This window comes from Papaver somniferum, chromosome 3 (assembly GCF_003573695.1).
Source record: "Papaver somniferum cultivar HN1 chromosome 3, ASM357369v1, whole genome shotgun sequence".
NCBI lineage: Eukaryota > Viridiplantae > Streptophyta > Magnoliopsida > Ranunculales > Papaveraceae > Papaver > Papaver somniferum.
The window spans coordinates 189,956,007-190,100,185 of NC_039360.1; the positions used below are offsets into that span (position 1 = coordinate 189,956,007).

General features: G+C 38.9%; 2 long non-coding RNA genes across 2 annotated transcripts; both read right to left on the minus strand.

The window, feature by feature from the left end:
* Positions 1-3,516: 3,516 nt before the first annotated feature.
* On the minus strand, positions 3,517-4,862 carry LOC113361974. Its single transcript, XR_003365467.1, has 4 exons — positions 4,755-4,862; positions 4,601-4,672; positions 3,956-4,180; positions 3,517-3,865 (listed from the first exon to the last, which is right to left on the minus strand). It is a non-coding gene; the product is annotated as an uncharacterized LOC113361974 (long non-coding RNA).
* A 939-nt stretch (positions 4,863-5,801) lies between these two features.
* Positions 5,802-6,652, minus strand: LOC113361975. The gene is made up of 3 exons (XR_003365468.1): positions 6,489-6,652; positions 6,170-6,333; positions 5,802-6,058 (listed from the first exon to the last, which is right to left on the minus strand). It is a non-coding gene; the product is annotated as an uncharacterized LOC113361975 (long non-coding RNA).
* Between the last annotated feature and the right edge of the window lie 137,527 nt (positions 6,653-144,179).

The window sequence follows — 144,179 nt, forward strand, 5'->3', positions numbered from 1 at the left end:
TATTGGAGAGCTTCTGTATCCGTGTTAAAATGAGTTTTGGGGATAGCACTGAGCTAGCTGCGATTCTATGGTTGGTGACGAATGGTTCTAACGAAGATAGATAAGTATACTAATCCAGTTATCGCTTGGTAACTGCGAAGGATTCCTTGATCATCTCTTTTTTTTATTTGTTATTCTCTTATTTACTTTAATCCAATCCCCCTTTGTCTTGTTTTGCTAATATAAATAACATATCAATTACACAACTCTCTGTGGGAACGATCCTTACTACCGCTATATTACCGGTTAATTAATGGGAAATATCTTGATTAATTTGTTGTAGTTACGACACGCATCAAATTTTGGCACCATCCACTTTATCCAAGTAAAGAAATATCACGAGGGTGATGTCTATATTTCTTGTAGTTTGATTTGGAGTTAGCGCCATTCTCTCTCTCGCCAACGACAGGTCCAAGAGAAAATACAAAAGGATGTGCATTTAGGTTGTTATTTGTTCAATAAGATCACGAGGAAGAAAAATTTATAAGGAAGTTTCAAGCAACAAGGAAATTGAAGAGAAAGAGTTACAAATTGTCAGTGGTCTATGAAGTTCAAGAGTTTATCATCAACAGTTGAAGCCGAAGACGAAGACCAAGAAGATGAAGAAGACGAGCCGGAGGAAGAAGTTTCTATTGGTTTCTGTGAGAGTGGTGCTAACTGCACGTCGAACAGATAACGAGGTAAGTAAGCATATTATCACCTTCGTTAAGTGTTTGATTTCCTTTATTAGAGATCGTCAAAAAAAATAAATAAATAGGGTTTTCAAAATGATAAAAGATGTGGGTTTTCAAAACAATTCGGAGGGTTTTTTCTTTCCTACTATTCACCGTGTCACATGACTCTCTCTTCATTCCTACCTGGACACATGTGTGACCCATAAAAAAGTTGTTTATTATTGAAAGCAACTTCATAAAACCCTTTCTGGTGAGGCAGAGTCGAGACTTTCGATCACTCTCGAACCCGAATTCTTTCGATAAGGGATGGTTATTTCTCTCTCAAATTTTAAGGATGAGATTGTGTTCATATATATGTCTAACTTCTTATGACTAGTGTGCAGAATTATTATGTCTTCTTAGTGCGTTTGATGCTATCATTTGGGAGAACTAGTAAGTTGCAAAAGTAGGTTTTTGTAGCGCCCCCTAAGCTAGCAGCTGACCAATCCGAGAGATTAACTAAATAAATATGCACTACGAATCTAAATCAAATACTTAAACGTTCAAATAAGAAATCTGCTACAAAAACTTAACCCAAAACTAGCCCCACTCAGAAATATATATATATATATATATATACAAGAATGCCTTACGGATGATACACATACAATAGTCATTTGGTTTACAAATACAATACACAACATAATAAACATATCCGAAGTTAACTAACTAATAGACTCAACTCCTCGAAGCTTTTGCTGCGCAACTCTGATCTGTCTTTGAAACTGAAAGTGGGAATGGGTGAGCACATCATCCCTAAAAGGGTGCCCAGCAGGAATAACATTTAACTTTAAAGAAATCATGAGCAAGATTTGGAAAACAATACATGTTTTCCCAAACATCAAAGTGACTAAGTCACTAGAAATGCACAAACAATGTATATGGACAAACTCCTTCTTCAAACAATATATATTAGTGATGCCGGGTTTTTCCACACCTACATAGTTATATTGATGTCGGGTTGTTCCACACCTAATAAGCTTAAAAGCGGAATTCTTGTAGATATAAATGAAGGAGCGTATCATATATACCACACGTGGAAATTCTCATTTCCCATACAAATTCATATTGACAACAAAACATTACAGGTCTTTTCCAATTCATGGAAAGATTCAAAGAATCAACAGAAAAATCATAATACAAACTAAACAATGCATGAAATGCACAAACTGACAATGCATGATTTTGTTAAACATAAATTATTGTAAAAGAAACAACAATGGTTTCAAAAGAGTTAAAAGTATTCCCACCTATTTTGATGACAAGCCACGCCTACCTCGAGATCCACGATCCACTGGTTCATCCTTTGAATCGATCGTTGTTAATAGACTAACTGTTAATCACACAAGCACTCTAAGAATTTATCCAAAAGGCTCATACAAGTTTATCTAATGGTTTTAAGCCCATTTATGACTTTACACCTTTTCATTCTCTATCTTTAGCATAACTAAGGTTTACTAATTGAATTGGGCTTGTTCTATAGTCCATTAGATAAGTCTTGTGAATATCTACAACAGTGTAAAAGAAATCAAAGGCTAATTCAGATCATAAGGGTCTAACTCATCAAACTAGTAAAACTAGTCCTAAGCCCAAATCTACTCAACAAGCTCAATACCCAAAGCCTGGGCCAACTGGGTCAGTTAACGGTCACTGACGGTCAAAGGGTTCAACTAACATTAAACGTCCAGTCAAGGTCAAGTCCTGGTCAATGGTCAAACTCGGTCAACTGGTCAAGGTCCACTGAGTTAAGGTCTGGTCAACTGAGCTAACTCATTCAGATACACTAAGGCTGACTGGGATGACTAGCAGGCCATTGCATAGGCCAAAAACTCAAATACAGCTTCATAATCTTAACCAACCTGAATCTATTCATTCTAACAAGATTCTGAAATTCAATTCAACAATAACACATAAAATTTAAGTTAAACTTCATAATTTAATTACAATTGTAAGCTTAGCCTACCTACAAATGCAGTAGCTGCTCCACATTCTTTCTACATCCTGCTATAACACTAATTCACTTAGTCACAACGACACCAGGTCTATAACCACCAACTCCACTGAATTGCAACTGAAACTCTAGAACTTCTCAATTACAACCTCGACAACAAAACCCATTCTTTCTGAGTTCACACAACTCATCCTCTATAACATCAACACCATCACCTAATCTGCAATTTCCATTTCTAATCACAATTTGCAACCTTCTTCTACACTCACAAGTACAGAAGGGGCTATAAATCATGCATGAAATCTGTTATAAAACTAAGTTTATCACGGTTTTCATCTGTTATTAGAATCGTTATTTATTTGGTGTGACTTTTTAAAAATGACAAATAGGGAACGTTATTAAATACAACGTCTAAAATTCGTGATTTAAAATCACATACATAATTTGTTATTAAATATCACGATTTTTATATGTAACATTAAATAAAGATTGATTTATGTCATATAAGAATCACGGTTATTATATGTGAAATATAATAACGGTTGATGCATGCCATTAAAAAAACACGGTTATTAGGTGTGAAATAAAATATTGGTTCATAACCGTTATAATTGGAGGTATTTTCATTAAAAAAAAATCTACCAATTTTAACGAGACAGTTTCGTCATTTTCTGGCTACGGATTCAGATTTTGGGATCTGAATCAAACCGGTTCAGAATTATATTTAATGTATTAGAAATCCAACCAGATTAAAAAAAGGAAAGAAAATAGACGTTAAAGAATTATTAATTATTTATTAAAAAAGAATATAATATTCAAACATAGATTGGCGGACATATAGCAACTCCAAGTTACAACATGAAAATTAAAAAACTAATCAATCTACTCTCACTACCATTCTAACTTGATGGCTCTCCTACAGTAGTCACATAGGCCTTGGGCCACTTAACAAACTCACTTCTTTTAACATTCCCAAGTATAGCATCATTATCTCTATCGCACAACATCGCAGTTGGATCAATAACTTCCTCAATCATGCAGTCGTAGTGGTCATCAATCAGTAGCTTACTATCAACATATGCAAGTGCAACAACCTTTTTTCTGAAGTTCCTCAAACACAAAGACCAAACGACGAAGGATAGGACGAAGGGATCCCAATACCCTGTGTATGTAACAGGACCAACTTTAAGATACCATAATAGCAACACCGTATGCATCTGACTATTCATTACTAAGAGATATTCGAGGTCACCTGTTGATAAGAGCTATCACCGATCTGACCATGTACTGCAGTGCTGTTTTTCTGCCTTTCAACATCCAACTGTGCTTTCAAAGCTTCGTTTTTCTGCCTCACTTTCCGCAACTCGTTCCTCACTTCCTGCAACTTGGCCTTCATAAACTCAGCAGCAAGAAACTGAGATTTTGAGATACCAGCACCCATTCTACGTATGTATCCCTTTTGATCAGCGCCATATATCTAGCCATATACATGAACCAAATTCAAATTTATTGAAATTCGGCCAAAAAATTAATGTAAGGTAAGGAAATTTTCTAGACTACTACTATGCAGATGGTCACAAGGAGGCAGTTACTGTATACCCATAAAGGGAAACTTCGGCCAATACAGTCTAGCACTTATGTCTTCAAGCATATGTTACATCTTATCACGAGTTCAAGGATACTACTTGAAAAACTAGAGAAACCTACATAGCGGTGCTGACTACTTGAATATAGATGCAACAATATTACAGTGTAGTAATATGATTATAAGAGAGAAAACAAATTTCAAACCAAATCAGCAAGTAGTACTATAAGAAAGCAACGTAATTACTACCACCATCCAATATGAAAATTCAAGAAATAAAAAGATTCATGTAACAACGAATTCACCACTAACCTGGGTAACAGCGTCAATGCCCAAACACTTTTGTGCTCAAGGATATTTATCATATGTCTCCTTCACTAGTGCCTACACATCAACATAAGCCAACCAGATTCAGAGACTAACTGACATCATCAATATCAATAAACAATATAAAAATAGAACTTACAAGTTTTGCAGCTGCCTGTGATTTAGAAGACGGGGGATCATCATCTAGGGTGGCTCTATGTGTTTCCAGAAACACATATGGCCTATAAATCTGACCAGTGGGGCTTTTATTTTCCTGTGACAAAACAATGCATTAAAAACTTGCAAAATTTTGCATCACAAGACAACATCTGTGAGCCATAATAAAGAAGAGGTTTACTGACAGGATAAGTGCATCAAAATTTAATTAGCTGCTAAGGTAAGTAGACATTTGAGTTGAACATCACATTACTAGTTAACGGTGAATTAAAAACTACAATCTTAAAAAAACTTTTCTTTCCTAAATATCTCTTATTCATTCTAGCTCATTATTGAGTCATCACCCTCTAATCAAGCCATTTTACATACTTGCTGGCTGGTTCTATATAAACTCATTCAAGTAAGAAGATCAATTGCATCAGACTCGACAATCGGCTTAGTATCCAGGGAAACACTTACAAACAAGTAACACTAGCTAAATAAACAGTCAATTACTTGTTTAAATAAGACCCACCTGCTTAGATACGTGCAAAAATATTTATAAATAAACAGTGTGTAAGAAAAGACCTACTCTGTAAACTAGAAACAAAAGACAAAAGCAAGATACTTCAGTAAGGAAGTTACCATTCAAAAGTAAAGTATATGACTGGAATTTGTCTGCATCTAGTTCAAACCTTGAGACAAATTGCTAATAACTACAAAAAGTAATTAAGAGGTTAAGGGGTGACAAGGGTTCAAGGAATCAGATGTTAGACATCCATTTATTATGAATCAAGTACAACAATGTACTGGAAGTAGCTGAAAAAATCAATACATCTAGATACTGATCCATTAGTAAGAAAACAATTCACAAATTATCAATTATGAAGGAGACAACTAGTATAAACAAGGACTTTAGGCATACCAATAACATCATATGCTATCCAATTAGGGAAATAAATGAAATAACATAAGAATAATAGCTTAAAATGCAATACAGTGTTAAGAATTTACCAATTCATTCCACCTTGTAGGGACACCTTTCCTACCACCTGTATATTGAGCCTTCACATTTGACCGTGCTTCCGCAGCTTGTTCAGATTTTTTCAGCCACTTTGGGTCACTGATGTTATTGATAAATTTCTCCCAGTCTTCTTTCTTATTGTATGATGGCAACTTCCTTTTCTTTTCTTCCACAGATGTAACATCATTGAGCGATCGTTTTTTATTTGACTTTTCAGTTCTCCAAGCACTGTTTGCCTTTGCTCAAACATACTTCTTATGGATAGCTGTTACCTGGTACATATTCTGTAATAATGCAGTGTAAGAATTTAATTTCAGCAGTTGGTAAAGGTTATAGAAATCCAAGAAAATATATATGAACATAAGCATAAGCGGAAAAAAGCCAATTGGACTCACTTGAACAGAGTTCCAAATATATTCTTTGTCTTCTGGAGGAACCTCTTTCCATTTTGCATACCCCAACCCTATTTTCGACCTTGTAATCTCTCTGATCAAGGTTGCAAAATTTGCTGGCCCGTTCCATTGCCCATGCTCATTAAAGAATATTGGAAAACGGTCATCTAGGTTTAAAAAAACCAAAACTGGAATAAGTAATGAACCATCTATGATTTAGAAAAGAATGTATTTGAAGGAAAAAAACTTACTATAAGCAAATAAATTGTAGTTCATATAACTTAAAAACTAGGCAAATCAATGAAAAGATATTTAACATTACCAGTGTTCTCAATTTCATTGTCTTGAGAAGTCAGAGCATAGTCAGATTCATGGGTTAGCACAATCTCATCAGACTGGCCCGCTGAACTATGTGCACCATGACTTGATCCAGATACTATGGGGTTATGTCTCAGAGGCGAGGAAAGCCAGTTGAATGTGGGGCTTCCTTCCCTTGAAAAAGAAGTGGACATATGAAACATAGACAAAAATGATGATTATGTAAACAGACTTATATATCAAGCAAAGTAATCACAATAATATGGTTCAATACAATTATATTATTGATAATGCTGCTTGATTCCAGGCTTGCTATCTATACTTAGGCGGCTAATAGCAAATCAAGAACACTAACTATGACAATCACGTTCATATAACCAACAAAATTTATTTTTCTGGTTAAATAATATATTTTTTCACGTTCATATAACCAACATAATTTACTTAGGAGATATGCAAGAGATGTTCGCAGCCTGAGATACTAATAATTAAACAAAATTCGGAAGGAGACACTGTGTCGCACATTGCAACAATGCTCAGATTAGCAGGTATAGTAGCAGCTCTTATACGTCGTATAGACACCAATGGAAGAAAAAAACTTTTTTCATATTGATGTAGACACCAATGAACTACCGAGGAAACACAGTAAAAAACCTTTCATATTCATTAATAAACAACTACTCTACCAACAGTCTAATAGTTCTAGTGAACTGATTTGTTCTATGGACCCAAAGGTTTTAAACACACAAACACCCAGTATACACGATAATCAAATCCAAATACAACTTGATATTACAAAACTATATCAATCCTATGTAACCAGGTTCAGATTCAATCAAAGATGGTCTGAATCTTTTCAATCAAAAATAAAAAATTATTGAGCTAGAGACAATCAAAGATAACAATCCTAGATTATTAAACTATAACAATCTGATGTAACCTAAGTTCAGATTCAATCAAAGATAATCTACTATGTAACCCATGACTCTTTTCAATCAAAGATAATCTGATAAAATTGTATTATTACTAACTAGATCAATCCTATGTATCCCCAATTTCAGACTCAATCAAATAGTCTAATATGAACTCATGCATCTTCCAAATCAAAAATCAAAAATTATTTAGCTATAGATAAGCATAAAAAAGATATACCTTGTTATTTTTTATCTCTGATAATTCCCCAAAAATATATACCTCTGAACATCTCTGAATTGATTTTAGGGTTGAGATTTATATCCATTCCAAAAGAACACCAAGCGGGAATAATCCCCGCCCAAAAGAATTTTGTTTTGATTTTCATCCCGCCCAAAAATTGTTAGGGTTCAAATCGAAAGATTTTTGACCAAGTTTATTACCGCTTGATATTCTTCTTCAATTCCTTCTCAATATAATCAACACCGTCATCCTACGGCGATGCAGAATTGTTTCCAAAATCGTAGAACAAAACTGAAATGAATAACCCCTAATTTTCAGCCAAAATATTAGATGAGGAGAAATATTCTATACAGTTAGAGATGGGGATGAAATATAGCTAGATCTGTTTTCTTTTCTGGAGGAGAAAACTATGTTTAGAATGTTCACATCAGAACACGCGTCTATTTCTTATCTTTCTTTTTTTCGTTTTTTTTAGTTTGGGATACTTTTAGTTGGGCATCCACGAGTCATGGACCACGACACCAATAAGGATGTCTAGTATTATCTACTACGGGATAAAATTTATGATTCTTTTGTTATTGCACTTAAAAGAAAAGTCATCACGACCTGAAGTGACATGAACAACATATCACGGACCAATCCGTTGACCAACATTGTTTGTCTCATAAAATGAAATTCTATATGATTAGTGATCCTTGACCGGTGTTGACTTTTACCAATTAGAAAAAGAAAAAGAAAATTGTTAAATTTATTTATGAAGCATATCAAAATTAAAGTACCACACAAAATTGATTAAAATTATAAATTAAAGTTACATAAAAAAATTTAGTCGTTGGGATACTTTCCGGTCTTGGTGATAATCATGTTGACTTTTAATTACATGATATTTTTTAATCGCTGAATATTTGTCGAGTTTCGCACATATTATCATTGAATATTTCTCTCGTATTACATGATTATAATTAAAACTCGATACTTCAATTTGAGTTCAGAATTTGACCGAGTTGAACGAGTTCGAGCAAAACAGAAGAAACTGAAACTTCATTATTTTGAATTGAGACGATTTGGTCAAAATATAGTTACATAATCAAGACTGGACAATTCAGTCGAAAATTTGACCGAATTGGAACGAGTTCGAACTAAACTGGAGAAACCGGAACTCCATCCTTTCGATTTTAGACGATTTACGTCAAAACTAGTTTCATATTCAAGACTCGTCACTTCAGTAAAAAATTTGACCGAGTTGGAACGAGTTCAAACTAAACTTGAGAAACTGGAACTCCATCCTTTCGAATTTAGACGTTTATGTCAAAATTTAGTTACATAATCAAGACTCGACACTTCACTCGAAAATTTGACCGAGTTGGAACGGTTTCGAGCAAAACTGGAGAAACCGGAACTTCATCGTTTCGAATTTAGACGATTTACGTCAAAAATTAGTTACATATTCAAGATTCGACACTTCAGTCGAAAATTTGACCGAGTTGGAACAATTTCGAGCAAAACTGAAGAAACCGGAACTTCATCGTTTCGAATTTAGACGATTTACGTCCAAATTAGTTTCATATTCAAGACTCGTCACTTCATTCAAAAATTTGACCGAGTTGGAACGAGTACGAGTAAAATTGAAGAAACATAAACTCAATCCTTTCGAATTTAGACGATTTACGTCCAAATTAGTTTCATATTCAAGACTCGTCACTTCATTCGAAAATTTGACCGAGTTGGAACGAGTACGAGTAAAATTGAAGAAACATCAACTCAATCCTTTCGAATTTAGACGTTTATGTCAAAATTTAGTTACATAATCAAGACTCGACACTTCAGTCGAAAATTTGACCGAGTTGGAACGAGTACGAGTAAAATTGAAGAAACCAGAACTCCATCCTTTCGAATTTAGACGTTTATGTCAAAATTGAGTTACATAATCAAGACTCGACACTTCAGTCGAAAATTTGACCGAGTTGGAACGATTTCGAGCAAAACTGGAGAAACCAGAACTCCATCGTTTCGAATTTAGACGATTTACGTCAAAATTAGTTACATAATCAAGACTCGACACTTCACTCGAAAATTTGACCGAGTTGGAACGATTTCGAGCAAAACTGGAGAAAACGGAACTTCATCGTTTCGAATTTAGACGACTTACGTCAAAAATTAGTTACATATTCAAGACTCGACACTTCAGTCGAAAATTTGACCGAGTTCGAACAATTTCGAGCAAAACTGAAGAAACCGGAACTTCATCTTTTCGAATTTAGACGATTTACGTCAAAACTAGTTTCATATTCAAGACTCGTCACTTCAGTCGAAAATTTGACCGAGTTGGAACGAGTACGAGGAAAATTGAAGAAACCGGAACTCCATCCTTTCGAATTTAGACGTTTATGTAAAAATTGAGTTACATAATCAAGACTCGACACTTCACTCGAAAATTTGACCGAGTTGGAACGATTTAGAGCAAAACTGGAGAAATCAAAACTCCATCGTTTCAAATTTAGACGATTTACGTCAAAATTAGTTACATATTCAAGACTCGACACTTCAGTCGAAAATTTGACCGAGTTGGAACGATTTCGAGCAAAACTGGAGAAACCAGAACTCCATCGTTTCGAATTTAGACGATTTACGTCAAAATTAGTTACATAATCAAGACTCGACACTTCACTCGAAATTTTGACCGAGTTGGAACGGTTTCGAGCAAAACTGGAGAAACCGGAACTTCATCGTTTCGAATTTAGACGATTTACGTCAAAAATTAGTTACATATTCAAGACTCGACACTTCACTCGAAAATTTTACCGAGTTGGAACGATTTCGAGCAAAACTGGAGAAAACGGAACTTCATCGTTTCGAATTTAGACGATTTACGTCAAAAATTAGTTACATATTCAAGACTCGACACTTCAGTCGAAAATTTGACCGAGTTGGAACAATTTCGAGCAAAACTGAAGAAACCGGAACTTCATCTTTTCGAATTTAGACGATTTACGTCAAAACTAGTTTCATATTCAAGACTCGTCACTTCAGTCGAAAATTTGACCGAGTTGGAATGAGTACGAGTAAAATTGAAGAAACAGAAACTCCATCCTTTCGAATTTAGACGTTAATGTCAAAATTGAGTTACATAATCAAGACTCGACACTTCACTCGAAAATTTGACCGAGTTGGAACGATTTCGAGCAAAACTGGAGAAATCGAAACTCCATCGTTTCGAATTTAGACGATTTACGTCAAAATTAGTTACATAATCAAGACTCGACACTTCACTCGAAAATTTGTCCGAGTTGGAACGGTTTAGAGCAAAATGTGAGAAACCGGAACTTCATCGTTTCGAATTTAGACGATTTACGTCAAAAATTAGTTACATATTCAAGACTCGACACTTCACTCGAAAATTTGACCGAGTTGGAACGGTTTCGAGCAAAACTGGAGAAACCGGAACTTCATCGTTTCGAATTTAGACGATTTACGTCAAAAATTAGTTACATATTCAAGATTCGACACTTCAGTCGAAAATTTGACCGAGTTGGAACAATTTCGAGCAAAACTGAAGAAACCGGAACTTCATCGTTTCGAATTTAGACGATTTACGTCCAAATTAGTTTCATATTCAAGACTCGTCACTTCATTCGAAAATTTGACCGAGTTGGAACGAGTACGAGTAAAATTGAAGAAACATAAACTCAATCCTTTCGAATTTAGACGTTTATGTCAAAATTTAGTTACATAATCAAGACTCGACACTTCAGTCGAAAATTTGACCGAGTTGGAACGAGTACGAGTAAAATTGAAGAAACCAGAACTCCATCCTTTCGAATTTAGACGTTTATGTCAAAATTGAGTTACATAATCAAGACTCGACACTTCAGTCGAAAATTTGACCGAGTTGGAACGATTTCGAGCAAAACTGGAGAAACCAGAACTCCATCGTTTCGAATTTAGACGATTTACGTCAAAATTAGTTACATAATCAAGACTCGACACTTCACTCGAAAATTTGACCGAGTTGGAACGATTTCGAGCAAAACTGGAGAAAACGGAACTTCATCGTTTCGAATTTAGACGATTTACGTCAAAAATTAGTTACATATTCAAGACTCGACACTTCAGTCGAAAATTTGACCGAGTTGGAACAATTTCGAGCAAAACTGAAGAAACCGGAACTTCATCTTTTCGAATTTAGACGATTTACGTCAAAACTAGTTTCATATTCAAGACTCGTCACTTCAGTCGAAAATTTGACCGAGTTGGAATGAGTACGAGTAAAATGAAAGAAACAGAAACTCCATCCTTTCGAATTTAGACGTTTATGTCAAAATTTAGTTACATAATCAAGACTCGACACTTCAGTCGAAAATTTGACCGAGATGGAACGAGTGCGAGGAAAATTGAAGAAACAGAAACTCCATCCTTTCGAATTTAGACGTTTATGTCAAAATTGAGTTACATAATCAAGACTCGACACTTCACTCGAAAATTTGACCGAGTTGGAACGATTTCGAGCAAAACTGGAGAAATCGAAACTCCATCGTTTCGAATTTAGACGATTTACGTCAAAATTAGTTACATAATCAAGACTCGACACTTCACTCGAAAATTTGACCGAGTTGGAACGGTTTAGAGCAAAATGTGAGAAACCGGAACTTCATCGTTTCGAATTTAGACGATTTACGTCAAAAATTAGTTACATATTCAAGACTCGACACTTCACTCGAAAATTTTACCGAGTTGGAACGATTTCGAGCAAAACTGGAAAAATGGAACTTCATCGTTTCGAATTTAGACGATTTACGTCAAAAATTAGTTACATATTCAAGACTCGACACTTCAGTCGAAAATTTGACCGAGTTGGAACAATTTCGAGCAAAACTGAAGAAACCGGAACTTCATCTTTTCGAATTTAGACGATTTACGTCAAAACTAGTTTCATATTCAAGACTCGTCACTTCAGTCGAAAATTTGACCGAGTTGGAATGAGTACGAGTAAAATTGAAGAAACAGAAACTCCATCCTTTCGAATTTAGACGTTTATGTCAAAATTGAGTTACATAATCAAGACTCGACACTTCACTCGAAAATTTGACCGAGTTGGAACGGTTTCGAGCAAAACTGGAGAAACCGGAACTTCATCGTTTCGAATTTAGACGATTTACGTCAAAAATTAGTTACATATTCAAGACTCGACACTTCACTCGAAAATTTGACCGAGTTGGAACGATTTAGAGCAAAACTGGAGAAAACGGAACTTCATCGTTTCGAATTTAGACGATTTACGTCAAAAATTAGTTACATAATAAAGACTGGACAATTCAGTCGAAAATTTGACCGAGTTGGAACGATTTCGAGCTAAACTGGAGAAACCGGAACTCCATCCTTTCGATTTTAGACGATTTACGTCAAAACTAGTTTCATATTCAAGACTCGTCACTTCAGTCAAAAATTTGACCGAGTTGGAACGAGTTCGAACTAAACTTGAGAAACCGGAACTCCATCCTTTCGAATTTAGACGTTTATGTCAAAATTTAGTTACATAATCAAGACTCGACACTTCAGTCAAAAATTTGACCGAGTTGGAACGAGTACGAGTAAAATTGAAGAAACCAGAACTCCATCCTTTCGAATTTAGACGTTTATGTCAAAATTGAGTTACATAATCAAGACTCGACACTTCACTCGAAAATTTGACCGAGTTGGAACGATTTCGAGCAAAACTGAAGAAATCGGAACTCCATCGTTTCAAATTTAGACGATTTACGTCAAAATTAGTTACATATTCAAGACTCGACACTTCAGTCGAAAATTTGACCGAGTTGGAACGATTTCGAGCAAAACTGGAGAAACCAGAACTCCATCGTTTCGAATTTAGACGATTTACGTCAAAATTAGTTACATAATCAAGACTCGACACTTCACTCGAAATTTTGACCGAGTTGGAACGGTTTCGAGCAAAACTGGAGAAACCGGAACTTCATCGTTTCGAATTTAGACGATTTACGTCAAAAATTAGTTACATATTCAAGACTCGACACTTCACTCGAAAATTTTACCGAGTTGGAACGATTTCGAGCAAAACTGGAGAAAACGGAACTTCATCGTTTCGAATTTAGACGATTTACGTCAAAAATTAGTTACATATTCAAGATTCGACACTTCAGTCGAAAATTTGACCGAGTTCGAACAATTTCGAGCAAAACTGAAGAAACCGGAACTTCATCTTTTCGAATTTAGACGATTTACGTCAAAACTAGTTTCATATTCAAGACTCGTCACTTCAGTCGAAAATTTGACCGAGTTGGAACGAGTACGAGGAAAATTGAAGAAACCGGAACTCCATCCTTTCGAATTTAGACGTTTATGTAAAAATTGAGTTACATAATCAAGACTCGACACTTCACTCGAAAATTTGACCGAGTTGGAACGATTTCGAGCAAAACTGGAGAAAACGGAACTTCATCGTTTCGAATTTAGACGACTTACGTCAAAAATTAGTTACATATTCAAGACTCGACACTTCAGTCGAAAATTTGACCGAGTTCGAACAATTTCGAGCAAAACTGAAGAAACCGGAACTTCATCTTTTCGAATTTAGACGATTTACGTCAAAACTAGTTTCATATTCAAGACTCGTCACTTCAGTCGAAAATTTGACCGAGTTGGAACGAGTACGAGGCAAATTGAAGAAACCGGAACTCCATCCTTTCGAATTTAGACGTTTATGTAAAAATTGAGTTACATAATCAAGACTCGACACTTCACTCGAAAATTTGACCGAGTTGGAACGATTTCGAGCAAAACTGGAGAAATCGAAACTCCATCGTTTCGAATTTAGACGATTTACGTCAAAATTAGTTACATAATCAAGACTCGACACTTCACTCGAAAATTTGACCGAGTTGGAACGGTTTCGAGCAAAACTGGAGAAAACGGAACTTCATCGTTTCGAATTTAGACGATTTACGTCAAAAATTAGTTACATAATAAAGACTGGACAATTCAGTCGAAAATTTTCCCGAGTTGGAACGATTTCGAGCTAAAATGGAGAAACCGGAACTCCATCCTTTCGATTTTAGACGATTTACGTCAAAACTAGTTTCATATTCAAGACTCGTCACTTCAGTCGAAAATTTGACCGAGTTGGAATGAGTACGAGTAAAATTAAAGAAACAAAAACTCCATCCTTTCGAATTTAGACGTTTATGTCAAAATTTAGTTACATAATCAAGACTCGACACTTCAGTCGAAAATTTGACCGAGTTGGAACGAGTGCGAGGAAAATTGAAGAAACCGGAACTCCATCCTTTCGAATTTAGACGTTTATGTAAAAATTGAGTTACATAATCAAGACTCGACACTTCACTCGAAAATTTGACCGAGTTGGAACGATTTCGAGCAAAACTGGAGAAATCGAAACTCCATCGTTTCGAATTTAGGCGATTTACGTCAAAATTAGTTACATATTCAAGACTCGACACTTCAGTCGAAAATTTGACCGAGTTGGAACGATTTCGAGCAAAACTGGAGAAACCAGGACTCCATCGTTTCGAATTTAGATGATTTACGTCAAAATTAGTTACATAATCAAGACTCGACACTTCACTCGAAAATTTGACCGAGTTGGAATGGTTTCGAGCAAAACTGGAGAAAACGGAACTTCATCGTTTCGAATTTAGACGATTTACGTCAAAAATTAGTTACATAATAAAGACTGGACAATTCAGTCGAAAATTTGCCCGAGTTGGAACGATTTCGAGCTAAAATGGAGAAACCGGAACTCCATCCTTTCGATTTTAGACGATTTACGTCAAAACTAGTTTCATATTCAAGACTCGTCACTTCAGTCGAAAATTTGACCGAGTTGGAATGAGTACGAGTAAAATTAAAGAAACAGAAACTCCATCCTTTTGAATTTAGACGTTTATGTCAAAATTTAGTTACATAATCAAGACTCGACACTTCAGTCGAAAATTTGACCGAGTTGGAACGAGTACGAGGAAAATTGAAGAAACCGGAACTCCATCCTTTCGAATTTAGACGTTTATGTAAAAATTGAGTTACATAATCAAGACTCGACACTTCACTCGAAAATTTGACCGAGTTGGAACGATTTCGAGCAAAACTGGAGAAAACGGAACTTCATCGTTTCGAATTTAGACGACTTACGTCAAAAATTAGTTACATATTCAAGACTCGACACTTCAGTCGAAAATTTGACCGAGTTCGAACAATTTCGAGCAAAACTGAAGAAACCGGAACTTCATCTTTTCGAATTTAGACGATTTACGTCAAAACTAGTTTCATATTCAAGACTCGTCACTTCAGTCGAAAATTTGACCGAGTTGGAACGAGTACGAGGAAAATTGAAGAAACCGGAACTCCATCCTTTCGAATTTAGACGTTTATGTAAAAATTGAGTTACATAATCAAGACTCGACACTTCACTCGAAAATTTGACCGAGTTGGAACGATTTAGAGCAAAACTGGAGAAATCGAAACTCCATCGTTTCAAATTTATACGATTTACGTCAAAATTAGTTACATATTCAAGACTCGACACTTCAGTCGAAAATTTGACCGAGTTGGAACGATTTCGAGCAAAACTGGAGAAACCAGAACTCCATCGTTTCGAATTTAGACGATTTACGTCAAAATTAATTACATAATCAGGACTCGACACTTCACTCGAAAATTTGACCGAGTTGGAACGGTTTCGAGCAAAACTGGAGAAACCGGAACTTCATCGTTTCGAATTTAGACGATTTACGTCAAAAATTAGTTACATATTCAAGACTCGACACTTCACTCGAAAATTTTACCGAGTTGGAACGATTTCGAGCAAAACTGGAGAAAACGGAACTTCATCGTTTCGAATTTAGACGATTTACGTCAAAAATTAGTTACATATTCAAGATTCGACACTTCAGTCGAAAATTTGACCGAGTTCGAACAATTTCGAGCAAAACTGAAGAAACCGGAACTTCATCTTTTCGAATTTAGACGATTTACGTCAAAACTAGTTTCATATTCAAGACTCGTCACTTCAGTCGAAAATTTGACCGAGTTGGAACGAGTACGAGGAAAATTGAAGAAACCGGAACTCCATCCTTTCGAATTTAGACGTTTATGTAAAAATTGAGTTACATAATCAAGACTCGACACTTCACTCGAAAATTTGACCGAGTTGGAACGATTTCGAGCAAAACTGGAGAAACCAGAACTCCATCGTTTCGAATTTAGACGATTTACGTCAAAATTAGTTACATAATCAAGACTCGACACTTCACTCAAAAATTTGACCGAGTTGGAACGGTTTAGAGCAAAATGTGAGAAACCGGAACTTCATCGTTTCGAATTTAGACGATTTACGTCAAAAATTAGTTACATATTCAAGACTCGACACTTCACTCGAAAATTTTACCGAGTTGGAACGATTTCGAGCAAAACTGGAGAAAACGGAACTTCATCGTTTCGAATTTAGACGATTTACGTCAAAAATTAGTTACATATTCAAGACTCGACACTTAAGTCGAAAATTTGACCGAGTTGGAACAATTTCGAGCAAAACTGAAGAAACCGGAACTTCATCTTTTCGAATTTAGACGATTTACGTCAAAACTAGTTTCATATTCAAGACTCGTCACTTCAGTCGAAAATTTGACCGAGTTGGAATGAGTACGAGTAAAATTGAAGAAACAGAAACTCCATCCTTTCGAATTTAGACGTTTATGTCAAAATTGAGTTACATAATCAAGACTCGACACTTCACTCGAAAATTTGACCGAGTTGGAACGATTTCGAGCAAAACTGGAGAAATGGAAACTCCATCGTTTCGAATTTAGACGATTTACGTCAAAATTAGTTACATATTCAAGACTCGACACTTCAGTCGAAAATTTGACCGAGTTGGAACAATTTCGAGAAAAACTGGAGAAACCAGAACTCCATCGTTTCGAATTTAGACGATTTACGTCAAAATTAGTTACATAATCAAGACTCGACACTTCACTCGAAAATTTGACCGAGTTGGAACGGTTTCGAGCAAAACTGGAGAAAACGGAACTTCATCGTTTCGAATTTAGACGATTTACGTCAAAAATTAGTTACATAATAAAGACTGGACAATTCAGTCGAAAATTTGCCCGAGTTGGAACGATTTCGAGCTAAAATGGAGAAACCGGAACTCCATCCTTTCGATTTTAGACGATTTACGTCAAAACTAGTTTCATATTCAAGACTCGTCACTTCAGTCGAAAATTTGACCGAGTTGGAATGAGTACGAGTAAAATTAAAGAAACAGAAACTCCATCCTTTCGAATTTAGACGTTTATGTCAAAATTTAGTTACATAATCAAGACTCGACACTTCAGTCGAAAATTTGACCGAGTTGGAATGAGTACGAGGAAAATTGAAGAAACCGGAACTCCATCCTTTCGAATTTAGACGTTTATGTAAAAATTGAGTTACATAATCAAGACTCGACACTTCACTCGAAAATTTGACCGAGTTGGAACGATTTCGAGCAAAACTGGAGAAATCGAAACTCCATCGTTTCGAAATTAGGCGATTTACGTCAAAATTAGTTACATATTCAAGACTCGACACTTCAGTCGAAAATTTGACCGAGTTGGAACGATTTCGAGCAAAACTGGAGAAACCAGAACTCCATCGTTTCGAATTTAGACGATTTACGTCAAAATTAGTTACATAATCAAGACTCGACACTTCACTCGAAAATTTGACCGAGTTGGAACGGTTTCGAGCAAAACTGGAGAAAACGGAACTTCATCGTTTCGAATTTAGACGATTTACGTCAAAAATTAGTTACATAATAAAGACTGGACAATTCAGTCGAAAATTTGCCCGAGTTGGAACGATTTCGAGCTAAAATGGAGAAACCGGAACTCCATCCTTTCGATTTTAGACGATTTACGTCAAAACTAGTTTCATATTCAAGACTCGTCACTTGAGTCGAAAATTTGACCGAGTTGGAATGAATACGAGTAAAATTAAAGAAACAGAAACTCCAACCTTTCGAATTTAGACGTTTATGTCAAAATTTAGTTACATAATCAAGACTCGACACTTCAGTCGAAAATTTGACCGAGTTGGAACGAGTACGAGGAAAATTGAAGAAACCGGAACTCCATCCTTTCGAATTTAGACGTTTATGTAAAAATTGAGTTACATAATCAAGACTCGACACTTCACTCGAAAATTTGACCGAGTTGGAACGATTTCGAGCAAAACTGGAGAAATCGAAACTCCATCGTTTCAAATTTAGACGATTTACGTCAAAATTAGTTACATATTCAAGACTCGACACTTCAGTCGAAAATTTGACCGAGTTGGAACGATTTCGAGCAAAACTGGAGAAACCAGAACTCCATCGTTTCGAATTTAGACGATTTACGTCAAAATTAGTTACATAATTAAGACTCGACACTTCACTCGAAAATTTGACCGAGTTGGAACGATTTCGAGCAAAACTGGAGAAAACGGAACTTCATCGTTTCGAATTTAGACGATTTACGTCAAAAATTAGTTACATATTCAAGACTCGACACTTCAGTCGAAAATTTGACCGAGTTCGAACAATTTCGAGCAAAACTGAAGAAACCGGAACTTCATCTTTTCGAATTTAGACGATTTACGTCAAAACTAGTTTCATATTCAAGACTCGTCACTTCAGTCGAAAATTTGACCGAGTTGGAACGAGTACGAGGAAAATTGAAGAAACCGGAACTCCATCCTTTCGAATTTAGACGTTTATGTAAAAATTGAGTTACATAATCAAGACTCGACACTTCACTCGAAAATTTGACCGAGTTGGAACGATTTAGAGCAAAACTGGAGAAATCAAAACTCCATCGTTTCAAATTTAGACGATTTACGTCAAAATTAGTTACATATTCAAGACTCGACACTTCAGTCGAAAATTTGACCGAGTTGGAACGATTTCGAGCAAAACTGGAGAAACCAGAACTCCATCGTTTCGAATTTAGACGATTTACGTCAAAATTAGTTACATAATCAAGACTCGACACTTCACTCGAAAATTTGACCGAGTTGGAACGGTTTCGAGCAAAACTGGAGAAACCGGAACTTCATCGTTTCGAATTTAGACGATTTACGTCAAAAATTAGTTACATATTCAAGACTCGACACTTCAGTCGAAAATTTGACCGAGTTGGAATGAGTACGAGTAAAATTGAAGAAACAGAAACTCCATCCTTTCGAATTTAGACGTTTATGTCAAAATTGAGTTACATAATCAAGACTCGACACTTCACTCGAAAATTTGACCGAGTTGGAACGATTTCGAGCAAAACTGGAGAAATCGAAACTCCATCGTTTCGAATTTAGACGATTTACGTCAAAATTAGTTACATAATCAAGACTCGACACTTCACTCGAAAATTTGACCGAGTTGGAACGGTTTCGAGCAAAACTGGAGAAAACGGAACTTCATCGTTTCGAATTTAGACGATTTACGTCAAAAATTAGTTACATAATAAAGACTGGACAATTCAGTCGAAAATTTTCCCGAGTTGGAACGATTTCGAGCTAAAATGGAGAAACCGGAACTCCATCCTTTCGATTTTAGACGATTTACGTCAAAACTAGTTTCATATTCAAGACTCGTCACTTCAGTCGAAAATTTGACCGAGTTGGAATGAGTACGAGTAAAATTAAAGAAACAAAAACTCCATCCTTTCGAATTTAGACGTTTATGTCAAAATTTAGTTACATAATCAAGACTCGACACTTCAGTCGAAAATTTGACCGAGTTGGAACGAGTGCGAGGAAAATTGAAGAAACCGGAACTCCATCCTTTCGAATTTAGACGTTTATGTAAAAATTGAGTTACATAATCAAGACTCGACACTTCACTCGAAAATTTGACCGAGTTGGAACGATTTCGAGCAAAACTGGAGAAATCGAAACTCCATCGTTTCGAATTTAGGCGATTTACGTCAAAATTAGTTACATATTCAAGACTCGACACTTCAGTCGAAAATTTGACCGAGTTGGAACGATTTCGAGCAAAACTGGAGAAACCAGGACTCCATCGTTTCGAATTTAGATGATTTACGTCAAAATTAGTTACATAATCAAGACTCGACACTTCACTCGAAAATTTGACCGAGTTGGAATGGTTTCGAGCAAAACTGGAGAAAACGGAACTTCATCGTTTCGAATTTAGACGATTTACGTCAAAAATTAGTTACATAATAAAGACTGGACAATTCAGTCGAAAATTTGCCCGAGTTGGAACGATTTCGAGCTAAAATGGAGAAACCGGAACTCCATCCTTTCGATTTTAGACGATTTACGTCAAAACTAGTTTCATATTCAAGACTCGTCACTTCAGTCGAAAATTTGACCGAGTTGGAATGAGTACGAGTAAAATTAAAGAAACAGAAACTCCATCCTTTTGAATTTAGACGTTTATGTCAAAATTTAGTTACATAATCAAGACTCGACACTTCAGTCGAAAATTTGACCGAGTTGGAACGAGTACGAGGAAAATTGAAGAAACCGGAACTCCATCCTTTCGAATTTAGACGTTTATGTAAAAATTGAGTTACATAATCAAGACTCGACACTTCACTCGAAAATTTGACCGAGTTGGAACGATTTCGAGCAAAACTGGAGAAAACGGAACTTCATCGTTTCGAATTTAGACGACTTACGTCAAAAATTAGTTACATATTCAAGACTCGACACTTCAGTCGAAAATTTGACCGAGTTCGAACAATTTCGAGCAAAACTGAAGAAACCGGAACTTCATCTTTTCGAATTTAGACGATTTACGTCAAAACTAGTTTCATATTCAAGACTCGTCACTTCAGTCGAAAATTTGACCGAGTTGGAACGAGTACGAGGAAAATTGAAGAAACCGGAACTCCATCCTTTCGAATTTAGACGTTTATGTAAAAATTGAGTTACATAATCAAGACTCGACACTTCACTCGAAAATTTGACCGAGTTGGAACGATTTAGAGCAAAACTGGAGAAATCGAAACTCCATCGTTTCAAATTTATACGATTTACGTCAAAATTAGTTACATATTCAAGACTCGACACTTCAGTCGAAAATTTGACCGAGTTGGAACGATTTCGAGCAAAACTGGAGAAACCAGAACTCCATCGTTTCGAATTTAGACGATTTACGTCAAAATTAATTACATAATCAGGACTCGACACTTCACTCGAAAATTTGACCGAGTTGGAACGGTTTCGAGCAAAACTGGAGAAACCGGAACTTCATCGTTTCGAATTTAGACGATTTACGTCAAAAATTAGTTACATATTCAAGACTCGACACTTCACTCGAAAATTTTACCAAGTTGGAACGATTTCGAGCAAAACTGGAGAAAACGGAACTTCATCGTTTCGAATTTAGACGATTTACGTCAAAAATTAGTTACATATTCAAGACTCGACACTTCAGTCGAAAATTTGACCGAGTTGGAACAATTTCGAGCAAAACTGAAGAAACCGGAACTTCATCTTTTCGAATTTAGACGATTTACGTCAAAACTAGTTTCATATTCAAGACTCGTCACTTCAGTCGAAAATTTGACCGAGTTGGAATGAGTACGAGTAAAATGAAAGAAACAGAAACTCCATCCTTTCGAATTTAGACGTTTATGTCAAAATTTAGTTACATAATCAAGACTCGACACTTCAGTCGAAAATTTGACCGAGATGGAACGAGTGCGAGGAAAATTGAAGAAACAGAAACTCCATCCTTTCGAATTTAGACGTTTATGTCAAAATTGAGTTACATAATCAAGACTCGACACTTCACTCGAAAATTTGACCGAGTTGGAACGATTTCGAGCAAAACTGGAGAAATCGAAACTCCATCGTTTCGAATTTAGACGATTTACGTCAAAACTAGTTTCATATTCAAGACTCGTCACTTCAGTCGAAAATTTGACCGAGTTGGAATGAGTACGAGTAAAATTGTAGAAACAGAAACTCCATCCTTTCGAATTTAGACGTTTATGTCAAAATTGAGTTACATAATCAAGACTCGACACTTCACTCGAAAATTTGACCGAGTTGGAACGATTTCGAGCAAAACTGGAGAAATCGAAACTCCATCGTTTCGAATTTAGACGATTTACGTCAAAATTAGTTACATAATCAAGACTCGACACTTCACTCGAAAATTTGACCGAGTTGGAACGGTTTAGAGCAAAATGTGAGAAACCGGAACTTCATCGTTTCGAATTTAGACGATTTACGTCAAAAATTAGTTACATATTCAAGACTCGACACTTCACTCGAAAATTTTACCGAGTTGGAACGATTTCGAGCAAAACTGGAAAAATGGAACTTCATCGTTTCGAATTTAGACGATTTACGTCAAAAATTAGTTACATATTCAAGACTCGACACTTCAGTCGAAAATTTGACCGAGTTGGAACAATTTCGAGCAAAACTGAAGAAACCGGAACTTCATCTTTTCGAATTTAGACGATTTACGTCAAAACTAGTTTCATATTCAAGACTCGTCACTTCAGTCGAAAATTTGACCGAGTTGGAATGAGTACGAGTAAAATTGAAGAAACAGAAACTCCATCCTTTCGAATTTAGACGTTTATGTCAAAATTGAGTTACATAATCAAGACTCGACACTTCACTCAAAAATTTGACCGAGTTGGAACGATTTCGAGCAAAACTGGAGAAATCGAAACTCCATCGTTTCGAATTTAGACGATTTACGTCAAAATTAGTTACATATTCAAGACTCGACACTTCAGTCGAAAATTTGACCGAGTTGGAACGATTTCGAGCAAAACTGGAGAAACCAGAACTCCATCGTTTCGAATTTAGACGATTTACGTCAAAATTAGTTACATAATCAAGACTCGACACTTCACTCGAAATTTTGACCGAGTTGGAACGGTTTCGAGCAAAACTGGAGAAACCGGAACTTCATCGTTTCGAATTTAGACGATTTACGTCAAAAATTAGTTACATATTCAAGACTCGACACTTCACTCGAAAATTTTACCGAGTTGGAACGATTTCGAGCAAAACTGGAGAAAACGGAACTTCATCGTTTCGAATTTAGACGATTTACGTCAAAAATTAGTTACATATTCAAGACTCGACACTTCAGTCGAAAATTTGACCGAGTTGGAACAATTTCGAGCAAAACTGAAGAAACCGGAACTTCATCTTTTCGAATTTAGACGATTTACGTCAAAACTAGTTTCATATTCAAGACTCGTCACTTCAGTCGAAAATTTGACCGAGTTGGAATGAGTACGAGTAAAATTGAAGAAACAGAAACTCCATCCTTTCGAATTTAGACGTTTATGTCAAAATTGAGTTACATAATCAAGACTCGACACTTCACTCGAAAATTTGACCGAGTTGGAACGATTTCGACCAAAACTGGAGAAATCGAAACTCCATCGTTTCGAATTTAGACGATTTACGTCAAAATTAGTTACATATTCAAGACTCGACACTTCAGTCGAAAATTTGACCGAGTTGGAACGATTTCGAGCAAAACTGGAGAAACCAGAACTCCATCGTTTCGAATTTAGACGATTTACGTCAAAATTAGTTACATAATTAAGACTCGACACTTCACTCGAAAATTTGACCGAGTTGGAACGGTTTCGAGCAAAACTGGAGAAAACGGAACTTCATCGTTTCGAATTTAGACGATTTACGTCAAAAATTAGTTACATAATAAAGACTGGACAATTCAGTCGAAAATTTGCCCGAGTTGGAACGATTTCGAGCTAAAATGGAGAAACCGGAACTCCATCCTTTCGATTTTAGACGATTTACGTCAAAACTAGTTTCATATTCAAGACTCGTCACTTCAGTCGAAAATTTGACCGAGTTGGAATGAGTACGAGTAAAATTAAAGAAACAGAAACTCCATCCTTTGGAATTTAGACGTTAATGTCAAAATTTAGTTACATAATCAAGACTCGACACTTCAGTCGAAAATTTAACCGAGTTGGAACGAGTACGAGGAAAATTGAAGAAACCGGAACTCCATCCTTTCGAATTTAGACGTTTATGTAAAAATTGAGTTACATAATCAAGACTCGACACTTCACTCGAAAATTTGACCGAGTTGGAACGATTTCGAGCAAAACTGGAGAAATCGAAACTCCATCGTTTCGAATTTAGGCGATTTACGTCAAAATTAGTTACATATTCAAGACTCGACACTTCACTCGAAAATTTGACCGAGTTGGAACGATTTCGAGCAAAACTGGAGAAACCAGAACTCCATCGTTTCGAATTTAGACGATTTACGTCAAAATTAGTTACATAATCAAGACTCGACACTTCACTCGAAAATTTGACCGAGTTGGAACGGTTTAGAGCAAAACTGGAGAAAACGGAACTTCATCGTTTCGAATTTAGACGATTTACGTCAAAAATTAGTTACATAATAAAGACTGGACAATTCAGTCGAAAATTTGCCCGAGTTGGAACGATTTCGAGCTAAAATGGAGAAACCGGAACTCCATCCTTTCGATTATAGACGATTTACGTCAAAACTAGTTTCATATTCAAGACTCGTCACTTCAGTCGAAAATTTAACCGAGTTGGAATGAGTACGAGTAAAATGAAAGAAACAGAAACTCCATCCTTTCGAATTTAGACGTTTATGTCAAAATTTAGTTACATAATCAAGACTCGACACTTCAGTCGAAAATTTGACCGAGTTGGAACGAGTGCGAGGAAAATTGAAGAAACCGGAACTCCATCCTTTCGAATTTAGACGTTTATGTAAAAATTGAGTTACATAATCAAGACTCGACACTTCACTCGAAAATTTGACCGAGTTGGAACGATTTCGAGCAAAACTGGAGAAATCGAAACTCCATCGTTTCGAATTTAGGCGATTTACGTCAAAATTAGTTACATATTCAAGACTCGACACTTCAGTCGAAAATTTGACCGAGTTGGAACGATTTCGAGCAAAACTGGAGAAACCAGAACTCCATCGTTTCGAATTTAGACGATTTACGTCAAAATTAGTTACATAATCAAGACTCGACACTTCACTCGAAAATTTGACCGAGTTGGAACGGTTTCGAGCAAAACTGGAGAAAACGGAACTTCATCGTTTCGAATTTAGACGATTTACGTCAAAAATTAGTTACATAATAAAGACTGGACAATTCAGTCGAAAATTTGCCCGAGTTGGAACGATTTCGAGCTAAAATGGAGAAACCGGAACTCCATCCTTTCGATTTTAGACGATTTACGTCAAAACTAGTTTCATATTCAAGACTCGTCACTTCAGTCGAAAATTTGACCGAGTTGGAATGAGTACGAGTAAAATTAAAGAAACAGAAACTCCATCCTTTCGAATTTAGACGTTTATGTCAAAATTTAGTTACATAATCAAGACTCGACACTTCAGTCGAAAATTTGACCGAGTTGGAATGAGTACGAGGAAAATTGAAGAAACCGGAACTCCATCCTTTCGAATTTAGACGTTTATGTAAAAATTGAGTTACATAATCAAGACTCGACACTTCACTCGAAAATTTGACCGAGTTGGAACGATTTCGAGCAAAACTGGAGAAATCGAAACTCCATCGTTTCGAAATTAGGCGATTTACGTCAAAATTAGTTACATATTCAAGACTCGACACTTCAGTCGAAAATTTGACCGAGTTGGAACGATTTCGAGCAAAACTGGAGAAACCAGAACTCCATCGTTTCGAATTTAGACGATTTACGTCAAAATTAGTTACATAATCAAGACTCGACACTTCACTCGAAAATTTGACCGAGTTGGAACGGTTTCGAGCAAAACTGGAGAAAACGGAACTTCATCGTTTCGAATTTAGACGATTTACGTCAAAAATTAGTTACATAATAAAGACTGGACAATTCAGTCGAAAATTTGCCCGAGTTGGAACGATTTCGAGCTAAAATGGAGAAACCGGAACTCCATCCTTTCGATTTTAGACGATTTACGTCAAAACTAGTTTCATATTCAAGACTCGTCACTTGAGTCGAAAATTTGACCGAGTTGGAATGAATACGAGTAAAATTAAAGAAACAGAAACTCCAACCTTTCGAATTTAGACGTTTATGTCAAAATTTAGTTACATAATCAAGACTCGACACTTCAGTCGAAAATTTGACCGAGTTGGAACGAGTACGAGGAAAATTGAAGAAACCGGAACTCCATCCTTTCGAATTTAGACGTTTATGTAAAAATTGAGTTACATAATCAAGACTCGACACTTCACTCGAAAATTTGACCGAGTTGGAACGATTTCGAGCAAAACTGGAGAAATCGAAACTCCATCGGCGATTTACGTCAAAATTAGTTACATATTCAAGACTCGACACTTCACTCGAAAATTTGACCGAGTTGGAACGATTTCGAGCAAAACTGGAGAAACCAGAACTCCATCGTTTCGAATTTAGACGATTTACGTCAAAATTAGTTACATAATCAAGACTCGACACTTCACTCGAAAATTTGACCGAGTTGGAACGGTTCAAAATGTGAGAAACCAGAACTTCATCGTTTCGAATTTAGACGATTTACGTCAAAAATTAGTTACATATTCAAGACTCGATACTTCACTCGAAAATTTTACCGAGTTGGAACGATTTCGAGCAAAACTGGAGAAAACGGAACTTCATCGTTTCGAATTTAGACGATTTACGTCAAAAATTAGTTACATATTCAAGACTCGACACTTCAGTCGAAAATTTGACCGAGTTGGAACAATTTCGAGCAAAACTGAAGAAACTGGAACTTCATCTTTTCGAATTTAGACGATTTACGTCAAAACTAGTTTCATATTCAAGACTCGTCACTTCAGTCGAAAATTTGACCGAGTTGGAATGAGTACGAGTAAAATTGAAGAAACAGAAACTCCATCCTTTCGAATTTAGACGTTTATGTCAAAATTGAGTTACATAATCAAGACTCGACACTTCACTCGAAAATTTGACCGAGTTGGAACGATTTCGAGCAAAACTGGAGAAACCAGAACTCCATCGTTTCGAATTTAGACGATTTACGTCAAAATTAGTTACATAATCAAGACTCGACACTTCACTCGAAAATTTGACCGAGTTGGAACGGTTTCGAGCAAAACTGGAGAAACCGGAACTTCATCGTTTCGAATTTAGACGATTTACGTCAAAAATTAGTTACATATTCAAGACTCGACACTTCACTTGAAAATTTTACCGAGTTGGAACGATTTCGAGCAAAACTGGAGAAAACGGAACTTCATCATTTCGAATTTAGACGATTTACGTCAAAAATTAGTTACATATTCAAGACTCGACACTTCAGTCGAAAATTTGACCGAGTTGGAACAATTTCGAGCAAAACTGAAGAAACCGGAACTTCATCTTTTCGAATTTAGACGATTTACGTCAAAACTAGTTTCATATTCAAGACTCGTCACTTCAGTCGAAAATTTGACCGAGTTGGAATGAGTACGAGTAAAATTGAAGAAACAGAAACTCCATCCTTTCGAATTTAGACGTTTATGTCAAAATTGAGTTACATAATCAAGACTCGACACTTCACTCGAAAATTTTACCGAGTTGGAACGATTTCGAGCAAAACTGGAGAAATCGAAACTCCATCGTTTCGAATTTAGACGATTTACGTCAAAATTAGTTACATAATCAAGACTCGACACTTCACTCAAAAATTTGACCGAGTTGGAACGGTTTAGAGCAAAATGTGAGAAACCGGAACTTCATCGTTTCGAATTTAGACGATTTACGTCAAAAATTAGTTACATATTCAAGACTCGACACTTCACTCGAAAATTTTACCGAGTTGGAACGATTTCGAGCAAAACTGGAGAAAATGGAACTTCATCGTTTCGAATTTAGACGATTTACGTCAAAAATTAGTTACATATTCAAGACTCGACACTTCAGTCAAAAATTTGACCGAGTTGGAACAATTTCGAGCAAAACTGAAGAAACCGGAACTTCATCTTTTCGAATTTAGACGATTTACGTCAAAACTAGTTTCATATTCAAGACTCGTCACTTCAGTCGAAAATTTGAGCGAGTTGGAATGAGTACGAGTAAAATTGAAGAAACAGAAACTTCAACCTTTCGAATTTAGACGTTTATTTCAAAATTGAGTTACATAATCAAGACTCGACACTTCACTCGAAAATTTGACCGAGTTGGAACCATTTCGAGCAAAACTGGAGAAATCGAAACTCCATCGTTTTGAATTTAGACGATTTACGTCAAAATTAGTTACATATTCAAGACTCGACACTTCAGTCGAAAATTTGACCGAGTTGGAACGATTTCGAGCAAAACTGGAGAAACCAGAACTCCATCGTTTCGAATTTAGACGATTTACGTCAAAATTAGTTACATAATCAAGACTCGACACTTCACTCGAAAATTTGACCGAGTTGGAACGGTTTCGAGCAAAACTGGAGAAAACGGAACTTCATCGTTTCGAATTTAGACGATTTACGTCAAAAATTAGTTACATAATAAAGACTGGACAATTCAGTCGAAAATTTGCCCGAGTTGGAACGATTTCGAGCTAAAATGGAGAAACCGGAACTCCATCCTTTCGATTTTAGACGATTTACGTCAAAACTAGTTTCATATTCAAGACTCGTCACTTCAGTCGAAAATTTGACCGAGTTGGAATGAGTACGAGTAAAATTAAAGAAACAGAAACTCCATCCTTTTGAATTTAGACGTTTATGTCAAAATTTAGTTACATAATCAAGACTCGACACTTCAGTCGAAAATTTGACCGAGTTGGAACGAGTACGAGGAAAATTGAAGAAACCGGAACTCCATCCTTTCGAATTTAGACGTTTATGTAAAAATTGAGTTACATAATCAAGACTCGACACTTCACTCGAAAATTTGACCGAGTTGGAACGATTTCGAGCAAAACTGGAGAAATCGAAACTCCATCGTTTCGAATTTAGGCGATTTACGTCAAAATTAGTTACATATTCAAGACTCGACACTTCAGTCGAAAATTTGACCGAGATGGAACGATTTCGAGCAAAACTGGAGAAACCAGAACTCCATCGTTTCGAATTTAGACGATTTACGTCAAAATTAGTTACATAATCAAGACTCGACACTTCACTCGAAAATTTGACCGAGTTGGAACGGTTTCGAGCAAAACTGGAGAAACCGGAACTTCATCGTTTCGAATTTAGCCGATTTACGTCAAAATTAGTTACATAATCAAGACTCGACACTTCACTCGAAAATTTGACCGAGTTGGAACGGTTTAGAGCAAAATGTGAGAAACCGGAACTTCATCGTTTCGAATTTAGACGATTTACGTCAAAAATTAGTTACATATTCAAGACTCGACACTTCACTCGAAAATTTTACCGAGTTGGAACGATTTCGAGCAAAACTGGAGAAAACGGAACTTCATCGTTTCGAATTTAGACGATTTACGTCAAAAATTAGTTACATAATAAAGACTGGACAATTCAGTCGAAAATTTGCCCGAGTTGGAACGATTTCGAGTTAAAATGGAGAAACCGGAACTCCATCCTTTCGATTTTAGACGATTTACGTCAAAACTAGTTTCATATTCAAGACTCGTCACTTGAGTCGAAAATTTGACCGAGTCGGAATGAGTACGAGTAAAATTAAAGAAACAGAAACTCCATCCTTTCGAATTTAGACGTTTATGTCAAAATTTAGTTACATAATCAAGACTCGACACTTCAGTCGAAAATTTGACCGAGTTGGAACGAGTACGAGGAAAATTGAAGAAACCGGAACTCCATCCTTTCGAATTTAGACGTTTATGTAAAAATTGAGTTACATAATCAAGACTCGACACTTCACTCGAAAATTTGACCGAGTTGGAACGATTTCGAGCAAAACTGGAGAAATCGAAACTCCATCGTTTCGAATTTAGACGATTTACGTCAAAATTAGTTACATAATCAAGACTCGACACTTCACTCGAAAATTTGACCGAGTTGGAACGGTTTCGAGCAAAACTGGAGAAAACGGAACTTCATCGTTTCGAATTTAGACGATTTACGTCAAAAATTAGTTACATAATAAAGACTGGACAATTCAGTCGAAAATTTTCCCGAGTTGGAACGATTTCGAGCTAAAATGGAGAAACCGGAACTCCATCCTTTCGATTTTAGACGATTTACGTCAAAACTAGTTTCATATTCAAGACTCGTCACTTCAGTCGAAAATTTGACCGAGTTGGAATGAGTACGAGTAAAATTAAAGAAACAAAAACTCCATCCTTTCGAATTTAGACGTTTATGTCAAAATTTAGTTACATAATCAAGACTCGACACTTCAGTCGAAAATTTGACCGAGTTGGAACGAGTGCGAGGAAAATTGAAGAAACCGGAACTCCATCCTTTCGAATTTAGACGTTTATGTAAAAATTGAGTTACATAATCAAGACTCGACACTTCACTCGAAAATTTGACCGAGTTGGAACGATTTCGAGCAAAACTGGAGAAATCGAAACTCCATCGTTTCGAATTTAGGCGATTTACGTCAAAATTAGTTACATATTCAAGACTCGACACTTCAGTCGAAAATTTGACCGAGTTGGAACGATTTCGAGCAAAACTGGAGAAACCAGAACTCCATCGTTTCGAATTTAGACGATTTACGTCAAAATTAGTTACATAATCAAGACTCGACACTTCACTCGAAAATTTGACCGAGTTGGAACGGTTTCGAGCAAAACTGGAGAAAACGGAACTTCATCGTTTCGAATTTAGACGATTTACGTCAAAAATTAGTTACATAATAAAGACTGGACAATTCAGTCGAAAATTTGCCCGAGTTGGAACGATTTCGAGCTAAAATGGAGAAACCGGAACTCCATCCTTTCGATTTTAGACGATTTACGTCAAAACTAGTTTCATATTCAAGACTCGTCACTTCAGTCGAAAATTTGACCGAGTTGGAATGAGTACGAGTAAAATTAAAGAAACAGAAACTCCATCCTTTCGAATTTAGACGTTTATGTCAAAATTTATTTACATAATCAAGACTCGACACTTCAGTCGAAAATTTGACCGAGTTGGAACGAGTACGAGGAAAATTGAAGAAACCGGAACTCCATCCTTTCGAATTTAGACGTTTATGTAAAAATTGAGTTACATAATCAAGACTCGACACTTCACTCGAAAATTTGACCGAGTTGGAACGATTTCGAGCAAAACTGGAGAAATCGAAACTCCATTGTTTCGAATTTAAGCGATTTACGTCAAAATTAGTTACATATTCAAGACTCGACACTTCACTCGAAAATTTGACCGAGTTGGAACGATTTCGAGCAAAACTGGAGAAACCAGAACTCCATCGTTTCGAATTTAGACGATTTACGTCAAAATTAGTTACATAATCAAGACTCGACACTTCACTCAAAAATTTGACCGAGTTGGAACGGTTTAGAGCAAAATGTGAGAAACCGGAACTTCATCGTTTCGAATTTAGACGATTTACGTCAAAAATTAGTTACATATTCAAGACTCGACACTTCACTCGAAAATTTTACCGAGTTGGAACGATTTCGAGCAAAACTGGAGAAAACGGAACTTCATCGTTTCGAATTTAGACGATTTACGTCAAAAATTAGTTACATATTCAAGACTCGACACTTAAGTCGAAAATTTGACGGAGTTGGAACAATTTCGAGCAAAACTGAAGAAACCGGAACTTCATCTTTTCGAATTTAGACGATTTACGTCAAAACTAGTTTCATATTCAAGACTCGTCACTTCAGTCGAAAATTTGACCGAGTTGGAATGAGTACGAGTAAAATTGAAGAAACAGAAACTCCATCCTTTCGAATTTAGACGTTTATGTCAAAATTGAGTTACATAATCAAGACTCGACACTTCACTCGAAAATTTGACCGAGTTGGAACGATTTCGAGCAAAACTGGAGAAATGGAAACTCAATCGTTTCGAATTTAGACGATTTACGTCAAAATTAGTTACATATTCAAGACTCGACACTTCAGTCGAAAATTTGACCGAGTTGGAACAATTTCGAGAAAAACTGGAGAAACCAGAACTCCATCGTTTCGAATTTAGACGATTTACGTCAAAATTAGTTACATAATCAAGACTCGACACTTCACTCGAAAATTTGACCGAGTTGGAACGATTTCGAGCAAAACTGGAGAAATCGAAACTCCATCGTTTCGAATTTAGGCGATTTACGTCAAAATTAGTTACATATTCAAGACTCGACACTTCAGTCGAAAATTTGACCGAGTTGGAACGATTTCGAGCAAAAATGGAGAAACCAGAACTCCATCGTTTCGAATTTAGACGATTTACGTCAAAAATTAGTTACATATTCAAGACTCGACACTTCAGTCGAAAATTTGACCGAGTTGGAACAATTTCGAGCAAAACTGAAGAAACCGGAACTCCATCTTTTCGAATTTAGACGATTTACGTCAAAACTAGTTTCATATTCAAGACTCGTCACTTCAGTCGAAAATTTTACCGAGTTTGAACGATTTCGAGCAAAACTGGAGAAAACGGAACTTCATCGTTTCGAATTTAGACGATTTACGTCAAAAATTAGTTACATAATAAAGACTGGACAATTCAGTCGAAAATTTGCCCGAGTTGGAACGATTTCGAGTTAAAATGGAGAAACCGGAACTCCATCCTTTCGATTTTAGACGATTTACGTCAAAACTAGTTTCATATTCAAGACTCGTCACTTGAGTCGAAAATTTGACCGAGTTGGAATGAATACGAGTAAAATTAAAGAAACAGAAACTCCAACCTTTCGAATTTAGACGTTTATGTCAAAATTTAGTTACATAATCAAGACTCGACACTTCAGTCGAAAATTTGACCGAGTTGGAACGAGTACGAGGAAAATTGAAGAAACCGGAACTCCATCCTTTCGAATTTAGACGTTTATGTAAAAATTGAGTTACATAATCAAGACTCGACACTTCACTCGAAAATTTGACCGAGTTGGAACGATTTCGAGCAAAACTGGAGAAATCGAAACTCCATCGGCGATTTACGTCAAAATTAGTTACATATTCAAGACTCGACACTTCACTCGAAAATTTGACCGAGTTGGAACGATTTCGAGCAAAACTGGAGAAACCAGAACTCCATCGTTTCGAATTTAGACGATTTACGTCAAAATTAGTTACATAATCAAGACTCGACACTTCACTCAAAAATTTGACCGAGTTGGAACGGTTTAGAGCAAAATGTGAGAAACCGGAACTTCATCGTTTCGAATTTAGACGATTTACGTCAAAAATTAGTTACATATTCAAGACTCGAGACTTCACTCGAAAATTTTACCGAGTTGGAACGATTTCGAGCAAAACTGGAGAAAACGGAACTTCATCGTTTCGAATTTAGACGATTTACGTCAAAAATTAGTTACTTATTCAAGACTCGACACTTCAGTCGAAAATTTGACCGAGTTGGAACAATTTCGAGCAAAACTGAAGAAACCGGAACTTCATCTTTTCGAATTTAGACGATTTACGTCAAAACTAGTTTCATATTCAAGACTCGTCACTTCAGTCGAAAATTTGACCGAGTTGGAATGAGTACGAGTAAAATTGAAGAAACAGAAACTCCATCCTTTCGAATTTAGACGTTTATGTCAAAATTGAGTTACATAATCAAGACTCGACACTTCACTCGAAAATTTGACCGAGTTGGAACGATTTCGAGCAAAACTGGAGAAATGGAAACTCCATCGTTTCGAATTTAGACGATTTACGTCAAAATTAGTTACATATTCAAGACTCGACACTTCAGTCGAAAATTTGACCGAGTTGGAACAATTTCGAGAAAAACTGGAGAAACCAGAACTCCATCGTTTTGAATTTAGACGATTTACGTCAAAATTAGTTACATAATCAAGACTCGACACTTCACTCGAAAATTTGACCGAGTTGGAACGGTTTCGAGCAAAACTGGAGAAACCGGAACTTCATCGTTTCGAATTTAGCCGATTTACGTCAAAATTAGTTACATAATCAAGACTCGACACTTCACTCGAAAATTTGACCGAGTTGGAACGGTTTAGAGCAAAATGTGAGAAACCGGAACTTCATCGTTTCGAATTTAGACGATTTACGTCAAAAATTAGTTACATATTCAAGACTCGACACTTCACTCGAAAATTTTACCGAGTTGGAACGATTTCGAGCAAAACTGGAGAAAATGGAACTTCATCATTTCGAATTTAGACGATTTACGTCAAAAATTAGTTACATAATAAAGACTGGACAATTCAGTCGAAAATTTGACCGAGTTGGAATGAGTACGAGTAAAATTGAAGAAACAGAAACTCCATCCTTTCGAATTTAGACGTTTATGTCAAAATTGAGTTACATAATCAAGACTCGACACTTGACTCGAAAATTTGACCGAGTTGGAACGATTTCGAGCAAAACTGGAGAAATCGAAACTCCATCGTTTCGAATTTAGACGATTTACGTCAAAATTAGTTACATATTCAAGACTCGACACTTCAGTCGAAAATTTGACCGAGTTGGAACAATTTCGAGAAAAACTGGAGAAACCAGAACTCCATCGTTTCGAATTTAGACGATTTACGTCAAAATTAGTTACATAATCAAGACTCGACACTTCACTCGAAAATTTGACCGAGTTGGAACGGTTTCGAGCAAAACTGGAGAAAACGGAACTTCATCGTTTCGAATTTAGACGATTTACGTCAAAAATTAGTTACATAATAAAGACTGGACAATTCAGTCGAAAATTTGCCCGAGTTGGAACGATTTCGAGCTAAAATGGAGAAACCGGAACTCCATCCTTTCGATTTTAGACGATTTACGTCAAAACTAGTTTCATATTCAAGACTCGTCACTTCAGTCGAAAATTTGACCGAGTTGGAATGAGTACGAGTAAAATTAAAGAAACAGAAACTCCATCCTTTCGAATTTAGACGTTTATGTCAAAATTTAGTTACATAATCAAGACTCGACACTTCAGTCGAAAATTTGACCGAGTTGGAATGAGTACGAGGAAAATTGAAGAAACCGGAACTCCATCCTTTCGAATTTAGACGTTTATGTAAAAATTGAGTTACATAATCAAGACTCGACACTTCACTCGAAAATTTGACCGAGTTGGAACGATTTCGAGCAAAACTGGAGAAATCGAAACTCCATCGTTTCGAATTTAGGCGATTTACGTCAAAATTAGTTACATATTCAAGACTCGACACTTCAGTCGAAAATTTGACCGAGTTGGAACGATTTCGAGCAAAAATGGAGAAACCAGAACTCCATCGTTTCGAATTTAGACGATTTACGTCAAAAATTAGTTACATATTCAAGACTCGACACTTCAGTCGAAAATTTGACCGAGTTGGAACAATTTCGAGCAAAACTGAAGAAACCGGAACTCCATCGTTTCGAATTTAGACGATTTACGTCAAAACTAGTTTCATATTCAAGACTCGTCACTTCAGTCGAAAATTTGACCGAGTTGGAATGAGTACGAGTAAAATTGAAGAAACAGAAACTCCATCCTTTCGAATTTAGACGATTTACGTCAAAATTAGTTACATAATCAAGACTCGACACTTCACTCGAAAATTTGACCGAGTTGGAACGGTTTCGAGCAAAACTGGAGAAACCGGAACTTCATCGTTTCGAATTTAGACGATTTACGTCAAAAATTAGTTACATATTCAAGACTCGACACTTCACTCGAAAATTTGACCGAGTTGGAACGATTTAGAGCAAAACTGGAGAAAACGGAACTTCATCGTTTCGAATTTAGACGATTTACGTCAAAAATTAGTTACATAATAAAGACTGGACAATTCAGTCGAAAATTTGACCGAGTTGGAACGATTTCGAGCTAAACTGGAGAAATCGGAACTCCATCCTTTCGATTTTAGACGATTTACGTCAAAAATTAGTTACATATTCAAGACTCGTCACTTCAGTCAAAAATTTGACCGAGTTGGAACGAGTTCGAACTAAACTTGAGAAACCGGAACTCCATCCTTTCGAATTTAGACGTTTATGTCAAAATTTAGTTACATAATCAAGACTCGACACTTCAGTCGAAAATTTGACCGAGTTGGAACGAGTACGAGTAAAATTGAAGAAACCAGAACTCCATTCTTTCGAATTTAGACGTTTATGTCAAAATTGAGTTACATAATCAAGACTCGACACTTCACTCGAAAATTTGACCGAGTTGGAACGATTTCGAGCAAAACTGAAGAAATCGGAACTCCATCGTTTCAAATTTAGAAGATTTACGTCAAAATTAGTTACATATTCAAGACTCGACACTTCAGTCAAAAATTTGACCGAGTTGGAACGATTTCGAGCAAAACTGGAGAAACCAGAACTCAATCGTTTCGAATTTAGACGATTAACGTCAAAATTAGTTACATAATAAAGACTGGATAATTCAGTCGAAAATTTGCCCGAGTTGGAACGATTTCGAGCTAAACTGGAGAAACTGGAACTCCATCCTTTCGATTTTAGACGATTTACGTCAAAACTAGTTTCATATTCAAGACTCGTCACTTCAGTAGAAAATTTGACCGAGTTGGAATGAGTACGAGTAAAATTGAAGAAACAGAAACTCCATCCTTTCGAATTTAGACGTTTATGTCAAAATTTAGTTACATAATCAAGACTCGACACTTCAGTCGAAAATTTGACCGAGTTGGAACGGTTTGGAGCAAAACTGGAATAACCAGAACTCCATCGTTTCGAATTTAGACGATTTACGTCAAAATTAGTTACATATTCAAGACTGGATAATTCAGTCGAAAATATGCCCGAGTTGGAACGATTTCGAGCAAAACTGGAGAAACCAGAACTCCATCGTTTCGAATTTAGACGATTTACGTCAAAATTAGTTACATAATCAAGACTCGACACTTCACTCGAAAATTTGACCGAGTTGGAACGGTTTCGAGCAAAACTGGAGAAACCGGAACTTCATCGTTTCGAATTTAGACGATTTACGTCAAAAATTAGTTACATATTCAAGACTCGACACTTCAGTCGAAAATTTGACCGAGTTGGAATGAGTACGAGTAAAATTGAAGAAACAGAAACTCCATCCTTTCGAATTTAGACGTTTATGTCAAAATTGAGTTACATAATCAAGACTCGACACTTCACTCGAAAATTTGACCGAGTTGGAACGATTTCGAGCAAAACTGGAGAAATCGAAACTCCATCGTTTCGAATTTAGACGATTTACGTCAAAATTAGTTACATAATCAAGACTCGACACTTCACTCGAAAATTTGACCGAGTTGGAACGGTTTAGAGCAAAATGTGAGAAACCGGAACTTCATCGTTTCGAATTTAGACGATTTACGTCAAAAATTAGTTACATATTCAAGACTCGACACTTCACTCGAAAATTTTACCGAGTTGGAACGATTTCGAGCAAAACTGGAGAAAATGGAACTTCATCGTTTCGAATTTAGACGATTTACGTCAAAAATTAGTTACATATTCAAGACTCGACACTTCAGTCGAAAATTTGACCGAGTTGGAACAATTTCGAGCAAAACCGAAGAAACCGGAACTTCATCTTTTCGAATTTAGACGATTTACGTCAAAACTAGTTTCATATTCAAGACTCGTCACTTCAGTCGAAAATTTGACCGAGTTGGAATGAGTACGAGTAAAATTGAAGAAACAGAAACTCCATCCTTTCGAATTTAGACGTTTATGTCAAAATTGAGTTACATAATCAAGACTCGACACTTGACTCGAAAATTTGACCGAGTTGGAACGATTTCGAGCAAAACTGGAGAAACCGAAACTCCATCGTTTCGAATTTAGACGATTTACGTCAAAATTAGTTACATAATCAAGACTCGACACTTCACTCGAAAATTTGACCGAGTTGGAACGATTTCGAGCAAAACTGGAGAAAATGGAACTTCATCGTTTCGAATTTAGACGATTTACGTCAAAAATTAGTTACATATTCAAGACTCGACACTTCAGTCAAAAATTTGACCGAGTTGGAACAATTTCGAGCAAAACTGAAGAAACCGAAACTTCATCTTTTCGAATTTAGACGATTTACGTCAAAACTAGTTTCATATTCAAGACTCGTCACTTCAGTCGAAAATTTGAGCGAGTTGGAACGAGTACGAGTAAAATTGAAGAAACAGAAACTTCAACCTTTCGAATTTAGACGTTTATGTCAAAATTGAGTTACATAATCAAGACTCGACACTTCATCGAAAATTTGACCGAGTTGGAACGATTTCGAGCAAAACTGGAGAAATCGAAACTCCATCGTTTCGAATTTAGACGATTTACGTCAAAATTAGTTACATATTCAAGACTCGACACTTCAGTCGAAAATTTGACCGAGTTGGAACGATTTCGAGCAAAACTGGAGAAACCAGAACTCCATCGTTTCGAATTTAGACGATTTACGTCAAAATTAGTTACATAATCAAGACTCGACACTTCACTCGAAAATTTGACCGAGTTGGAACGGTTTCGAGCAAAACTGGAGAAAACGGAACTTCATCGTTTCGAATTTAGACGATTTACGTCAAAAATTAGTTACATAATAAAGACTGGACAATTCAGTCGAAAATTTGCCCGAGTTGGAACGATTTCGAGCTAAAATGGAGAAACCGGAACTCCATCCTTTCGATTTTAGACGATTTACGTCAAAACTAGTTTCATATTCAAGACTCGTCACTTCAGTCGAAAATTTGACCGAGTTGGAATGAGTACGAGTAAAATTAAAGAAACAGAAACTCCATCCTTTTGAATTTAGACGTTTATGTCAAAATTTAGTTACATAATCAAGACTCGACACTTCAGTCGAAAATTTGACCGAGTTGGAACGAGTACGAGGAAAATTGAAGAAACCGGAACTCCATCCTTTCGAATTTAGACGTTTATGTAAAAATTGAGTTACATAATCAAGACTCGACACTTCACTCGAAAATTTGACCGAGTTGGAACGATTTCGAGCAAAACTGGAGAAATCGAAACTCCATTGTTTCGAATTTAAGCGATTTACGTCAAAATTAGTTACATATTCAAGACTCGACACTTCACTCGAAAATTTGACCGAGTTGGAACGATTTCGAGCAAAACTGGAGAAACCAGAACTCCATCGTTTCGAATTTAGACGATTTACGTCAAAATTAGTTACATAATCAAGACTCGACACTTCACTCAAAAATTTGACCGAGTTGGAACGGTTTAGAGCAAAATGTGAGAAACCGGAACTTCATCGTTTCGAATTTAGACGATTTACGTCAAAAATTAGTTACATATTCAAGACTCGACACTTCACTCGAAAATTTTACCGAGTTGGAACGATTTCGAGCAAAACTGGAGAAAACGGAACTTCATCGTTTCGAATTTAGACGATTTACGTCAAAAATTAGTTACATATTCAAGACTCGACACTTAAGTCGAAAATTTGACCGAGTTGGAACAATTTCGAGCAAAACTGAAGAAACCGGAACTTCATCTTTTCGAATTTAGACGATTTACGTCAAAACTAGTTTCATATTCAAGACTCGTCACTTCAGTCGAAAATTTGACCGAGTTGGAATGAGTACGAGTAAAATTGAAGAAACAGAAACTCCATCCTTTCGAATTTAGACGTTTATGTCAAAATTGAGTTACATAATCAAGACTCGACACTTCACTCGAAAATTTGACCGAGTTGGAACGATTTCGAGCAAAACTGGAGAAACCAGAACTCCATCGTTTCGAATTTAGACGATTTACGTCAAAATTAGTTACATAATCAAGACTCGACACTTCACTCGAAAATTTGACCGAGTTGGAACGGTTTCGAGCAAAACTGGAGAAACCGGAACTTCATCGTTTCGAATATAGACGATTTACGTCAAAAATTAGTTACATATTCAAGACTCGACACTTCACTCGAAAATTTTACCGAGTTGGAACGATTTCGAGCAAAACTGGAGAAAACGGAACTTCATCGTTTCGAATTTAGACGATTTACGTCAAAAATTAGTTACATAATAAAGACTGGACAATTCAGTCGAAAATTTGCCCGAGTTGGAACGATTTCGAGTTAAAATGGAGAAACCGGAACTCCATCCTTTCGATTTTAGACGATTTACGTCAAAACTAGTTTCATATTCAAGACTCGTCACTTGAGTCGAAAATTTGACCGAGTTGGAATGAATACGAGTAAAATTAAAGAAACAGAAACTCCAACCTTTCGAATTTAGACGTTTATGTCAAAATTTAGTTACATAATCAAGACTCGACACTTCAGTCGAAAATTTGACCGAGTTGGAACGAGTACGAGGAAAATTGAAGAAACCGGAACTCCATCCTTTCGAATTTAGACGTTTATGTAAAAATTGAGTTACATAATCAAGACTCGACACTTCACTCGAAAATTTGACCGAGTTGGAACGATTTCGAGCAAAACTGGAGAAATCGAAACTCCATCGGCGATTTACGTCAAAATTAGTTACATATTCAAGACTCGACACTTCACTCGAAAATTTGACCGAGTTGGAACGATTTCGAGCAAAACTGGAGAAACCAGAACTCCATCGTTTCGAATTTAGACGATTTACGTCAAAATTAGTTACATAATCAAGACTCGACACTTCACTCAAAAATTTGACCGAGTTGGAACGGTTTAGAGCAAAATGTGAGAAACCGGAACTTCATCGTTTCGAATTTAGACGATTTACGTCAAAAATTAGTTACATATTCAAGACTCGAGACTTCACTCGAAAATTTTACCGAGTTGGAACGATTTCGAGCAAAACTGGAGAAAACGGAACTTTATCGTTTCGAATTTAGACGATTTACGTCTAAAATTAGTTACATATTCAAGACTCGACACTTCACTCGAAAATTTTACCGAGTTGGAACGATTTCGAGCAAAACTGGAGAAAACGGAACTTCATAGTTTCGAATATAGACGATTTACGTCAAAAATTAGTTACATTTTCAAGACTCGACACTTCAGTCGAGAATTTGACCGAGTTGGAACAATTTCGAGCAAAACTGAAGAAACCGGAACTTCATCTTTTCGAATTTAGACGATTTACGTCAAAACTAGTTTCATATTCAAGACTCGTCACTTCAGTCGAAAATTTGACCGAGTTGGAATGAGTACGAGTAAAATTGAAGAAACAGAAACTCCATCCTTTCGAATTTAGACGTTTATGTCAAAATTGAGTTACATAATCAAGACTCGACACTTCACTCGAAAATTTGACCGAGTTGGAACGGTTTCGAGCAAAACTGGAGAAACCGGAACTTCATCGTTTCGAATTTAGACGATTTACGTCAAAAATTAGTTACATATTCAAGACTCGACACTTCACTCGAAAATTTGACCGAGTTGGAACGATTTAGAGCAAAACTGGAGAAAACGGAACTTCATCATTTCGAATTTAGACGATTTACGTCAAAAATTAGTTACATAATAAAGACTGGACAATTCAGTCGAAAATTTGACCGAGTTGGAACGATTTCGAGCTAAACTGGAGAAATCGGAACTCCATCCTTTCGATTTTAGACGATTTACGTCAAAAATTAGTTACATATTCAAGACTCGTCACTTCAGTCAAAAATTTGACCGAGTTGGAACGAGTTCGAACTAAACTTGAGAAACCGGAACTCCATCCTTTCGAATTTAGACGTTTATGTCAAAATTTAGTTACATAATCAAGACTCGACACTTCAGTCGAAAATTTGACCGAGTTGGAACGAGTACGAGTAAAATTGAAGAAACCAGAACTCCATTCTTTCGAATTTAGACGTTTATGTCAAAATTGAGTTACATAATCAAGACTCGACACTTCACTCGAAAATTTGACCGAGTTGGAACGATTTCGAGCAAAACTGAAGAAATCGGAACTCCATCGTTTCAAATTTAGACGATTTACGTCAAAATTAGTTACATATTCAAGACTCGACACTTCAGTCAAAAATTTGACCGAGTTGGAACGATTTCGAGCAAAACTGGAGAAACCAGAACTCAATCGTTTCGAATTTAGACGATTAACGTCAAAATTAGTTACATAATAAAGACTGGATAATTCAGTCGAAAATTTGCCCGAGTTGGAACGATTTCGAGCTAAACTGGAGAAACTGGAACTCCATCCTTTCGATTTTAGACGATTTACGTCAAAACTAGTTTCATATTCAAGACTCGTCACTTCAGTAGAAAATTTGACCGAGTTGGAATGAGTACGAGTAAAATTGAAGAAACAGAAACTCCATCCTTTCGAATTTAGACGTTTATGTCAAAATTTAGTTACATAATCAAGACTCGACACTTCAGTCGAAAATTTGACCGAGTTGGAACGGTTTGGAGCAAAACTGGAATAATCAGAACTCCATCGTTTCGAATTTAGACGATTTACGTCAAAATTAGTTACATATTCAAGACTGGATAATTCAGTCGAAAATATGCCCGAGTTGGAACGATTTCGAGCAAAACTGGAGAAACCAGAACTCCATCGTTTCGAATTTAGACGATTTACGTCAAAATTAGTTACATAATCAAGACTCGACACTTCAGTCAAAAATTTGACCGAGTTGGAACGATTTCGAGCAAAACTGGAGAAACCAGAACTCCATCGTTTCGAATTTAGACGATTTACGTCAAAATTAGTTACATAATCAAGACTCGACACTTCACTCGAAAATTTGACCGAGTTGGAACGGTTTCGAGCAAAACTGGAGAAACCGGAACTTCATCGTTTCGAATTTAGACGATTTACGTCAAAAATTAGTTACATATTCAAGACTCGACACTTCAGTCGAAAATTTGACCGAGTTGGAATGAGTATGAGTAAAATTGAAGAAACAGAAACTCCATCCTTTCGAATTTAGACGTTTATGTAAAAATTGAGTTACATAATCAAGACTCGACACTTCACTCGAAAATTTGACCGAGTTGGAACGATTTCGAGCAAAACTGGAGAAATCGAAACTCCATCGTTTCGAATTTAGACGATTTACGTCAAAATTAGTTACATATTCAAGACTCGACACTTCAGTCGAAAATTTGACCGAGTTGGAACGATTTCGAGCAAAACTAGAGAAACCGGAACTTCATCTTTTCGAATTTAAACGATTTACGTCAAAACTAGTTTCATATTCAAGACTCGTCACTTCAGTCGAAAATTTGACCGAGTTGGAATGAGTACGAGTAAAATTGAAGAAACAGAAACTCCATCCTTTCGAATTTAGACGTTTATGTCAAAATTGAGTTACATAATCAAGACTCGACACTTCACTCGAAAATTTGACCGAGTTGGAACGATTTCGAGCAAAACTGGAGAAATCGAAACTCCATCGTTTCGAATTTAGACGATTTACGTCAAAATTAGTTACATAATCAAGACTCGACACTTCACTCGAAAATTTGACCGAGTTGGAACGGTTTAGAGCAAAATGTGAGAAACCGGAACTTCATCGTTTCGAATTTAGACGATTTACGTCAAAAATTAGTTACATATTCAAGACTCGACACTTCACTCGAAAATTTTACCGAGTTGGAACGATTTCGAGCAAAACTGGAAAAATGGAACTTCATCGTTTCGAATTTAGACGATTTACGTCAAAAATTAGTTACATATTCAAGACTCGACACTTCAGTCGAAAATTTGACCGAGTTGGAACAATTTCGAGCAAAACTGAAGAAACCGGAACTTCATCTTTTCGAATTTAGACGATTTACGTCAAAACTAGTTTCATATTCAAGACTCGTCACTTCAGTCGAAAATTTGACCGAGTTGGAATGAGTACGAGTAAAATTGAAGAAACAGAAACTCCATCCTTTCGAATTTAGACGTTTATGTCAAAATTGAGTTACATAATCAAGAATCGACACTTCAGTCGAAAATTTGACCGAGTTGGAACGATTTCGAGCAAAACTGGAGAAATGGAAACTCCATCGTTTCGAATTTAGACGATTTACGTCAAAATTAGTTACATATTCAAGACTCGACACTTCAGTCGAAAATTTGACCGAGTTGGAACAATTTCGAGAAAAACTGGAGAAACCAGAACTCCATCGTTTCGAATTTAGACGATTTACGTCAAAATTAGTTACATAATCAAGACTCGACACTTCACTCGAAAATTTGACCGAGTTGGAACGGTTTCGAGCAAAACTGGAGAAACCGGAACTTCATCGTTTCGAATTTAGACGATTTACGTCAAAAATTAGTTACATATTCAAGACTCGACACTTCACTCGAAAATTTGACCGAGTTGGAACGATTTAGAGCAAAACTGGAGAAAACGGAACTTCATCGTTTCGAATTTAGACGATTTACGTCAAAAATTAGTTACATAATAAAGACTGGACAATTCAGTCGAAAATTTGACCGAGTTGGAACGGTTTGGAGCAAAACTGGAATAACCAGAACTCCATCGTTTCGAATTTAGACGATTTACGTCAAAATTAGTTACATATTCAAGACTGGATAATTCAGTCGAAAATTTGCCCGAGTTGGAACGATTTCGAGCAAAATTGAAGAAACAGAAACTCAATCCTTTCGAATTTAGACGTTTATGTCAAAATTTAGTTACATAATCAAGACTCGACACTTCACTCGAAAATTTGACCGAGTTGGAACGATTTCGAGCAAAACTGAAGAAATCGGAACTCCATCGTTTCAAATTTAGACGATTTACGTCAAAATTAGTTACATATTCAAGACTCGACACTTCAGTCAAAAATTTGACCGAGTTGGAACGATTTCGAGCAAAACTGGAGAAACCAGAACTCAATCGTTTCGAATTTAGACGATTAACGTCAAAATTAGTTACATAATAAAGACTGGATAATTCAGTCGAAAATTTGCCCGAGTTGGAACGATTTCGAGCTAAACTGGAGAAACTGGAACTCCATCCTTTCGATTTTAGACGATTTACGTCAAAACTAGTTTCATATTCAAGACTCGTCACTTCAGTAGAAAATTTGACCGAGTTGGAATGAGTACGAGTAAAATTGAAGAAACAGAAACTCCATCCTTTCGAATTTAGACGTTTATGTCAAAATTTAGTTACATAATCAAGACTCGACACTTCAGTCGAAAATTTGACCGAGTTGGAACGGTTTGGAGCAAAACTGGAATAACCAGAACTCCATCGTTTCGAATTTAGACGATTTACGTCAAAATTAGTTACATATTCAAGACTGGATAATTCAGTCGAAAATATGCCCGAGTTGGAACGATTTCGAGCAAAACTGGAGAAACCAGAACTCCATCGTTTCGAATTTAGACGATTTACGTCAAAATTAGTTACATAATCAAGACTCGACACTTCAGTCAAAAATTTGACCGAGTTGGAACGATTTCGAGCAAAACTGGAGAAAACGGAACTTCATCGTTTCGAATTTAGACGATTTACGTCAAAAATTAGTTACATAATAAAGACTGGACAATTCAGTCGAAAATTTGACCGAGTTGGAACGATTTCGAGCTAAACTGGAGAAACCGGAACTCCATCCTTTCGATTTTAGACGATTTACGTCAAAACTAGTTTCATATTCAAGACTCGTCACTTCAGTCAAAAATTTGACCGAGTTGGAACGAGTTCGAACTAAACTTGAGAAACCGGAACTCCATCCTTTCGAATTTAGACGTTTATGTCAAAATTTAGTTACATAATCAAGACTCGACACTTCAGTCGAAAATTTGACCGAGTTGGAACGAGTACGAGTAAAATTGAAGAAACCAGAACTCCATTCTTTCGAATTTAGACGTTTATGTCAAAATTGAGTTACATAATCAAGACTCGACACTTCACTCGAAAATTTGACCGAGTTGGAACGATTTCGAGCAAAACTGAAGAAATCGGAACTCCATCGTTTCAAATTTAGACGATTTACGTCAAAATTAGTTACATATTCAAGACTCGACACTTCAGTCGAAAATTTGACCGAGTTGGAACGATTTCGAGCAAAACTGGAGAAACCAGAACTCCATCGTTTCGAATTTAGACGATTTACGTCAAAATTAGTTACATAATTAAGACTCGACACTTCACTCGAAAATTTGACCGAGTTGGAACGGTTTCGAGCAAAACTGGAGAAAACGGAACTTCATCGTTTCGAATTTAGACGATTTACGTCAAAAATTAGTTACATAATAAAGACTGGACAATTCAGTCGAAAATTTGCCCGAGTTGGAACGATTTCGAGCTAAAATGGAGAAACCGGAACTCCATCCTTTCGATTTTAGACGATTTACGTCAAAACTAGTTTCATATTCAAGACTCGTCACTTCAGTCGAAAATTTGACCGAGTTGGAATGAGTACGAGTAAAATTAAAGAAACAGAAACTCCATCCTTTGGAATTTAGACGTTAATGTCAAAATTTAGTTACATAATCAAGACTCGACACTTCAGTCGAAAATTTAACCGAGTTGGAACGAGTACGAGGAAAATTGAAGAAACCGGAACTCCATCCTTTCGAATTTAGACGTTTATGTAAAAATTGAGTTACATAATCAAGACTCGACACTTCACTCGAAAATTTGACCGAGTTGGAACGATTTCGAGCAAAACTGGAGAAATCGAAACTCCATCGTTTCGAATTTAGGCGATTTACGTCAAAATTAGTTACATATTCAAGACTCGACACTTCACTCGAAAATTTGACCGAGTTGGAACGATTTCGAGCAAAACTGGAGAAACCAGAACTCCATCGTTTCGAATTTAGACGATTTACGTCAAAATTAGTTACATAATCAAGACTCGACACTTCACTCAAAAATTTGACCGAGTTGGAACGGTTTAGAGCAAAATGTGAGAAACCGGAACTTCATCGTTTCGAATTTAGACGATTTACGTCAAAAATTAGTTACATATTCAAGACTCGAGACTTCACTCGAAAATTTTACCGAGTTGGAACGATTTCGAGCAAAACTGGAGAAAACGGAACTTTATCGTTTCGAATTTAGACGATTTACGTCTAAAATTAGTTACATATTCAAGACTCGACACTTCACTCGAAAATTTTACCGAGTTGGAACGATTTCGAGCAAAACTGGAGAAAACGGAACTTCATAGTTTCGAATATAGACGATTTACGTCAAAAATTAGTTACATTTTCAAGACTCGACACTTCAGTCGAGAATTTGACCGAGTTGGAACAATTTCGAGCAAAACTGAAGAAACCGGAACTTCATCTTTTCGAATTTAGACGATTTACGTCAAAACTAGTTTCATATTCAAGACTCGTCACTTCAGTCGAAAATTTGACCGAGTTGGAATGAGTACGAGTAAAATTGAAGAAACAGAAACTCCATCCTTTCGAATTTAGACGTTTATGTCAAAATTGAGTTACATAATCAAGACTCGACACTTCACTCGAAAATTTGACCGAGTTGGAACGATTTCGAGCAAAACTGGAGAAACCAGAACTCCATCGTTTCGAATTTAGACGATTTACGTCAAAATTAGTTACATAATCAAGACTCGACACTTCACTCGAAAATTTGACCGAGTTGGAACGGTTTCGAGCAAAACTGGAGAAACCGGAACTTCATCGTTTCGAATTTAGACGATTTACGTCAAAAATTAGTTACATATTCAAGACTCGACACTTCACTCGAAAATTTGACCGAGTTGGAACGATTTAGAGCAAAACTGGAGAAAACGGAACTTCATCGTTTCGAATTTAGACGATTTACGTCAAAAATTAGTTACATAATAAAGACTGGACAATTCAGTCGAAAATTTGACCGAGTTGGAACGATTTCGAGCTAAGCTGGAGAAACCGGAACTCCATCCTTTCGATTTTAGACGATTTACGTCAAAAATTAGTTACATATTCAAGACTCGTCACTTCAGTCAAAAATTTGACCGAGTTGGAACGAGTTCGAACTAAACTTGAGAAACCGGAACTCCATCCTTTCGAATTTAGACGTTTATGTCAAAATTTAGTTACATAATCAAGACTCGACACTTCAGTCGAAAATTTGACCGAGTTGGAACGAGTACGAGTAAAATTGAAGAAACCAGAACTCCATTCTTTCGAATTTAGACGTTTATGTCAAAATTGAGTTACATAATCAAGACTCGACACTTCACTCGAAAATTTGACCGAGTTGGAACGATTTCGAGCAAAACTGAAGAAATCGGAACTCCATCGTTTCAAATTTAGACGATTTACGTCAAAATTAGTTACATATTCAAGACTCGACACTTCAGTCAAAAATTTGACCGAGTTGGAACGATTTCGAGCAAAACTGGAGAAACCAGAACTCAATCGTTTCGAATTTAGACGATTAACGTCAAAATTAGTTACATAATAAAGACTGGATAATTCAGTCGAAAATTTGCCCGAGTTGGAACGATTTCGAGCTAAACTGGAGAAACCGGAACTCCATCCTTTCGATTTTAGACGATTTACGTCAAAACTAGTTTCATATTCAAGACCCGTCACTTCAGTAGAAAATTTGACCGAGTTGGAATGAGTACGAGTAAAATTGAAGAAACAGAAACTCCATCCTTTCGAATTTAGACGTTTATGTCAAAATTTAGTTACATAATCAAGACTCGACACTTCAGTCGAAAATTTGACCGAGTTGGAACGGTTTGGAGCAAAACTGGAATAACCAGAACTCCATCGTTTCGAATTTAGACGATTTACGTCAAAATTAGTTACATATTCAAGACTGGATAATTCAGTCGAAAATTTGCCCGAGTTGGAACGATTTCGAGCTAAACTGGAGAAACCGGAACTCCATCCTTTCGATTTTAGACGATTTACGTCAAAACTAGTTTCATATTCAAGACTCGTCACTTCAGTCGAAAATTTGACCGAGTTGGAATGAGTACGAGTAAAATTGAAGAAACAGAAACTCCATCCTTTCGAATTTAGACGTTTATGTCAAAATTTAGTTACATAATCAAGACTCGACACTTCACTCGAAAATTTGACCGAGTTGGAATGAGTACGAGTAAAATTGAAGAAACAGAAACTCCATCCTTTCGAATTTAGACGTTTATGTCAAAATTGAGTTACATAATCAAGACTCGACACTTCACTCGAAAATTTGACCGAGTTGGAACGATTTCGAGCTAAACTGGAGAAACCGGAACTCCATCCTTTCGATTTTAGACGATTTACGTAAAAACTAGTTTCATATTCAAGACTCGTCACTTCAGTCAAAAATTTGACCGAGTTGGAACGAGTTCGAACTAAACTTGAGAAACCGGAACTCCATCCTTTCGAATTTAGACGTTTATGTCAAAATTTAGTTACATAATCAAGACTCGACACTTCAGTCGAAAATTTGACCGAGTTGGAACGAGTACGAGTAAAATTGAAGAAACCAGAACTCCATTCTTTCGAATTTAGACGTTTATGTCAAAATTGAGTTACATAATCAAGACTCGACACTTCACTCGAAAATTTGACCGAGTTGGAACGATTTCGAGCAAAACTGAAGAAATCGGAACTCCATCGTTTCAAATTTAGACGATTTACGTCAAAATTAGTTACATATTCAAGACTCGACACTTCAGTCAAAAATTTGACCGAGTTGGAACGATTTCGAGCAAAACTGGAGAAACCAGAACTCCATCGTTTCGAATTTAGACGATTTACGTCAAAATTAGTTACATAATAAAGACTGGACAAATCAGTTGAAAATTTGCCCGAGTTGGAACGATTTCGAGCTAAACTGGAGAAACCGGAACTCCATCCTTTCGATTTTAGACGATTTACGTCAAAACTAGTTTCATATTCAAGACTCGTCACTTCAGTAGAAAATTTGACCGAGTTGGAATGAGTACGAGTAAAATTGAAGAAACAGAAACTCCATCCTTTCGAATTTAGACGTTTATGTCAAAATTTAGTTACATAATCAAGACTCGACACTTCAGTCGAAAATTTGACCGAGTTGGAACGGTTTCGAGAAAAACTGGAATAACCAGAACTCCATCGTTTCGAATTTAGACGATTTACGTCAAAATTAGTTACATATTCAAGACTGGATAATTCAGTCGAAAATTTGCCCGAGTTGGAACGATTTCGAGCTAAACTGGAGAAACCGGAACTCCATCCTTTCGATTTTAGACGATTTACGTCAAAACTAGTTTCATATTCAAGACCCGTCACTTCAGTCGAAAATTTGACCGAGTTGGAATGAGTACGAGTAAAATTGAAGAAACAAAAACTCCATCCTTTCGAATTTAGACGTTTATGTCAAAATTTAGTTACATAATCAAGACTCGACACTTCAGTCGAAAATTTGACCGAGTTGGAATGAGTACGAGTAAAATTGAAGAAACAGAAACTCCATCCTTTCGAATTTAGACGTTTATGTCAAAATTGAGTTACATAATCAAGACTCGACACTTCACTCGAAAATTTGACCGAGTTGGAACGATTTCGAGCAAAACTGGAGAAATCGAAACTCCATCGTTTCAAATTTAGACGATTTACGTCAAAATTAGTTACATATTCAAGACTCGACACTTCAGTCGAAAATTTGACCGAGTTGGAATGATTTCGAGCAAAATTGGAGAAACCAGAACAGCATCGTTTCGAATTTAGACGATTTACGTCAAAATTAGTTACATAATCAAGACTCGACTCTTCACTCGAAAATTTGACCGAGTTGGAACGGTTTCGAGCAAAACTGGAGAAACCGGAACTTCATCGTTTCGAATTTAGACGATTTATGTCAAAAATTAGTTACATATTCAAGACTCGACACTTCACTCGAAAATTTGACCGAGTTGGGACGATTTAGAGCAAAACTGGAGAAAACGGAACTTCATTGTTTCGAATTTAGACGATTTACGTCAAAAATTAGTTACATAATAAAGACTGGACAATTCAGTCGAAAATTTGACCGAGTTGGAACGATTTCGAGCTAAACTGGAGAAACCAGAACTCCATCCTTTCGATTTTAGACGATTTACGTCAAAACTAGTTTCATATTCAAGACTCGTCACTTCAGTCAAAAATTTGACCGAGTTGGAACGAGTTCGAACTAAACTTGAGAAACCGGAACTCCATCCTTTCGAATTTAGACGTTTATGTCAAAATTTAGTTACATAATCAAGACTCGACACTTCAGTCGAAAATTTGACCGAGTTGGAACGAGTACGAGTAAAATTGAAGAAACCAGAACTCCATCCTTTCGAATTTAGACGTTTATGTCAAAATTGAGTTACATAATCAAGACTCGACACTTCACTCGAAAATTTGACCGAGTTGGAACGATTTCGAGCAAAACTGAAGAAATCGGAACTCCATCGTTTCAAATTTAGACGATTTACGTCAAAATTAGTTACATATTCAAGACTCGACACTTCAGTCAAAAATTTGACCGAGTTAGAACTATTTCGAGCAAAATTGGAGAAACCAGAACTCCATCGTTTCGAATTTAGACGATTTACGTCAAAATTAGTTACATAATCAAGACTCGACACTTCACTCGAAAATTTGACCGATTTGGAACGATTTCAAGCAAAACTGGAGAAAACGGGACTTCATCGTTTTGAATTTAGACGATCTACGTCAAAAATTAGTTACATAATCAAGACTGGACTATTCAGTCGAAAATTTGACCGAGTTGGAACGATTTCGAGCTAAACTGGAGAAACCGGAACTCCATCCTTTCGATTTTAGACGATTTCCGTCAAAACTAGTTTCATATTCAAGACTCGTCACTTCAGTCAAAAATTTGACCGAGTTGGAATGAGTTTGAACTAAACTTGAGAAACCGGAACTCCATCCTTTCGAATTTAGACGTTTATGTCAAAATTTAGTTACATAATCAAGACTCGACACTTCACTCGAAAATTTGACCGAGTTGGAACGGTTTCGAGCAAAACTGGAGAAAACGGAACTTCATCGTTTTGAATTTAGACGATCTACGTCAAAAATTAGTTACATAATCAAGACTGGACAATTCATTCGAAAATTTGACCGAGTTGGAACGATTTCGAGCTAAACTGGAGAAACCGGAACTCCATCCTTTCGATTTTAGACGATTTACGTCAAAAATTAGTTACATATTCAAGACTCGACACTTCACTCGAAAATTTTACCGAGTTGGAACGATTTCGAGCAAAACTGGAGAAAACGAAACTTCATCGTTTCAAATTTAGACGATTTACGTCAAAAATTAGTTACATATTCAAGACTCGACACTTCACTCGAAAATTTGACCGAGTTGGAACAATTTCGAGCAAAACTGAAGAAACCGGAACTTTATCTTTTCGAATTTAGACGATTTACGTCAAAACTAGTTTCATATTCAAGACTCGTCACTTCAGTCGAAAATTTGACCGAGTTGGAATGAGTACGAGTAAAAATGAAGAAACAGAAACTCCATCCTTTCGAATTTAGACGTTTATGTCAAAATTGAGTTACATAATCAAGACTCGACACTTCACTCGAAAATTTGACCGAGTTGGAACGATTTCGAGCAAAACTGGAGAAATCGAAACTCCATCGTTTCAAATTTAGACGATTTACATCAAAATTAGTTACATATTCAAGACTCGACACTTCAGTCGAAAATTTGACCGAGTTGGAATGATTTCGAGCAAAACTGGAGAAACCAGAACTCCATCGTTTCGAATTTAGACGATTTACGTCAAAATTAGTTACATAATCAATACTCGACACTTCACTCGAAAATTTGACCGAGTTCGAACGGTTTCGAGCAAAACTGGAGAAACCGGAACTTCATCGTTTCGAATTTAGACGATTTATGTCAAAAATTAGTTACATATTCAAGACTCGACACTTCACTCGAAAATTTGACCGAGTTGGAACGATTTAGAGCAAAACTGGAGAAAACGGAACTTCATTGTTTCGAATTTAGACGATTTACGTCAAAAATTAGTTACATAATAAAGACTGGACAATTCAGTCGAAAATTTGACCGAGTTGGAACGATTTTGAGCTAAACTGGAGAAACCGGAACTCCATCCTTTCGATTTTAGACGATTTACGTCAAAACTAGTTTCATATTCAAGACTCGTCACTTCAGTCAAAAATTTGACCGAGTTGGAACGAGTTCGAACTAAACTTGAGAAACCGGAACTCCATCCTTTCGAAATTAGACGTTTATGTCAAAATTTAGTTACATAATCAAGAATCGACACTTCAGTCGAAAATTTGACCGAGTTGGAACGAGTACGAGTAAAATTGAAGAAACCAGAACTCCATCCTTTCGAATTTAGACGTTTATGTCAAAATTGAGTTACATAATCAAGACTCGACACTTCACTCGAAAAAATTTGACTGAGTTGGAACGATTTCGAGCAAAACTGAAGAAATCGGAACTCCATCGCTTCAAATTTAGACGATTTACGTCAAAATTAGTTACATATTCAAGACTCGACACTTCAGTCAAAAATTTGACCGAGTTAGAACTATTTCGAGCAAAACTGGAGAAACCAGAACTCCATCGTTTCGAATTTAGACGATTTACGTCAAAATTAGTTACATAATATAGACTCGACACTTCACTCGAAAATTTGACCGATTTGGAACGATTTCAAGCAAAACTGGAGAAAACGGAACTTCATCGTTTTGAATTTAGACGATCTACGTCAAAAATTAGTTATATAATCAAGACTGGACTATTCAGTCGAAAATTTGACCGAGTTGGAACGATTTCGAGCTAAACTGGAGAAACCGGAACTCCATCCTTTCGATTTTAGACGATTTCCGCCAAAACTAGTTTCATATTCAAGACTCGTCACTTCAGTCAAAAATTGACCAAGTTGGAACGAGTTTGAACTAAACTTGAGAAACCGGAACTCCATCCTTTCGAATTTAGACGTTTATGTCAAAATTTAGTTACATAATCAAGACTCGACACTTCACTCGAAAATTTGACCGAGTTGGAACGGTTTCGGGCAAAACTGGAGAAAACGAAACTTCATCGTTTTGAATTTAGACGATCTACGTCAAAAATTAGTTACATAATCAAGACTGGACAATTCAGTCGAAAATTTGACCGAGTTGGAACGATTTCGAGCTAAACTGGAGAAACCGGAACTCCATCCTTTCGATTTTAGACGATTTACGTCAAAAATTAGTTACATATTCAAGACTCGACACTTCAGTCGAAAATTTGACCGAGTTGGAACAATTTCGAGCAAAACTGAAGAAACCGGAACTTCATCATTTCGAATTTAGACGGTTTACGTCAAAACTAGTTTCATATTCAAGACTCGTCACTTCAGTCGAAAATTTGACCGAGTTGGAATGAGTACGAGTAAAATTAAAGAAACAGAAACTCCATCCTTTCGAATTTAGACGTTTATGTCAAAATTTAGTTACATAATCAAGACTCGACACTTCAATCGAAAATTTGACCGAGTTGGAACGAGTACGAGTAAAATTGAAGAAACCGGAACTCCATCCTTTCGAATTTAGACGTTTATGTCAAAATTGAGTTACATAATCAAGACTCGACACTTCACTAGAAAATTTGACCGAGTTGGAACGGTTTCGGGCAAAACTGGAGAAAACGAAACTTCATCGTTTTGAATTTAGACGATCTACGTCAAAAATTAGTTACATAATCAAGACTGGACAATTCAGTCGAAAATTTGACCGAGTTGGAACGATTTCGAGCTAAACTGGAGAAACCGGAACTCCATCCTTTCGATTTTAGACGATTTACGTCAAAAATTAGTTACATATTCAAGACTCGACACTTCAGTCGAAAATTTGACCGAGTTGGAACAATTTCGAGCAAAACTGAAGAAACCGGAACTTCATCATTTCGAATTTAGACGGTTTACGTCAAAACTAGTTTCATATTCAAGACTCGTCACTTCAGTCGAAAATTTGACCGAGTTGGAATGAGTACGAGTAAAATTAAAGAAACAGAAACTCCATCCTTTCGAATTTAGACGTTTATGTCAAAATTTAGTTACATAATCAAGACTCGACACTTCAATCGAAAATTTGACCGAGTTGGAACGAGTACGAGTAAAATTGAAGAAACCGGAACTCCATCCTTTCGAATTTAGACGTTTATGTCAAAATTGAGTTACATAATCAAGACTCGACACTTCACTAGAAAATTTGACCGAGTTGGAACGATTTCGAGCAAAACTGGAGAAATCGAAACTCCATCGTTTCGAATTTAGACGATTTACGTCAAAATTAGTTACATATTCAAGACTCGACACTTCAGTCGAAAATTTGACCGAGTTGGAACGATTTCGAGCAAAACTGGAGAAACCAGAACTCCATCGTTTCGAATTTAGACGATTTACGTCAAAACTAGTTTCATATTCAAGACTCGTCACTTCAGTCGAAAATTTGACCGAGTTGGAATGAGTACGAGTAAAATTGAAGAAACAGAAACTCCATCCTTTCGAATTTAGACGTTTATGTCAAAATTGAGTTACATAATCAAGACTCGACACTTCACTCGAAAATTTGACCGAGTTGGAACGATTTCGACCAAAACTGGAGAAATCGAAACTCCATCGTTTCGAATTTAGACGATTTACGTCAAAATTAGTTACATATTCAAGACTCGACACTTCAGTCGAAAATTTGACCGAGTTGGAACGATTTCGAGCAAAACTGGAGAAACCAGAACTCCATCGTTTCGAATTTAGACGATTTACGTCAAAATTAGTTACATAATCAAGACTCGACACTTCACTCGAAAATTTGACCGAGTTGGTACGGTTTCGAGCAAAACTGGAGAAACCGGAACTTCATCGTTTCGAATTTAGACGATTTACGTCAAAAATTAGTTACATATTCAAGACTCGACACTTCACTCGAAAATTTGACCGAGTTGGAACGATTTAGAGCAAAACTGGAGAAAACGGAACTTCATCGTTTCGAATTTAGACGATTTACGTCAAAAATTAGTTACATAATAAAGACTGGACAATTCAGTCGAAAATTTGACCGAGTTGGAACGATTTCGAGCTAAACTGGAGAAACCGGAACTCCATCCTTTCGATTTTAGACGATTTACGTCAAAACTAGTTTCATATTCAAGACTCGTCACTTCAGTCAAAAATTTGACCGAGTTGGAACGAGTTCGAACTAAACTTGAGAAACCGGAACTCCATCCTTTCGAATTTAGAAGATTTACGTGAAAACTAGTTTCATATTCAAGACTCGTCACTTCAGTTGAAAATTTGACCGAGTTGGAACGAGTACGAGGAAAATTGAAGAAACCGGAACTCCATCCTTTCGAATTTAGACGTTTATGTAAAAATTGAGTTACATAATCAAGACTCGACACTTCACTCGAAAATTTGACCGAGTTGGAACGATTTCGAGCAAAACTGGAGAAATCGAAACTCCATCGTTTCGAATTTAGACGATTTACGTCAAAATTAGTTACATATTCAAGACTCGACACTTCAGTAGAAAATTTGACCGAGTTGGAACGATTTCGAGCAAAACTGGAGAAACCAGAACTCCATCGTTTCGAATTTAGACGATTTACGTCAAAATTAGTTACATAATCAAGACTCGACACTTCACTCGAAAATTTGACCGAGTTGGAACGGTTTCGAGCAAACCTGGAGAAACCGGAACTTCATTGTTTCGAATTTAGACGATTTACGTCAAAAATTAGTTACATATTCAAGACTCGACACTTCACTCGAAAATTTGACCGAGTTGGAACGATTTCGAGCAAAACTGGAGAAATCGAAACTCCATCGTTTCGAATTTAGACGATTTACGTCAAAATTAGTTACATATTCAAGACTCGACACTTCAGTCGAAAATTTGACCGAGTTGGAACGATTTCGAGCAAAACTGGAGAAACCGGAACTTCATCTTTTCGAATTTAGACGATTTACGTCAAAACTAGTTTCATATTCAAGACTCGTCACTTCAGTCGAAAATTTGACCGAGTTGGAATGAGTACGAGTAAAATTGAAGAAACAGAAACTCCATCCTTTCGAATTTAGACGTTTATGTCAAAATTGAGTTACATAATCAAGACTCGACACTTCACTCGAAAATTTGACCGAGTTGGAACGATTTCGAGCAAAACTGGAGAAATCAGAACTCCATCGTTTCGAATTTAGACGATTTACGTCAAAATTAGTTACATAATCAAGACTCGACACTTCACTCGAAAATTTGACCGAGTTGGAACGGTTTCGAGCAAAACTGGAGAAACCGGAACTTCATCGTTTCGAATTTAGACGATTTACGTCAAAAATTAGTTACATATTCAAGACTCGACACTTCAGTCGAAAATTTGACCGAGTTGGAATGAGTACGAGTAAAATTGAAGAAACAGAAACTCCATCCTTTCGAATTTAGACGTTTATGTCAAAATTGAGTTACATAATCAAGACTCGACACTTCACTCGAAAATTTGACCGAGTTGGAACGATTTCGAGCAAAACTGGAGAAATCGAAACTCCATCGTTTCAAATTTAGACGATTTACATCAAAATTAGTTACATATTCAAGACTCGACACTTCAGTCGAAAATTTGACCGAGTTGGAATGATTTCGAGCAAAACTGGAGAAACCAGAACTCCATCGTTTCGAATTTAGACGATTTACGTCAAAATTAGTTACATAATCAATACTCGACACTTCACTCGAAAATTTGACCGAGTTCGAACGGTTTCGAGCAAAACTGGAGAAACCGGAACTTCATCGTTTCGAATTTAGACGATTTATGTCAAAAATTAGTTACATATTCAAGACTCGACACTTCACTCGAAAATTTGACCGAGTTGGAACGATTTAGAGCAAAACTGGAGAAAACGGAACTTCATTGTTTCGAATTTAGACGATTTACGTCAAAAATTAGTTACATAATAAAGACTGGACAATTCAGTCAAAATTTTGACCGAGTTGGAACGATTTTGAGCTAAACTGGAGAAACCGGAACTCCATCCTTTCGATTTTAGACGATTTACGTCAAAACTAGTTTCATATTCAAGACTCGTCACTTCAGTCAAAAATTTGACCGAGTTGGAACGAGTTCGAACTAAACTTGAGAAACCGGAACTCCATCCTTTCGAAATTAGACGTTTATGTCAAAATTTAGTTACATAATCAAGAATCGACACTTCAGTCGAAAATTTGACCGAGTTGGAACGAGTACGAGTAAAATTGAAGAAACCAGAACTCCATCCTTTCGAATTTAGACGTTTATGTCAAAATTGAGTTACATAATCAAGACTCGACACTTCACTCGAAAAAATTTGACCGAGTTGGAACGATTTCGAGCAAAACTGAAGAAATCGGAACTCCATCGTCTCAAATTTAGACGATTTACGTCAAAATTAGTTACATATTCAAGACTCGACACTTCAGTCAAAAATTTGACCGAGTTAGAACTATTTCGAGCAAAACTGGAGAAACCAGAACTCCATCGTTTCGAATTTAGACGATTTACGTCAAAATTAGTTACATAATCAAGACTCGACACTTCACTCGAAAATTTGACCGATTTGGAACGATTTCAAGCAAAACTGGAGAAAACGGAACTTCATCGTTTTGAATTTAGACGATCTACGTCAAAAATTAGTTATATAATCAAGACTGGACTATTCAGTCGAAAATTTGACCGAGTTGGAACGATTTCGAGCTAAACTGGAGAAACCGGAACTCCATCCTTTCGATTTTAGACGATTTCCGCCAAAACTAGTTTCATATTCAAGACTCGTCACTTCAGTCAAAAAATTGACCAAGTTGGAACGAGTTTGAACTAAACTTGAGAAACCGGAACTCCATCCTTTCGAATTTAGACGTTTATGTCAAAATTTAGTTACATAATCAAGACTCGACACTTCACTCGAAAATTTGACCGAGTTGGAACGGTTTCGGGCAAAACTGGAGAAAACGAAACTTCATCGTTTTGAATTTAGACGATCTACGTCAAAAATTAGTTACATAATCAAGACTGGACAATTCAGTCGAAAATTTGACCGAGTTGGAACGATTTCGAGCTAAACTGGAGAAACCGGAACTCCATCCTTTCGATTTTAGACGATTTACGTCAAAAATTAGTTACATATTCAAGACTCGACACTTCAGTCGAAAATTTGACCGAGTTGGAACAATTTCGAGCAAAACTGAAGAAACCGGAACTTCATCATTTCGAATTTAGACGGTTTACGTCAAAACTAGTTTCATATTCAAGACTCGTCACTTCAGTCGAAAATTTGACCGAGTTGGAATGAGTACGAGTAAAATTAAAGAAACAGAAACTCCATCCTTTCGAATTTAGACGTTTATGTCAAAATTTAGTTACATAATCAAGACTCGACACTTCAATCGAAAATTTGACCGAGTTGGAACGAGTACGAGTAAAATTGAAGAAACCGGAACTCCATCCTTTCGAATTTAGACGTTTATGTCAAAATTGAGTTACATAATCAAGACTCGACACTTCACTAGAAAATTTGACCGAGTTGGAACGATTTCGAGCAAAACTGGAGAAATCGAAACTCCATCGTTTCGAATTTAGACGATTTACGTCAAAATTAGTTACATATTCAAGACTCGACACTTCAGTCGAAAATTTGACCGAGTTGGAACGATTTCGAGCAAAACTAGAGAAACCGGAACTTCATCTTTTCGAATTTAAACGATTTACGTCAAAACTAGTTTCATATTCAAGACTCGTCACTTCAGTCGAAAATTTGACCGAGTTGGAATGAGTACGAGTAAAATTGAAGAAACAGAAACTCCATCCTTTCGAATTTAGACGTTTATGTCAAAATTGAGTTACATAATCAAGACTCGACACTTCACTCGAAAATTTGACCGAGTTGGAACGGTTTCGAGCAAAACTGGAGAAACCGGAACTTCATCGTTTCGAATTTAGACGATTTACGTCAAAAATTAGTTACATATTCAAGACTCGACACTTCACTCGAAAATTTGACCGAGTTGGAACGATTTAGAGCAAAACTGGAGAAAACGGAACTTCATCGTTTCGAATTTAGACGATTTACGTCAAAAATTAGTTACATAATAAAGACTGGACAATTCAGTCGAAAATTTGACCGAGTTGGAACGATTTCGAGCTAAACTGGAGAAACCGGAACTCCATCCTTTCGATTTTAGACGATTTACGTCAAAACTAGTTTCATATTCAAGACTCGTCACTTCAGTCAAAAATTTGACCGAGTTGGAACGAGTTCGAACTAAACTTGAGAAACCGGAACTCCATCCTTTCGAATTTAGACGTTTATGTCAAAATTTAGTTACATAATCAAGACTCGACACTTCAGTCAAAAATTTGACCGAGTTGGAACGAGTACGAGTAAAATTGAAGAAACCAGAACTCCATCCTTTCGAATTTAGACGTTTATGTCAAAATTGAGTTACATAATCAAGACTCGACACTTCACTCGAAAATTTGACCGAGTTGGAACGATTTCGAGCAAAACTGAAGAAATCGGAACTCCATCGTTTCAAATTTAGATGATTTACGTCAAAATTAGTTACATATTCAAGACTCGACACTTCAGTCAAAAATTTGACCGAGTTAGAACTATTTCGAGCAAAATTGGAGAAACCAGAACTCCATCGTTTCGAATTTAGACGATTTACGTCAAAATTAGTTACATAATCAAGACTCGACACTTCACTCGAAAATTTGACCGATTTGGAACGATTTCAAGCAAAACTGGAGAAAACGGGACTTCATCGTTTTGAATTTAGACGATCTACGTCAAAAATTATTTACATAATCAAGACTGGACTATTCAGTCGAAAATTTGACCGAGTTGGAACGATTTCGAGCTAAACTGGAGAAACCGGAACTCCATCCTTTCGATTTTAGACGATTTCCGTCAAAACTTGTTTCATATTCAAGACTCGTCACTTCAGTCAAAAATTTGACCGAGTTGGAACGAGTTTGAACTAAACTTGAGAAACTGGAACTCCATCCTTTCGAATTTAGACGTTTATGTCAAAATTTAGTTACATAATCAAGACTCGACACTTCACTCGAAAATTTGACCGAGTTGGAACGGTTTCGAGCAAAACTGGAGAAAACGGAACTTCATCGTTTTGAATTTAGACGATCTACGTCAAAAATTAGTTACATAATCAAGACTGGACAATTCAGTCGAAAATTTGACCGAGTTGGAACGATTTCGAGCTAAACTGGAGAAACCGGAACTCCATCCTTTCGATTTTAGACGATTTACGTCAAAAATTAGTTACATATTCAAGACTTGACACTTCACTCGAAAATTTTACCGAGTTGGAACGATTTCGAGCAAAACTGGAGAAAACGGAACTTCATCGTTTCAAATTTAGACGATTTACGTCAAAAATTAGTTACATATTCAAGACTCGACACTTCACTCGAAAATTTGACCGAGTTGGAACAATTTCGAGCAAAACTGAAGAAACCGGAACTTTATCTTTTCGAATTTAGACGATTTACGTCAAAACTAGTTTCATATTCAAGACTCGTCACTTCAGTCGAAAATTTGACCGAGTTGGAATGAGTACGAGTAAAATTGAAGAAACAGAAACTCCATCCTTTCGAATTTAGACGTTTATGTCAAAATTGAGTTACATAATCAAGACTCGACACTTCACTCGAAAATTTGACCGAGTTGGAACGATTTCGAGCTAAACTGGAGAAACCGGAACTCCATCCTTTCGATTTTAGACGATTTACGTAAAAACTAGTTTCATATTCAAGACTCGTCACTTCAGTCAAAAATTTGACCGAGTTGGAACGAGTTCGAACTAAACTTGAGAAACCGGAACTCCATCCTTTCGAATTTAGACGTTTATGTCAAAATTTAGTTACATAATCAAGACTCGACACTTCAGTCGAAAATTTGACCGAGTTGGAACGAGTACGAGTAAAATTGAAGAAACCAGAACTCCATTCTTTCGAATTTAGACGTTTATGTCAAAATTGAGTTACATAATCAAGACTCGACACTTCACTCGAAAATTTGACCGAGTTGGAACGATTTCGAGCAAAACTGAAGAAATCGGAACTCCATCGTTTCAAATTTAGACGATTTACGTCAAAATTAGTTACATATTCAAGACTCGACACTTCAGTCAAAAATTTGACCGAGTTGGAACGATTTCGAGCAAAACTGGAGAAACCAGAACTCAATCGTTTCGAATTTAGACGATTAACGTCAAAATTAGTTACATAATAAAGACTGGATAATTCAGTCGAAAATTTGCCCGAGTTGGAACGATTTCGAGCTAAACTGGAGAAACCGGAACTCCATCCTTTCGATTTTAGACGATTTACGTCAAAACTAGTTTCATATTCAAGACCCGTCACTTCAGTCGAAAATTTGACCGAGTTGGAATGAGTACGAGTAAAATTGAAGAAACAAAAACTCCATCCTTTCGAATTTAGACGTTTATGTCAAAATTTAGTTACATAATCAAGACTCGACACTTCAGTCGAAAATTTGACCGAGTTGGAATGAGTACGAGTAAAATTGAAGAAACAGAAACTCCATCCTTTCGAATTTAGACGTTTATGTCAAAATTGAGTTACATAATCAAGACTCGACACTTCACTCGAAAATTTGACCGAGTTGGAACGATTTCGAGCAAAACTGGAGAAATCGAAACTCCATCGTTTCAAATTTAGACGATTTACATCAAAATTAGTTACATATTCAAGACTCGACACTTCAGTCGAAAATTTGACCGAGTTGGAATGATTTCGAGCAAAACTGGAGAAACCAGAACTCCATCGTTTCGAATTTAGACGATTTACGTCAAAATTAGTTACATAATCAATACTCGACACTTCACTCGAAAATTTGACCGAGTTCGAACGGTTTCGAGCAAAACTGGAGAAACCGGAACTTCATCGTTTCGAATTTAGACGATTTATGTCAAAAATTAGTTACATATTCAAGACTCGACACTTCACTCGAAAATTTGACCGAGTTGGAACGATTTAGAGCAAAACTGGAGAAAACGGAACTTCATTGTTTCGAATTTAGACGATTTACGTCAAAAATTAGTTACATAATAAAGACTGGACAATTCAGTCGAAAATTTGACCGAGTTGGAACGATTTTGAGCTAAACTGGAGAAACCGGAACTCCATCCTTTCGATTTTAGACGATTTACGTCAAAACTAGTTTCATATTCAAGACTCGTCACTTCAGTCAAAAATTTGACCGAGTTGGAACGAGTTCGAACTAAACTTGAGAAACCGGAACTCCATCCTTTCGAATTTAGACGTTTATGTCAAAATTTAGTTACATAATCAAGACTCGACACTTCAGTCGAAAATTTGACCGAGTTGGAACGAGTACGAGTAAAATTGAAGAAACCAGAACTCCATCCTTTCGAATTTAGACGTTTATGTCAAAATTGAGTTACATAATCAAGACTCGACACTTCACTCGAAAATTTGACCGAGTTGGAACGATTTCGAGCAAAACTGAAGAAATCGGAACTCCATCGTTTCAAATTTAGACGATTTACGTCAAAATTAGTTACATATTCAAGACTCGACACTTCAGTCAAAAATTTGACCGAGTTAGAACTATTTCGAGCAAAACTGGAGAAACCAGAACTCCATCGTTTCGAATTTAGACGATTTACGTCAAAATTAGTTACATAATCAAGACTCGACACTTCACTCGAAAATTTGACCGATTTGGAACGATTTCAAGCAAAACTGGAGAAAACGGAACTTCATCGTTTTGAATTTAGACGATCTACGTCAAAAATTAGTTATATAATCAAGACTGGACTATTCAGTCGAAAATTTGACCGAGTTGGAACGATTTCGAGCTAAACTGGAGAAACCGGAACTCCATCCTTTCGATTTTAGACGATTTCCGCCAAAACTAGTTTCATATTCAAGACTCGTCACTTCAGTCAAAAAATTGACCAAGTTGGAACGAGTTTGAACTAAACTTGAGAAACCGGAACTCCATCCTTTCGAATTTAGACGTTTATGTCAAAATTTAGTTACATAATCAAGACTCGACACTTCACTCGAAAATTTGACCGAGTTGGAACGGTTTCGGGCAAAACTGGAGAAAACGAAACTTCATCGTTTTGAATTTAGACGATCTACGTCAAAAATTAGTTACATAATCAAGACTGGACAATTCAGTCGAAAATTTGACCGAGTTGGAACGATTTCGAGCTAAACTGGAGAAACCGGAACTCCATCCTTTCGATTTTAGACGATTTACGTCAAAAATTAGTTACATATTCAAGACTCGACACTTCAGTCGAAAATTTGACCGAGTTGGAACAATTTCGAGCAAAACTGAAGAAACCGGAACTTCATCATTTCGAATTTAGACGATTTACGTCAAAACTAGTTTCATATTCAAGACTCGTCACTTCAGTCGAAAATTTGACCGAGTTGGAATGAGTACGAGTAAAATTAAAGAAACAGAAACTCCATCCATTCGAATTTAGACGTTTATGTCAAAATTTAGTTACATAATCAAGACTCGACACTTCAGTCGAAAATTTGACCGAGTTGGAACGAGTACGAGTAAAATTGAAGAAACCGGAACTCCATCCTTTCGAATTTAGACGTTTATGTCAAAATTGAGTTACATAATCAAGACTCGACACTTCACTAGAAAATTTGACCGAGTTGGAACGATTTCGAGCAAAACTGGAGAAATCGAAACTCCATCGTTTCGAATTTAGACGATTTACGTCAAAATTAGTTACATATTCAAGACTCGACACTTCAGTCGAAAATTTGACCGAGTTGGAACGATTTCGAGCAAAACTGGAGAAACGAGAACTCCATCGTTTCGAATTTAGACGATTTACGTCAAAATTAGTTACATATTCAAGACTCGACACTTCATTCGAAAATTTGACCGAGTTGGAATGATTTCGAGCAAAACTGGAGAAACCAGAACTCCATCGTTTCGAATTTAGACGATTTAAGTCAAAATTAGTTACATAATCAAGACTCGACACTTCACTCGAAAATTTGACCGAGTTGGAACTGTTTCGAGCAAAACTGGAGAAACCGGAACTTCATCGTTTCGAATTTAGACGATTTATGTCAAAAATTAGTTACATATTCAAGACTCGACACTTCACTCGAAAATTTGACCGAGTTGGAACGATTTAGAGCAAAACTGGAGAAAACGGAACTTCATCGTTTCGAATTTAGACGATTTACGTCAAAAATTAGTTACATAATAAAGAATGGACAATTCAGTCGAAAATTTGACCGAGTTGGAACGATTTCGAGCTAAACTGGAGAAACCGGAACTGCATCCTTTCGATTTTAGACGATTTACGTCAAAACTAGTTTCATATTCAAGACTCATCACTTCAATCAAAAATTTGACCGAGTTGGAACGAGTTCGAACTAAACTTGAGAAACCGGAACTCCATCCTTTCGAATTTAGACGTTTATGTCAAAATTTAGTTACATAATCAAGACTCGACACTTCAGTCGAAAATTTGACCGAGTTGGAACGTGTACGAGTAAAATTGAAGAAACCAGAACTCCATCTTTTCGAATTTAGACGTTTATGTCAAAATTGAGTTACATAATCAAGACTCGACACTTCACTCGAAAATTTGACCGAGTTGGAAGGATTTCGAGCAAAACTGAAGAAATCGGAACTCCATCGTTTCAAATTTAGACGATTTACGTCAAAATTAGTTACATATTCAAGACTCGACACTTCAGTCAAAAATTTGACCGAGTTAGAACTATTTCGAGCAAAACTGGAGAAACCAGAACTCCATCGTTTCGAATTTAGACGATTTACGTCAAAATTAGTTACATAATCAAGACTCGACACTTCACTCGAAAATTTGACCGAGTTGGAACTGTTTCGAGCAAACTGGAGAAACCAGAACTTCATCGTTTCGAATTTAGACGATTTACGTCTAAAATTAGTTACATATTCAAGACTCGACACTTCACTCGAAAATTTTACCGAGTTGGAACGAGTTTGAACTAAACTTGGGAAACCGGAACTCCATCCTTTCGAATTTAGACGTTTATGTCAAAATTTAGTTACATAATCAAGACTCGACACTTCACTCGAAAATTTGACCGAGTTGGAACGGTTTCGAGCAAAACTGGAGAAAACGAAACTTCATCGTTTTGAATTTAGACGATCTACGTCAAAAATTAGTTACATAATCAAGACTGGACAATTCAGTCGAAAATTTGACCGAGTTGGAACGATTTCGAGCTAAACTGGAGAAACCGGAACTCCATCCTTTCGATTTTAGACGATTTACGTCAAAAATTAGTTACATATTCAAGACTCGACACTTCACTCGAAAATTTTACCGAGTTGGAACGATTTCGAGCAAAACTGGAGAAAACGAAACTTCATCGTTTCAAATTTAGACGATTTACGTCAAAAATTAGTTACATATTCAAGACTCGACACTTCACTCGAAAATTTGACCGAGTTGGAACAATTTCGAGCAAAACTGAAGAAACCGGAACTTTATCTTTTCGAATTTAGACGATTTACGTCAAAACTAGTTTCATATTCAAGACTCGTCACTTCAGTCGAAAATTTGACCGAGTTGGAATGAGTACGAGTAAAAATGAAGAAACAGAAACTCCATCCTTTCGAATTTAGACGTTTATGTCAAAATTGAGTTACATAATCAAGACTCGACACTTCACTCGAAAATTTGACCGAGTTGGAACGATTTCGAGCAAAACTGGAGAAATCGAAACTCCATCGTTTCAAATTTAGACGATTTACATCAAAATTAGTTACATATTCAAGACTCGACACTTCAGTCGAAAATTTGACCGAGTTGGAATGATTTCGAGCAAAACTGGAGAAACCAGAACTCCATCGTTTCGAATTTAGACGATTTACGTCAAAATTAGTTACATAATCAATACTCGACACTTCACTCGAAAATTTGACCGAGTTCGAACGGTTTCGAGCAAAACTGGAGAAACCGGAACTTCATCGTTTCGAATTTAGACGATTTATGTCAAAAATTAGTTACATATTCAAGACTCGACACTTCACTCGAAAATTTGACCGAGTTGGAACGATTTAGAGCAAAACTGGAGAAAACGGAACTTCATCGTTTCGAATTTAGACGATTTACGTCAAAAATTAATTACATAATAAAGACTGGACAATTCAGTCGAAAATTTGACCGAGTTGGAACGATTTCGAGCTAAACTGGAGAAACCGGAACTCCATCCTTTCGATTTTAGACGATTTACGTCAAAACTAGTTTTATATTCAAGACTCATCACTTCAATCAAAAATTTGACCGAGTTGGAACGAGTTCGAACTAAACTTGAGAAACCGGAACTCCATCCTTTCGAATTTAGACGTTTATGTCAAAATTTAGTTACATAATCAAGACTCGACACTTCAGTCGAAAATTTGACCGAGTTGGAACGTGTACGAGTAAAATTGAAGAAACCAGAACTCCATCTTTTCGAATTTAGACATTTATGTCAAAATTGAGTTACATAATCAAGACTCGACACTTCACTCGAAAATTTGACCGAGTTGGAAGGATTTCGAGCAAAACTGAAGAAATCGGAACTCCATCGTTTCAAATTTAGACGATTTACGTCAAAATTAGTTACATATTCAAGACTCGACACTTCAGTCAAAAATTTGACCGAGTTAGAACTATTTCGAGCAAAACTGGAGAAACCAGAACTCCATCGTTTCGAATTTAGACGATTTACGTCAAAATTAGTTACATAATCAAGACTCGACATTTCACTCGAAAATTTGACCGATTTGGAACGATTTCAAGCAAAACTGGAGAAAACAGAACTTCATCGTTTTGAATTTAGACGATCTACGTCAAAAATTAGTTACATAATCAAGACTGGACAATTCAGTCGAAAATTTGACCGAGTTGGAACGATTTCGAGCTAAACTGGAGAAACCGGAACTCCATCCTTTCAATTTTATACGATTTCCGTCAAAACTAGTTTCATATTCAAGACTCGTCACTTCAGTCCAAAATTTGACCGAGTTGGAACGAGTTTGAACTAAACTTGGGAAACCGGAACTCCATCCTTTCGAATTTAGACGTTTATGTCAAAATTTAGTTACATAATCAAGACTCGACACTTCACTCGAAAATTTGACCGAGTTGGAACGGTTTCGAGCAAAACTGGAGAAAACGAAACTTCATCGTTTTGAATTTAGACGATCTACGTCAAAAATTAGTTACATAATCAAGATTGGACAATTCAGTCGAAAATTTGACCGAGTTGGAACGATTTCGAGCTAAACTGGAGAAACCGGAACTCCATCCATTCAATTTTATACGATTTCCGTCAAAACTAGTTTCATATTCAAGACTCGTCACTTCAGTCAAAAATTTGACCGAGTTGGAACGAGTTTGAACTAAACTTGGGAAACCGGAACTCCATCCTTTCGAATTTAGACGTTTATGTCAAAATTTAGTTACATAATCAAGACTCGACACTTCACTCGAAAATTTGACCGAGTTGGAACGGTTTCGAGCAAAACTGGAGAAAACGAAACTTCATCGTTTTGAATTTAGACGATCTACGTCAAAAATTAGTTACATAATCAAGATTGGACAATTCAGTCGAAAATTTGACCGAGTTGGAACGATTTCGAGCTAAACTGGAGAAACCGGAACTCCATCCTTTCGATTTTAGACGATTTACGTCAAAAATTAGTTACATATTCAAGACTCGACACTTCACTCGAAAATTTTACCGAGTTGGAACGATTTCGAGCAAAACTGGAGAAAACGGAACTTCATCGTTTCAAATTTAGACGATTTACGTCAAAAATTAGTTACATATTCAAGACTCGACACTTCACTCGAAAATTTGACCGAGTTGGAACAATTTCGAGCAAAACTGAAGAAACCGGAACTTTATCTTTTCGAATTTAGACGATTTACGTCAAAACTAGTTTCATATTCAAGACTCGTCACTTCAGTCGAAAATTTGACCGAGTTGGAATGAGTACGAGTAAAATTGAAGAAACAGAAACTCCATCCTTTCGAATTTAGACGTTTATGTCAAAATTGAGTTACATAATCAAGACTCGACACTTCACTCGAAAATTTGACCGAGTTGGAACGATTTCGAGCAAAACTGGAGAAATCGAAACTCCATCGTTTCAAATTTAGACGATTTACATCAAAATTAGTTACATATTCAAGACTCGACACTTCAGTCGAAAATTTGACCGAGTTGGAATGATTTCGAGCAAAACTGGAGAAACCAGAACTCCATCGTTTCGAATTTAGACGATTTACGTCAATATTAGTTACATAATCAATACTCGACACTTCACTCGAAAATTTGACCGAGTTCGAACGGTTTCGAGCAAAACTGGAGAAACCGGAACTTCATCGTTTCGAATTTAGACGATTTATGTCAAAAATTAGTTACATATTCAAGACTCGACACTTCACTCGAAAATTTGACCGAGTTGGAACGATTTAGAGCAAAACTGGAGAAAACGGAACTTCATTGTTTCGAATTTAGACGATTTACGTCAAAAATTAGTTACATAATAAAGACTGGACAATTCAGTCGAAAATTTGACCGAGTTGGAACGATTTTGAGCTAAACTGGAGAAACCGGAACTCCATCCTTTCGATTTTAGACGATTTACGTCAAAACTAGTTTCATATTCAAGACTCGTCACTTCAGTCAAAAATTTGACCGAGTTGGAACGAGTTCGAACTAAACTTGAGAAACCGGAACTCCATCCTTTCGAAATTAGACGTTTATGTCAAAATTTAGTTACATAATCAAGAATCGACACTTCAGTCGAAAATTTGACCGAGTTGGAACGAGTACGAGTAAAATTAAAGAAACCAGAACTCCATCCTTTCGAATTTAGACGTTTATGTCAAAATTGAGTTACATAATCAAGACTCGACACTTCACTCGAAAAAATTTGACCGAGTTGGAACGATTTCGAGCAAAACTGAAGAAATCGGAACTCCATCGTTTCAAATTTAGACGATTTACGTCAAAATTAGTTACATATTCAAGACTCGACACTTCAGTCAAAAATTTGACCGAGTTAGAACTATTTCGAGCAAAACTGGAGAAACCAGAACTCCATCGTTTCGAATTTAGACGATTTACGTCAAAATTAGTTACATAATCAAGACTCGACACTTCACTCGAAAATTTGACCGATTTGGAACGATTTCAAGCAAAACTGGAGAAAACGGAACTTCATCGTTTTGAATTTAGACGATCTACGTCAAAAATTAGTTATATAATCAAGACTGGACTATTCAGTCGAAAATTTGACCGAGTTGGAACGATTTCGAGCTAAACTGGAGAAACCGGAACTCCATCCTTTCGATTTTAGACGATTTCCGCCAAAACTAGTTTCATATTCAAGACTCGTCACTTCAGTCAAAAAATTGACCAAGTTGGAACGAGTTTGAACTAAACTTGAGAAACCGGAACTCCATCCTTTCGAATTTAGACGTTTATGTCAAAATTTAGTTACATAATCAAGACTCGACACTTCACTCGAAAATTTGACCGAGTTGGAACGGTTTCGGGCAAAACTGGAGAAAACGAAACTTCATCGTTTTGAATTTAGACGATCTACGTCAAAAATTAGTTACATAATCAAGACTGGACAATTCAGTCGAAAATTTGACCGAGTTGGAACGACTTCGAGCTAAACTGGAGAAACCGGAACTCCATCCTTTCGATTTTAGACGATTTACGTCAAAAATTAGTTACATATTCAAGACTCGACACTTCAGTCGAAAATTTGACCGAGTTGGAACAATTTCGAGCAAAACCGAAGAAACCGGAACTTCATCATTTCGAATTTAGACGATTTACGTCAAAACTAGTTTCATATTCAAGACTCGTCACTTCAGTCGAAAATTTGACCGAGTTGGAATGAGTACGAGTAAAATTAAAGAAACAGAAACTCCATCCTTTCGAATTTAGACGTTTATGTCAAAATTTAGTTACATAATCAAGACTCGACACTTCAGTCGAAAATTTGACCGAGTTGGAACGAGTACGAGTAAAATTGAAGAAACCGGAACTCCATCCTTTCGAATTTAGACGTTTATGTCAAAATTGAGTTACATAATCAAGACTCGACACTTCACTCGAAAATTTGACCGAGTTGGAACGATTTCGAGCAAAACTGGAGAAATCGAAACTCCATCGTTTCGAATTTAGACGATTTACGTCAAAATTAGTTACATATTCAAGACTCGACACTTCAGTCGAAATTTTGACCGAGTTGGAACGATTTCGAGCAAAACTGGAGAAACGAGAACTCCATCGTTTCGAATTTAGACGATTTACGTCAAAATTAGTTACATAATCAAGACTCGACACTTCATTCGAAAATTTGACCGAGTTGGAATGATTTCGAGCAAAACTGGAAAACCAGAACTCCATCGTTTCGAATTTAGACGATTTAAGTCAAAATTAGTTACATAATCAAGACTCGACACTTCACTCGAAAATTTGACCGAGTTGGAACGGTTTCGAGCAAAACTGGAGAAACCGGAACTTCATCGTTTCGAATTTAGACGATTTATGTCAAAAATTAGTTACATATTCAAGACTCGACACTTCACTCGAAAATTTGACCGAGTTGGAACGATTTAGAGCAAAACTGGAGAAAACGGAACTTCATCGTTTCGAATTTAGACGATTTACGTCAAAAATTAATTACATAATAAAGACTGGACAATTCAGTCGAAAATTTGACCGAGTTGGAACGATTTCGAGCTAAACTGGAGAAACCGGAACTCCATCCTTTCGATTTTAGACGATTTACGTCAAAACTAGTTTTATATTCAAGACTCATCACTTCAATCAAAAATTTGACCGAGTTGGAACGAGTTCGAACTAAACTTGAGAAACCGGAACTCCATCCTTTCGAATTTAGACGTTTATGTCAAAATTTAGTTACATAATCAAGACTCGACACTTCAGTCGAAAATTTGACCGAGTTGGAACGTGTACGAGTAAAATTGAAGAAACCAGAACTCCATCTTTTCGAATTTAGACATTTATGTCAAAATTGAGTTACATAATCAAGACTCGACACTTCACTCGAAAATTTGACCGAGTTGGAAGGATTTCGAGCAAAACTGAAGAAATCGGAACTCCATCGTTTCAAATTTAGACGATTTACGTCAAAATTAGTTACATATTCAAGACTCGACACTTCAGTCAAAAATTTGACCGAGTTAGAACTATTTCGAGCAAAACTGGAGAAACCAGAACTCCATCGTTTCGAATTTAGACGATTTACGTCAAAATTAGTTACATAATCAAGACTCGACATTTCACTCGAAAATTTGACCGATTTGGAACGATTTCAAGCAAAACTGGAGAAAACAGAACTTCATCGTTTTGAATTTAGACGATCTACGTCAAAAATTAGTTACATAATCAAGACTGGACAATTCAGTCGAAAATTTGACCGAGTTGGAACGATTTCGAGCTAAACTGGAGAAACCGGAACTCCATCCTTTCAATTTTATACGATTTCCGTCAAAACTAGTTTCATATTCAAGACTCGTCACTTCAGTCCAAAATTTGACCGAGTTGGAACGAGTTTGAACTAAACTTGGGAAACCGGAACTCCATCCTTTCGAATTTAGACGTTTATGTCAAAATTTAGTTACATAATCAAGACTCGACACTTCACTCGAAAATTTGACCGAGTTGGAACGGTTTCGAGCAAAACTGGAGAAAACGGAACTTCATCGTTTTGAATTTAGACGATCTACGTCAAAAATTAGTTACATAATCAAGACTGGACAATTCAGTCGAAAATTTGACCGAGTTGGAACGATTTCGAGCTAAACTGGAGAAACCGGAACTCCATCCTTTCGATTTTAGACGATTTACGTCAAAAATTAGTTACATCTTCAAGACTCGACACTTCACTCGAAAATTTGACCGAGCTGGAACAATTTCGAGCAAAACTGTAGAAACCGGAACTTCATCGTTTCGAATTTAGACGATTTACGTCAAAACTAGTTTCATATTCAAGACTCGTCACTTCAGTCGAAAATTTGACCGAGTTGGAACGATTTAGAGCAAAACTGGAGAAAACGGAACTTCATCGTTTCGAATTTAGACGATTTACGTCAAAAATTAGTTACATAATAAAGACTGGACAATTCAGTCGAAAATTTTCCCGAGTTGGAACGATTTCGAGCTAAACTGGAGAAACCGGAACTCCATCCTTTCGATTTTAGACGATTTACGTCAAAACTAGTTTCATATTCAAGACTTGTCACTTCAGTCGAAAATTTGACCGAGTTCGAATGAGTACGAGTAAAATTGAAGAAACAGAAACTCTATCCTTTCGAATTTAGACGTTTATGTCAAAATATAGTTACATAATCAAGACTCGACACTTCAGTCGAAAATTTGACCGAGTTGGAACGAGTACGAGGAAAATTGAAGAAACCGGAACTCCATCCTTTCGAATTTAGACGTTTATGTCAAAATTGAGTTACATAATCAAGACTCGACACTTCACTCGAAAATTTGACCGAGTTGGAACGATTTCGAGCAAAACTGGAGAAATCGAAACTCCATCGTTTCGAATTTAGACGATTTACGTCAAAATTAGTTACATATTCAAGACTCGACACTTCAGTCGAAAATTTGACCGAGTTGGAACGATTTCGAGCAAAACTGGAGAAACCAGAACTCCATCGTTTCGAATTTTGACGATTTACGTCAAAATTAGTTACATAATCAAGACTCGACACTTCACTCGAAAATTTGACCGAGTTGGAACTGTTTCGAGCAAACTGGAGAAACCAGAACTTCATCGTTTCGAATTTAGACGATTTACGTCTAAAATTAGTTACATATTCAAGACTCGACACTTCACTCGAAAATTTTACCGAGTTGGAACGATTTCGAGCAAAACTGGAGAAAACGGAACTTCATAGTTTCGAATATAGACGATTTACGTCAAAAATTAGTTACATTTTCAAGACTCGACACTTCAGTCGAGAATTTGACCGAGTTGGAACAATTTTGAGCAAAACTGAATAAACCGGAACTTCATCTTTTCGAATTTAGACGATTTACGTCAAAACTAGTTTCATATTCAAGACTCGTCACTTCAGTCGAAAATTTGACCGAGTTGGAATGAGTACGAGTAAAATTGAAGAAACAGAAACTCCATCCTTTCGAATTTAGACGTTTATGTCAAAATTTAGTTACATGATCAAGACTCGACACTTCAGTCGAAAATTTGACCGAGTTGGAACGAGTACGAGTAAAATTGAAGAAAACGGAACTCCATCCTTTCGAATTTAGACGTTTATGTCAAAATTGAGTTACATAATCAAGACTCGACACTTCACTCGAAAATTTGACCGAGTTGGAACGATTTCGAGCAAAACTGGAGAAATCGAAACTCCATCCTTTCGAATTTAGACGATTTAGGTCAAAATTAGTTACACATTCAAGACTCGACACTTCAGTCGAAAATTTGACCGAGTTGGAACGATTTCGAGCAAAACTGGAGAAACCAGAACTCCATCGTTTCAAATTTAGACGATTTACGTCAAAATTAGTTACATAATCAAGACTCGACACTTCACTCGAAAATTTGACCGAGTTGGAACGGTTTCGAGCAAAACTGGAGAAACCGGAACTTCATCGTTTCGAATTTAGACGATTTACGTCAAAAATTATTTACATATTCAAGACTCGACACTTCACTCGAAAATTTGACCGAGTTGGAACGATTTAGAGCAAAAATGGAGAAAACGGAACTTCATCGTTTCGAATTTAGACGATTTACGTCAAAAATTAGTTACATAATAAAGACTAGATAATTCAGTCGAAAATTTGCCCGAGTTGGAATGATTTCGAGCTAAACTGGAGAAACCGGAACTCCATCCTTTCGATTTTAGACGATTTACGTCAAAACTAGTTTCATATTCAAGACTCGTCACTTCAGTCAAAAATTTGACCGAGTTGTAACGAGTTCGAACTAAACTTGCGAAACTGGAACTCCATCCTTTCGAATTTAGACGTTTATGTCAAAATTTAGTTACATAATCAAGACTCGACACTTCACTCGAAAATTTGACCGAGTTGGAACGGTTTCGAGCAAAAATGGAGAAACCGGAACTTCATCGTTTCGAATTTAGACGATTTACGTCAAAAATTAGTTACATATTCAAGACTCGACACTTCAGTCGAAAATTTGACCGAGTTGGAATAATTTCGAGCAAAACTGAAGAAACCGGAACTTCATCATTTCGAATTTAGACGATTTACGTCAAAACTAGTTTCATATTCAAGACTCGTCACTTCAGTCGAAAATTTGACCGAGTTGGAATGATTTCGAGCAAAACTGGAGAAACCAGAACTCCATCGTTTCGAATTTAGACGATTTACGTCAAAATTAGTTACATAATCAAGACTCGACACTTCACTCGAAAATTTGACCGAGTTGGAACAATTTCGAGCAAAACTGGAGAAACCGGAACTTCATCGTTTCGAATTTAGACGATTTACATCAAAAATTAGTTACATATTCAAGACTCGACACTTCAGTCGAAAATTTGACCGAGTTGGAACGATTTCGAGCAAAACTGGAGAAACCGGAACTTCATCGTTTCGAATTTAGACGATTTACGTCAAAATTAGTTACATAATCAAGACTATGCATTTTAGTTGAAAATTTGACCAAGTTGGAAAGTTCGAGTAAAATTGGAGAAACTGGAAAGAGTCAATATTTCGAATTTAGACAACTTTTGGGATTGTGGATATTTGCAATTTACATCAGAGTTATGTAATTATAATATTGAATCCCTTATCCAATTGATATAAATGTAATTTTTTTTGGAATATAAAAAATAAAAAGGAAAAATTTCAAAGTAACATTTTTGTCATAATAAAAAATTCCACTCAAAATCAAGTAATGATAAATTTTATCACGAGCCATTGTTGAGACGCTTACTGGTGTTGAACTTCGGCGTCTCCTAAATTTCCTGTAACATCATAATTAACAATCAGTACAACACTTCGATAAAATAAAGCAACAATTCAATTAAAAAAAATTGAACTTACAAACACAACTTCTTCCGAATTACTATTATCATCTAAGTTCGTTGCCGTTTGGGAAGATTCTTTAGCTATGCCGGTAAAGACAAAAGGATCCTCAAAAGCATTCACATAAGGACTTCGTCATTTTGGAGATTCTAAAACAATGTGCCACTTCCTATCAGGCCTACTCTCATCCTTGCAATAAAAATTGAAGTAGCTTGAGAAGAATGGATAAATGGCTCATCGGTGTCTTTTTTGTTTCCCATAAACCGTTCGAAGTTTACATAAATCTGTTTTGTAACCGTATCCACATACCATCCATTCACCTTGTCTTCGACACGAACCCAATCACAATAAAGTACAGTTTGCTTGAAGGTGGTGTAATCCAGTTCTATAATTTGTTTAACAATTCCGAAATACGGAACTTCATCATCCACCGTGTTCTGATCTCTGGCACTTGCTCTGAATTTGGTTGTGGCATTCATGGACACTCTACTATTTTGGGTGGACATACCTTTTTCTGCATCAGTTGTATAAAAGATATATCCATTTACTGCATATGTATTATGTGATACTGCATATCTAGATGGACCATCAACGAGTCGCTTAAAATCTGTCATGTCTTTTCCCTGAAATTGTTGCGTTAGCCATTTCATGTATTCATCAGGATTCCTTGAATTCCTTCTTCCTATAACATGTAACCTGTCATACTTCCTGTAATCAACATATACGATTACCACCATACTCTACAAATTTGTTTGTTCATTCAACCCTAACTAGTTCAAGTCTCAACAAGGAAGTAAGTTACTATACTAAGAAATGATAAGTTCCTTGAAAGTACTACTTACTTTTCCCATTCAGTATTTTCTTGAGAATGCATCAAAACCCATCTGCGTGCTTGTTCGTACTGTGGGTTAGGTATATGATATCTTTTTCCTTCAGACATATTTGGCGGGTATGGACCTTTCTGAAGTCATCGTCAGTAGATATCCTTCCCTTTTTCGTGTAACACTTCTCCCTACCATTCAGAATATACTCCATACAATGTCTCAATGCGTCATCTAATACATATTGTTCTGTAATGGATCCCTCTATATAGTTTTTGTTGCGACCAAAAACTTTGAATGTTCTCATCATCCTGTAGTGTAATCACAACAACAATAATAAGTCAATTTACCTCCATGAAAAACTAAACCAAAAAACTAAAGGATCAAATCAGATAAATTTTGCTTCTGAATGAATTGATAAAACTAAAGGAGAAGACGATGGTCAATTACTGGAAACAACTACACCGATTTAGATAATAACAGATGATGAACTCAGCATACACTAAATCCAAAATGTCACGCAGATGCAAATTTACTGGTTTCTAGCTAGAAAAACAATCAACACTGAAACACTATTATGCAGAAAAAGAGAACAAAATACTGCACATACTCACAGATTAAAGAAAGATGTACCAAAATGGTTTTGTTTTGTTACAAAAGAACAAAAATATTAGAAAGCTAAAATTTCCCAATTCTCTATTAATAATACATTTTATGAAATTACTACTACGAGGTAAGTTACTAAAATTAGCAAAGGCTTCGAGAGAATGTTACTCAGATGGGACCATTGTAATATCAAATACTTACTTGAGATTCCTTTGCTTAATACAAGTGTGGTACATGGCGGCAGATGTAGAAAAAGTATAAGAATTAAACTGGTGTGCGTTGTGAACATTAAGAACAATCTTGATATAGTGCTTAAATAGTATATGTTAAGGTGATTGAAGAAGGAGAATTTGGTTGAGTTTTTCAAAAGATTTAAGATTGACTGAAGTGCCTTTCTGGGTTCAGATTATTAGTCTAGTCTGTGTAGATATCTTATAATCTTTACAATGTTACAAACAGTGGGCTTCATTTCCTCGTATATAAAACGAATGAAACTTAGTACTACTGTTTTTCTTTTACCATAATTGATGACAATTGCAGGTGGTATGATGCAAATGAACCATAAAGGCCCTCGGAATCTGCAGTATTCGATGAAGGATGCTTACATGGCATTTCTATATTATATGAATGCAAAAGGCATACCTATATTGCGGACCTGAACACGTTAGTGCAGACGTTCTGTACAACTGCACTATGATCACTATTTGGCATATCATATTTCAGTTGAATTACTTTGTAGTGCCCCCTAATAGGCATGAGTTTCTAAAAGCTCAGAATCACATTAATTGCATATTCATGTATATGGAAACTGCAGTTCGGTTCTTAATCTTAGTTTAGGTGCGGCAAAAAATAATTTAAAAGCTCGTGTTCTTACTCAAAAGCTGCTCTCTTGAGAAGAACACCCCAGGAAATACTTAGCAGATCTCATCTAGAATTTATTAACCATGTATATCACAATAAAGGAAATCCATATGTCATACTCTCATCAAATCAACAGACCAGTTGCAGAACCAATTTATTGCAATTATCGGGTCCTTAGAATAGATTTGAAAACCCAATTGAATAGATTTGAAAACCCAATTTTTGGATTAACCAGACAGAATCTTAAGCAAAATCAAAGATGAAAAGGGATTTGAAACTTACTTTAATTTGATATCTTCTTCTTCTCCGAACTCCTCTTATGTTTTCCTAGCAAAATAACAGAGAGAAGGGTTTGAAGAAGTGAATTCAGAAACCAATTTCAATCAATCAAACTAATCAGAATCATTCCGTCCCAATTTCTACCTTAACCAATTTATCAAATCAAACGATGTGCAATTTTGGCTACCAAAATCAAATTTTTAGGGACAAGAGCGAGACCTGGACACAAAGATGACAAGGATTTCATACTTACTCGATACTTTCTTCTTCTTTGGGTAGTTAGGTTTCCGGAGAGAAAGAAACATACGGAGGGAGAAGAGATGAACTCAGAACTTATCTTCTGGCTCTGGGGTTCCAACTCTTTTGCTAGTATGAAACCAATCGGCTCTATAGACTTATGGAAAATAAGCCGGTGTCTATGCTAATCCATCGGTTAGCTATTTTTGTGGTGCGTAAGAGAATATTATTGGGGGAGTATTAAAACTTATGATAAATAACAGATTTATTGCGTGATATAATGGTTGGTGAAAAATAACGCGCCTATAAATTTATCACATTCGAAAATAACATGCTTTTAGCGTTAAATGATGGGTCCCATAATTTTCATATTATATGACATTATTTGTTTATGATATCCCAATCACGCAATTAATCTGTCATTTAAAAACGTGATTTATGGAACCTTTTGGACTAGTGACTAACAGCTTACCAACAACATAAGCTACCCATAACATACTCTTATCTTCATCCCATTTCATCAACAACCTCTCAACACCAAACCCATTTTCTGACTACTGCAGCAACAACCACTAACACCACCACTGTTAACTCAGTTCAACCACACATGTATCTCTAACACATATTAACTTCTTACAACCAACACAACCTAAACCTTATCACATCCATAAGCAAATACATACCACATCAAACCTTATTCACAGTTCATGGAAAGACTTATAAACCAAATATTAGAATTAAACTGATTTTACTAATAAGAGCAATTACCTCAAATCAGTGCTGCTAAGGCAACTTAGGTCGAATTCTTCCTTCCTTTGTCTCAATTGAACAATCATCTCAAACTAGAAACTTCAGTTTCATCATATATTCATCATCATCCTCATAAACTTATTAACTGAAATCAATAGCTTTAGTTAGATATTAAGAAAACAGATACCTCAAAGCTTCTCTGAACTTGAATCAATATTTGAATCAACACCACCAACTCATAGTTAAACCCTAATTAAAATTGGGGAAGTACACATGAACCCTAATTCTTCAATTCTTCTATGTGAATCGAAAATCAGATATTAAATCTTCTTATTTGAATTCAACAGACAGAACCCAACTTCAATTGAACTTCTAGAGTATCAATTTCATCTTCGATTTCACTTCTGTGACTCTAGTGAAACCCTAATTCAAATCTCCACAATGATTCTACACTGATTCATCACTGAAACAACTTCAAGTCTCCAATTAAACCACAACCCAATTGTTACTTATCCCTCAACAGTACCATATCATCTTCAATTCTTCAACCTCAAAAACCCTAACTTTCATTTCACTTCCTCCTTCGAGTCTGGATCATCAACGGACAACAACAACATCACTAACAACTAACCCATGATCTGTTCCACCTTCCACTGTTCAGAAATCTCTCATTTGATCTCTCGAATTCGCAGAGGAGAAGAACATAAGAAGAAGAATGAAAAGAAAGAGAAATGAGAGTTATCTTATCGATCAGTAGATAAGGCCGACCAAGATGATGAGACACCCACTCAATTCGACACGTGCATCCCCAAGGGTAAAATCCCAAAATTACTATTTTATCCTCCAAAAATAAATTGATAAATTATCTTCATCCGGTATCCGAATGACATGTCCGAGCAGTCCATTTCGTATAACTTTTCGAGATCTATCAAGTTGTACCAGTTTCGTACCTAAATTGTTGTTAGATTAATTTCTATAAATTAGAATCTATATTAACTAATCGAGTTATTAACGGCTAAAACGTCTCTTGATCATCGCTAGACCAGTCAAATAGCGTTGACGAGCTTGAGGGTCCTTACAGTTTTATGGGTATACCTCTTGTAAGCCCTCACGAGACTATAACTCATCCACTAGGGACACCTAGGGGTTTAAAGGCATATTGCATTAGCTAAGTGCATCCGTATCCTCGATGACATGGAGTTGTTGTATTTAGATAGTTTGCTCGAGGACTAGCAAAATCCAAGTGTGGGGGAATTTGTTAAGTGCATATTTTGCATATATTTATTGTCGAATCCATGCTAGTAATTGCTATATATTTTGCGAATTATTGTATATTACTCTTGTTTTCTCTTATTTATGTTTTGCTAGGTGAATCGTCTAAAAGAAATGAATTTGCACGTAATTGTGCAATAAAAGAAGTTAGCTACAAGTGGAGAAGGGTCAAAGACCAATTAGAGCTCGTTCATATCTAGGAGTCCTTGATATTATCTCGAAGAGGATGAAAAGGCGAAGTCAACGGCGAAATAATGAAGTCATTCCAACATAGTATGAAGATTTTATGGGCATTTGAAGTAAATCGAAGTGCACAAACAGGATTTATAAAGGCACCCCTATTTCTGTTAGGGGATGCCACCTTCTTCATATTTTCGTTCCTGTAAGCAGCGACCAGCATAGAGCATTTTCTTCGACTTCAGTTTATAACCAGCGTAGCTGGTTTTGCATGACGAGAATGGAGGTTTCCGATCTGCTATAGGATGATCACGATGGAATATAGGCAAGGAATGATGGATGCTGCCATTATCGACAGTAGATAATGAAGGTGATGCTCGTGCCAGTGGTAATGAACTTCGCTGGACTGAAGAGTTCGCAGTGATAAGGATTATCAATGACAAAGAGAGAGCGAATATGAGTACGCATTTAACAGAATGAATGGGAGATGTGGGCTGTGAAGAGCTCGAGTTTACAAAGAAAAACATGGATGATCGAGATGGAAGAAGATCGAATAAGTTATATGTGATGAACATGGAGATGGTCCGAGTTTCCTTGGTGCTGGCATTTGCTATAGTGATGGGGAAGAACCGAGAGCAGTAGGAATGATGGTGATTGGGTTTACTTGGAAGGAGCTGTAGATATTCAATGGAGCAGCGAGATATTGGAACTATTAGGAACATAGTTTTTGTTGGTAGTAACTGAGTCAAGACATGGATGGTGGAAATAATGAGTTGTTGTCGTGATTAATGGAAGATGATGGTGAGAAGATTCCGTGGTTTTGGAGATTAACGAGCACGATGAAGAGGGAGCTGTTGCGAATATGGTGTGCTCGTGTTTGTATGGGAGCTGAGAAATTGTTGAGAATAAGAAACCGAGAAGAAGAGTAAGTCAGAGAGTTAACCGGAGAAAACAGTTTACTGTTGCAAAGAAAATAAAACTTCAGGGAAGCCTACGGATTGAAAACTCCACCATAGAGAATAACAGTTGAGGTTACGGTGAGGTTATCCTAACCGTATAGAAATCCAGGTGAACCTACAGGGAGGTTATTCCACCGTATACAAACACATGGAAGTAACCAGGATTGAGTTTGTGCTGTCAGTTTTGAAGACTGACAAGCTACTGGCAGTTGAGATTTTTAAATGGGTTGGACCTTCTTCGTATTTACATGGCCCATGTTCATCTTTTGGTCGTGAAGCAGTTTTGGACGTGATTTATTTTGGAAGATCGACAAGTTTTGGAAACCTTATTATAGATGGGGAAAAAAGGTTCGATGGTTTTTCAGGGAATTGAAGAGACGAGCGTGTTATTGAGACTCCTCAACCGGGCAAACTGTTCAACCTCACAAAGATGCACTGCAAAGGGAGTGCTTAGATTCGAGAGATCAATCTGCAGGACTCCGGCCTAAACCAAGTCAATGGTCGTTCCAGAGTCAATTCGGTCGCAAAGAGGGAGATTGGTTGATCTGTAGGAGGGAAGCTGAGAATTGCGTGGGATCAATGATGATCAAGGATTATGGGTGTGTTGAAGGTTTCTGCCAGTTTTCCGTGAACTGATGAGTTCTAATAAGTTCTAGGAGATTGACGAATTCTTGAGAGTAATTGCTCGAGAAATTCTGTGTAGACGAATGTTGTTGTCAATCATGGATTCATAGACTTATTTATATTGTCAGAATGCTAAAACCTTAATCCATGTAATTGTGACGGTTTCTTGAGTGAAAGAGTGGGGAAGTGGGAAATCGTGGTGAAACCAGTTCCAGGTCGTGCGGAGACTTGGTTAACCGTTAACCCACTACTTTTCTAACTTCTTCAACCGATTGCACGACTTACTCATATTTCTCATCGTGGATGAATCCACGTGTCGTAGGCCGCCGGACCAAAACCCTAATTGATACCCCCCTTATGTGACGTGATTGGTGTCTCACGAATCGTGGAGTCTGCATGACAGACGTATATTTTATTAGTCAGTTGTTGACTGTTTAGACAATGAGTCTAGGTTTTGTTGAATTGAGCATGGGTGGCGAATGCTCAGGGATTCATTGATTCGATGAATTATTGAATATTGATAGTTGGATCAATATTTGAGCAACTGAGCAAGTATTGCTCAATTCGACGAATTACTGAATATTGATAGATCAATATTCGAGAACCTGAGCAAGTATTACTCAATTCGACGAATTACTGAATATTGATAGTTGGATCAATATTCGAGCAGCTGAGCAAGTATTGCTCAATTTGACGAATTACTGATAAATTACTGAATATTGATAGTTGGATCAATATTCGATCAACTGAGCAAGTATTGCTCAATTCGAAGAATTATTTATTAGTGTTGTGACCCAATAAAATATTAATTAAAATATTCGTAGACTACCGTATATTATATAATTAATCTAGATGTTGATTGATGAATCAACATAAATTTATTAGTGTTTGAACTTGCTCAGAATGATGAATTCGTGAAGTGTTTGTTCGAAACCCTAATTTTTGATTAATCGTTCGTCATTTGATGAATTGCTGAAAACAGTTCATGAGTGATAGAGGGACCGACCACATGGGATGATGGACGTCCATGTGGTGTCCAAGTTCTCAAGTGAGCGTGCACCAGGGTCCTGAGTTGACCAGTTGGTGAAAGAATGATGATTAAATGCCAGTTTCATCATCATGTATTGAAATAGTGCTCCATTGAGCATTAGGTGATAAAACCTAATTATGGAAAAGTGAGGTACCGACCAAGAGGACATAAAACTGGCCCCTGGTGGTCGTGGGACCAGTAGATGGTCGTTTGAGAAAATTCCAAGTTGGTTAGAAAGAGTTTGGACCAAATACGAGCAATTGAGCAAATTAGGTAAAAATTATGAAAAAGTGTGGGACCGGCTCCTTGCAAGCCTTAGGGCCGTCCTTGGTCGGTCAAGGAAGCATGACCGTGTCACCATAATGTCCATGACTCAGTCTTGAGAGTTTCGGCATTTTCTGATGTGCGTTTGAGCAATATCTCGGATTTTCAGAAGAGTTCGATCTTTGACTGAAATTCTTGATTTTGCTCGAATGAGCAAGTAGAACTTTGCTCGTTTGATCAAAATTCGGAAAATATTAAAATAATGATATTTTAATGTTTGGTGTGAGTAGCCTAATCGGTCATGTGACCATTTCACTTTTTGGCTTTTTCATGGTTTGAGCAATATTTGAGAAAATATGAGGAAACCATGATTTTTGCTCAAACTGAGGAGTTTCATGAGATGAGAGAAATAATAATTATGAAAACATAGGGATTATAAGGTGTGGGACCGGCCACGGCTAGGTCATGGCCGGCCGGCCAGGTAGCCTGGTCCCACAACACCTTTCCCTATTTTATATTATTATTTTTCATGAAACTATGAAACTATGGAGAAACCATGAGTTTTGTTGAAACAGAGAAGTTTTATGATATTAGGGAAATAATATTTATGAAAGGACAAGGGATTCTCCTGACAGGAGTGTCAGAAGCAAAGTGTGGGACCGGTCACGACCAGGGCATGGAAAAGCAGGGCTGACCAAAGCAGAGATTCTCGCAAAGAAAAAGGGTCCATTGATAGAGAAGAGAGGATCTGGTTTCCACAGTGTGAGAGAGAGGATCTGGTTTTAGAGATGGAACAGGGAAAAGCGATGCAGTGTAGGTATAGGAATAGAGCGAGGAGGAGGAGAAGATAGAGGAGGGCTGGTGCTGGTGATGGATCAGAGAGTGTCAGGAGAATCCATGTGACCACACAAACTATGGAGAATCCATGGATCAGAGAGTGTCAGGAGTGTCAGGAGAAAGGTGTGGGACCGGTCACGTCCAGGGAATGGCCGGCCTGCTAGGTTTCCCGGTCCCGCGACAGCTTTCCCTATTTTATATAATTTTTTCTCATGAAACCATGAAAATATGGAGAAACCGTGAGTTTTGCTCAAACAAGGAAAGTTGCTAGAATGAAGGAGTTTTCATGAGTTCATGAAAATAGAAAAAATAAAGAAAAATAATGTAAGAGGCATGGGACCGGCCACGGCCAGCCGGCGGGCTCGGCCCATGGGCGCCTCTTTATTATTTTAATATTATTATTTTCTCTCTCATATTTTGTGTCAGATTCCTCGTTTGTCCATATTTTTGAATGCTCGTTCGTGCATTTGGGTGCTCGTTCGTGCATCACTGTTGAGTACACTTGTACCGTTTTATGGGGCTTACTCAGTGATATTCCAGATGCCCGATTGTTGAGTATTTATTACTAATTTATGAAATTCAGTGGAGAATGATTCATGAAACTGAGTAATAAAAATGAGTAGTTTTTTATTATCAATCCACAGGATCAGCCGTGAATTCGACCATGGATTCAGAATAATAAAATGAGCATTACCATCCTATGGGATCGTGGATTCGACCATAGAATCGGAGTAATTAACTATTACCATTCCATGAGATCAGCCGTGGGTTTGATCATGAAATCGGAGTAATAAGATTATCTATTACCATTCCATGAGATCAGTATGGATTCGATCATGAAATCGGAGTAATGAGATAAAATAGATTATCTTCTAGGAATTCAGTGGTGAATGTCACGGTAGAATTAATCTATTGTATAAGGGATATTAGCCAGTTAAGGCGTCATATCCGTTATGAAAGGTGCATAGTCAGGAAACAGCGTGTGTTGCCGAAGTCCTGAAGGCGTTATTGCTCTCAATCTTACGGAGAACCTCCTGGATCTATGCACGGTCTCTCTACATAGTCAGGGAACAGTGAGTATCACCGACATCCTGAAGGCGTTATTGCTCTCAATCTTATGGAGAACCGCCTAATTATGTTATTCTACATAGAGGTCTTGATGAAATGCGAGGTATTGAACGCTCAGCTAGTGGAGGCCTTTCGAGAAACATATTCATCATGGCTCGTAAAATATGAATCGTCACATGCCTGAAGCTGTGTTAGAAACATGCAGTATCATGATATTACGTTTTTTACCTTTGTCGAAAATCCACCATCTACATTAAGTCCCCAGCTTAGTGAGGGACAGTCATGTTCCGCAGTAAGCATTAAATGGTGATTTTCAGTCGTCAAGATTAGTGGTTGAACTCAGTTGTACAAAGGTATTTTCAGAATCCTCGATTTGCTCATGATAAAATTTATTTGTGAACTTTCAAAATTTTATTTGGAATATGTGGACTTTTACAAAAAATAGAAAAATCCTTCGTTTCATAGAAAAATGCTCGTTTGAGCAAAAAAAAAAAATTATAAAATTTTTACGTGAGTTATTAGCTCGCGAAAATAATTTTTAAAAAAAAAAAAGAATTACATGACTTATTGACGTTTTTGTTGTTTTTAAAAAAAAAAATAATAATCAAGTTTTGATTTTATGAAGAAATTGTTGAAAGCAAACAATATTTTTATGAATTCGTGAATTTGTAGTGTATGTACACGGAAATCAGTGCATATTCACATGAAGGGTTATGTGAATTATTCATAGTTTCGTGAGAAGTCAGTGTTGACTCTTGAATGATAGGTTTTTGCTCGCTTTTGCAGGTTTGAAGAACACAAGCAAGTTCTCAGAGTTCTACGTTGTTATCACTAAGTTCGTGAAACGTAAATAATAGGTAAGAGTTGAAGATTACCATTTTTGTAGAAGCTGATGTGAGCATCATGTTTATTCCGTTGCTTTAATTCCATTGTGTTGATGAAATTCATGTATGAATGTCACAACAACTTTGCAAAGATGACTGATCCTCAGGAGAGTGTTTCTGAAGATGTTTCTAGGGAAGAATCTTCCGGAGAGGATGTTTCTAGAGAGGATTCTTCTGGAGAGGAGGTTTCTGGAGAGGATTCTTCCGAGGAGGAGGCTTCTGCTGATGTATCTTCAAGAAATGATGATTCTAGGACCTCTAGGAAAAAAAGAGGATAAAACCAAGCACATCCCAAATGCTGATGACGAATTCTTTGTGTTTCAGTACAAACCCGAAAAGCGTCCTTCATGTTCCGCATTTCGGTTGCTCATAAATCTCAGAAGCACTACTCAGAACAAGCTGGTAACTCCCCAAGCGATTATTAGGTTCTGTTTGAACGGGAAGCACTATTTGGGTTCCCATGTGGAACTCAAACTTTCTCGAAATCCCCTGGCACATTTCTCCGGATGGGAACGTCATATGTTGGGTTGTAGTCATGTAAAAACTATGCTGGATCCTGCACAGGTGACACGAGCTATTCAAGCAACTGGGGATCTAGTGATCAATCATGACATACCAGGTATGGTGGCTCTGCTTTCTCATTGGTGCATTCCTACTCACACTTTCATATGTAGATGGGGAAAATTCACCGTTACTTTGGAAGATGTAGTCGCTTTATTGCACCTCACAGTTACTGGTAATTTCCCTGAGGATCTCTCAACGGAGGAGAACACAATATCTGACATTTTGGAAGCCAAAATGCAAGAGTTCAACAAGTCGCCCAAAGTTTGCTATGCTCAATGGCTGAAACACTGGTGGCCGAGAGATGTGATTCCTGAAGAACCTGATACTTTGACCATTTCTACTTTATTATGTTTGTGGCTCTCCAGAGACATTCTTGAAGATAGTGGAAATTTATTGAAGCCATTTGTGATCCCTTTTGCTATAAAAATGGCTAAAGGTGAGAAACTTCCTATTGGTAGTCTGTTTCTGGGTTCACTGTTTGCCAACTTGGATTCTTTAGTCATGGATTCCAGTGTCTCCAATGGTTTAATGAAGATTGAAACATATGCTAATACCACGTTCCTCCAAGCCTTAATGTTGGAGCACCTTGAAAAATATGCTCCAATTCCTCGTAGGGTCTTGCATGGCCCAATGTTGATACTCGTCATGCCATCCTTGAGAAAAATAGCGCTAGGATTATGAGCTGGTCTACGAAGAAACCACGGAAAAAGACACGGCTCACCAGTATTTTAGACACTGAGTCTGAGTGCAACTTTCGTTCATGGTCAACAGTTTCTCCTTTCTTCTCACAATTGATCACTTTCAACGATGCTAGAGAGAACATCACTTTGAAATCTGGTACTGATTTGAGTGATGGAGAGAAGTCTTTTATGTTGAGTTTCACTCCTGGTTATATAGTGTCAGTGATGCAAGGAGAATTCCAGGTGGAGGAGTATAATATCGACAGAGCAGCTCGACAAATGGTTCTTGATCAGTGTGCTCCAGGTCATCGAATGAATAAACCATCGGTTGAGTATTTGAAGGCTCATTTAGATAACACACATGTGGAAGGGAATGATTATGTTTCTTCTTTTACCGACCGGGATATTTATGTAACTCCAGGTTATGCAGAATTCTGGAATCAACAACTTGAACGCCTGTATAAGTTTGTGATGGATATCAAGATTCATATACGAGAGTTTCCTTCTGCTGAAATACTCTTGGATCGACCACGGTTGAAACCTCTTTCTAGTGGTGATAAAACAAAAACATCTCCAGAATCTTCACAGGTCAATATCTTCCTTATGATTTTGGTAAAAGCATAATAATCACACCTTTGATTGTTTCGGTTAACTCCTTGTAGGGTGGTCGTGCTGTGAGGCCTTGAATTTAGGTAGACTTCTTTGAATGTCAAGACAGTCCCCAGGGTGGTAAAAGCAGAAGCAGGGTGAATTACAGAATGATAGCGAATAGTGTGCATTCCCCATCCGCTTCTTTGGTGAGTCGTTAACACTTCCCTTATCGTTGCAATTTTCTCGTCCATGTAATTATAATCCCAAAAGAATATTCTTAATTTGTTTCAGAATTTTGCTTCGACGGTTATTGACGGTCTTCATCCTCCTCTATACGAACAACCCAGGAATCCAACATCGATGGAGAGGTTGAAGTGAGTATACTTTAATGTAAGTGATTTCGGCATTTCCTTGAATGAAATAATGATGATTGTTGTTGATGCATTCAGGAGGAGATTTTTATGGAAAGCCGACATGGCCAGGTTACTCATTCGTCTTCGAATGGTGGCGAGAAAGAAAACTTCCAAGAATTGGTACCGGATGGAAGTAATGGTGTTCCCAACGTTGATGCCGACCATATTAACCCTTCAAATGACTTGGAAACCCATCAAGTAAGTATCCACCTCATATTTTCTTCGTAGAAGTGTTAGAGCATAGCTCGGTCAACCTCGCATGCGTTGCTATCTCAAGCATGTTTGTCAATGTTAGTGATCAAAACTATAAGTCTTGATTTCTAGCCTACATAGCTAAGTCTCGGACTAGGATAGAAAAGTGTAGTTGAGCTCAAGGGATTCATGGCGATTCATCATACAATGACGAAGATCTATACAAGGAACCGTGGAACTTCATCAACAAAAAGGTATGTGGAGACATGAACTTATCTATCACTCAAAAGTCTATTTCTTCTATCTCCTACTTATTATGAGACAAAAGTCGTATGCTATATAGATTAGATCATACACATTTGACATTTCGAGCTGAGCATTCATTTCTTATCTTTTATCTCGAAATCGTGTGTTGTTAAAGCGTTTCGCTTTGAACAAGTTTATCTTCACCTAGTGACGAAAGTCATGAAAAGTTTCAATCACTTTGAGAATTTCTGAAAATGTCCTCAATGATTTAAATGAGAGTTTATATTACATAACCATGTATTCCTTGAACCGAAGTTTTCGAACTTTGTTGATCAAGGGAAATCGGGAGGATTGTGGAATTGGCTTGCCAAGTCCGCGAACCTAGTTCGCAAACTCAGTATGCGAACTGTCGGAAGTTCTCGACCGAGAATTTCTACTGGGATTTTCCAAATACTCGTTTGTGTGCTTAGTCCGCAAACTGGCGGAAGTTCTCTTACCGAGAATTTCTGTTGAGTTTGGAAAACTCAACCGATTAACTTAAGTCCGCGAACTTGTTTGTGAACTTAAGAGGTTATGATCTAAAGATGTGATCTGAACATGAAACATTAAATCACTAAGGAATGCTTTATGAAAACCATGGCTATGATGTTCATGAGCCGATTCAATCGAATCGAATCATCTTTGTTTCAATTGTGTATTGTGTAGTTACATAAGATCTCATAGCAATTGAACAACTCTGTAACTAGTTCGTTTGAGTTAATTGAACTAGTTATGGTGAAGAAGAACAAGGTTAATATGAAATGCTCATATGGTTAACCTTTTGGGTTACTATGTTGAACCAACATACACGTACACGTTTGGGCATGGTTTTCACGAACCAAGTAAACGTCTACTCAAGTGTGTGTGACAAGCTAAGTTTTCGATCTCACGGTTGAGAAATATTAGCTTGAATCTAAATCAGGTTTTCATCTAACGGTGAATAAGGATTGCTTTGTAACTAAGGCAAAACCCTGATTTGAAGGCTATATAAAGGAGACATCTAGCATTGTGCAAAAATAATCCCCACACGTCTGTGTGCTACTAGTGCGCCCACTAGAGTCGATCTCCATTAACCTTTGATTTTCTTCTCTAAAATCAGGTTAACGACTTAAAGACTTCATTGGGATTGTGAAGCCAGACCGATACTACTTTATCGTAGTCGTGTGATCTGATCTTGCATCTTCTATTGTACGAGTACAATCGATTGATTGTCTTGAGATCGTGAGAGTTCTCCGATAGGCAAGATAAAGAAGTCACAAACATCTTCGTCTCACTGTTTATGATTCCTCGACAATCCGCTTGTGTAGTCAGGAAGGATTGTAGAGAGGTGATTGATTAATCTAGGCTATTATTCGGTAATATAAGACCGGATTATCAATTGGTTCCTGTTACCTTGATTTTATATCTAAATACGGAACAAAACCTAGGGTTTATCTGTGGGAGATAGATTTATCCTTTTATAGACTTTTCTGTGTGAGACAGATCTGTTTATTATCAAGTCTGTGATTTTGGGTTACAACAACTCTTGGTTGTGGGTGAGATCAGCTAAGGGAATCAAGTACGCAGTATCCTGCTGGGATCAGAGGCGTAGGAGTACAACTGTACCTTGTATCAGTGGGAGATTGATAGGGGTTCAATTATAGTCCAGTCCGAAGTTAGTTTGCAGTAGGCTAGTGTCTGTAGCGGCTTAATACAGTGTGTATTCAATCTGGACTAGGTCCCGGGGTTTTTCTGCATTTGCGGTTTCCTCGTTAACAAAACTTATAGTGTCTGTGTTATTTATTTTCAGCATTATATTTTATATAATTGAAATAATACAGGTTGTGCGTTCGTGATCATCAACTTCTCTAATCCAACCTTTGATTGTTGATTGTAGTTGATTGATCCTTGGACATTGGTATTTGGTACCGTCCAAGTTTTCTCTCTTTGATAAAGACTCGCAGATTTCTATTTGCTTGAGTAAAGATCAAATCGAGAGATTGAGATAATAACTCCTTGAGATACTTTCTATCTAGATTGAGTCTGACTGTCTAGTTGATTCTCTAGCAAAGTGTTTTGGAGTTAGTCCATACAGATTGCTAATCGAAATATTGGGTGGTGCTGTTAGACCCCCGCTTTTTCAAGAAGTATAATATTTCTGATTTGAGGTTGAATAAATGAGAATTCACACGAATGAATGAAGAAACTTTAGTGAAATACGTCACCAGAAAATTCAGAACTCATCCTTTTAGCAAAAACGCCATAGAATCTTCATACGATGTCAGATTTTCGCAATCTACCCATGTATCCTTATGCCCAGGAAATTTCAAAGCTTTTCCAAAGAAGCTTTTAGGGTTTTGAGCATGTTTAGGGTCCGAAATTAGCGAAACAGTAAGCTTCCAGGAGACTTTCAGGAATTTTTCAGCTGGCATGTAGTCCAATGTTTTGGCTACAACTCCTTACTTGTTTATCCGATTGCTATGAAATTTTGATATGTTATATAAAACATCCATACGAAGAGAACGGTATATGAATAAACCTTATATTCCTTACCAATTGCTCCCAGTTTGTCATCTTATACAGGGCAGTATAAAATCCTTTCAGTCGGGCTTATTGAAAAACGTGTTTCATGACCTCCACACCATTTGCTCATGTCTTGGATGCATAATTAAGATGTTAGATAGTGTTAGTCACTTACATTCTGTATTTTATGATTGCCTTTGGTTTCCATGCTCGAATTTCTCTAATCTCATGTAATCCTCGTATTAGGTACCAAATACCGAAGTTAAGAATAATGGAGCAAATGACGATTCAAACCGTATGGTGAACCAAGATGATCTTATGATCTCTGCACCTAAATGTCATGAGAATGTTTCTACTAATATTGTCGAGGAAACTGAGACTCCAATTGTTATTGCTCCGACAAACGGAACCGAGCCAAGAGCAGAAGAGACTGTCCCAGAAGAAGTTGTTGCAATGACTATGGAAGATGCTCCGGAAATTGAGAATCACATAGTGATACACGAGTACCCTAATGCAGGGATTGTTTGCGATCCTCCATTTGGAACTTCACTCCTGTATCACGTATTTATTGGCGGCTTCAACGTTCCCACTGGGTATGCCAATATGTATGAGAAGTTGTGGAAGATGTATGACCATATTGTCGTTACAAGAGATCCTGAACGTAGCTACTTCTTGATTATGCAATTAGGAAACATATTGCGTGTCATAGATGATATTCGTACCAGGCCCAGAAGTACTGTCACTCGAGATGTACTCTTTGATTGGGAGTACAACTTGGAGAAATCTGAAGAACTTGGTTTTAATTTGAAGTGGCTTCGTCAGAAGATCAACACCATCAAGGATACAGTAGTGCAGAATATACCCTTTACCAGTGATGTCGTGGCGGAGAAAATGGCCAAGATTGCTGAATTGACTGAAAAGCTGGAGTTGGAGAAAGCGGCTTTGCAAGTCTTGGAGAATGCTGAGAAGCAGAAATCGTACTTTGATGGCTTCCTTTAGTTTTCTTTCCTTAATATATTGAACTTTGAACTTCTGAGAGATGTGAGGTTTTATTTTGCTTTTGAATTTTTTGGTCGGTTTCGAATTTATGAGCGACTGGGGATTTTCTTTTGAATTTTGGATTTGATGGAGATTTTTGTTGAATAAAAAACTTTGATAAATTGCTGAATTCAAATATTGTATACAAGTATTACAAACGTTTTGGAGGAATTGAAAATACAGGTAAAAGAAAATCCTATGATGCAAACGCCAAATGTGTTGAGCGTTTGTCTTGGACATAAAACATCCAATGTTGAATGCTTCATGCGTCAAAAATCTTGAGCCAATTCTCATGAATCACTGGTATACTTGTCTTGCCCTTGATGTCAGCCAATTTGTAGTATCCTCCAGCTACTGACTTAGCAATCATAAAAGGTCCTTCCCAGTTAGAACTCTTTGTGGTATGCAAATTACGTTTAGTTGCCTTAAGAACCAAATCTCCTTCATGAAATTTTTTAGGTTTGGTTGCTCGTTCTCTGAATATCTTCTGTTGGTTTGGAATTCCTCTTACAGTAGGATTCCATGTTGGTGGAGCTTTCCAATTCTGCGGCACATGTGGACACTCGTGCAAGGGAGAATATTTAGGATATTGATTGTGAAATTCAGTCATTATTCTAGCAATGACTGTGTTGGTGAGATGTTGGATTCAGAGAGGCTCTGCGTCTAACCACTTAGTGAAATATTGTTTAGGGGAGACTAACCATTCATAACGTCTGGTGATAGCTAGGTTTTGAGCAGAACTGAGTCCCCGGATTAAAGTAGCATATTTAAAAGTTGGTAATACATATGCATCAGGGGGAATAAGACTTGCCTGATTACGGAACCTTCTGAAAATTTCATGTGTGCTTTCTTTAGGTTTTTGTGTGAGTTACACCAAGGCTTCGACTTTTCCCAGATGTTCGAATGGTGGGTCGTCCTCCACTTCTTCCGAGTCAGAGATTTCTTCAACAGAAAAATGTGCGACTGAAGATGAAGATGTTGCAGCGACCTTTCCATCATGAATCCATGTCCGCCCAAGAATCATGTCGTATCTTGGATCCTCTTTAATTATGTAAAACTTGGTTTCAGTCCAAGTTGAGTCGGTTTTCATCTTGAGAATGATGTAACCGTGAGCATCTCTGGAGATTCCTTCATGGTCTCTGACTCAGACAGGAGCGTGAGTTGCTTCTTGTCGGGTGATGCCAGCGGCTCTGAGGGTTTTCAGAGGGATGATGTTAACAGCAGTACCAACATCGACCAACGCTCGCTTGAATTCATTTCCCTTAAGGTGAACTATGGTGAGAAGTCCCCAGTTGTACATATCCTTGTCTGTTGATGGAGGTTCAGGGAGTATCTCATGAATCTCTAACCGTTTCCCGGACACAATGTGGTTTAATGCGGAAAACATATCATTTCTTTGAGCTTTCGACAAGTACAGTAACTCACATACATTCTCCACCAGGGATTGAACTACGTCTTTGACCGGCTGCTCAGAGAGTGTAAATGTTCTGATTGGGAGAGGATTTCTATGTACTCCTTCATTCTCCAGTTCCCCTGAATCAACATTTTCTTTGAATATGCGCTTCAAAGTTCTGCAATCACTTGTTGGATGACTGACATACCTATGGAAATGGCAGTAGCGTGCATTTTCCATTTGTTCCTCAGTTGGTTCCTTTTTGACAGGAGGTAATTTGATCGCACCATCTTGAATCCAGACTTCCAATAGTTCGATCACTTCTTCAATGGGAAAAGGAAAGTCAGGCGCTTCCTGGTCGTTCTGTTGATGCTGAACTGGTGGTTGTGCGTTTCTAGCCTGGTTGTCTTTCCTTGGCGCTTTTGGAGGGTGAGACGTCGGAGGAGCATTCTTATGTTGTCGTGCCTCAGCTTTTCTCTTTCTCCCTTCAGCAACATTCACGGAAGCTTCAACATTGTACTACTTGTTGATTAAACGCCTGGTGGTGTTGTTTCGAGAGTTCGGCTCCTCGACTTTGACGTTTTTGGTTCTTTCTAGCAAAGCTGGAGCAGTAGTTACCGATCGCTTGGACGCTTCATGAAGTTTTGAAAAGGTTTGAAACCGGAGATTTTCCAACAAGGCTCTATAGACTGGAATCATCCCGGTGATGCACAAGTCCCCCATTTGTTACTCAGTAACATTAGGATCATGACAATCCAAAGCTTGAATCCTGAACCTCTTCACATAGTCGTTCGGACTTTAAGTATTCTTTTGAGCCAACCTTCCTAAGTCAGAAAGAGTAATCTGCTCAGAAATAAAAAAGTATTTCTTGTAGAAAACATTAATCATCTCTCCCCAATTAGCTATGCTTCCTGGTGCAATGTTGTTGTACCAAGTATATGATCGGCCCGTCAGGGATTTTGAAAACTCCTTCAAACGGAAAACATGGTTGTGTTCATGCTCTCCTAATGCTTCCAAGAATCGAGAAACTTGTTCTCGAGCATTCCCCGTTCCATTGTAAAGTGTGAACGTCGGAGAAGTGTAGCCCTTTGGGAGAGGGATTCTTTGCGTAGCAGCGGGATATGCAGGTTGGTGACGGTGCATGGACGGTGTATGGACCTTTCCCCGATTCTCCATAAAACGTTCTAGGTCTTCACGAGTGATAAAACCGGCGGGTTATGCAGCTTTGCGGGCTTCATCATCGTCGTGGACTGGAATAACTTCAGGATCAACAATTGGAGATGTTTCCTTGTCTTTTCCTTTCTCTTGAGTTTTGTCTGACATCTTGTCAGTGAGAATTTTGAGGTAGTTACATAGCTCCTTCTGAGTAGTATCCATATCAGTTTGATTCTTGGAGAGAACTTCTTGGACTTTCATGAGATCAGTGATTGTAGGTGGATCTTCTCTGACCTCCTCAGGGTGCCGCCCGAAGAGAGATGATTTTTAACATTGGTGTGAGAAAGAGTAGTGTCACCACCATTGTTGGAAGCAGGAATGATTTCCGGAATACCATCATTGTTATTGTTGCTAGTGCTAGCGTCGTTTGCATTTATAACTAACCCAGACCTAAGACCGGCCATTTTGTAAGAATGTGAGACTGCAACCGAGAGATTAATCTCCCATTTTGGTCGCCAATCTGTAGATGGGGAAAAACGGTTCGCTGGTTTTTCATGGAATTGAAGAGACGAGCGTGTTGTTGAGACTCCTCAACCGAGAAAACTGTTCAACCTCACACAGATGCACTGCAAAGGGAGTGCTTATATTCGAGAGATCAATCTATAGGACTCCGGCCTAAACCAAGTCAATGGTCGTTCCAGAGTCAATTCAGTCGCAAAGAGGGAGATGGCTTGATCTGTAGGAGGGAAGCTAAGAATTACGTGGGATCTATGATGATCAAGGATTGTGGATGTGTTGAAGGTTTCTGCCAGTTTTCCGTGAACTGATGAGTTCTAATAAGTTCTGGGAGATTGACGAATTCTTGAGAGTAATTGCTCGAGAAATTCTGTGTAGACGAATGTTGTTGCCAATCATGGATTCAGAGACTTATTTATATTCTCAGAATGGTAAAACCTTGATCCCTGTAAGTGTGACGGTTTCTTGAGTGAAAGAGTGGGGAAGTGGGAAATCGTGGTGAAACCAGTTCCAGGTCGTGTAGAGACTTGGTTAACCGTTCACCCACTACTTTGCTAACTTCTTCAACCGTTTGCAAGACTTACTCACATTTCTCATCGTGGATGAATCCACGTGTCGTAGGCCGCCAAACCAAAACCCTAATTGATACCCCCATGTGACGTGATTGGTGTCTCACGAATCTTGGAGTCTGCATGACAGAAGTATATTTTATTAGTCAGTTGTTGATTGTTTAGACAATGAGTCTAGGTTTTGTTGAATTGACCATGGATGACGGATGCTCAGGGATTCATTAATTCGATGAATTATTGAATATTTATAGTTGGATCAATATTTGAGCAACTGAGCAAGTATTTTTCCATTCGACGAATTACTGATAAATTACTGAATATTGATAGATCAATATTCGAGCAACTGATCAAGTATTGCTCAACTCGACGAATTACTGATAAATTACTAGTTGGATCAATATTCGAGAAACTGAGCAAGTATTGCTCAATTTGACGAATTACTGATAAATTACTGAATATTGATAGTTGGATCAATATTTGAGCAATTGAGCAAGTATTGCTCAATTCGACGAATTATTTATTGGTGTCGTGACCTAATAAAATATTAATTAAAGTATTCGTAGACTACGAAATATTATATAATTAATCCAGATGTTGATTGCTGAATCAATATAAATTTATTAGTGTTTGAACTTGCTCAGAATAATGAATTCGTGAAGCGTTTGTTCGAAACCCTAATTTTTGATTAATCGTTCGTCAATTGATGAATTGCTGAAAACAGTTCATGAGTGATAGAGGGACCGACAACATGGGATGATGGACGTCCATGTGGTGTCCAAGTTCTCAAGTGAGCGTGCACCAGGGTCTTGAGTTGACCAGTTGGTGAAAGAATGATGATTAAATGTCAGTTTCATCATCATTTATTGAAATAGTGCTCCATTGAGCATTAGGTGATAAAACCTAATTATGGAAAAGTGAGGTACCAACCAAGAGGACATAAAAACGGCCCTTGGTGGTCGTGGGACCAGTAGATGGTCGTTATAGAAAATTCCAAGTCGGTTGGAAAGAGTTTGGACCCAATATGAGCAATTGAGCAAATTAGGTCAAAATTATGAAAAGTGTGGGACCGGCTCCTTGCAAGCCTTAGGGACGGCCTTGTTCGGTCAAGGAATCATTCTCGTGTCACCATAATGTCCGTGACTCAGTCTTGAGAGTTTCGGCATTTTCTGATGTGCGTTTGAGCAATATCTCGGATTTTCAGAAGAGTTCGATATTTTACTGAAATTCTTGATTTTGCTCGAATGAGGAAGTAGAATTTTGCTCGTTTGATCAAAATTCGGAAAATATTAAAATAATGATATTTTAATATTTGGCGTGAGTAGCTTGTCGGTCATGTGACCATTTGACTTTTTGTCTTTTTCATGGTTTGAGCAATATTTAAGAAAACATGAGGAAACCATGATTTTTGCGCAAACTGAGGAGTTTCATGAGATGAGAGAGATAATAATTGTAGTTGCAGGAAATCCTACACTACACCCCTCATACGATTTCATTGTTGATCAACTCATTTTTTGGTTTATATTCTTAATTTTATTGATTAATTTTTTAATGTTCTTACAAGAAAGATAAAGAAGTCAAGAATGATCCCTGCTCTGAACTTTCTCTCTCCTATTTACTTGTTTCTTACTCAAAAAAGATCTCTCTCTCCTTTACAACTCGAATGACTATTTATAAGGAAATACATAGTGGATGACAGCTAATCTGTCCTTTATTTTCGGATATGGTTTGCGACATTCTCGCAACCTTACAAATGTTAATTTCGCAAGCTCTCTAATTTTCGCAGGACTATCACATCTTTCTCATGATCCTTGTTGACGTCGTTTCTGAAATTGTTCTGCGACGCTATTGTGTTGTACCATTGATAATTTCGCTGAGACATAATTGTTGCGAGATTCTGATCCTACATCTTGCCTCTTCTCATATCTTCTCTGCAAAGTAGAGAATGATGTGAGAAATGCCGCAACTGCTTATCTTTTCATATTCCACATTTATCACGCGTACTCTTTCTTTCATTTATTTCTTGACACGTTTTCTGTAACCGCTACTTTTCAACCGATCACGTCTCTTCGTCTTAATGGTGTTTATTTCTTCGAGTAAAAAATCTTCTTTATATACTCTTCTCCCCCCCCCCCCTTTTCCACTTTTCTTTTTTACTTTCTCTTCTATTTTTATTCTCTCATCTCTGCAACTCTGTTATTCTTCTGCAAATTCTGCTGCTGTAATTTTTTCTTCCTTCAATCCTTTTACTTTCTATACATTCCCATACTCTATATTCAAACATGGCTCCAAGTGGTCATAGATATGAGAAGAATTTACAAGATGTCCAAAAAGATCTTACTGATAAAGGTTTTACACTCTCCACTGTTCCTGGTGAGAATGCCAAATCAATTCTTTATGTCAAGATTTTCTCTAATCAAAATTGTGATGATCAATCAATCATAATTTCGTTAGGTCAAATTCTCGCAGGTCTCTGTATTCCTCTTTATAACCCAGATCTTCCTTTATTTTATGAAATTCTCGCTCATTCGGGATTTTCGCGAGCCATCTTCCAACTAAGTGGGGACTGCATCCGTCTGATGCTAGAGTTCGTTAATCGTGGTGCTGGTAGAGGATCTCTTTACTCCAAAGAACTTAGGGATCCAAAATTCGCAAACCTAGAGATAGTTGCTGAGAAGTATACAATGGCGAATTTCTTTGAAAACTACGAACTTATCTCCATGAAGAAAGAGAATACTCGTTGGGGTATTCGATTAAGAAGGAAAGATAATATTGATGAAGCCAAAATTCTTATGCAAGATATTGACTGGCATTCTGGTAAAAACACAACTCCTCGCCAATCCAAAGATGATAAATGGTGTGTTTTTTCTTTAATGCTAAAGGGACCCATGGGTGCCTCTTTATTATTTTAATGTTATTATTTTCTCTCTCATGTTTTGTGTCGGATTCCTCGTTTGTCCATACTTTAAAATGCTCGTTCGTGCATTTGAGTGATCGTCCGTGCATCATTGTTGAGTACACTTGCACCATTTTATGGGGCTTACTCAGTGATATTCCAGATGCCCGATTGTTGAGTATTTATTACTAATTTATGAAATCCAGTGGAGAATGATTCATGAAACTGAGTAATAAAAGAGTAGTTGTTTATTATCAATCCATAGGATCAGCCGTGAATTCGACCATGGATTCGGAATAATAAAATGAGCATTACCATCCTATGTGATCGTGGATTCGACCATGGAATTAGAGTAATTAACTATTACCATTCCATGAGATCAGACGTGTATTCGATCATGAAATCGGAGTAATAAGATTATCTATTACCATTCCATGAGATCAGTGTGGATTCGATCATGAAATCGGAGTAATGAGATAAAATAGATTATCTTCTAGGAATTCAGTGGTGAATGTCACGGTAGAATTAATCTATTGCAGAAGGGATATTAGTTAGTTAAAGCGTCATATCCGTTCTGAAAGGTGCATAGTCAGGAAAAAACTAGTGTTGCCGGAGTCCTGAAGGCGTTATTGCTCTCAATCTTACGGAGAACCGCCTGGATCTATACACGGTCTTTCTACATAGTCAGTGAACAGTGAGTATCACCGACGTCCTGAAGGCGTTATTGCTCTCAATCTTATGGAGAACCTCCCAATCGTTCTTCTATGTAGAGGTGGGTATCTCTCATGTAGTCAGAAAAAGTGAGTATCACAGACTTCCTGAAGGCATTATTACTCTCAATTTAATCATATCACACATCTCATAGTACACCTCTTTTGGGGGGAACCGGGAAACTGTGGAAACATGAGAGGCTAAAATTTATTGATAAAGGATGAATTCAATGTTCTAGCGTGAAGCTTTATTATTGTCAAAGTTTGTTATGAGTTTGAATCATCTTATCGTTTATTTTCACTACATCTAATGTTTATGAGTGATTCTTAGATTGATTTGGGATGCATACTAAATTGATCTACTAATTGTTCTATGATTAGTATTGAGTTAAGAGATAAGTAATCGTCGAATAATTCATACAAAAGTAGAAATCGCGAGACCTTGCTGAGGGATTCTATGGAGCAATTGCGAGTGAAGATAATACCAGAAAGTGGACCTTGAGCTAAGAGTTTAACTACTGGGATCAACCTAATTCACAAAGCCTAAAGCGTTCGATTGGATTACACCTTGGGTGAGCTACTACTTGGTTGTTCAGTTAATAGAATCTGATAGTGGAGAGCTTCTGTATCCGTGGTAAAAGGAGTTTTGGGGATAGCACTGAGCTAGATGCGATTCTATTGTTGGTGATGAATGGTTCTAACGAAGATAGATAAGTATGCTAATCCAGTTATCGCTTGGTAACGGCGAAGGATTCCTTGATCATCTTTTTCTTTTAATTGTTATTATATTATTTACTTTAATCCAAACCCCCTTTGTCTTGTTTTTCTAATATAAATAACATATCAATTACACATCTCTCTGTGGGAAGGATCCTTACTACCGCTATATTACCAGTTAATTAGTGGGAAATATCTTGATTAATTTGTTGTGGTTACGACACGCATCAAATTTTGGCGGCGCCGCCGGGGAGCGGTTTCTAATTGATTTGTTATTTGTTTAGCTTGTTTTTGTTTTTAGATTTTTTCTTTTGTTCTTGTGAGTCCTCATGTTTCCTTACGGACATAACATGTACGGAGTACAAGACCAATCATCATATTATAGTGGTAATCAATTTGGTTTTCAATTCCAATATTATGATAGCTACCAACCATTCCATGGATATAATCAAAACCAATCTTTTGGCTATGATCAATATCCTACGGAACCTTATGGTTATTCACATGCATATCAACAACCTTATGACGAGTATGTAAGTGAAAAACCACAAGGATGGGGGGGGATAGTTATGCTTCTAATCACGATTCTTCTAGTCTTAAAGATTTAATGCACCGATTTATGGATAATATGGATCGGGAAAATCAAAAGTTGGACCAGAACATTCAAATGATGGATGAACGCGACCAGACTGTGGAAAGTTATGCTCCTAAAGATAGTTCTTCTACTCTCGAAGATCTAATGCACCAATTTATGAATAGTCTGGATCGGGAAAACCAACAGCTGGATGAACACAACAAAAAGATTGAAGATACACTTCAAGAACTTCAAGAGGTTATTGACAACCTAAGAAGAGACACAGATCAAATAAATAAGGAAATAACTAAGGAAGAGGTTTGGCCTCAAAGCCAAATCAATTTTGACGTTCCCATGATCAATAATAGATATACGATCCATGAGTATCTTGAAGATGATAAACCTTTGGAAAGTCCTTGCAATAATGGTAAAGTTATTCCAACTACGGATCATTATAACGATGACTCGCCTATTCAAAAGGAGGAGAATGGATATGACAAAACTATCGTTATAAATGGTGTAACGTACTCAAACATTGATTTTAGGATTTGCACCAACGAACGCGACTTTTTAGGAGATGATTCCGATTCCGATGACGAGGTTGTTGAAGAAATAGAGATTGAGAATGAAACCAATTTTATTGAAGTTGTGGAAGACCCAATTGAGCTTTCCAAGGATTATAATGGTGCTGGGATTTTGATTGACGCAAAAACTGACGAAGAATGGCTAAATATAGAGGATCACGATACAAATGAGGTAAATAATTCATTGCAATTCTTTAAGAATGATGATGATCCCGTAATACAAGAGATTGTGGAAGGTTTATCTAATCCTTTGCATATTTCTAAATATTTTGATCCACATTACTTAGGATTGAGTATTTGTGCTTCTGAAATTCTTAAGGATTATTTTACTTCTAAGTATATACCACTTGATGTGTTTTATTCTAGCATTGTGCAGGTTCACCAAGCTGAGGAACCTTTTAAAGTTCCCTAATTCTATGTTCTCTATCCACTTTCGAGTGTAGAAAGGACTAAGTGTAGGGGAAACTTCCAAGCAATAACAATTTTATTATTTATATCTTATGCTAATGTTTTTGTGAAGTTGTTACTAGAATTTCAGATTTTTTTCTGGGCAGACTAACAGATTTTCAGATTGTTGATATATGGACGATAACAAGAAAGTCGGGCTGACGACTTTAAACCAAGCGCTAAATGGGAGGCAACCCATAGGTTTTGTATATTAAACCCTTTTATTTTCATTTTTTAAAGTTTTCATATCATGTTTGCATCCCCATGTTTAATTTCATTGAGTCCGGAATCTATTTTGGAAGAAAATTATGACGAATACCTTTTCGTCAGAAAAATTCAGACTACACGTAGTTCAGTCCAGAGACCATAACTGTCAGACTGTTTATCAAAACACTGTGCCCTTTTGACACTGTGTAGAAAACATGTAGATGAATAACTTTTGTGAAGTGGAGGTTTTCCAAATTCCTTACCAATTTGTACAGTTTTTTTCGTTTTATCTGTTGCTATGTCAGAATTCAGATTTTTCAGTTTTACACATTGAGGACAATGTGAAGGTTAAGTGTGGGGGAGTATTTTGCATATATATTTTTCATTTTTTTTGTACATATTTGCATGAAAAACTCCAACTTGTAGTTAGTTTAGAGTCACATAGTATACATGTCGCTAAGATTACATCGAAATTCTCATAAGAGTGACTGAACTGAAAGATACCAGAGAACGTGATCGGGGTTCTTACTTGTTAGAGCGTTAAAGTTGGATTTAACCATGCCAGTGGAAAATGAGGTGCAGACTGAATTCAATATTAGAGTTGTGATCCCCTATAGTGGAGACTACCTTTTGTTACATCATGTGAGGCACCAACCTTCAATTATTTGTACGTGTCTAAATATGTGTTTTTAGAGTGTGTGTTACCGTACGTTAATTCCGGGTAGAATGGTGAGCTACCCAACCTCCCAATAGAAGCACTACTTTGATTTCTTGAATGTTATTTTATCAATCATGATGGTGACATCGAATTCCTAACTTACATACCACTTGTAATCTTGTTCGCAGTTAGCACCATCCACTTTATCTCTCTCTACACCAACAGGTCCATAGAAATACAATCATCATCAACAAGCGAAGCGACATCAAAATCTACAAGAAAAGTTGAAGACGTTTGAGGTTTACAAGCAACAGTACAAGGAAGAGCAAATTTCATATCCAAGTAAAGCAACATACAATGAGCAGATTTTTATATACATGTTGAAGATTTACATATAAGGAGCGGAATTCTATATCTAAGTATGAAGACTTATTTACAAGAGCGAAGAAAATTAAAAGATGAGAGTTATTGAAGTTTATGATACAAAGACGATACAAGTTGTTAAGATCAAAGTGGTAAAGTACTTTTTCATGGCCATGTTGTTTTAATTTCGTTATTATTTTTGTAATTGCAATCTTTTTGTCAAAAAGAAAAAAAAAAAAAAAAAAAAAAAAAAAAAAAAACAAAAACAAAAGGAAAAAAATAAAAAATAAAAAAATACAAAAAAATTAGAAAAAAAAAGAGAAAACACAAAAAGATGTGCATTTAGGTTGTTATTTGTTCAATAAGGTCACGAGGAAGAAAATTTATAAGGAAGTTTCAAGAAACAAGGAAATTGAAGAGAAAGAGTTACAAATTTTCAGTGTTTTATGAAGTTCAAGAGTTTATCATTAACAGTTGAAGCCGAAGATGAATACCAAGAAGATGAAGAAGACGAGCCGGAGGAAGACGTTTCTATTGGATGCTGTGAGAGTAGTGCTAACTGCACATTGAACGGATAACGAGGTAAGTAAGCATATTCCCAGCTTCGTTAAGTGGTTGATTTCCTTTCTTAGAGATCGTCAGAAAAAATAAATAAATAAATAAATAGGGTTTTCAAAATAATAAGAGATGTGGGTTTGTAAAACAATTCGGAGGGTTTTTTCCTTCCTACTATTCAACGTGTCACATGACTCTCTCTTCATTCCTACCTCGACACATGTGTGACCCATAAAAAAGTTGTTTATTGTTGAGAGAAACTTCATAAAACCCTTTCCGGTGAGGCAGAGTCGAGACTTTCGATCACTCTCGACCCCGAATTCTTTCAATAAGGGATGGTTATTTCTCTCTCAACTTTTAAGGATGAGATTGTGTTCATATATATGTCTAACTTCTTATGACTAGTGTGCAGAATCTCTATGTCTTCTTAGCGTGTTAGATGCTATCATTTGGGAGAACTAGTAATTTGGAAAAGTAGGTTTTGTGGGTATACCTCTTGTAAGCCCTCACGAGACTATAACTCGTCCACTAGGGACACCTAGGGGTTTAAAGGCATGTTGTATTAGCTAAGTGCATCCGTATCCTCGACGACATGGAGTTGTTGTATTTAGATATTTTGCTCGAGGACTAGCAAAATCCAAGTGTGGGGGAATTTGTAGGAAGTGGTCTCGTAGGAAATGGAAACAATTAAGTGGTGGAAGAAAAGAGTAACGTGTAACTGCCAGACGTTATGCTTCCATGATGAGGGAAGTGAATTCGTGTAATCGCCAGTCATTACGCTTCCATGATGAAGGAAATGAATTGTTTACGCCGTTACTTTTCACCACCACTAATTATCCTACTTCATGACACTTTATTGTAACGGGCGCATTGCACGCCGCATGTTGTAAACCGCCAGACCAATACCCTGATGAGCATCCCCCAGTTTGTGATATATTTTGATGTTTCGAGTGTTTTCGTGGAAAACATGTAGCACTTTACTACGTGTGGCAATTTAAAATCGAAAGGCTTGCCGCAGGTAAATAGCATGTGATGCTAGGCTCGTTTTGGATAGTCGCCTAAAACTTGTCGCGAGCTTACCAGCTCGGTGGTGAACTTCGATGGCCGAGATCGTATCTTATGAATAAGGATAACCGTTGATCGTGGCTACCTTATGTTGGCGCATGAAAATGGCGCAGTGGCATTGTGGCATGACTTGTGCATGTCAGTAGCACGAAGGTGCAATAGGTGCCTGGCGTAGCCATGGCTGTTGGGTTTTGGCGGCTGGTCGCCTAAGAGTTGCCACAAGTCCATCAGTTCGGTAGCGAACTTGGATGGCTGAGATTGCATCTCATGAAGAAGGATGGCCATTGATTATGTCCACATCTTGTTGCATAGAGAAGTGGCGTCAGCAACTTGCTAATGGCATGCCAGTGGCGTAGCCATCTCATAGTGGCATGCCAATGGCGTAGCCTTGGCATAGCGGTATGTCAGTGATGTTGCGGCATGGTAATGGCGTAGCTGTGGCATAGCGGTATGACAGTGATGTTGCGGCATGGCCAAAGCTAAAAATTGGCTTCGTGGCCAAAGTTAGGATTTGGCGCCGTGGAAGGATTTGGGCCTGGCGTGGCCAAGTCTTGGCCTCGTGGAAAGATTAGGGCTTGGCGTGGCCAAGGCGCCGTGGAAGAATTCTGCGTGGAAGAATTAGGGCTTGGTGTGGCCAAGGCGCCTTGGAAGAATTCTCGGTGGAAGAATTAGGTCTTGGAGTGGCCAAGGCGCCGTGAAGTTGGACCCACATGTGGTGTGGCAACGATTGCCTTGTTGCCACGCCAATCCCGTTGCTCTGGGAACGTTATTTGGCTTTGGTAGCAATTTGCTCAAATTAGGGTTTGTCGAAACCCTAATTAGTGCACGTGGCGTGCGGCTGCGCCATGGCGCCATGGCTATGCCAAGGCCATAGAGTGGAAACGGCCACAGGAGTAGGAATTGCCTTGGGTGGCTATTTATGGCAGGTTGCCACGAAGTGGCATGTTGCAAAGTTGGCATGTTGAGATGTTATCGTGGTAGAGTGGCATGTTGGCATGCTACCGCGGTAGAGTGGAATATTGGAATGCCGACCAATATGTTGTTGTGGTAGGGCGCATTTGGCTTGTCAGTTTAGCAAGGTTGCGCGGCAGGGTGTGTTTGGCCTTTAATGTATGGTAGCAAGTTCAGAGCAACTTGATTGGCCCAAAAAGGGGGTCGGCCAAACATAAGGCGCGACTATACTTCTGGTGAGAATGTGGTGAGTTTAAAGCGACCTGATTGGTTGAGGAAATAAGGTCGGGGCGTGGCCAATGGCGCAAGCTGGCCTTGGGAATGGCCACGCCTCTTTTGCTGTTGCGGCTCCCTGTTTTATTCTGAGCGAGGTTCTGCACCTGCTAATCCATGGCGGATTAATTACTTAGTTTTCTTAGGCTCAATTTTGACAAGCAAGGTATGGTACATTGCGCGAGGCGCGAAACCCTAACTTCTGTAAGTTAGTCAAGACGATTGATTGAATTCTATGTGTCGACACATAGCTCTTTTAAGTTCGTTGCCAGAGAGCAGCATGATTTTCTGATTGAATACCTTATGCAAAGATCTTATTCTTGATACTTGGAGATTCGTGCTACTCTGCTGCGAGTGAACACAAATCGTCATGCCATATCAACATTAAGAGTTCAGCCGGAGAACATAGCATAGAAGGCATTCAGAGGAACTTATATTAAGTGAATATACGCGAGGCGCCGAAATTTACAGAATATCTGGGATTCGCCAGTCTGGATAAATTTCATGTAAGTATATTGAGCGGCTCAATATATATGCCAGTGGAGAGGTTAGCACACGTGGCTCTGTTTCCTTGCAGAGTGACGTCACATCAGATGCAAGGTTTTACGATTTTAACCCTAATCTAAAAACCACCATCAACAACAGGTCCTCTTAGTTATCAGATTCTATTTTAAAGAACCACCTTGAGGTTCGCTTACAAGATGTTATTCCCTCGAACGCATTAATATTTATGAATTTATGTTTAGTACTAGTAGTTAAACTTGGTTCGCTTGGTCCACTTTCTGTTAGAGCACTGCTCGGTCAAACTCGCATGCATTGCTATCTCAAGCATGTTTGTCAATGTTAGTGATCAAAACTATAAGTCTTGATTTCTAGTCTCTTATAGCTAAGTCTCAGACTAGGATAGTAAGTGTAGTTGAGCTCAAGAACTTCATGGCGATTCATCATACAAGTAGAAGATCTACTCAAGGAACCGGTGGAACTTGTCGACAAAAAGGTATGTGGAGACTTGAACTTATCTGTCACTCAAAAGTCTATCTATTATATCTCCTACTCTTTGAGACAAAAGTCGTATGCTATATATATAGACTAGATCATACACATTTGGTATTTCGAGCCGAGTGTACCTCGCCTATCTATATATCGACATATGTGTTGGTAATCTTTTCGCTTCGACCAAGTTTATCTTTACCTAGTGACGAAAGTCATGAATGTTTCAATGACTTTGAAAATTGCTTTGACGAGAAATAGTGTGACAACTACATAACGTCCTATAAGAATGTTTCAATGATTGGAATGAGAGTTTAGATTACATAACCAATGGATTCCTTGAACCGAAGTTTTCGAACTTTGTTGATCAAGAGAACCGGAAGTATGGAAAGTGCCAAGTCCGCGAACTCAGTCCGCGAACTGACGAAGTTCTCAAAACAGATAATTTCTGCTGGAGTTGACAAACTACTTGCGTGAGCCAAGTCCGCGAACCCAGTCCGCGAACCGGCGTAGTTCTAGAACCCGAGAATTTCTGCTGGAGTTTGTAAACTCGATTCGGTGTCTTAAGTCCGTGAACCTAGTCTGCGAACTTGAGAAGGTTATATATGTAAAGATGATTTCTGAACTTAATCTTAAAAGACTAAGGAATGCATTTGCAAACCGTGGCTATTAAAGTTCATGAACCGATTCGAGTGAATCAAATCATCTTTGCTTCAATTGTGTCTTGTGTAGTTACATAAGATTTCCTTGCAATTGAAAAACTCTCTTAAGTAGTTCATTTGAGTCAATTGAACTAGTTATGGTGAAGAAGAACATGGTTGGTATGAAACGCTCATATGTTTAACTTCTTTGGGTAGACTATTATTGAACCAACAATGTACAAGTTTGGGTGCGGTTAACAAACCTAGAAGCGTACAGTCATTTGTGTATGACAAGCTAAGTTTTCGATCTAATGGTTGGGAAATATTAGCTTGAATCTAAATCAGCTTTTCATCTAACGGTGAATATTGATTGCTTTGTAACTAAGGAAAAACCCTGATTTGAAAGGGTATATAAAGGAGACATCTATTATTGTGCAAAAGTAATCCCCACACCTTACTTGTGATACTAGTTTGCATGCTAGAGTCGTTTCTCCTTTAACCTTTGGTTTTCTTCTTCTAAAACCAGACTAACGACTTAAAGACTTCATTGGGATTGTGAAGCCAGACCGATACTACTTTTATCGTAGTTGTGTCATCTGATCTTGCATCTTCTATCGTAACAGTATAATCATATTGATTTGCTTGAGATCGTGAGAGTTCTCCGATAGGAAAGATATAAAAAGTAATCACAAACACCTTCGTCTCATCGTTTGTGATTCCACGACATCTTGTTTCACCACCATACGATTAAGATTGTTGTGAGGTGATTGATTAATCTAGGCTGTTCTTCTGGAATATAAGACCGGATTATCAATTGGTTCCTGTTCACCTTGATTATTATCAAAAGACGGAACAAAAACTTTTAGGTTTTTTCTGTGGGAGACAGATTGATCCTTTGATAGACTTGTCTGTGTGAGACAGATTTTTTTATTGTTAAAGCCTGCGATTTTGGGTCGTAGCAACTCTTAGTTGTGGGTGATATCAGCTAAGGGAATCAAGTGCGCAGTATCCTGCTGGGATCAGAGGCGTAGGGAGTACAAATGTACCTTGGATCAGTGAGAGACTGATTGGGTTTCAACTATAGTCCAGTCCGAAGTTATCTTGGAGTAGGCTAGTGTCTGTAGCGTCTTAATACAGTGTGTATTCAATCTGGACTAGGTCCCGGGGTTTTTTCTGCATTTGCGGTTTCCTCGTTAACAAAATTCTAGTGTCTGTGTTATTTCTATTTCAGCATTATATTTGTTTATATAATTGAAATAATACAGGTTGTGCTTTTGAATCAATCAATTGGAAATCCGAACTTTGGTTGTTGATTGATATTGATTGATCCTTAGACATTGGTCTTTGGTATCGTCCAAGTTATTCCTTGTGTTTGATTATAGACTCGCTGATTTCTATTAGCTTGAGTGAATCAAAACAAGAGAGAGATATTAACTCCTTGAGATACTTTTACCTAGATTGAGTCTGACTGTCTAGTTGATTCTCTAGAAATTGTTTCGGAGTTAGTCCATACAGATTGCTAAGCGAAATATTGGGTGGTGTTGTTACACCCCCGCTTTTTCAATTAGTATCAGAGCGGGCAAACACGTTTAAGACCTTAAAAGTATGTGTTTGTGGCGATCTGAGGATGGACAGTTTTATCTCTAATGACGCAACATCAGTTCAGAATTACTCTGATGGGTTTCAAAGTCTTGAAACCTCTAAGAAAACCTCTGTCTCCTGTCCTTTGTCTGAATATGCATTTGATTGGGAAAAATCTCTTGATGAACAATTGGATGATCTTTCAGTTGATAGTGATTCAGAAGAAGGGCAAAGTGCTGATGAGGAAGTTGCTCAATATATCAAGTTGTTTGATCAAGCTTTTAAAGAGAAGAAGTCAACATCTTGCTTGAGAAAATACATGGCTCCTCTTTGTCAAGAAAATAGAAAGTTGAGAAATCTCTTTAAAGGATATGATGGTGGGTATAGACTCCTAAAATCTATCGTTAAAGATCGTGATGAAGACTTACGCACAAAAAGGTCTGAATGTGATAATCTTCTCCGAAATCTCGGTTTGTTGAAAGAAAAACTTGTAGATGCTGATGAAAGATATGACTCTCAGAAAAAATGTTTTAATGACAAAGAAGTCAGTCTCCTTGCCAAAGAAAAATCCTTGGAAACTGATCTTGTTGTTGCTCTTGATAATGTAAAATCACTGGAAGAGAATCTGAGAAGGTTCAATTCGAGCTCTACAAAATTATCTTCTATGATTGGAGCATGTAAAGAACACCGTGATGCACGTGGTCTGGGCTATAAAGGAATAGACGCTCCAAGGACTAGTAAGATTAATTTTGTTAAAGCTAGCGAAAATTCCTCATGTGAAAAATGATAGGTGTCTTTAACACCTTAATATTTATCTATTGTTTATGCTTTCTTTGCTATGTTTTCTTGAAAATTATGTATGTTATGTTTGCTTTTGAGTGTGTAGGTACATTGGAGTCATTTGGAACAAAAGAACAAGAAACGTCGCTTAAAAGGCAAAAAAGGTGCAAATGTTGTTGGAGACGGATTACTTCTCATTATTTTCTTTTATTTCTTCATCTCCATCTGTAAAGCATGTCAGCTTTAGTGATGCAAATTATTGTCTGAAAAGCATGACAACTTTAGTGATGACTCTCATTGAAGAGAACAAGTGAATCTGAGAAGTAAGAGACGGGTGCGGTTGGTGAAAGAACTCAAAGAAGTGTAAAGCATTCATTTGGAGCGAAAAGGAACAAAAAGACCAATTCTCAGATGAGCGAAGCTAGCTACAGTTGAGAAAGAAAACAAAATGGGTTGTCAGTTCTCTGGAACTGACATGCCAATTGGTAACAACATGACATGTATCAATTCTCTGAATGCCTATAACAATTTATATCATTACCTGGCCCTCACTTTTGTTTATGGGTGAAAACTATTTCTGCTGGTTTTGGTAATTTGGGGTGCGTGGATGAGAAATGAATCTAAACCCTAAACAAATGCACTGCACGGGAGTGCTTGTGATTCGAGAAATCAATTTGTACATTTCCGGCCTAAACCAAGAAATGGCCTTTCCATACTTGCTTCGGTCACAAAGTGAAGGGGATGGGGTTGATCTTAGGGAGGGAAGCGAAGAAGGTGTTGAGAATGTAGAGGTGTTGACTTTTTATGACTTGTATCAGAAAGTTGAACTGGATTGCAGAATGTAAGCTATCAGTTCTGGTGTTTGGATACGTTGTATCGACACTTGGTTTCTGTCTTGTGTTGTTTTGAAATAGGGAGGAGAACCTATTTATACAAGTCATTGAGCCTTACCCACGTCTCTCATGGGAAGTGGAGAAAGTGCAGTGATGGAGTAGTGGAGTTTCGTGTGTTAGTGGCACACGATTAGTCTTGCCCACTTCTCCCATCATCACTAACCGTCCATGTCTTCCTGACACGTTCTTGTGATGGCGCGTTGTGCGCTGCACGCTGCAAACCGCCAGACCAATACCCCAGTATGTATCCCCCAGTTTGTGACATGATTAATGTCTCGAGTGTGTGGATCGTGGGACCCACAAAATGTAGCATGTGATGCTAGATTAAATAACTAAGTTATTTAGAAATATTTGTGAAATATCGTGTGTATTCTATGCAGGTAATGCATCGAATATAATCAGCATGTGTGAAGCATCGTTGTTTTAAGGCTTATTAGAGTAAGTCACGATGAAGCGTCTTAAAATAGATGCATGTCTATCCATCTTCGAGTAATCGTTTGGAGGTTGTACAGGTAAGTCCTGACTTGGCCGATCACTTTGTGTGGAAGAGTGGTGGACGGTGATCGTGGTGATGCCTCACTGGTCGCCTAACTCCTGTCTTAGGTTGTCCTTCCAAGCTGGTGAAGTTTGACGGACGAGATGGATTGCGACCCACATTTGCGACCGTTGGATTAGGGTTTAGGAGGTGCTCAAACACCAACCTTTATCTTGGTCAAATCCAAGCATGGGAGACATATTTGGCAGGGCCGATCGGGCATGCGTGTAGACTGCATGCTGGTGTAGGCGCCTATACCTCACTGTCTCATGAAGGTGCAATCTAGACAACTGAATTTGTCAGGCAAAGAGGAATGGTTGAGATTAATTTGCGACAGAAATCTCATGCCGCAAAGGCCGCGCGCGATGCCTACTTCGGACGCGCGTTTCAAGACGACCAAGCCTGGTCGGTCTTGGACGATCAGTCAGGCGTGTAGACGGCGGGTTGGTGTACACATCTGTACCTTATTGTCCCATAGAAACGTGATCTAAGCCACTCAATTTTTCCGGCGAAGTTGAGTGGTCGAGATTGGTTCGCAATTGGGAAGTGTGACCACACATAGTTTGGGCGTGCGAATCGGGGAAACCAGCCATGGTATGTCTTGGCCGATCGAGTGTGGAGATAGATGGGCCCACAGTGATCGTGTTGATACTCACCGGACCTGCTTAGTCTATTCCTGGACCCTCCATTCGAGCAGGAGAAAATGGACGCTCGTGATCGATTTGCGACACAAAACCCTAATTAGGGTTTTTGGCCGGCCGCGTCTTAGCTAGTTTGGCTAACCGAAAATACGTGTTATATACCTCATCTGGAGAGGCTGATTGTGTGGGGGAACTTATTAGGCCGGTGCTGAGTGCGGTGGTATGTGTCCGACCATCTTAGGGTTAATCTAAGCTATCCAACCATGCTGGTGAAGTTGGATGGTCATGATCAATTTTAGGTTTTTAGTGGACTTTTCTGCGACCCTCAATTCTCCACGCTGACCCAACTTCGGATAATTGTATATTGCAATCTGGTCAGGTTAGGGAAGAGTCGGTCATGCAGGTAGGAAGAAGGTCCGCCGGTGTACAGGACAAGCTTTGCCTAACAGGTCATGGGATAATCTATGCCGTCCAACCATGTGTTTATGGGTGAAAACTATTTCCGCCGGTTTTGGTAATTTGGGGTGTGTGGATGAGAAATGAATCTAAACCCTAAACAAATGCACCGCACGGGAGTGCTTGTGATTCAAGAAATCAATCTGTACAACTCTGGCCTAAACCAAGAAATGGCCGTTCTAGACTTGCTTCGGTCACAAAATGAAGGAGATGTGGTTGATCTTAGGGAGGAAAGCGAAGAAGGTGTTGAGATTGTGAAGGTATTGGCTGTGTATGACTTGTATCAGAAATCTCAACTGGCTTACAGAATGAAAGCTATCAGTTTTGGTGTTGGAATACGATTGTATCAACACTTGGTTTCTGTTTTCTTGTCTTGTTTGAAAATAGGGAGGAGAACCTATTTATACAAGTCATTGAGCCTAACCCACGTCTCTCATGGAAGTGGAGAAAGTGGAGTGATGGAGTAGTGGAGTTGCGTGTGTTAGTGTTACACGATCATTCTTGCCCACTTCTCCCATCATCGCTAACCGTACATGACTTCCTGACACGTTCTTGTGATGGCGTGTTTTGCGCTGCACGTTGTAAACCGCCAGACCAATACCCCAGTATGTATCCCCCAGTTTGTGACATGATTGATGTCTCGAATGTGCGTATCGTGGGACCCACAAAAGGTAGCATGTAATGCTAGGTTAAATAACTAAGTTATTTGAGAATTTGATACTTGTAAAATATCACGTGAATTCTATGCATGTAATGCATCCAATATATTCAGCATGTATGAAGCATCGCTGTTGAGCGTCTTAATATAACATCATGTCCAGCCTACTTCATGTGATAGTTTGGAGGTTGCGCAAGCAAGTCCTCTCTTGGATGACCACATGGTATGGTAGAGTGGCGGATGGTAATCACCACGACATCTTATTAACCAACTAACTCCTGACCAGGGATTATAACCAAGCAGGTGAAGTTGAACGGACGAGATGATCTTTGAGACACTCATCTGCGACCGTTAGTAGAATTAGGGTTTATGAAGAGGTGCGCAAGCATCACTCTTCAGCTTGGTCGAATCCAATCTTAGGACACGATTTTGGCAAGGCCGATTGGGCATGCATGTAGACGGCATGCCGCTGTACATGCCCATACCTCATTGTCTCGTGAAAGTGTAATCTAGATCGCTCAATTTGTCCGGCAAAGAGGAGCGGCTAGGATTGATTTGCGACAGAGATTTTGAGCCGCAAAGGCCACGCGTCATGCCAACTTTGGACGCGCGTTTCGAGGCGACCAAGCCTGTCGGTCTTGGCCGATTAATCTGGTGTATTTCATTGTCCCATAGAAACGTGATCTAAGCCACCCAATTTGTTCGGCAAAGTTGAGTGGTTTGGATTAGTTTTCAATTGGGAGGTGTAACCACGCCTAGTTTGGGCGTGCGAATCGAGGCAACCAGGCATGATATGCCTTGGCCGATAGGGTGTGGAGATATATGGTCCCACGGTGATCATGTTGATGCGCACCGGACCTGCCTAGTCTATTCCTAGACCCTTCATTCATGCAGGAGAAAATGGACGCTCGTGATGTTCAAACCCTAATTAGGGTTTTACCGGCCGTGCGTCATGCCTTGTTTGGGCGCACGAACTGGAACGACCAACTATAGTTGGTCCTGACCGATAGGTCATATATGTAGGCGGGCCCACGGTGATTGTGTTTATATGATCTGGGCTCTTTGAATCTACATCCTCCATCTATGCCTGCGAAGATGGATGGTTGAGACTGCTTTGCGACACATGTAATGTGCCGCAGACCCTAAATTAGGGTTTCACGTCCGCGCTGCTTTGGCTAGACGATTTGGCAAGCCATGCTACCCTTTTGGGGAGGCCGACCATGCGGGGCCCGCATTGGGTCGGTGGTGAATACTCCAATACCTGCCTGAGGGTTATGGATCCGATCTAATCCATCCAATCATGATGGTGAAGTTGGATGGTCGTGATCGTTTCTGAGACTGATACGGACAGTCCAGATGCTCGATCGGGCATTCGGGATAGTATAACACTCCGAGAGTTAGAGCCTGTACGGGTATTTCGTACATGCCTCCTTATTTAATGCTCGGAGATTCGTGTTGCTCTGCTAAGAGCGATCACTCAGTCGTCATGCCGCACCAATAATGAGAATGGAGTAGTACAGGAAATACAAGGCTGGTCATGCATTAATTGGTAATTCTATAAGTTTATAGTGAAGAAGTATTCTCCACTTTATAAGTGGCTTTATCCTTTGCAGGATGTTAGCGCATAATTTTGGCTTTTACAATTTTATCCTTAAATGAAAATCCATCATCAACATTAAGTCCCTTACCTAGCACATAATGGTTACACTATTGTGAGGTAGGAATTGGATGGTGACATATACAGATAAAACTTATGAGACAAAGTTGGATATTACAAGGAGAGACGGGTCGTCCTGTCATTGGATCATGTCACGTTCAAGAGGCGTCTAGGCGAGCGTTCCCCTAGCATAATGTCAGTCTTGCCTTCTTCGATCGACCTTGCTATGCCTGCTTCTGTCGAGAGCCTGCTTCGTGCTTGCTCCACTCGAATGTGGGGATGATATGGCTTCTTCGTTCGTGGGAGTACGCCAGGTGTGACGACGACCTTGGTGGGACCTGTTTCCTCCTTCGGGTATTCGAGTCAAGAAGGGAATAGAACTTTTATGCTCCTATTCCCATAGAAAACCGTGTATGTAACCCTGGACGGATGTGGACCCCAATATGTATATGCTTCGAACAAACGTCACCATGTTGCACCTATTTGATAGGCATGTGGGTCCGCTTACTTCGCTCAACTGTGGGACTCATCATGCGCCTTCTTGATCGAACGTGGGCTTGTTGTGCCTGATTCGGTTAAACGTGGGTCCACTCTGTGACTGCTTTGGTCGAATGAGGGACCCGATGTAAGCATGCTTTCTTCGAACATGGGAAGATGTGCATGCTTCGATCAAACACGGGTCCACCGTATACATGCTTCAAACGTCGGCCATGTGCTACGACTGAAAACCGGCCCTGCTGTGTGCGCCTATTTCATTCGAATACCAGCCTTATGACCTTGATCAACACCGGATTTGTGGACTCGACCAACACCGGACTTGTTTGCTGACGTGGCCCAATACCAGCCTTGTGACCTTGATCGGCCTTGACCAATACCGTCTTGACGTGACCCAATTCAAGCCTACTTATGTGACGTGATATTAGTCTTGCTTGTGTGACGGGATATTATATTTGTGATCTCGACCAATACCAGCTTCGCGGACTTGAGCAACACCGTCCTTGTTTGCTGACGTGGCCCAATACCATCCTTGCTTGCGTTGGCCGTATGGTTTATGTGCTTGGTCGAGTGTCATCCTTGATACTTCGACCAAACACTGACCCAGCTAGCTTGACCAAACACCGGCCTTGCTGCCTGCTCGAACTTGGGACCCACCGCGTGCTTGTTTTGCTCAAAAATGAACTTTGTGTGCTCAAATGTAAATGTGGGTCCTGCAGAGAGCGTTAAAGCAGCTTCTGGAGTGAACGTGGAGGCGGCTCCTGGAGATAGCATTGAAGCAGGATTCTGAAGAGAACGAGGGTCCCAAAGAGAGCGTTAAGGAGGCTCCTGAATAGACCATTGAAGCAGCTTCTACTGGAGGAGCGTTGAAGTGGCTTCCTCTTCAGTTTGATTTACCCTTGCGAATTCCATGTTTCTTGATTGACCATCTCTCTCGTGTTGAAGAAGTCCTTGACTGACGGTGAAGGAACTTCATGTTGAGCCTCAGTCCCCAAGCGTGGTTTACATGGTTTGTATGGTCAGTGGGTTTAACATAAAGATATCGCCATCTTGCCTCTGTAGCTCTATTACTTCTCCATGGGAAAATAAAATATGCAGAAGTTCGGATTACCTATGTTCGTAGTAGTTGTTGTTGTGGTGAAGCTCGGGCACTGGTATCAACAAACGACCAACGGTTCTTAGCTACAGTTGTGATCAGAAGAGACTGGCAAGAAGAGGCGTGACAGCTACGGGCACGAACTTGGCGGTCTCTCGTTATTAGAGGGAGAATCATGATGGAACCGATAACTTCTTGATGTTGCCTCTGAATGAAAAAGAGGGAGACAGTCCCCTGCCCACGAGTATCCACTGAGCCTTCGACTTGATAGATGTTATCACACTGGTTTCATGAGGCCGTCTTTACTACGTTGTGTTTCATAGACATCCAGGAATATCACCGATCTTTGACAATACGCATGTACTCTTGAGTGTATACTCGTATTTGAACATCTTGGAATCATAATGATAGCATGCTTGCATCCATGTTTGAGATGGACAACGCGCTAAGAAGTCCCCAGTTACACTCCTTTCCTTTGGTAACACAACTACTTCTTCTATGGGAGACTGAAAGCGTCTCTTAATGTTTCTGCCGTCGATACAGATATGAAATATCTTGGACGTTGTTTCATCATTGTGGTAGTCGTGTATGCGGGACTAGATTTGGAGTTGGCGTGTAGGATGTTGTATCTCGGTGGTTTTCCTCTTACTGGTTCTTTCTAGCAAGGCAGATGTTGTTGTAGATGAGCGTTCAACAGCTCAAGAGGATGACCAAAAGCGCAGATTCTCCAACATAACACAATAGACATGCACCACGGTCTGATAGAGTGACTCGCCCGGATCTTGCTCGACATGACGCGTGGACATCGTTATCTCCTTGAGGCTGCTCCCTTGAGGTATCGGTTCCAGTGGAAGATTGCCTCCATAGAGCGTTGATACGTTGCACCGGCATTCTTTAAACCAAATGGCAGTACAGTATAATAAAAATTCCCGAGAGGAGTTCGAAAAGCTATCTTACTTGCATCATGCTCGTACATCCTTATCTGGTTGTATCCGCTACATCCATCCATGGAGGAGAACATGCCATGTCCGCTGGTTGCATCTATTAACATGTTGATGTTAGTTAGAGGAGGATCATTTTTGGGGCAGCATCTGTTCAGGTCTCTGAAATCCATGCAGCACCTGACCTGTCCATTTTCCTCGTGTCTGAACTGCAACTGTTTAACCGGCTTGGATCCAGGTATGACATGTAGATGATGGGTGACCAATTTTCATCTAAATCCGACATTTCTTCATACCTCCAAGCGAATATGTCCTGGTACTCTTTGAGAAGTTCCACGAGCTTCGTGCGTTCATCCGTACACAAGGTTGAGCTGATGGAGATAGGCCTAGGAGATTCCTCAACGATTTCAATCTCATCAGTTGTGGAGTTGGCGCCATCTTGCAGCTGTTGTGGAGCATCTAGCACTTGTTCTTGTGTTTCGTTGCTGTTGTAGCGTTCCATTGGGTGGAGAGACTGGGTAACAGTCTTTCCTGCTAATTGATAATGGCAGTGTCGGTATACCATTTTCCATTTCTGGTCACGACTCGCCACAAAAGTTGGTTCTCTCTTGGTGTGAATGGGTTTCGGCTTAACCGGATGAAGAAGAATGTTTCTTCAGCAAAGATGCGTCGTGGGGCTTAGCTCTCAATGATGCGAGTCGGTCCTCATCCTGGATTGATGCCCATGTGGGGAGTGGGATGCAATGGTCCTTGTCTGATTCTTCCTGTGGAGCTTCCCTCGGTTCGAACAGTTATACCCCGCATATTGGTGCTATGGAGACGATGATGCATGAATACAGACAACTTCTCCATTCAGCATAGTCTTCTGGCACTGGTGATATGTTGAAGGGACGATCCCGTATGTGCTGGTCTGGTTTCCTTCAAAGTCTGTCATTGTGGTAGGATGCCATACGATCTTGCCTGCGCGAACCTAGGACGTCCTAAGAGTCTTGAGAGTAATCACATTTGAAGACGCTCATGTGTCGATGAGGGCCCTTTTGAACTCTGAATCCTTGATGCGTGCAGTAACGTGTAGGGCCGGTTGTGACCTTCTTCTGGTTGATTGCAGCAAAACGTCTCTGCCCGTTGATTCTTAGAGAGGTGTAAAAGTTCGCATAAACTTTCCACTAGAGAAACCGCTTCCTGATCCACCGGCCTCTGGCTCATAGTGAGACTATTGACTTGAGGAGGATCGTTGTGAAATAAGTCCCCAGTGTAGGAATCTCCATGACAAGACCGTTCATATCTGATGTCGCTTCTTTGATCAGGTCCATGTAGGTCGGCGCCGCTAAAGTACCTTCTCCGGGTGCGTTGAATGCGTTCCTTATTGGCTCCAGGGGATGTCGCGGCTCTTGTGGCAATCGATCAGTTAATGTCTTAAGAAAAGTGAGTACCTCTTTCTGAGTTGCAGCCATATCCGTTTGAGTCTTAGCAAGGATTTCCTGCCTCTCCATGCGATGGTATTGGGAGATGGTCCTCCTCTTGCTCCTCCAGCTCGTCGTTCTGATGAAGGGGTGGAAGTTGTTTCTCTGGTGACCGCCGGAGACGTTACACTTGAGGAGATGCCGGGATTTGCGGTTGATGTGTATCTGGTGATGGGAGGTGTTACACTTACTGGAACATATCCTGCTCCGCTAGTGCTGGTAGTAGAGGAAGCAATTCCATGAGATACATTGATGGTATTGACTGGATGCACGGTGACACCTGAGATATCAACGCCGAGAGTGTTCTCAACGCTAGTCCCGTCAGGATTGGTCGCTGATCCAGACCTAAGATCTACCATTTTCGAAATTAGTAAAATTGAATTGTATTTAAGAAATCGACTTCACAACCGAGAGATCAATCTCCCATTGTGGTCGCCAATTGTTTATGGGTAAAAACTATTTCCGCCGGTTTTGGTAATTTGGGGTGTGTGGATGAGAAATGAATCTAAACCCTAAACAAATGCACTGCACGGGAGTGCTTGTGATTCGAGAAATCAATATGTACAACTCCGGCCTAAACCAAGAAATGGTTGTTCCAGACTTACTTCGGTCACAAAGTGAAGGAGATGGGGTTGATCTTAGGGAGGGAAGCGAAGAAGGTGTTGAGAATGTGGAGGTGTTGATTGTTTATGACTTGTATAAGAAAGTTGAACTGGCTTGCAGAATGTAAGCTATCAGTTCTGGTGTTTGGATACGTTGTATCAACACTTGGTTTCTGTTGTCTTGTCTTGTTTGAAAATAGGGAGGAAAACCTATTTATACAAGTCATTGAGCCTAACCCACGTCTCTCATGGGAAGTGGAGAAAGTGGAGTGATGGAGTAGTGGATTTGCGTGTGTTAGTGTTACACGATCAGTCTTGCCCACTTCTCCCATCATCACTAACCGTCCATGACTTCCTGATACGTTCTTGTGATGGAGCGTTGTGCGCTGCACGCTGTAAACCGCCAGACCAATACCCCAGTATGTATCCCCCAGTTTGTGACATCCAATAGATGGTAAATCGAGGTGTATTATACACCTATCAAAAGCCATCCTCTTCTGAGTAACACATGGAATGTGGTATCATCCTCAAGGAAATAGAAAGGAGTAAGCGCTATGATGAGTCCGATTTTCATCACCAGATGTACTATCCCGATTGCCGTTTGAGTTTGTCCTTCAAAACCTCTTACTCTTGTTACGCGCATCTTTATTGCTGTCCGCGACACTCCTAGCATCTCCAGTGTATGTAATGAAATCATGTAAGTGAAGCTCCACCATCTATAAAGGTTCGCTTAAGCGGTTGTTTGTTAATGAGGGATGTTAGGTATAGAGGGCGAAGGTGCTCTCCAGGGTAACATATATCTTCATCTGTAAAGATAATAGCTTCCTTAGGAAATGAATCATATGATTTTCCGGATGCAATTGCAGTTATGGCTTTGGATGCTTCACAAATTTGGTTTTCACTGAAACCCAGGGAATCGAAGAACTGTTGAGACAGAATAGTCTGAGAAAACTTACTGGCGACTCCATTTCTATCTGGAAAGACCACTGTCTCGGATGCTTCACATGTTTCTTCTCCTTTTGTATCTTCCCAAGGCCTCCAAGTTTCTCAATCGGCAGGGTCGTATGAAATCATCATGACTTGATGTTGAAGAAGCGGATCATTGTTGATGCTCTGGTCCCCTATCTCCAATTCGCCTCTATCTCGCTTTCTTTGGACAATATAGCGAAGGGAATAACATTCCACGGTCGGATGATGTACTCTTCTGTAGTAATGGAAATATCGTTCGTGCATCTTATCCGCTGCAGTAGGTTATACGGACACTGGTGGTAAAGTCTCTTCTTTGTTTGTTACCCATTGTTCCAGAAGCCCTACTATATGTTCTTTATTACACGGTAAAGGGGGTGGTGGATTGGACCTTCCTCATCTTCTTCCGGACTGCCCACGGTAAGAGCCGAAAGAACCTCCACCCTTTCCTCTTTCATTTGTTTGCATTTGGTCATTAAAAGTAGGTGTGGATGCAGTATTGACAGAGTGTTGCTGCCAGGTGTGTCCAACTCCTCAAAATATGATATTCGGGCAGCAGCCTCCTCGACTTCCACAAAGGTTTGAAATTTAAAAAAATTCAGATTTATCCGGAAAACAACGTCCATTCCTCTAATGCAAATATCTACTAGGCGCTCCTCCGGGATATCCTCATGGCATTCTAATGTGAAATATCGGAAACAAGTAATGTATTTCCCGATATCTTCTCGTACACTTTGGGTACATCTTCCCAAATTATTTTTGTAACTCTCCTCTTAGCGGAATAAAACTTTTTCAAGAAAAGTTGCCCCATGGCGGGCCACGAGCTAACACTTCAGGGTTTTAAATTGTCATACCAGGTAAAGGCATTGTCCGTAAGTGACTTTGGGAATTCTCTCATACAAAGGCTTTCGTCCTGAGCGTAGGCATTCATTGCTGATATGAAGCAGCTCACATGTTCTCGTACATTTCCCTTTCCTCCGTAAGTTTTGAATTTTGGCGATGTATAATCTTTAGGATACAAGTAATATGCAACTTCCGCAGAGTATGGTGGCTCTAGTGAGTCATAGGCGTTGTGCTTTGTTACTCGGTAATTAGTCTCCAGATACTTTGCGATCGCGTCTTCCGTCATCCCTTGAATAGTGTTCTTCGCGCTAACCACTCTAGAAGTTATCATATACTGTTCTCTTGCTCGGTTCAGGAGCCCACGCCGTTCCTGTTGCCTTTTGATATACGCGTCCAACTCCTTTTGCATTTCAGACATATCTCGCTCGCTCGCCTCAGCAATGGTTTTTCCCTTTGATGTCTCCGCTTTCTTCTAAGATGCTCCTGTGCCTTGCATAATAGGTTTGGTGACCACTGCTCCGATCTGTATCTCTTCATCACTTTCACCTTGTACATCCTCCACAAAAACGTTATCCAAGTTCGGGAGTGCTCCGCCCGCTGGTGCTTCCTGGCTCGCACTTGGGAGTATCATGCTGGAAAAGAAGTTAAGAACCTCCCACTGTGGTCGCAATGTTGATAGGGTAAAATGTGGGAGGAACTACCCCTAATCACAGAAAGTACTCCCAAGGTACAGAGAGGTTTATGAGAGGTAATGGTGGATTAATTATGTCCTATAAGTATGCTCTTTTCCCTTTTTATAATAATTTCCTTTCTCTCTCTTATGGAAAAGTACCCATAAGATTAATATATTATTAAACTACCATTTCCCTCTCCTCCAAGTTATTAACAAACTATAAGAGGTTTTTCTCCTTTTTTGGGGCCAAAGCCCAACTAGTTTAATACCCTCTTTCATGGGATAAGACTATCCAAACCTTGTGGGTTAGGCCTAGTCCCCTAGTCTCCCTTTTCTAAAAGGGAACCCTAATAGGTTAAGGGGTTACCTATTTTAGGATTGGTTATTTTCATGTATCAACATTGAGCAACTTAGAGCTTGTTTAGATTGCACACACGTGGATGGACGCGAGACTTCTGTACTCGAGCGTTTCAATGATTTATAATGGTTGTTCAATATTGAAAAAGCGGGGGTATAACAAACACACCCAATATTTCACTTAGCAATCTGTATGGACTAACTCCAATATACTTTCAAGAGAATCAACTAGACAGTTAGACTCAATTTCTCAATTCAATCTGCAATCAAATAAATAGGAATTTACGTGCCTGAATGAATATAAGGAATAACTTGGACGGTATCAAAAACTAATATCCAAGTGTCAATCAATTTAATCAACAACCAAAGGTTCGATTCACAATTCATTGAACTTACACACACCCTGTGATATTTCAATTATATAAACAAATATAATGCGGAAAAGAAATAACACAGACACCAGAAGTTTGTTAACGAGGAAACCGCAAATACAGAAAAAAACCCCGGGACCTAGTCCAGATTTGAACACCACACTATATTAAGCCGCTAAATACACTAGCCCACTCCAAGTTAATTCGGACTGGAATGTAGTTGAGCCCTAACCAATCTCACACTGATTAAAGTACAGTTGTGCTCCTTACGTCTCTGAATCCCATCAGGATTCAACGCACTTGATTCCCTTAGCTGATCTCACCCACAACTAAGAGTTACTACAACCCAAAGTCGAAGACTTGATAAACTAATCTGTCTCACACAGAAATGTCTATTAAATAGATAAATTTGTCTCCCATAGATAAATCTATGAGTTTTCTTCCGACTTTTGATAAAACAAGGTGAACAGGAACCAATTGATATACCGGACTTATATTCCCGAAGAATAACCTAGAAATATAAACCACCTCACAATAATCTTAATTGTATGGTAGAGAAACAAGATATTGTGAAATCACAAACGATGAGACGAAGATGTTTGTGACTACTTTTCATCTTGCTTATCGGAGATTAAATCTCGAGCAAATCTTAAAGAAGAAAGTACTCAATCACGATAGAAAACAACAAGATCAGAACACGCAACTACAGAGAAAATAGTTGGGTCTGGCTTCACAATCCCAATGAAGTCCTCAAGTCGTTAAGCTACAGGGTTTTGGAGAATCGACTCTAGGCGCAACTAGTATCACACATGAGGTGTGGGGATTACGTTTCCCAGTTGCTAGAGTTCTCCTTTATATAGTCTTCAAATCAGGGTTTGCAAACAATGTTACCTTGGTAACAAAGTGTTTGAGGGTGAAAACGGTTTCTGCTGATTTTGGTAATTTCGGGTGTGTGGGTGAGAAACGAGTTTAAACCCTAAACAATGTACTGCAAGGGAGTACTTTAGATTCGAGAGATCAATCTGTACAAATCCGGCCTAAACCAAGAAATGGTCGTTCTAGATTTGCTTAGATCACAAAGTGAAGGAGAAGGGTTGGTTTTGGGGAGGGAAGCGAAGAGAGTGTTGAGACCAGAATAGTTGATTCTGGAAGAGTAGTTGTTTCACGACTTGTATCAGAAAGTGGGAAGCTAACAGATGGAAAGCTAGCAAATATTTTCTGAGTGTTGTGTGCTCCTGACCTGAACCAGTTGTTCGGTGGAAATAGGTAATGCCTATTTATACAAGTCGAAGTTAAACGTACTCTGATCTCATTAAGAAATGGAAAACGGATGAGTAAATGGGAGGAGGTGGTAACCGGTAACGCCTGAAATTGATGTTCCATAAAAGAAAGCGTTTCACTATTACACCCTGTATTTACTAACCGCCTCATCCTTATGACACTTTCTTATAACGGGCGTAGTGTACGCCGCACGCTATAAACCGCCAAACCAATACCCAATGAGCATCCCCCAGTTTGCGACATGCGTTGATGTCTCGAGTGTTTTCATAGAAAACATGTAGCACGTTGTTGTCGTCTGGCAATTTGAGCTTGGGAGACTTGCCGGCTCGGTGGTGACCTTCGACGGTCGAGATTTTGCATCTTAAGAGGAAAGGTAGCCGTTGATTATTGCAACCCTTCGTTTGGTAGCCAGTGACATGAAAGCATGATCACTATGGCTTTAATATGGCCTAGTTTAGGAACGGCCAAAAGTTAGGGTTTTGGCTTTGTTTAGGCGCGACCAAACTAGGGCCAAAGGTTTCCATGCATTAGATGGTAACCATGGATGGCTAAGATCTTCACCTTAGATGAAAGAGTGGTCGTTGATTGTTGCAGGCCTTTGTTTTGGTATCCGCATAGGGAAGGTCGGCATGGTATGGAGCGACAAGGTGGTTGTCATGCCATTGGCACATGTGGCATGGCATGCCTTGGCGCGGTTTGGCGTGGCCAAAACTAGGGTTTTGTCCCAAAGGTTACCATGCATTGTTTGGTGACCTTGGACGGCTAGGATTTGCATCTAGGATTAAAGGGTGGTCGTTGATCGTCGCACGCCTTCGTTTTGTTAGCCGCATAGGGAAGGCCGGCATGGCATGCCTTGGCGCAGTTTGGCGTGGCCAAAACTAGGGTTTTGGGACAAATGTTACCATGCGTTGTTTTGCGACCTTGGACGGCTAGGATTTGCATCTAGGAAGGGAGGCTGTTGATCGTCGCACGCCTTCGTTTTGGTAGCCGCATAGGGAAGGCCGGCATGGTGGGGCCAAGGAAAATGACGCAGACGACTTGGCATAGTGGGGGAAAGGGTTTGGCACGGACGGCTTGGCATGGTGGGGCCAAGGCAAGGTGCGGTTGGCTTGGCATGGTGGGGCCAAGGGTTGGGCATGCCATTGGCGCATAGTGCGGCTAGCATGGTAGGGGCCAAGGCAAGGTGCGGTTTCCTTGGCATGGTGGGGACAAGGCAAGGTGCGGTTGGCTTGGCATGGTGGGGCCAAGGGTTTGGTATGCCATTGGCGCATGGTGCGGCTAGCATGGTTAGGGCCTAGGCAAGGTGTGGTTGGCTTGGCATGGTGGGGCCAAGGAAAGGTGCGGTTGGCTTGGCATGGTGGGGCCAATGGTTTGGTATGCCATTGGCGCATGGTGCGGCTAGCATGGTTAGGGCCTAGGCAAGGTGCGGTTGGCTTGGCATGGTGGGGCCAAGGCAATGTGCGGTTGGATTAGCATGGTGGGGCCAAGGGTTTGGCATGCCATTGGCGCATGGTGCGGCTAGAATGGTTGGCATGCCTTGGCGCGGTAGACGTGGCTGGCATGGTTTGCCATCAACACAGTGGTGCGGCTGGCATGGTTGGCATACCTTGGCGCGGAGATGTGGCTGGCATGGTTTGCCATTGGAACAATGGTGCGGCTGGCATGGTCGGCATGCCTTGGCGTGGAGATGTGGTGCGACTGGCATGGTTGGCATGCCTTGGCGCGGAGATGTGGCTGGCATGGTTTGCCATCGGCACAGTGGTGCGGCTAGCATGGTTGGCATGCCTTGGCGAGGAGATGTGGCTGGCATGGTTTTCCATTGGCACAATGGTGCGACTGGCATGGTCGGCATGCCTTGGCGCGAAGATGTGGCTGGCATGGTTTGCCATCGGCACAGTGGTGCGGCTGGCATGGTCGGCATGCCTTGGCGCGGAGATGTGGCTGGCATGGTTGTCATGCCTTGGCGCAGAGATGTGGCTGGCATGGTTTGCCATCGGCTCAATGGTGCGGATAGCATGGTTGGCATTCCTTGGCGCGGAGATGTGGCTGGGATAGTTTGTCATTGGCACAGTGTTGCGGCTGGCATGGTCGGCATGCCTTGGCGCGGATATGTGGCTGGCATGGTTTTCCATCGGCACAGTGGTGCGGCTAGCATGGTCGTAATGACTTGGCGCGGAGATGTGGTTGGCATGGTTTGCCATCGGTACAGTGGTGCGGCTGGCATGGTTGGCATGCCTTGGCGCGGAGATGTGGCTGGCATGGTCGGCATGCCTTGGCGCGGAGATGTGGCTGGCATGGTTTGCTATCGGCACAGTGGTGCGGCTGGAATGGTCGGCATTCCTTGGCGCGGAGATGTGGCTGGCTTGGTTTGCCATCGGCACAGTGGTGCGGCTGGCATGGTCGGCATGCCTTGGTGCGGAGATGTGGCTGGCATGGTTTGCCATCGGCACAGTGGTGCGTCTGGCATGGTTGGCATGCCTTGGCGGGGATATGTGGCTGGCATGGTTTGCCATTGTCACAGTGGTGCGGCGGGCATGGTTGGCATGCCTTGGTGCGGTAGCATGAGAATTAGGGATTGGTATGTACGAAGATGATGTCGGTCAATACTAAGGGTTTTGCCATGGAACATGACACATGTATAAAAAAAAAGGTACCCTGGTAATTCTTACGTAGGCATGCTGATTGATTCAATAAATGCGCTAGTGGTCATAGTGACGTCATGTCAAATATATGGTTTTAGGATTTTAACCCTAAGCTAAAAACCACCATCAATATTAAGTCCCCTGCTTAGCTCGGAACAGGAGCATTGTTGCGAGGTAAGCATAAGATGGTGACAGGCGAGTAAAAAATCGAATTGACACGTCCTGAAAAGATGGTCAAGAAGACTCGTCTAACCTTTTTCGAGAGGTAAGGAGAGTTGGTGATTCTCGTGTTGGAGGCCTTGCATAGATTCTACTTGTGGTGTTGCTGGCTAGACCGTGAAGTGGTGGGATGTAGATTTCCGGCTTGGAATGGGAGCCGCAGACGTTGGTCAGATTGGAATGGGAGCCGCAGGCGTCGGTCAGCTTGGAATGAGAGCCGCAGGCGTCGGTTGGCTTGGAATGGGAGCTGTGGGCGTCGATCGGCTTGGAATGGGAGCCGCACGCGTTGGTCGGCTTGGAATGAGAGCCGCAGGCATTGGTCGGATTGGAATGGGAGCCGCAGGCGTCGGTCGGCTTGGAATGGGAGCCGCAGGCGTTGGTTGGCTTGGAATGGGAGGAAACTGGCTTCGGTCCGCGGAATGGTGGAAACTGTCTTTAGTCCGCAGAATGGTGTAAACTGGTTTCGGAACTTCGGCTACCAAACAATGGTGATGACGCTGGAACTTCGGTTATCAAATGGTAGTGATGGCGCCTGGCAACTTTGTCTAAATTAGGGTTTTGCATGCCGAAACCCTAATTAGCGCCCCTTACTAGAACCGTTGTAGAATTCTCGTACAAACTCGAATTTTGACGGTCTTCCCCTCCATCTGACCGGAAAAGAATTTCCTATCTCTTTTCGTGGGAATATTTAGATTTTGAGGTCATTTAAGAGGTGAAAACGTCCCGACAGTGAAACTCAGGAAGAATTCAGGAGGGATGTTACGGGCCCGTGGAATGATGTCGACTGACTTCAGTTCCGTGGAAGGATGACGACTAGATTCAGTTCCGTGGAAGGATGGGAACTGTTTTTGGAACTTCGGATACCAAACGTTGGTGATGGCACTGGAACTTCGGCCACCAAACGGTGGCGATGACGCCTGGCAACTTTGTCGAAATCAGGGTTTGGGATGCCGAAACCCTAATTAGCGCTCCTTACTAAAATCGATGTAGAATTCTCGTACGAACTCGGATTTTGACGGTCCGCCCCTCCATCTGACCGGAAAAGAAATTCCTATCCCCCTACATTGGAATATTTAGGCTTTGAGTTCGTTTAGGAGGTGAGAACGTCCCGACAGTGAAACTTAGGAAGAATTCAGGAGGATGTTGCGGGCCCAGGGTAACATAGTCGCGCGGAGTCATCTATTCCCGTTCATGGAGCAAGAAGGAAACTTTATTCTGTGAAAACTCTAGAAACTCCGTCCATATGAAAAGAGGTATTGACCTTCTTCTTTTTCTGTCGCTCGTCCGGATCCGTGCTTTCGTCTGTAGTGTCTCTCCAGTGGATTCCAAATTTTACCAAACTCCATTGCATTCTTGGGACGGATGGATGTGGTTGCATTGTCGGTCTATCCTTGATTTTAGGTTGTTCATTCCTAGACCTTCTGATCGCGATGACAGTATGTTGTGAATGTTTGTATGGTCGAAATCTTTCGGAGCCACTGGATGAAATAAATGAGTTGGGAGACGTTTTGTTACCGACGTGATGCTATCAAGTCTTCAAGGACTTTTTTCCAAGAGAATCCTTCGAACCATCTTCTGAATCTTGGACTATCGTATGGAATGAGATGCGGTGAGCAGCCCCCAGTTATATTTCTGTTAGATCCGATGTCACGACCGAACATGTGAATGTATCTCTGTGGCGTGCTTTTGGAGTCTTCAATCCACATGTACGGCTTTGTGTTGAGAAATTACCGTGGCTCGTAAAACTTCGACAGTGATGATGTTGAAATCAGAAATAACCTGGTTGAGGGGAGTGAAAGCATCCCATACTGGGAGTCCCCATGTGTAGACTACTTTCATTGCATCGTCTTGACTCCACGTCCACGGGGTTTGATACAAGCTTATTGTATTCTTTTGTATGCGACGCTGGGATGCTCAGAATATCACATGGACGAAATATTCTGGATATCGAAGAGGTAGAAATGAGAGAGTTATGTTTTTTATCATGGATTCCTCTATTTCTTCAAGAAAATGTTTCAGCCGCGTCTTATGTAATGAGTTTTTGATGGTCGTCGAGTGCGATGAGCAGTCCCCAGTCGCATTTTTATTTAGTTTCTGAAGTTGTTTTCCTCTAAGCAGGCTTGGGTTCCTCCGCGGACTCGCAAAGTGTTGAAGGCTTCTTCTAGACAGAGAGGTGATGATATTCTTGGCTGCACCCTTGAAGAGTAGATGACCTTGTTTTTGCTATGGCCTTTTGGTTGACCGTGTCTTCTGAGCTTTCACGGTAAAGGGATTTAGTGTATATCCTCAATCCCCAAGTATGGTTTACGTGTTTTCATCTTTGTAACGATTGTTGTTGTGGTGAAGATCTGGCTGGTATCAACAAATGAGTGGTAACAGTTCTTGGTAGCAGATGTAATCAGAAGAGACTACATTGTCGTGGTAACAAAGTGGGTTGGCTGGAATTGTATGTGCATCAATGTAAGTAAAAGGATTGGTTGGATGCGTAAGCGAGAAAACTGTCCGTGATCATGAGTTTTGGCGGGATGGATCAAAAGGCGGTCATGACTACGAAGATTGGCTGGCTGCGATCATGATCCTTGACATGGGTAGCATGGATGTACGACCCTTTGCAGGAAGGGGTGGCGGCCCCGGTACGATCCTTGGCAGGAGGAAGCGGTGTTGAGGCGGTTTCGGCTCTTGGAGAGGATGTTGAAACTTAAGAAGACAAACGCTGAAGCTTCGGTTTCGATCCTGGAGAAGCTTATGGAGAGAATACTGAAGCGGAGCGGCTGCTGAAGTGAATGTTGAAGCGGAGCCGCTGCTGGATGACGTTGAAGCGGAGAGGCTGCGTCAATCAGTGTGTTGTCAAACTGGACACCCTTCAAGCGAACAGTGGTTAGGAGTCCCCAGTTCCATCTATCGTGCTTTCCAAGAGAGGTAGGGGTTTGGGAACGGCTTCTTGGATGGAAATAGATGTTTTCCTGACACAGCGCGGTTGAAGGCTGCAAATATGTCTTGACGTTGCGTCTTGGTAAAATATAAAATCTCTCATAAATGTTCCACCATAGACTGCACAATTTTGTGGGCGAAGTCCCCGGAAATCATGCATCTCCTAACGGGAAGAGAATCTTTGTGAACTCAGGGGAGTTGCTGATATCCTTGCCTCGATTTTAGAGAAGTAGTTCCTGATCTCTACGTGTGATGAAATTGGCTTGATGATTCCCTTCTACTGAGCCGTCAAGAGCAACGATGGAAGGATGCAAGCTGCTGGCGCTGGGAAGATGCAAGTTGTTAGCGCTGGAAGGATGCAAGTTGTCAGCGCTGGAAGAGATGCAAGCTGTTAGCGCTGGATGGATGCAATTTGTTAGCGCTAGATCGGCTTGGAATGGGCGCTGGCTTGGAGTGGGCGATGGCTTGGCAAGGCACTAACTTGGCATGGCGCTGGCTTGGCGTGACGCGGTAGCAATAAAGTGAGAAAGCATATTCCCGGTATGTACTCCAGCGTTTCTATTTCAATTTGTTTTCTTGTTTTTCTTGTGTTGGTGCAAACCTTAGCCAAAGGTATGCCTTCCATAAATCTGTAGAAATATTGTTCTTCTGAACTGGTGTAAACCCTAGCCGTAGGGATGCCTCTCATAAACTTGTAGTAATAATTCATCGTAAACAATTCCTCTTCGAATATCACCGTAGTAGCGTCGTCTACCTCATGAATAGTGACGGGTAATCATTATTATGCAAAATGGGTACGTACGGTTAGGTGATTGATTCCACGAAGAACCGGGCGTTAGGGGTTTCCTCTTTTTTTTGTGAGTCAAACAAAGCGCCTGGTTTATGGTTTGATTTTCTGGATTTTTGGGTTGATAGACAAGTGTTACCTATGAGGGTTTTGGATTATTATTCGGGATGAACTGTCTTAGGATGATCCCGCTTTTGGTTATGATTGTAACTGACACAAACATCTCAGGGAAGATATGGAACCGTGAACGTTGCGTGTCGGTAAATGACATGGGACGAAACATAACATGGCTATCGGTTTTATCATTCCCGTAAAAACTTGAAATAGTAAACCATGTATTTTTTCTAGGCAAGACTTAATCGGTTTTTTGGATCTGCTAACGGAAAATGAGTCAGGTGCAAGTCTGAGTTTTGTGGGAAGCAACGCGATTGTGGAAAGTCCCCAGTCGTCCCTGAGTCACTTGATAATCGAGTCGTCGATCCCTGGGCGGATCGTTTGCTTTTAACCTCTGGGAAGTCCCCAGTCGCCCCTTGAGGTGTCATGACTAGTAATCGGGTCGTCAGGTAACTGAGTCATCGATCCCTGAGCGGATCGTATCGGGTCGTCTGGTAGCTGAGTCGTCGATCCCTGGGCGGATCGTTTGCCTCTACCGTCCTGACGTCTAGGTCGAAGTATGAGATCGAGGATTGAAAACTGACATTATAACGAAAGATCAATCTCCCACGGTGGTCGCCAATTGTTTGAGGGTGAAAACGATTTCTGCTGATTTTGGTAATTTCGGGTGTGTGGGTGAGAAACGAGTTTAAACCCTGAACTATGTACTGCAAGGGAGTACTTTAGATTTGAGAGATCAATCTGTACAAATCCGGCCTAAACCAAGAAATGGTTGTTCCAGACTTGCTTCGGTCACAAAGTGAAGGAGAAGGGTTGGTTTTGGGGAGGGAAGCGAACAGAGTGTTGAGACCAGAATAGTTGATTTTGGAAGAGTAGTTGTTTCATGACTTGTATCAGAAAGTGGGAAGCTAACAGATGGAAAGCTAGAAAATATTTTATGAGTGTTGTGTGCTCCTGACCTGAACTTGTTGTTCGGTGGAAATAGGTAATGCCTATTTATACAAGTCGAAGTGAAACGTACTCTGGTCTCATTAAGAAATGAAAAACGGGTGAGTAAATGGGAGGAGGTGGTAACCGGTAACGCCTGGAATTGATGTTCCATAAAAGAAAGCGTTTCACCATTACTCCCTGTATTTACTAACCGCCTCATCCTTATGACACTTTCTTATAACGGCCGTAGTGTACGCCGCATGTTGTAAACCGCCAAACCAATACCCAATGAGCATCCCCCAGTTTGTGACATGCGTTGATGTTTCGAGTGTTTTCATGGAAAACATGTAGCACGTTGTTGTTGTCTGGCAAGTTGAGCTTGGGAGACTTGCCGGCTTGGTGGTGACCTTCGACGGTCGAGATTTTGCATCTTAAGAGGAAAAGTAGCCGTTGATTATTGCAACCCTTCGTTTGGTAGCCAGTGAAATGAAAGCATCATCAATATGGTTTTAATATGGCCTAGTTTAGGCGCGACCAAATGTTAGGGTTTTGGCTTTGTTTAGGCGCGACCAAACTAGGGCCAAAGGTTGCCATGCATTAGCTGGTAACCTTGGACGGCTAAGATCTACATCTAAGATGAAAGAGTGGTTGTTGATTGTTGCAGGCCTTCGTTTTGGTAGCCGCATAAAAACTATATTCAGAACATATTCATCAGATGCAATTTTAGCTTTTCAGAGAAACAAAGTACCTTGGTTTGCTATTAAAAGATGGGAGAAGATTTGTGTTAGCCTTACATCCTGGAGCTTCATTCATAGTTACAGGGAGGTTAATTTTTCTGCAGATGATCTTGCAAAAAAAGGGACTAATTTACCAAGAGGTGAAAGAAGAATTTATGAGACTAGACCTGCATTTTTAGCTACTTTGGAGTTACCAAACAGATCTTATTACAGATTCAGCTGAAAAAAGCCAATCTATGTGGCTTGTTTTTAATGTTTTCTATTTCTTGTAGTAATTTTAGTTTCAGTATCTTTTTGTAAAAACTTTTGTAACACTTTTTGATATCAATTTAATTCTTTGTTAAGCAAAAAAAAGCCGCATAGGGAAGGCTGGCATGGTATGGCACGACAAGGTGGTCGGCATGCCATTGGCACATGTATCATGGCATGCCTTGGCGCGGTTTGGCGTGGCCAAAACTAGGGTTTTGGGCCAAAGGTTACCATGCGTTGTTTGGTGACCTTGGACGGCTAGGATTTTCATCTAGGAGTGAAGGGTGGCCGTTGATCGTCGCACGCCTTCGTTTTGGTAGCCGCATAGGGAAGGTCGGCATGGTATGGCACGGCAAGGTGGTTGGCATGCCATTGGCACATGTGGCATGGCATGCCTTGGCGCGGTTTGGCGTGGCCAAAACTAGGGTTTGGGGACAAAGGTTACCATGCGTTGTTTGGCGACCTTGGACGTCTAGGATTTGCATCTCGGATTGAAGAGTGGTTGTTGATCGTCGCACGCCTTCGTTTTGGTAGCCGCATAGGAAAGGCCGGCATGGTGGGGCCAAGGAAAATGGCGCGGACGGCTTGGCATAGTGGGGCCAAGGGTTTGGCACGGACGGCTTGGCATGGTGGGGCCAAGGCAAGGTGCGGGTGGCTTGTCATGGTGGGGCCAAGGCAAGGTGCGGTTGTCTTGGCATGGTGGGGCCAAGGGTTTGGCATGCCATTGGCGCATGATGCGGCTAACATGGTTGGGGCCAAGGAAAGGTGTGGTTGGCTTGGCATGGTGGGGCCAAGGCAAGGTGTGGTTGGCTTGGCATGGTGGGTCCAAGGCAAGGTGCGGTTGGATTGGCATGGTGGGGCCAAGGCAAGGTGTGGTTGGCTTGGCATGGTGGGGACAAGGAAAGGTGTGGTTGGCTTGGCATGGTGGGGCCAAGGAAAGGTGTGGTTGGCTTGGCATGGTGGGGCCAAGGGTTTGGCATGCCATTGGCGCATGGTGCGGCTAGCATGGTTGGCATGCCTTGGCGCGGTAGACGTGGCTGGCATGGTTTTCCATCGGTACAGTGGTGCGGCTGGCATGGTTGGCATGCCTCGGCGCGGAATGTGGCTGGCATGGTTTTCCATTGGCACAAAGGTGCGGCTGGCATGGTCGGCATGCATTGGGGCGGAGATGTGGCTGGCATGGTTTTCCATTGGCACAATCGTGCGGCTGGCATGGTCGGCATGCCTTGGCGTGGAGATGTGGCTGGCATGGTTTTCCATTGGTACAGTAGTGCGGCTGGCATGGTTTGCATGCCTTGGCGCGGAGATGTGGCTGGCATGGTTTTCCATCGGCACAGTGGTGCGGCTGGCTTGGTTGACATGCCTTGGCGCGGAGATGTGGCTGGCATGGTTTGCCATTGGCACAATGGTGCGACTGGCATGGTCGGAATGCCTTGGCGCGGAGATGTGGCTGGCATGGTTTGCCATCGGCACAATGGTGCGGCTGGCATGGTCGGCATGCCTTGGCGCAGAGATGTGTTTGGCATGGTTTTCATGCCTTGGCGTGGAGATGTGGCTGGCATGGTTTGTCATTGGCACAATGGTACGGCTTGCATGGTCGGCATGCCTTGGCGCGGAGATGTGGCTGGCATGGTTTTCCATCGACACAGTGGTGCAGCTGGCATGGTCGGCATGCCTTGGCGCGGATATGTGGCTGGCATGGTTTGCCAACGGTGCAGTGGTGCGGCTGGCATGGTTGGCATGCCTTGGCGCGGAAATGTGGCTGGCATGGTAGGCATGCCTTGGCGCGGTGATGTGGCTGGCATGGTTTTCCATCGACACAGTGGTGCGGCTGGCATGGTCGGCATGCCTTGGCGCGGAGATGTGGCAGGCATGGTTTTCCATCGGCACAGTAGTGCGGCTGGCATGGTCGGCATGCCTTGGCGCGGAGATTTGGCTGGCATGGTTTTCCATCGGCACAGTGGTGTGGCTGGCATGGTTGGCATGCCTTGGCGCGGAGATGTGGATGGCATGGTTTTCCCTCGGCACAGTGGTGCGGATGGCATGGTTGGCATGCCTTGGCGCGGAGATGTGGATGGCATGGTTTTCCATTGGCACAGTGGTGCGGCTGGCATGGTTGCCATGCCTTGGCGCGGTAGCATGAGAATTAGGGTTTGGTATGTACGAAGATGATGTCGGTCAATACTAAGGGTTCTGCCGTGGAACATGACACATGTATAAAAAAAGGTACCCTGGTTATTCTTACGTAGGCATGCTGATTGATTCAATAAATGCGCTAGTGGTCATAGTGACGTCATGTCAAATGTATGGTTTTAGGATTTTAACCCTTAGCTAAAAACCACCATCAATATTAAGTCCCCTGCTTAGCTCGGAACAGGATCATTATTACGAGGTAAGCATAAGATGGTGACATGCGAGGCCAAAATCGAAATGACACGTCCTGGAAAGATGGTCAAGAAGACCCGGCTAACCTTTTTCGAGAGGTAAGGAGAGTTCGTGATTCTCGTGTTGGAGGCCTTGCATAGATTCTACTTGTGGTGTTGCTGGCTTGACCGTAAAATGGTGGGATGTAGATTGTCGGCTTGGGGAGCCGCAGGTGTTGGTCGTCTTGGAATGGGAGCCGCATGCGTCGGTCGGCTTGGAATGGGAGCCGCGGGCGTCGGTTGCTTGGAATGGGAGGCGTGGGCTTTGGTCGGCTTGGAATGGGAACCGCACGCGTTGATCAGCTTGGAATGGGAGCTGCAGGCGTTGGTCGGCTTGGAATGGGAGCCGCAGGCGTCGGTCGGCTTGGAATGGGAGCCGCAGGCGTTGGTTGGCTTGGAATGGGAGGAAACTGGCTTCGGTCCGCGGAATGGTGGAAACTGTCTTTAGTCCTCAGAATGGTGTAAACTCGTTTCGGAACTTCGGCTACCAAACGATGGTGATGACGCTGGAACTTCGGTTATCAAATGGTAGTGATGGCGCCTGGCAACTTTGTCTAAATTAGGGTTTGGCATGCCGAAACCCTAATTAGCACCCCTTACTATAATCGTTGTAGAATTCTCGTACGAACTCGGATTTTGACGGTCCGCCCCTCCATCTGACAGGAAAAGAATTTCCTATCTTTTTACGTGGGAATATTTTGATTTTGAGCTCGTTTAGGAGGTGAAAATTCCGACAGTGAAACTCAGGAAGAATACAGGAGGGATGTTGCGGGCCCGTGGAATGATGTCGACTGACTTCAGTTTTGTGGAAGGATGACGACTAGATTCAGTTCCGTGGAAGGATGGGAACTGTTTTTGAAACTTCGGATACCAAACGGTAGTGATGGCGCTGGAACTTCGGCCACCAAACGGTGGTGATAACGCCTGGCAACTTTGTCGAAATCAGGGTTTGGGATGCCGAAACCCTAATTAGCGCTCATTACTAAAATCGTTGTAGAATTCTCGTACGAACACGGATTTTGACGGTCCGCCCCTCCAATCTATGTGGCTTTTTTTTAACGTTTTTAATGGTTGGCATGCCTTGGCGCGGTAGACGTGGCTGGCATGGTTTTCCATCGGTACAATGGTGCGGATGGCATGGTTGGCATGCCTTGGCGCGGAGATGTGGCTGGCATGGTTTGTCATTGGCACAGTGGTGCGGCTGGCATGGTCGGCATGCCTTGGCGCGGAGATGTGGCTGGCATGGTTTGCCATCGGTACAGTGGTGCGGCTGGCATGGTTGGTATGCCTTGGCGTGGAGATGTGGTTGGAATGGTTTGTCATCGGCACAGTGGTGCGTCTGGCGTGGTTGGCATGCTTTGGCGTGGAGATGTGGATGGCATGGTTTGTGATTGGCAGAATGGTGCGGCTGGCATGGTTGGCGTGCCTTGGCGCGGAGATGTGGCTGGCATGGTTTTCCATAGGCACAATGGTGCGGCTGGCATGGTCGGCATGCCTTGGCGCGAAGATGTGGCTGGCATGGTTTGCCATCGACACAGTGGTGCGGCTGGCATGGTTGGCATGCCTTGGCGCGGCTGGCATGGTTTTCCATCGGCACAGTGGTGCGGCTGGCATGGTCGGCATGCCTTGGTGCGGAGATGTGGCTGGCATGGTTGGCATGCCTTGGCGCGGTAGCATGAGAATTATGGTTTGGTATGTACGAAGATGATGTCGGTCAATACTAAGGGTTCTGCCGTGGAACATGACACATGTATAAAAAAAAGGTACCCTGGTAATTCTTACATAGGCATGCTGATTGATTCACTAAATGCGCTAGTGGTCATAGTGACGTCATGTCAGATGTATTGTTTTACGATTTTAACCCTAAGCTAAAAACCACTATCAACACAAAGCATTCAATATTCACCGTTAGATGAAAACCTGATTAGACTCAAGCTAATATCTTTCAACCGTTAGATCGAACTTAGCTTGCTACACACAAATGAAAAGTGACTTCATTTAGATATGAGTAACCGTACCTAAACGTTTTTGTTGGCTCAACAATAGTTAACCGAAGTTAGCCATATGAACACTTTCATATCAACCTCATTTATCTTAACCATAACTAGTTCAAATGAAACTAGCTCTAGAGTTGTTCAATTGTTTATATTCTCATAGAAGTATACCAGACACAATTGAAGCAAAATCAAATATGATTTACTCGAATCAAGTCATGAACATTATAGCCACGGTTTGCAAAAGATTGCATTCCTTAATATATTAATGTATTAGTTCATGAACAAATCGATTTTAGAACATCATCCACTCAAGTATGCAAACGGGTACGCATACCTTAGTGGACGGGCTAAGTTTGGGTTCGCCAGTCTGCGAACGGGTACGCATACCACCAAACTCAGCAGAAATTTCCGGACCTGAACCTCACGCCAGTACGCGTAAAGGTATGCTTACAAGGTTCCCGAACTTTCACAAACCAACCAATACGCATACGGGTATGCATACCATGGTTCTTAGACATGGACTACATATATGCAAGTACGCATACTATGCTTATATCCAATTGTTATAAACTCTTATTTCAACCATTGAAACATTCGTGGAAGACGATAATAGCTGTCTCACACAAACTATTAGCTTCAAAGAAATTTTCAAGTGATCGAATGATCAATACGAAACATTCCGAGTCTACGTCAAATGATTGTCTCACACAAATCATGTAAGATGTTACAAGGCAATTTTCACATGATCATATTTTGACTTTCATCAAGAATATAAGATGAACTTGGTTAAAGTGAAAGCTTACCAACACATATTTCGAGAAATATGTAAGCGAGTTAAACTCAGCTCGAAGTATCAAATGCGCATAATTGAAGTCTATATAGCTATACGACTTTTGTCTCAAATACGAGATAGAGTAGATAGAATTTTGAATGATAGATGATTTCAAGTCTCCACATAACTTTTGTTGATGAACATCAAGAGACGCTCTCAATCCCTGAAAACACCTCTAGGGATTTTAAACATGGTGGAGTTTTTAGATAGAATTTCTTCTACAGATTTTACTAAATCAGTCATGGAAGAGAATTATGAAATCCCTGGATCTGGTGGTGCATTTATTGAGATAACACTTATGTCCATAGAGGAAGATCGCTACAAACACAGACTTATGAAGTCTTAAACGTGTTTGCCTGCTCTGATACCAATTGAAAAACCGGGGGTCTAGTAACCGCACCCAATATTTCGCTTAGAAATCTGTATGAACAAACTCCAATATACTTTCAAGAGGATCATCTAGACAGTCAGACTCAATCTTAAGAAAAGTATATCCAAGAGTTATATCTCAATTTCTCAATTTAATCCGCAATCAAACAAATAGGTATTTGCGAGCCAGATTGAATAGACGAAAAATGGGTCATTTGTCCAAATATTTTTAAAACATGGTTCAAATGGACGAGTAAAAATTAGTATGGGTGAAATGGACACCAAAAAAATAGCAAGGATGAAACTGGATTCATCCTGACTTAAACTTAAAAAATAGAAAGGATGAAACTGGATGCATCCTGATGTAAATTAAAAATAAAAAAAATATTTGAAAATGGGCAGGATGAAACTGTTTACATCCTGGTTATTTTTACATTTTTTCCAGTTAAACAGTATCAAAATCTAAATGTCCTTTTCACCCAGGAATTGTTGATTTTGGTCTTTTTAACCAATTTTCTGTTGAATATAAGAAATAACTTGGACGGTATCAAAAACCAATATCCAAGTGTCAATCAATTTAATCAACAACCAAAGGTTGGATTCACAATTGATTGAACTTACGCACAACTTGTGATATTTCAATTATATAAACAAATATAATGCGGAAAAGAAATAACACAGACACCAGAAACTTTGTTAACGAGGAAATCGCAAATGCAGAAAAACCTTGGGACCTAGTCCGGATTTGAACATCACACTATATTAAGCCTCTACAGAAACTAGCCTACTCCAAGTTAACTTTGGACTTGAATGTAGTTGATCCCTAACCAATCTCACACTGATAAAGGTACAGTTGCGCTCCTTACGTCTCTGAATCCCAGCAGGATTCTACGCACTTGATTCCCTTAGCTGATCTCACCAGCAACTAAGAGTTGCTACGACCCAAAGTCGAAGACTTGATAAACCAATTTGTCTCACACAGAAAAGTCTATTGTATAGATAAATTTGTCTCCCAAAGATAAACATATGAGTTTTGTTCTGTCTTTTGATAATTCGAGGTGGACAGGAACCAATTGATATACCAGACTTATATTCCCGAAGAACATCCTAGAAATATCAATCACCTCACAATAATCTTAATCGTATGGCAGCGAAACAAGATATTGTGGAATCACAAACGATGAGACGAAGATGTTTGTTACTACTTTTTATCTTGCCCATCGGAGATTAAATCTCGAGCAAATCTTAGATAAGATAGTACTCAATCACGATAGAAAACAACAAGATCAGAACAATCAACTACAGAGAAAATAGTTGGGCCTGACTTCACAATCCCAATGAAGTCATTAAGTCGTTAACCTACTAGGTTTTGGAAAAACATAAGGTTAAAGGAGAAATCGACTCTAGTCGCCACTAATATCACACAAGAGGTGTGGGGATTAGGTTTCCCAGTTGTTAGAGTTTTCCTTTTCAGGGTTTGCAATCAATGCTACCTTGGTAACAAAGCATTCAATATTCACCGTTAGATGAAAACCTGATTAGACTCAAGCTAATATCTTTCAACCGTTAGATCGAACTTAGATTGTTACACACAAATGAAAAGTGACTTCATTTTGATATGAGTAACTGTACCTAAACGTGTGCACCTTGTTGGCTCAATAATAGTTAACCGAAGTTAGCCATATGAACACTTTCATATCAACCTTATTCATCTTAAGCATAACTAGTTCAAATGACTCAAATGAAACTAGTTCTAGAGTTATTCAATTTCTTTATATTCTCATAGAAGTATACAAGACACAATTGAAGTAAAATCGATTTTGATTCACATGAATCAATTCATGAACATTATAGCCACGGTTTGCAAAAGATTGCATTCCTTATTATATAAATGTGTTAGTTCATGAACAAACCGATTTTATAACATAACTGAAAAGACGAGGGTACCCAAATATACCTCAAACTAAAACTTTTCCACCTATAAGTCCTTTCTCCGAAAGTGATTGTCTATGGTCTGAGTCGAGACAATACAACAAATCGGTTCACACTTCGTGTGATCGTCTATGGATACGAGATCGAGACAATACGACAACAAGATAACTTGTGTGATTGATTATGGATACAAGATCGAGACAATGCAACAAAGAAGTATGTTTACTTGATCAATGGTTCGGACTTAACCAAACACAAATATGATTACTATCAAGTAAATAGGAATTAACGTTTGTGTAATTTACTTTAAATTATAATAACAACAATTATAATTGTGGAAAATAAAAGTAAATGACACATCAAGATTTTGTTAACGAGGAAACCGCAAATGCAGAAAAACCCCGGGACCTTGTCAAGAATTGAATACTCTCAGGATTAAGTCGCTATACAAAATCAAACCAACTTCGTATAGTTGAGACCAAGCAACTAAACCTATAGTTCACCTAGTTCCGTATGTATTCCCACGCCTCCGACCTGTAATAAGTACTCGGAACAATTCCTTTGGTTCGTATTCCAAACAGCAAAGGAACAACAAAACTGTTTGGTATCAACTCTTTTCAACCAAGTGATGTGAGTTCGGCAAAAGGCTCTTTTGTTTATCTCAATAAACTCCTTTGTCAGGTTCTTAGATCTATCTTATTATCAACAACCAAAGTAATTGTTAAGATTTTGCAATCAATAATTTTAATCACAAAGAACTGTATTGATGTTGATCTACACAACTAATCAATCTAATCTACCACAAGGATAAACCGATTATAGTTGGATCCTCTTTTACCGAAACAAGTATTGTGCACACCAAAGATTATGAACCCAAATCAGAAATCTTCAAAGTCTTCTTTGTCTTCAAATCTTCTTAGATCTTCAATAAACACCTTCACACAATCAACTTGAATCTCTTGTGATCAATCACGCATAGATCGGCATCTGTTAACAATGGATTATCACAACACGTCTTTAGATATACAAACAGTCTAAAGGTCCCCGTCGAAACTTCGATCTAGTTTGAGTGAATCTTATATCAGAAGAGAAGATTATCAAGCATAAGCAAACTAGGTGCAATCAAAGTTCAACCACCGTTAATCAATCAAATCAATCGAAAACAAAAGATAAACCACAATTATCTAGTTTCCCACCAACGGTACTAATAGAGCTTCTCAATCCCAAATAAGTTTTTAAACTGAGCGGTCGTAAGAGATTTCGCCCAATTAGGTTACTCTCCTCTCCGAATAGGCGGCTTCACCAGTAGTAGCACAACTGAGATAGTTTAGATGTCTCGTTTGCTTGAAATGCAAACTTTCATATTTATAGACCAAGGAAGTTGGGACACCAAGGAATTTACAAAACCGAAAATATTCTCTAGATATGCAATATATTCCATATTCGGTTTCCATAATTCCTGGAAATGCTTTGTCCAAATAATGACCGCAAATATCTTAGAAAATCTCCAACTAGCAAATGCACATTACTAATTTTCATTTTCCAAAAATAAAATTATAAAACCTTAAATAAAAGATTCTCAATTTATTTTATTCGATCCGGGATTTTCTTCCTTTAGCTATTAAGGAATAACTTTGAACAATGATGGGTTCCAAATATTGCATATTTCTACACCTTTTTATTGGAAATTAACTCATCTTTTGCGCTTTAAAATCATATATTATCCCAAATACTGTATTTTCATTGTTTTCAAGAATAAATACTTGTACTAATTAATTTTTTGTTTTTAGGTACTAAATAAAGCTTGGAAGAATTAGGAAGCTAAAAGAGCATAGGAATGGTGATTAGCGACTACAAAAGAGAAACAATGCAAAGCTCCCGCGAGAAGGCCGTGAAGCGCGAAGGAATAACGCGTAAAGACCTTCCGCAAGTATAAATTGACGTTTAGTCCCAAAGTTGTGGGCTTTGGACGCTTTAGTCATCCCGTCTCAAGCCCGGTACAGATTAGTCTAAAAAACCCCGCATGCTACAGTCTAGTCCAAAGTTGGACGAGTTAGTCCAAATTCAAGTCTCAGTCCCGAGTCTGCGAGTTTTCGATATACCATAATTAGCCTTGAAGCAATTCCGTATATATAAGGCGTGTTTTGAAATCGATTTTTTTGGATCTCAAATTCAAAACAGGTAGCAGATCAGAGATTAAACAGTTTCAGAGAGGCGATTTAACAGTTTCGGAGAGGATTTGATCGTTTCAGATAGGATTTGATCGTTTCTTCATCATATTTCAACTCAGGTTACATTCGAAAGTGTTCTGAAATCGAAAATTCACGACAGATTGAGAGATAGATCATTCAAGGTTTGAATTCAGAGGTGATTTAACAGATTCATAAAGGTTAGGTTTGATTTGATTGTTAATGAAGCATAATTCAACCTCAGGTTAGTTTTCTTTTGGTTGTATTTCATCTGTTACATCTAATTTTCAGGTTTTGTTTCTGATTTTTAGTTTTTTTGAGTTTATGAGTTGATGATATCAATTCGTATGATCTTCAGTTGATATTTTGTTATATACTAGATTTTGATTCTCGTGATGATGATGATTATTGTTAATACTAGATCATTTCGAGTTTTGTTTACTGTTGTTTGATGATGTTTTTTTAGTTTTATGATGCATGATATGAAATTGAACTGATACTAGATCACAGGCTTCTGATTTATTCAATTATGTGTTCCAGTAAGATTCTGGATCTTAATTGATGGAGTATTTTTATCTAGGTTTACTGTTACTTGATGTTTTTGGCTTCGATTAAATGTGTACTTTCTTGTACACCGTTTATTTTTAGGTTATACGAAATTGTTGTTATAA